Source organism: Rhinopithecus roxellana, chromosome 12 (assembly GCF_007565055.1).
Source record: "Rhinopithecus roxellana isolate Shanxi Qingling chromosome 12, ASM756505v1, whole genome shotgun sequence".
NCBI classification, from domain to species: domain Eukaryota; kingdom Metazoa; phylum Chordata; class Mammalia; order Primates; family Cercopithecidae; genus Rhinopithecus; species Rhinopithecus roxellana.
The window spans coordinates 22,123,174-22,244,601 of NC_044560.1; the positions used below are offsets into that span (position 1 = coordinate 22,123,174).

Consider the following 121,428-nt stretch of genomic DNA (forward strand, 5'->3'; position numbering starts at 1 on the left):
AACAGACTCCACCCAGGTTAGGAGGGCCACAAACCCCACAGGCCTGGGGCCTCAAATGCGGGGCAACTGTCATTTCCGGACACCACCTAGTGCTGAAAAAAAGACCAAGCTGATTTCTCCCATGCCCCCGTGGAAAGTTGGAATGGCAGGGTTGGTGCCATCTCCCTTCTGGGAACCAGGCCCACCCGGCACACCCCTCTGTCCACGGCTTGACCCCAGACCTGCGTCTGTTTCTCGTTCCTCCTGTGAGGTCCACCCACGGACCCACATTGTGTGATGTCGAGGAATTGGGCCCAGACCCTGGTGTGTCACTGGGGAGCGTGAGGAGTGGGGAAGCAGAAGCATCGGGAGGATTAGCAAAGCATCAGGAGGATTTGCAGGGGCACCTCCCTGGCGGGGGTGGGACCCAACAGGCCCCAGGGCTACGATCCAGAGAAGGTGCAGGACGATGTGTCCTGGAGGCTGCTGGTGCCGAGGGCCAGGGCCTGGGGTAAGCTGCTTAACTCCTTCATGCCTCACTTTCCTCACGACAAGGGCCGGCCATGTGTGAGCCCTGGTGCGTGCCAGACACAGTTCCAGGCACTTCACGGCCTCTGCTCCTTTCCCCTGGAAGGGCCTTTGGAGGCAGAGCCAGTGTTACCCTGATTTAGTTGATTAGGGAGCCGGGCCACGGGTCATCCCAGGTCCCCAGGGAGCCAGTGGCAAAAATGGGACTTGAGTGGTAACGTCTGGCTGCACTGCCTCTCAGAACAGCAGTGATGACTCCACGGGTCCCTGCAAAGATTCAAGGAGATTAAAGGGTGCAGAAAGCCTGGCATTACGGCTTAACAGGTCAAGTTCCGGATAAAACTCCAGTACAGCTACCATGGGAAGGATAAAAGATGGGAGGAGGCATCTCCAGATACAGTGAATCTGGTAATGGATGGAAATGAATTGAGAACCAGCACGCCGCCGTTTTGCAGTGCCCAGTAGGTGAATGGATCACGGCTGTCCTGTTGGTTTCTGTGACCAAGTCCCACAGATGGGGAGACTCAGAACCACAGAAAGGTATTCTCGCGAAGTACTAGAGGCCAGAAGTCAAACCCAGGTGTCGGCAGGACTGGCTCCTTCCAGAGGTTCTAAGGGAGAATCTGTCTCCCAGCCTCCAGTGTCATCAGTCACCCATCCTTGGCATTCCTGGGCTCATGGAGGCACCACCCTGACCTCCGCCTTGACCTCGCCCTGATCTCCACCGTGACCTCTGCCTTCACGTGGCATTCTCCCTGTGTGTGCGTCACTGCATCTTCTACGTGTCCAAATTTGCCTCTTATAAGGACACCAGCGACTGGCTTAGGGCCCAGCCTAACCAAGTATGATCTCATTAACTTGATAGTATCTGCAAAAACCTGATGCCCAAATAAGAGCCTGTTCACAGGTACCAGGGGCTTGGACTTGGCATCTCTTTTTAGGGGACACAGTTACACCCACTAGGGCCGCTACCATCAAAAAAGAGTGGACCAGACATTATCATACGCCTCCTGACGACAGAAACCAGCACCATCTGCAATCCTGTCAAAAGAATCAAAGTGTGGGCCGGGCGCGGTGGCTCACGCCTGTAATCCCAGCACTTTGGGAGACCGAGGCAGGTGGATCATGAGGTCAGGAGATCAAGACCATCCTCACTAATGTGGTGAAACCCTGTCTCTACTAAAAACGCAAAAAATTAGCCAGGCATGGTGGCGGGTGCCTGTAGTCCCAGCTACTCAGGAGGCTGAGGCAGGAGAATGATGTGAACCCTGGAGGCAGAGCTTGCAGGGAGCCGAGATCGTGCCACTGCACTCCGGCGTAGGAGACAGAGCGAGACTCCGTCTAAAAAAAAAAGGACCAAAGTGAGACAGGAGAACAGGGTCTAGAGGCAGGGCACCTAAGACTGATTTGCACTGACTTTCTAGAAGTGAATCAAAAGGAAAACCCCAACTTTCCACACCCAAGTAATGAGAGAACAAAAGCTCCTCCCTTTGCCACCACCCCCCTTTCTGCATCACAGATGAGAAATGGAAAGTAGCTCTGATTGGTCCCCTCCTGCAACCAACCAGACTGGTCATTGGTCTAGTCTTCATTTGCATATAACTTTGTAACTTCACTTCAGCCTCTGATTGGTCCCCTCCCACAACCAATCAGGTGTTTGCATAGGGTGTAACTTTGTAACTTCACTTCAGCCTCTAGTTGGTTGCCTTGTGCAACCAATCAGACTGGTTGCAGGTCGCTGCTTCATTTACACAGGGTGTAAACCAGGGAACCAATGGGAAACCTCTCAAGGCTATTTAAACCCCAGAAAATTCTGTAACCAGCACTCTTGAGTGACTTTCTGGAGCCTGCTCCCACTCTGTGAAGTGTACTTTCATGTCAGTAAATCTGTGCTTCCGTTGCTTCATTCTTTCATCACTTTGTCTGTTCATTTTGCCTAATCCTCTGTTCAAAACGCCAAGAACCTGGACGACTCATAGTCAAGACCCTCTACTGGTAATGAAAGCAAAGTCCAATGCAGCCTCTGGTGCCAGCTACCCCTTCCCAGGAAGTGCGAAGGACAGAGGAGCATGCTAGCACCTCGCAGGGGCCTCAGCAAAGCCTCAAGGATGGCATCTCTACAGCCGGATGCGGGGCTCATCATCAGATAAAGCTGGAGGAAAATAAAGCAGTGGGCAAGAAACCAAGTTCCATTTCTCAATGTGGGTGGTGGTTTTGGGGATGTCTGCCTTATCATAATCCATTAAGTCAAATATTTGTTGGTATAGTTTTCCGTGTGTGTGTTTTACTTACAATGAAAAGATTTCAAAAGTGAACTAGGGAACTGGTTTTCTCAAGGAAGGAAAAGGGAAGAAAAAGAATAAAAACATAAAAAACATTTTTAAGCTAACTATTGTAATTATTATTAAAAATTATGGTCTTCACCATCATCCTTCTATCCTTTCACAAATATTTTCAAAGAGCTCCAAGTGCCCAGCACTGTGCTGTATGCCAAGAATTCAACGACGAAAGAAACAGGTGCCCTCGTGACACGTACCACCTGGCACAGGTGGGTGGTGAGCAGGGAACAACTTGTCCACACGAGAACCACACAAGTGACCACATTATTCCAGCGCAAGCAGCATGACGGTGAAAAGCGGACCCTGAGTCTGGATATTGAACCAGAAGAGTCTCCATTTCCACTGATGACAGAATGGCCTTGCATCTGTCTGAAGGATGGGGCTAAACACTAGGAAGAATTAAAAACAGTAACAGTGCTGCCACCAGCCTCTGCTGATCCACAGCCGTGGCGCAGGCCCTCTACGAAGGGCCTGACGTGGATATCTCATTTAATTCTCATAACAATCTCTGTTGCACACACGGAAAAAAAAAAAAAACAGCAAGAACTGCTAGCTGATGTCATGAGACATTTTTTAATTGATGTTTGAAGTGCTCATTTTAATGAGTTTTGACAACTGTATACACCCATGTAATCACCACCCAAAAGAAGAGGTAAAGCTGGATTTTTTCAGCCCTAGAAAGGTTTCTGAGTCCCCATTCCAGTCCATCACCTCCCCGTCGGAGGCCAGGGCTTGCATGCTGAGAAATGATCGAGGCAGCTTTAAGAGGCCTTTCTGTCATAATCTGGCTGCACCTTTCCCTAAAGTAGGGGCCGGGGCTGGGCGCAATGGCTCATGTCTGTAATCCCAGCATTTTGGGAGGCCAAGGCGGGCAGTCACTTGAGCCCAGGAGTTCAAGACCAGCCTGGGCAACATGATGAAACCTCATCTCTACAAAAAATACAAAAATTAGCCATGTGTGGTGGTGGCATGCACCTGTATCCTCAGCTATGTAGTGGCTGAGGGGCAGGGATCACTTGAGCCCAGGACATCGAGGCTGCAGTGAAATATGATTGTGTCACTGCACTCTAGCCAGGGTGGCAGAGAAGAACAGAGGGAGAGAAAAAGAGAAAGAAGGAGGGAGGGAGGAGGGAGGGAGCAGAGAGGGAAGGAGGGAGAGAGGGAGGGAAGGAAGGAAGGAGGGAAGGAGGGAAGGAGAGAAGAAGGGAAGGAGGGAAGGAGGGAAGGAGAGAAGAAGGGAAGGAGGGAGGGAGGGGAGGGAGGGAGGGAGGGAGGGAGGGAGGGAGAGGGGAGGGAGGGAGGGAGGGAGGGAGGGGAGGGAGGGAGGGGAGGGAGGTGAGAAAAAGACAGAAAGGAGTGGGGAGGGAGGGAGGAAAAAACAAAGAGAGGGAGGAAGAGAGGGAGGAAAGAAGGAAGGGAGGGAGGGAGGGACGGGAGGGAAGGGAGGGAGACAGGGAGGGAGGGAGAGAGGGAAGGAAGGAAAGAAGGAAGGAAGGAAGGAAGGAAGGGCGAACTGGTTGCTATTTCCAATGCCCTTGGAACTTCAGTGCCTATTGTCAGCCTGAAACCTGCAGAACGCAGCAGGGGAAAGTACCAGCCAGTGAACACCTGGGGATGGAGGCACGGGTAGCCATGACATGTAGATATGCAGAGTGCACCCAGCCGGCCCAGAGACCAAGACAGCCCAGGGCTGCAGGGTGGGGGAAGATACCTAGAGCAAGTCCTGGAAATGGAGCTGGTCCTGCGTGGTTAAAGTGCCTCAGGGACTGGACAACTGGGCATTTTTATCACTCCATGGAACTGGGGGCAGCCCCTTGTCGTGATGGGAGGCAGCTTGCATTGGGTCTTTCCCCACAGGCCTCCTGATCCCTGGGGCGTGAGTAGCCACTGTTGCCGATGCTCACTACCCTAGGCTCCCTGATGTCCCAGACACCTTGCCAACCTGGGCCTTCATCACCAGGCAGAGAGAGAGTGTGGATGTCTCAGGGGACGGCCCATGTGTCCGCTCACGAAGGAGCATTTCCCGGAGCAGGGCAAAGCATCCCCTTCCACCACCACTGTCCGTGAGAAAGGGAGAGGTCCAGACGTGGATGACTTCCAGCCCCATCTGGAAAAGGGAAAAGACTGTCCCTGCAACAGCAGCTGGCACTGTGGGCTGGGGTTAAATGGCAGCATTTGCGGGCCTCCACGGGTGGCCTTCCTGGCACACAAAGGTTTCCTCCGAACCAAGCAGGAGACCCACGTGAGCAGTGAAGCCACAAACAGCACTGGGGAGGGCGAGCCCTTTGTAGCTGGTGAACTGCCAATAGAGGTCCAGAGGTGGGGGTGTCCTGCTGGAAGAATGAGATGCCCTCAGACACCCTGTCCTCCAGCGCTGCTCAGAACAGCCCTCTGCCTGGCAAGTCCGGAGGTGGTGATCCTGGAAATAAATCCCCTACGCTATTAACCCGGGAGGGCTCTCGGTCTTCTCTGTCTGGTCACAACCTGCCATCACTCCAGCATTCAGGGCCATCTGCAGCCAGTATTTTGGATGAGAATTTGACCTGGAATTACCTCAAGAGTTTCCTGGGAACTCTGCTGCGTGAACACAGTGAAGCACCTCTGCAGGTTGTTCTTCGTCCCCCATGAGCAGAAACACATGAGCTTATTCCAAAAATAAGGAGGTTACACATGCTGACTCCCCACCCCCAGGCAAAGACTCCTATCTAATCCAGGTGCTTTCCGTGGCTCCCTTGCAAGGCAGCTCTTCACAAAGAAAGCCTCAGAGACACGCCTGAGCCTGGCTCTGTGGGATGTGGGGCTCCATCATATTTACAAAGGGGCCTGTATTAGTCCGTTTTCACGCTGCGGATAAAGAGATACCCGAAACTGGGCAATCTACTAAAGAAAGAGGTTTAATGGACTCACAGTTCCACGTGGCTGGGGAGGCCTCACAATCGTAGCGGAAGACAAGGAGGAGCAAGTCACATCTTACATGGATGGCAGCAGGCAAAGAGAGAGCTGATGCGGGGAGACTCCCCTTTATAAACCCATCAGATCTTGTGAGACTTATTCACTAGCATGAAAGCAGCACAGGAAAGACCTGCCCCCATGATTCCATTACTTCCCCCAGGGTCCCTCCCACAACACGTGGGAATTCAAGGTGAGATGTGGGTGGGGACACAGTCAAACCATATCAGGTCCCCTTTGGAATGCCAGTGCCCCCATTCACCTTTGCACCCTCCAACTTGGCCTAGCTAGCTCCAGAGAATGGATGACCATAAGCGAGAGGAAAGGAGGGAAAGGAGAATTCAACCTGTTGCGCCCCTTCAATGAAAATATGCCCATCCTGGTGCCATGCGTGACACATGCCTTGTCACAGAAGCAGGCACAGTAGGCTTCGATGTCTTGGCACCCAGCACACACTTTCCCTACCCTGGAGACCTCCCATGCCCTTCTGGCAGTGGTGTGACCTCAGGATGGAGCCGACTCCACCCAGCTCCAGGGCAAGCCTGACCCATCAGCTCTGGCAGTCCCCTGGCACCAATGGCAGGGCCCGGAACCTCATCAGAGAGCAGGGACCACAGACACACTCCCAGGTGGCTGGAATCTGGGAGGATGCAGGCCCTGGGCTTCGGCCGTGTCTTGCCCCAATCTGGAACTCGAAACTGAAGCCCACAAGGTGACAAGAACCAGACAGGGAGGCTAGACCCCAGGATTTGCAATTATGAGGCCACACCCCGGGATTTGCAGTTACGAGATCTAAGTCCTTTCTTTGGCTTCAGCCGATTAGGGTTGCTTCTCATCACCTGCAACCCAGAGAGCCAGAATAGATACAGCCCCCCTGTCAGATAAGGGAACCAAGGCTCAGAGGGACCAGGCAATGCAATCAGGTTCATGCCACTATTTACCTGCAGAGCTGAGCTTAAAACTGGAACTCGGATCTGTCTGCATCTACCTAGAATAAAACATTCAGTTCATTAAAGGCAGAGACCATTATCTAATGGACCAGTAAGAAAGAATTTAAAATGCTGCCAATTAAACTGTAACACAATGCTTTCTTATTATCTATAACTTTATTTTAAAATTTGCTATGCTTTGGGAGGCCAACGTGGGAGGATCATTTGAGCTCAGGAGTTCAAGGCTGCAGTGAACTGGGATTGCACTGCTGCATCCCAGCCTGGGCCACAGAGCGAGACCCTGTCTCTTAAAAATAAAATAAAATAAAATACTTTAAAAATTCTTACAGACTTAGAAGGGCTTTTTTTCTTTCTTTCTTTTTTTTTTTTTTTGGCATCCTAATTTCCCTCACTATACACACACAAGAGAGGAAAACGTAAGTAAATCTCTGTTCTTTTTTTTTTTTTTTTTTGAGACAAAGAGTCTCAAAATCTGTTGTCCAGGCTGGAGTGCAGTGGTGCACTCTCGGCTCACTGCAACCTCCGTCTCACAGGTTCAAGCAATTCTCCTGCTTCAGCCTCCTGAGTAACTGGGATTACACACATGTGCCACCACGCCCAGCTAATCTTTGTATTTTTAGTAGAGATAGGGGTTTCACCATGTTGGCCAGGCTGGTCTCAAACTCCTGACCTCCAATGACCCACCCGCCTTGGCTTCCCTCCCAAAGTGCTGGGATTACAGGTGTGAGCCACCACACCCAGCCAATCTCTGTTATTTCTGAATGTCCTCACCATCAGAGCCCCTTCACCTGAGCACCCCCTGACTCATGGCGCTGATGTCCATGAGCCCCCATGCAGCGTCACCCTCTGGGTCGTCGTCAGGAGCCACGAGACGGGGCACTGCTGCTAAGAGGGGCCCACTGCTGTGTCTTCCAAGCTGATGACGCCCACTCCAAGTGTGAATGCTAGTCTCTTCTAGAACAAGTTGAGGGAGGGTTTTCTACAACAAGAACCCCTACTCCTTCCTCAGTTGGTCCGTACGTGGTTTGTGGACTGGGGTGTCAAGGCTGCAGTTGTCCACATGGCACCAGGAATAACCACCAAGTTCACGTGTGATTAGAGATTTCATATGCTGAGATTGTTTGTTTTTTTTTTTTTGAGGCGGAGTCTCGCTCTGTCGCCCAGGCTGGAGTGCAGTGGCCGGATCTCAGCTCACTGCAAGCTCCGCCTCCCGGGTTTACACCATTCTCCTGCCTCAGCCTCCCAAGTAGCTGGGACTACAGGTGCCCGCCACCTCGCCCGGCTAGTTTTTTTTTTTTTTTTTTGTATTTTTAGTAGAGATGAGGGTTCACCATGTTAGCCAGGATGGTCTCGATCTCCTGACCTCGTGATCCGCCCGTCTCAGCCTCCCAAAGTGCTGGGATTACAGGCTTGAGCCACCGCGCCCGGCCGAGATTGTTTTTTTAATTCACATGTGAGCAGACAACGGCAACTGCAGCCCGGATGCTGCACTTGCTGTCAGACGCATCCCAATTCAGAGACGCTGGGGTGGGAAAGGATGTGTGTCAGATTGTATGAAACAGATCAGAACGCGCACCCCGCTCTGGAGTTTGCAGAGCACTTACTCATTCATTAACTATCTCACTCGATTTTAAACACATCAATGAAAAGTATTTTTATCTGTATTCTACTGTAGGGATCAGAGATCCAGAAGCTATGCATTCCCTGGCCACATAGCTACTGCATGGCAGGGCCCAGATCCAAGCCCAAGCTTTCTGCCTCCAGAGTCGACACTCTGTTTAAAATCAGGGAAATACCAAGGTGAAGGAGAGAAAGTTGGTGGCTTTAAAATGCTATTTTTAAAACTATCTGTTGTCAGGTCTTGAGGGGACCCAAATAACATCACCCTTCTTCCCACCCAAGTTCTGGACCGAATAAGAAACAAGACAAATATGTCTGCAGATGGAGAACCAAAGTCGCTGTTGTTATGAGTGAGGCAAGGCAGGCCGTGCAGCTCTGCAGGAGAGTCAGGTGGGCTCCTGCCCCGGAGCAGACCAACTGGAGGCTGAGCTGGCGGGACAGACACACTCACCACCCCCTGCCTCACCCCAATCCAGCCGAGAGGGGACAAGGAAGAGATGGGATGCCTTCAGCACACAGCCTGGCATATTTTGTCTGAATCCACCTGGCAAGGGTGGACCACGGGCTGTCACCCACCAGGAAGTTCCCTGTGCCACCAAGGGAAGGAGGGAGGGCCGGGGCCACAATGTCCCACATGGGTGTCCTTCACTGGGAGAGAACATCAGGAGCGCACACTCAACACCCCCACCCAACCCCACACGGTTCCTCCTGGTTCTGGGGCTATGAGAAGGCTTCGTCTCGGGGGAGTTGCTCTCCTGTCTGATGCGAACTCCGCCCGTGGCCTTAGGATGATGTCCAGAGCCTGCTGTGAAGTCAGGGAGGCTGAGACAGAGGAGCTGAGCTGCTCTGTGCAGCGATTGTCACGTGGTCCAGTCCAGATTCACTCAAGAAAGCAGTTACTCTATGGATTTCAGGAAAGGGGGTTCCATATGAGAATGAAGGGTTTTTACAACTGTGAGGGTGGCTGGGGGAGGCAGGTGTGGAGTGAGGATGGTCACTAACTCATCCACCTGAAGCCTGGGAGCAGGGAGGAAACCAGAGCGTTGGGAGAGTCCCAGGAACCGAGGCCACCTGTGTCCATTCCCCCCACACTGCACTTGGCACCGGTGCTAGGGAGGCACGGCGGAGCCACTGGGCCTGCTATAGCCACCGCATCAACAAAGCCATGGGGTGTGACCATCCTCACGGTGGCCACCAGTACCTCCCACACACCCCAGCTCCGCTCGTCCTCCCCCAAACCTCACATGCATTCACCATCTGCCACCCCAACTCCCATCCCAGCAAGATAGGTTCTGGGACACGTAGCCTCCAGTCGTGGCAGGGATGGCAAGTCGACCGAAGACGCTCCAGCCCTCCAGCTGCGGTGAGAGACACACGTGTCTGAATGTTCAGGAAAGAGGGGCGCTCCAGCTGCAGGAACTGAGAGGGGTTGCTGGCTGGGGGTGTGGACAGAAATCCCATGGAGGGCCCCGGGTGGAGGAGGGACCAACGACTGTGCAGAATGGTGGGAGTCAAGGTTCCTCTTAAATCTCTTCCCTTTCTGGGGCATTCAGGAGTCAAGGGACTGAAGGGTGGCCATCGCAGAGCCAGGTGGGGTGTTGGGAGCGCCGAGGGAGGATGCTGACATGGCCACCCAGAGCAGGGCTGAGGGCCACAGCCAGTGCCGCCCTGGGGAAACGGTAAGCCCCCCAGGGGTCAGACAAAGTAGGATGATGGCAGTCCCAGAGGACAGGCGCGGGGTGCACGTTAGGTTTTCCTGGGGACGGCGAGGCCACGGTGACACAGCCATCACTGACGTGGTCCAAGAACCCAAACACTGACTCCAGCAAACAGCGAGGTCAATACCTGCGCTCACCCACATTCCTGGATGTCACCACGAAGGGCCCAGCCGTGTCCATGGGGGTGCTCTCGAGCCCTCGGTGGCTGCAGGGGCCATAGGTCTTGGCTGGCTCTCGCGTCTGGCGGCATCCCCGCACAGACCACTGGCTTTCCCGCCCGAGATGGTTTCACATCAGGATGCTGAGAGCCACAGCCCTGCCCCAGCACTGCCAGCCCCTCCTTCAGCCTCAGGTGCTGGGACCAACCTTGCTGTGTGTTTGTGCTGTTCATTTCCATCTCCCCAGTGAGACCCTGGCCTTCATGACGCATTCGGGCAGCTGCATTCACTGCTGAGACCCCCAGAGTCTACCTCAATATCAGCACATAATAGACACTCAGTAAAAACCTGAAGAACACGCTAGGAGCGGCAGCGACGCCTGGAATCCCAGCACTGTGGGAGGCCGAGGCAGGTGGATCACTTGAGGCCAGGAGTTTGAGACCAGCCTGGCCACATGGTGAAACCCCATCTCAACCAAAGATATAAAAAATTAGCCAAGTGTGGTGGTGCATGCTTATAATCCCAGCTACTTGGGTGGCTGAGGCAGGAGAACCTGGGAGGCGGAGGTTGCAGTGAGCTGAGATCGTGCCATTGCACTCCAGCCTGGGCAACACAGTGAGACTCCATCTCAAAAAAAAAAAAAAAAACTTGATCAGATGGATGACCAATACTTCAAGTGGTTTCTAGCCCAAACTGTCCAGTCAAGGCCCCAAACAAGAACCTTCTGGTTTCATTAACACTAGGTTTGCCTAATGGCAACAGTAGCCAAACCTAATATTGATACAATTTTACTTTCGGGCCTTTCCCTAAATGGAAAAAAAAAAAGTATTATCATTTGTCAGTGTCTTTCAAATGCCTGGAAGAGAGAGGGCGACCTGTGGACCTGGGCTCGGCCTGCCTGAGCATCCCTGGGAGGAGGCATCCCCACCAGGTCTCCAGGAAGGGGAGGGGATTACAGCACCCCCCGAGTCCAGAGGACCCCCAGAAAGCACATCCAGCCACCCTCCATCCACACCGACCCCGTGGCCTCACCCAGACACCAACAGGTCGTGTCCTTTCAAGGTACCAGTGCAACTGGGCCTGGGGGCTTGAAGGTCAGAGGTCAGGGGTCAGTACAGTTAAGGTCAGGGGTCAGTACAGTTAAGACCAGATAGGAGATTGTGTCAAACTCCAGAGAGATGGGGTGACCCCCTCACTGCCTCCTGTAGCCCCCAGGCTGCTTCCCGAAAAGCAGGGCCCACCTGGGCTCACCGAGCCCCCAGTGCAGTACGAGGGCAGAGGCTTGAGCAGAAGCCCACCAGGGTCTGGTCGCCAGACAAACCCAGTCCTGGTGAGGTCAGAGGCAGGTTCAAGGAGGAGGCCTGAGGCAGGAACAGAAATGTCGACCAGGGTGTCGGTGGGGGCGGCGCCGAAACCCATGTCTGCCTCCAAGAGCAAGAAGCTCAGTCTCTCTCTGCCTAGGCCTCTCCTTCAGCCTCGTGCAGTTCCAGCCCACAGAGCTGTGGATAGCTGCGGCAGACACAACAGAAGCAGCCAGCCGGCGTGTGGCCTGCACATCTCAGGGGCTCAGCAGGTGGCACGGCTGTGATTGTGAGGGGTGTGGCCATGTGTGAGGATGACCTGCACCAAGGCTGGCTGAGGCTCTGCTCCTAGGAGATGAGGTTGTGGACAGGCGGTCTGCTTGAGGGGAGCCCAAATGCCAGCCCGGGGTGGTGGACCCCTCAGTCAGCCCAGGTCAGGCCCAGGTTGCACACCCCCGGAAGCCACAGCTCCATTCCCGTGGGCTTGGCTGTACCCACTTAATGCCAGGCCCCAGCAGCACCAGGTAGCAGCTCCCTGGATACGGGAAGACCATGCCTGCATCTGTGTTAGCGCTGGCTGTGGGGGCCCAGCGACCTGTCTGACCCCATGGCCAGCAGCTGGCCCTGGGGAGAGCAGGGCCTTCAGGACGGCACTCCCAGGCCTCACTTTGTTTAGGATCCACTCGCTGCCAGACCTTCAGGGTGCAGTCTCTCCTCACAGGTCCTGTGGCGTCACAGCCGCTGAAAACCGTAGCCCCGTCAGGCTCAGGAGGGGCAGGAGGAGCCGGCACCCACGTGGGCTTCACCCTGCTCCTGATGACAGGCACTGGCGCTCTCCGGACGGCGGTGCTGTGCTTGCCGGGTAGATCTGCTTGGTGGACCTGCCAGCCGGCACCGGTTTAATTCTCACTCCCCTTCCTTGCCCCGAAGACTTGGCATAAAGGCCCAAAGTGCATGCCCAGAGGGTGGCTGGAAACCCCCCAGACCCAGCGATTGTGGGGACCACCCGTGTTAAAGGAAGACGGGCCTCTTGGGAGAGCGCCAAGCACACATCCTCAGAAACCCTGAGGACCCGTCAGCCCTCCCCAGGCCCCCCAGACACGCGGCCACAGCAAGACGAACTCGGCCAGTGGCGCCCGCTCTTCCCACTGGTCTGGAGGCGGTGGGTTCATGCCCAGATGCCAAGGCCCAGAAGCAGAGTGACGGGCAAGGCCGGAGACAAAGGAAGGGAAAGGAGCCGCTGGGGGAAGGGAGAGGGAATGAAAAGTATTTGGAATGGCAAATAGGGGAGGGAGTTGAGGCCAAGAGAAGAATCCAGCCCTTTGCTCAAGGGAGAGAGATGGGCGAGGCCAGGACCCAGACCCGGGGACAGGTTCCAGGCTCAGTCCAGGGCCTGAACTGTTCTGGCGTCAGTTTCCCCATCTGTGAATGACGGATTCAGACCCATACATCCAAGAGCTTCCTCCAACACGATTAACTGGTGACCAGACAACGTGCCTGGGAGGAGGGAGGAGGGAGCCAGATGAACCTCGGCCTGAACACCAAGTCCTGCTGGGCCTCCTGGGTCTCAGTGGGTGGAGGCCACCGTGGACTCAGAGATCTGACGCTCAGCCCACCTGCCGGGAAGGCCCCTGTGGGTAGGAGCAGCCTAAAGAACTCAGCAGAGGGGCTGGGCTCCTGAGAACGGCTGGGGGAGGGTCCCCCTGGGCAGCAAAGGCTGCATGAAGGAAAAGACTAGCAAAGCGGGGGGTGCAGGGGGCGGCCGCGGACACTCAACCCAGGCGGGAGCAAAGCCTCAGCACAGCACCCACCACCCTGAAATCCCCTCACCAGCTCAGAACCTGCCGGGAGAGCCGGGAGGAAGTGGCGGTCACTGGGATTCACGCTGTTTCCAGACCAGACAGCAGTGGACACGGAGCTCGGAGACCCCGGCCTAGACCGCAACTCCCTCCCTGAGTCCCCGCGGGAAGCAGCTGCCGCCTCTCACGAACACATTCTTACTTCGGTGATTTCACTCCCTGGTGCTTGCCAAGGTATTGGATACCTGAGAAGCCAAAGATTCACATTCTCTACAGAGGCAGCTGCTGCCCCCATCCTGGCCTGCTCAGAAGACTCTAAAGGCTGTTAGTGAGCAACAGAGCTGTGTGCTGAGCCCTGCCTGCCGCCCGGGTACCCGCCGAGAACAATCCTGAGAGCGTCCCAGGAAAAGGCCGGCAAGGCCGCCACGCCTGCCGCACCGGCTTCGTTCCCCTGTCTCATCCTGCCCCCTGGCGTCGCGACTGCGGACACCTGAGCTGGCTCCTAACTAAGGCGGCCAAGGATGGCTCTCCAGGCAGCCGTCCCCTACTCAACAGGGGTCTGCACCGCTCCTCCTCCGGGAGGGATGCCCTGCAGGGACCCACATGGCCGTGAAGCCGGGGAGTCCAGGTCCAACTTGACCTCGGCACCTCCCTGCTGTGTGATCCTGAGCAAGGTATGTCCCCTCTGTGCGCCTCCGTCTCCCCAGGTGTCAACAGTGGGCAATGAAAGAGCCCATCTGTCTCACAGGGTTGCCGGGAGAATCACAAGATGATCTGAGCAAGAGGATCTGTGCCAGGCCCAAGCCAGGGCCCCTCAAAACATGCAGCCCTCAGAGGGGCTCAGCCACCAGCAGGTCTACGGCACCACCTACAGCGTAGCCACGCAGCCAGGGGCTCCTCCTCTCCGAGAATGCCCACCTCCCCTAGTGCCAGCCGCCGCCGTTGCAGGTGAACAGCCTATTCTCTGCGCAGGTGGGAGCCTGCAGCCGCATAGAAGTTGGGGTGGCTGGGCATGCAGGGCTGGGGTGCGGCATTGCTTCTGAGTCCCCACATCCTGCTTCTCCATCGTCCTCAGGAGACTCTCGGGGACCCAGTGCCCAGCTTGAGAGAGAACTGGAAACTCCAGACCTGGACCACAGGAGCTCAGTGGCAGCCCTGCCATTTCAGGGAGTCAGATGTCCCTGACGCCGGGCGTCCTCGCAGCAGAGTTTAAAAAGTCATTGCTAGGAAAAGCCCCACTGGGAACATCACGCTGAAAATCTCTGTTTGGATGCAGCGCTTTGCCCCAAAGGTGCCGACAACCACAGACACAGGTGCTGTGTGCACCTAACCATCAACACCCCACTGACCTTAAAATGTGTTGACTTCTTTGAAACCCCAGGAAGAAATTAATAACAACATCTAGGGGAAGGATAACGAATTTTTCACTAAGTGGGAAGGCTGGCCTCTGGTTTGGAGAAGAGTCCAGGTCAAACTGGGTCCAGCCAAGTGAGGAACCTCAGTCCGGTTCCCATGGCCTTGGGGACGGACGAGGCCTTCACAGCCTGGGGACCCGTTTTCCTCACCCCAGTGACAGGGTGGAAGTCACTTTACAAATCACCACGGTGCACAACCCCCGGGCTGCAGCAGCCAATGCTCTGCAGACATGCAAATATTAAGACAACATTACCTGCACGCCTCTCTGCAGGAAGGTTGCATCCCCTTAGCAGTGGGATCAAAAGTTTTTTAGTAAATTAAAAAATTACTCAAAAGAACATTTCTCTCTCACTGAGAAAAAGGCAGGGTGCCTCCTTTTTCCTGAGAGGAAAATTCCTCTGTAAAATCTCTCTCTTTGTAATCAGGTACATACAATAGGCATTAGTTCCAGGGAATTTCAACAGAAATCAGAAATAAAAAGAGATAAGAAAGTTCCAACCAGCCTCCGAAAAGGGGCATTCCAAACCCACCAGAGAGATACTCTATTCCCTTTTCTCCTTAGTTCACTTGTGTGGGGGGGGGCAGGAATGTCTGCAGTAAGAATTTAATCCTGCCCCAAAGAGGCCTGACCTCTGTCTTCAACCACTGGGAGGTAACCTCCACAATGTCCTGCCTGATAGGAGTCATTGTTTGCCCAGGGCCTTGGGTCATATGGGAGAGTCCAGTGATGTGACTCAGGGTGGAGGAGAGCCACCATGATGGCCTCAGAGTGGGGCTGGCCATGCCAGAAAGACCAACGGTGTCATGGAGGGTGGGAGATGGGGCCATGTGGTGTCAATCAGCCCAAGGACAGAGACTGACCACTTGGGTGGTCACTCAATCAGCCGTGCCCATGTAATGGGGCCCCAGTGAGAACCTGGACACTGTGGCTTGAGGCTGGCCCTGGCTCATGCTACCACATCGACGCAGGAGAGTCACACGTCCCAGTCCCACAGGGAAGGGACAGCAGGAGCTCCGCTCGGGGCACTTTTCCTGGACTCTGTCCCCTGCCTCCCCTCCTTCGGCCAATCTTACTCTGTATCCTTTCCCGGTAAGGAATTCATATATGTAGATGTTGTTCCCACCCAGACAGGCTGGCTCCCCCTCTGGCTTCTGCCACGACTGGAGGCTTCCTGAGGCCTCCCCAGCAGCCGAGCAGGTGCCACCATGCTCCCTGTACAGCCTGCAGACCCGGGAGCCAATTACACCTCTTTTCTTCATAAATTACCCAGTCTCAGGTATTTCTTCACAGCAATTCAAGAATGGACTAATACAGAAACCATAACTTGGAGTGTAACAGCTTTCAGGGAGTTCTGAGAGTCCCTCCAGTGAAGCATCGAACCCGAGGGTGGCCCTAGGTGCCTGAACTTGTGATTGGTACCAGGCTGAGGCCTTGTGTGGACTGTGTCCTTGACCTTTGTAACTGGCCTGAACTCTTATCGAGTGTGTGTGTGTGTGTGTGTGTGTGTGTGTGACAGAAGAGAGAGAGAGAGAGCAACAGAGGGGAGAGAGAGAGAGAGGAAAGAGAGAGAGATAAAGAAATTCCCGATCTGATATAAATCTATTTTCCGGAATACTAAAGTTATACATCTTGGAACTGACAAATCCAAGGGAAAAATTATCCCCACCCCAGCCTCTAAATTCATGCAACTCAGTTAGTTTGAGAACGTCCAAGAATTCCAGACGGTTAAGTCCAAAATTCGAGATAAGGCACAGACATTGTTAGCTGCTCCTGGTCCGCAAACCAACACCTCTACAAACCCAGAGACACATGTGGAGACCAGATAACCACCAGGACTGGCCTCCATTCTGTGCCCAGACTTTGAAAAGAAGGATGGAGCCAGGCGGGGGGGAACCTGCGCTAGAATAAGACGAGGTGAAACCATTGCACAAGGTGGCCTGGAGGGAGCCGGGAGCAAGCCAGCCCTGCAAAGCCCCCACCTGAGAAGCCAGGTTATGCCCGCCCCATCAGTTCACACCTGTCGGCGGCTGCGAGCAGGCGGTGGTGACCCTGGCTCTGCACTCAAGTTTGCGGATGCTGCCGTTCACGTAGCACTTAGCTGCCTCGAAACGCACTGACCTGAATCTGTTCTGGATTCTTAGCAAGCAGCATGACAAGGAAGTCACAGTCACAGGGACCTCAGTAGGCAAGTGTCCTTCGAGGAAACTGGGGAATCCTCTGTGCAGCAGAGCGAGCCTGGGTGAGCAGAGACTGGCCATCGGCCATTCCGCTCCCAGGGCCCAGGAGCAGGGCAGACCCCTCCCGACCAATGTAGAGAAGTCTCGTCTCTGAAACATGCCACCAACACACAGTCTCTACTGTCCTGCATCCCTAAAAGCAGAGTGATGCCTATTCACGGCTCACTTTCAAGTGGCTGAGACACTAGGCGGGAAGGCCCACAAGCCCCACCCCACCATCCGGCCGCACCCCTGCCTTCCCGCCCCAGCCCTGCCTTCCCACCGCACCCTTGCCTTGCGGCTCGCTCTTTCCTGCATCTTCCCACAGCCTGTGCTGCCCCTAGGGGGCCCTCATGGCCTTTACTGTCAGCTAGTGAGGACAAAGCACCCCGTGACATCTCGGTAGCTCAGATGAAACCTGTTTGATTTGAAAGCTGATGATTTTAGCTCCCGAAGGCCACACGGGTGGGAATCGACCTGGACTTGAGGGCCATGGTTCCCAGTCCTGCCTGGGTCTGTGTCCTGCCAAAATGCAACACCCATGAGAACTGGGCAGGGCCGCACAGTGTCTCCTCCTGGGTGGCCTTGACATGTGTCGGTGGCAGCCGAGGACGGATACTTGGGTTTCAACAAAGGCAACGGATCACACACCGCCGCCAAGAGAGGCTGCGGGGCAGGGGAACCTCAGAACCCTGTAGTCTCTGCCCTGGGTGCACACAGTTCTTCAGGAAGTCCTCATCCTGCCCACGGTCTGAGCATGGCTACACGGCCACGGAGGGAAAAACAGCTGCCCGTCAATGACTAGTACGTTTTCGAGAAAACCCATTTATCTGTCGGCTGTCCCTGCTATGCCCCTGATGTTTGGCCAAGTGAGCCTACGGGGTGCTGGGCACAAGAGCATCTGTGAGTGGAGGCAGACGTGGATCTGCAGGGAGGGACCTGACCACACGCCCGCTCCCAGCCTGACCCTCACTCTGCCATCAGCATGATCCCTGGCCGGTTTCCACCACCAGCGGCCCCTGCTTGAAGGCAAGGGAGCTCTCAGAATAGGGCTTTTCATCTTGGTGTTTCTCTTCCTGACTGACCAAAGGTTCTCATAAAATGGCATTTCTTTTTTCATCTAGCTGGAAATTTAGCCTTTTCCAAACTCTGTAAATCCCAGGCCTTTTCTTCAAAGAACACTGCAGTGTGATCCCAGTGGAGGGCTGGCAGCGAGATGCAATGTGGCCCACCACTCAGAGCTTTTATGCTGGATGATGTTGGAGTTCACGATTTAAATATTCCCCCTGGTGTGAGGTTTCACTGATACCCAAATGGAGTGCGTTCTTCACATGGTCAGGGCAAGCAGAGACTACAGGGTTCCCGAGGTTCCCCTGCTCTGCATCCTCTCTCTGCAGCTGTGGGCGTGCACCGTGACTTCCCATGGAGGGTGCAGCTCCACCCTGGTAGGAGCAGCGCCCACAGCTCCCACGGCCCTGCCTGTGCACTGCCTGCAGTGCTCTGCAACGTGCGTGCAGAGAGCCCAACAAACGTCTGATGAATGAAACCAGTGGACTCCACCAGGAGACAAGTCCTGGCCTCCACTGGAGCATCTCCATGGGGCCTGTGTCGGTGAAAAGTGGAAGCAAGCGAGTTCTCCTAGGCAGACCTCCATATCCTGCCTACTTACACAGTGATTGTGAGCTGCCATCAGTAAGAATAGATGCACAATTTTTAGAACACACACAATTAGGTGCCCATAAAAAACAGAAGCCAAAAGTTAAAAGACAAGTGAATGAGAAAGAACAAAGCAAAACCACAATACTGAGAAACTTTAAGGAAGGCTCAAATTTCCTGGCAAGACGCAGACAGGGGCCAGGGCTGGGCACGAGCCTGGGAAGAGACAGCCAGGCCCGGCTGACCCAGCTGGGTCAGGCCATGAGTCATCACCTCCAGGAGACCACAGAGCACCAGACTGGGGCAGGTGCCATGGACCCGCTGCTGCCTCCTGATCCCAGCAAGTTGTAGGATATGTGAAGCAGAAAATGGTCTACTCTACTCAAACATAGTCATGTCACAGACTATCGATCAGTCTACAAAGTGGGCTATAAGAGTCCAGTGGCTGTTCAGCCCCCAGTGAGAGCCCCAAGGGGGCAGGCATTGGGCCCCTCCACCCGCACCTCCTTCACCATCTCTGCACGGCGCCGGCAGTTCCCATGTACTTCACACCTGATTCTGATGCCACCAACTCCAGAAGAGACCCACTGCCCCACGCTGGTGGCTCCCTGAGGTTTCTGGGCATCTTCCAACTGCCCCAGGGGGAGCCCTGTGAGTCTATCGGGCGCCCTACCAGGCTCAGAGCCTGTATCCTTCTCTGCTGTGTCCTTCATTCAGGGCAGGACCTTGGCACATGCGCACGGGGCAGACACGGAAGGAGCTGCGATACTTTCCAACAGCAGACGGCTGTCCTACCGCAGGGTTATTTTTGCCCAGCTAAGTCGGGTGGACCAAGAGGATAAGAGAGGGTGGGCTATTAAGAAACCATTAGTTTAGGCCAACTCAAAGAGAACGTTTTTTTCTTTTTTATGACGAAGTCTCACTCTGTCGCCCAGGCTGGAGTGTGCTGCAAGCTTTTTTTCCTCTCTCTCCCTCCCCCTCCCCCTCCCCCTCCCCCTCCCCCTCTCTCTCTCTCTCGCTATTATGTCTTTCTTTTAATTATAAAGAGCCAGTATGCAAGAGACAACCCCTCCTCATACAGGCCACCATCTGTTGGCAGGAACACGATGTGCTCTGGCCGGGGTGGCCTCAGTTAACCAGTCTCCCGACTGCCAGTCAGTTGGAAAATCTCTTCAACTTTCTCACTGGCCCTGCAGTGTTTGTCAAAGGCAAATACTGACTGGGGCACAGCAGTGTTTAAGTTGGGAATCTGTGGTATGGGCAAGAATGCAAAGTTTCCTCCAATCCACAATCCTCAAGTTCTCTGTGTGTGTCTTACCACCAGCCAGTCAGCCAGCCAGCCAATGTCCCCTGGGTATCACCAGCCTCCGTTAACAAAACATGGACCCTGCCCTCCGGGAACTTACATTTCACGTGGGGGGCTAGTCACGCACAAACCGGCACAGACCTCACACACCTGCCACCAGGGGGAGCCTCACTGGGCCCTGACCTGGCCGAGCAGGGGCACAGCTCATTAGGAATGAGAACCAAGCAGACACTGGGAACCCAGGAAGCCGGGGAGCAGAGGTGGCTTCGGCCGAGCCTGGTTTTCTGCTCCCTCCAGGGTCTCCTGCAATTCCACATGGCAGCTTGAGGTAGAGCAGGGAGAGAATTCAAGATTGGCTCCTCTGCCCACGCCAACACCTCCCACCTCCTCAGGAGCGGTAGCCTGTCCAGACAGGGCTCCACTGCACATTCAGCCCTGACTAGGAGGCCTTGTTTCCCCGGGGTGGGCCTGAAAGGTGCCTGAATCCTGGAGGATGAGGGAGGGAGACGGGGCCCCAGCCACTTCCTCCCAGGATCCTCGCCTGACACCCCCAGCCCTGTGCTGTTGCCCACGTGGGCTCTCCCCCGTGGCTCTCATCACATTGCAAATGTACAATTCTGTGTGATGATTCCACGCCTGGGCTCGTGCCTGGCCCAGTCCCCAGCACACGGTGGAACCTGATACGTTGAGTGAATCAGTGGATGTGCTATGCTCTGGGATAGAGGGGGAGAAACAGGCCAGGCCCACCACAGGGTCCTGGTGGAAGAGAGCAGAACGCTACAAAAGCAGTAACTGGATGATTGAATCTGGGGGGCAGGGGGACATCCGGGAAGGGCCCCCTGAGGACAGGAGATTTAAGCCAAGTTGAGGTTTGAGAATGGATTAGCCAGGCAAAACGTGGGTTGGGGGGCTGGGGAAAGAAGGTTTTCAGGCAGAGGAAAGTGGGGAAGAAGCTTTGCAGCGGTCAGGGGCTCAGGGAGGCAATGTGGACAGCAGAGGGGCAGGGGAGCAGGTGCTGGGACTCTGTGCGTCTGTGCGTCTGGACTCCCCGGGGCAGGGAGCGGCAACAGTGAGCAAGCTCAGGAGCCCTTCTGCACACTCATTCAACAAACACCTGCTGGGCACCACTGTGTGCCAGGCACCGTGCCAGGACTTACAGGCCACTCTAAGGCTATGGCTCTGGATCCCGGAAGCAAGGATCACCCCAACAGCTGTGGGCCACCCAGGCCAGAGGAAAAGGTGAGACCAGCCGTGGGGCTTCAAAGTCTAGAACTAACAGCAACCGGCATCTGATACCATGTGGGCAGGGCGAGAGAGACGTTCACAAATGGCCTGGGTGTCCAGGCCTTAGCAGCTGGGAGGCCAGAAACCATCCTCATCCCAGAGCCGGGGAGGGGATAGACCACAGTGGTGAAGTGAAGGAGAGTGCCCTTTGGGATGTTAAAGTCCACATGGCTCGGAGCCCAGAGCCCCCTTCGGGCGGGTGAGGCCAGGCAGTGAGGCGTTTACATTAACTGGCACCAACCACAAACAAGACAGGCAAACACCAGCCAAGCCCCAGTGGATGAGAACTCTGAGCTCCCAAGGACTGGGAAATAAAACCACTGAACCAAGCTTATTATGAAACCAATCTCTGGGAAAATGGGACAGGCTAGGTGTTTAACAAAGTATCGCTCGCTCTCATTTTTTTCTGAACAGCTGGCAGCGATTATATTAAGTTTCCGTTTCAAATGGATTTCCTGCCAGTTACACATTTGTCTCCTCCCCTGCTGTACATGGGAAAAAACACGGGAGAATCGCGGGGCTGGGCTGGGAAGAGAGAGGGTACAACAGCCAGGTAGGAGCGTGTGGGAGTGTGCACACACCAGGGCTGCAAGCATCTTCGCTCACTGCCGAAAGCAAAACCCCATGTGCAGTCTAATTTCAGGGCTCCACCTAATTACCAAACGTCACGCTTCTAAAGAGAGTGGAGGCTGCATAGAGCTCAAGCTGGCAGGATCCTTAAATACTCTCTCTTCTCAGGCACTAAAAGGAGGCATCAGCTGCATGTCTGGGCTTTGAGGGAGTCACACCGTAAGAGCAGGCACACTGATGCTTTTCAAAGAGATTATTACTCACACCCTGCCTTGGAACAGTGCACAGAAGACCCCAAGCAGGCCAGGATTCACAACGCAACGCAGTTCACTTTTCAACCTTTGTAGTTTAAGTGGAAAACCTAATGCTTCTAACAAAACTGCCTGATTTAAATGTTCTCACTTGCAAAAAACTAACAATGATTTTAAAAGGAAATACGACTCTCATTTATTTGCAAAGCACAATACCGGCTGCTGGATGCGCCCTGTGCCCGAGCACCTGGGAGCCCGCCCTGGACTGGGCAGCCACGTGCAGGCGGAGAGGGGCGGGGCCAGGTGTCCTCGGCCACTGACGTGGTTTCCACCTCGCGCCCTTTTCTGAAGACACACATCCTAGGGCCCAGAGAACTCAAGGGCTGGAACGTTTCAGGCAAGGCTGGATTTCATTTCTATGTTAAAATTCTTAAGAACAGAAAAGTGGGCCGGGTGCGGTGGCTCACGCCTGTAATCCTAGCACTTTGGGAGGCCAAGGTGGGCGGAATATTTGAGGTCAGGAGTTCAAGACCAGCCTGACCAATGTGGTGAAACCCCATCTCTACTAAAAATACAAAACTTAGCCAGGCGTGGTGGCGCGTGCCTGAAATCCCAGCCACTCATGAGGCTGAGGCAGGAGAATCGCTTGCACCCAGGAGGCGGAGGTTGCAGTGAGCTGATATTACGCCACTGCACTCCGGCCTGGGCGACAAAGCGAGACTCCGTCTCAAAAAAAAAAAAAAACAAAAAACAGAACAGTGGTCCTCAGCTTTATAAACACCTCCCTTACTGATGCGAAGGCCAGGATGTCAAACAGCGGCCGAGGAGGACGCATCACAGCAGCCCGGGCCTGCTAAGGGAGCGTCTGCTGGAGGCGTGGCCGCTGTGTCTCCACCCAGACCTGATAGGGCGTGGCCATTGGAGGAGGCGTGGCCGCTGCCGATGCGCGCTAGGGGCGTGGCCATCGGAGGAGGCGTGGCCGCTGCGAATCCACTTTTGCCCCGGAGAGTAACGGGACAGCGGAGGGGTCAGTTCCCGCCTTGCACGTGATAGGGGATGAGAACCGGACCCCCAGCCTGACGCCGGACCCTGGCCTCCTGGGCCCACCGACGGCCTCCACTAAGGCCCGCTCCCGCCTGCGACGTGGGGGACAGCAGAGGCCACCCCAACCCAAAGCGGCACCTCGCAGGGCAGCCCAGCCTGCGACAAGCGCGCAAAGTTCCTCAGCGGGACCGCAGCAAGGGCAGGCCTAGGGGTCCCTCGCGCTGCTCAACGCCGCTCACTGGCGCTCAGAAACCAGCGCTCTGCGGCACTGGAGAAAGCACTTCCCGTCCTCCTACAGGCTCTTGGCCAGGGACTGCCAGGGGAGGCGCCCCTCACGGACGCCCCGCCCGCCCCTCTCAAACATGGCGGCCACAGGCGCACCAGGGAAGAGCCCCTCACAAACATGGCCGTTCGCCGCTCTCAAACATGGCGGCCAAAGAGGCTTCAAGGGAAGCAACCCTCACGAACGTCGTTGCCTGCCCGTCTCAAACATAGCGGCCACAGGCGCACCAAGAGAAGCGCCCCTTACAAACATGGCCAAAAAAGCTTCAACGCAAGTGCCCCTAAAGAACATTATGGCCCACCCCTCTCAAAACATGGCGGCCACAGGTGCACCAAGGGAAGCGCCGTTCACGAACATGGTCGTCCGCCCCTTTCAAATATGGCAAACACAGAAGCTACAAAAAAAGCACCCCCCGCAAACATAACCTCCCAGGCCTGCCATGGGCGTGGGAAACATAGCAGCTACAGGGGTGCCAAGGGACGCGCCCTCACGAACGCGGCCTGCCACAGGACGACTTACTGCTCCAGTGTCCCACCACTGGCCCAAGGCCCGCGAGCTGCGCCCGTCGCTTACGTAAAAGCCGCCACTGTGGGGTCACATGACGAGGGCGCTGCGCTGTGATTGGCTCTGCTGACGTCGGACGCCGCCGCGGCGCGCTCTGCAGACTCCGGGTCGCCGCTCCGCCGGGACGCGTTGGTCCGGGGCGCGCGGTTCTTGGCTGCGGCGCTCACACTCATGAGGAGCCGGAAGGTGAGGGCTGGTGCTCGGCAGCAGCTGCGCTGGACAGGGCGGGGACTCCGGGCCACCTGCTGTCTGGAGAGCCGGGGCGGGGTCACGAGGGGCCTGTGACCTAGGAACGGCCTCCGCTTGGGCCTCGCCCCGGGGAGAAGCTGGGGGCTCCAGGCCACGCTCCCAGACCACGCCCCCGGGAGAAGGGAGGGGCTCCAGGGCAACCTCCCGGGAGAAGGAGGGCTCTCAGGTCACGCCCCTGGGACAGGGGGGCTCCGGGCCATGCCCCCGGAGAGAGGGCGCTCCCAGGCCACACCCCCAGGAGAAGGGGAGCTCCCAGGCCACGCACCCGGGAGAATGGGGATCCCGGGCCACGCCCTCGGGAGAAGTGGAGCTCACAGGTCACGTCCCCGGGAAAAGGAGCCTCCCAGGTTATCGCCCCCCGCAGAAGGGGGCTCCGGGCCATGCCCCCGGGAGAAAGGGAGCTCCCAGTCCACGCTGCTGGGAGAAGGAGGCTCCGGTCCACGCCCTCGGGAGAAGTGGAGCTCACAGGTCACGTCCCGGGGAGAAGGGGGCCTCCCAGGTCACGCCCCCTTGAAGGGAGGTTTCAGGCTACTTTCCCAGGAAGGTGGGGTGCCCTCTCCAGAAGTGGTTTCAACTCCTGGTAGTGCTGGATGCTGCGGAGCTGAGTTTGTGCCCCCTCAACTGCTGCCACTCCAATGGAGGTCACACAGCGTGTGACCTCAGGTTGGCCCCATGTACTTAATGTGCTAAAAATGGGGTAATATGGGATCCACCCAGAGGGTGGTGAGGGTTGAAGGGGGGTGCCAGTGTCTGGCAAGGGGCAAGTGCTTACCGCTTGGGTTTAAAAGTTAAAAGTGAAAGACCCTTTTCACAGTGCACCTGGTGCGAGTCCACGTCCACCTGGGAGGCTCTGAGCTGCTTGGAGGCTCTCCTGGTTTGTTCAAATGGGGTGATCACTTGTGAATTCCAACTCCTTTTACTATTTTTATGTTTGACCCAAAACGTGTCTCCTGTAGGCAGCATACACTTGGATCTTTTTCAAACCCAGTCTGGTAGTTTCTGCCTGTTGATTGAATTGTTTAGCCCGTGCACATTTAATATTATCGATATACTGTAGTTAGGTTTACGTATGCCATTTTACTTTTTCTTCACTTTATACAAGTCTGTCTTTTTCTTCCCCTGTTCCTTCTTTAAGTGGATTAAAGTGAATATTTGCTAATGTAGCATTTTAATTTAATGATTTTTTTCACTCCGTTTTTTGAGTTTTTTCCAGTGCTTGCTCTATGTTTCACCGTATACATCTTAATCTTCATATTCTGCATATACAGCTTAAGCTTCGGATTTGCACTAGGTTAATTCCAAGTGATACGGAAATGTTACTCTCATACGGTTATTTTTGTGGTATTTTGTTATATGTATTACATCTGATAATGTTACAAACTCAACAATACAGTGTGATCATTATTACTTTCTGTCTGTGGTCATTTCCTCAACCAGTAGGGCTTTGCCTTCACCCACTTTCTTTGTTTTGTTATTGGCAAATATAGTACACGTCTGTATATATTATATACATGTTATTGTATACAATTGCTTTTCAAATTATGAGAAGGAGGTAGAAAAATAGGCATTTTAACTATCTTTATAAGATCATAATTACCTTTACTGGTGCTGTTTGTGTGGGCTTGTGTGGGTTTGAATTACTGTCTGGGGTCACTTGCTTTCAGCCTGACGAACTTCTTTTAGTATTTCTTGTAAAGTGAATTTTTATTTTTTTTTTTTTTGTTTTGAGACCAGAGTCTCGCTCTATTGCCCAGGCTGGAGTGCAGAGGTGTGATCTCAGCCAACTGCAGCCTCCACCTCCCAGGTCCCAGTGATTCTCACCTCAGCCTCTGGAACTGCTGGAATTACAGGAACCCGCCCCTACGCCCGGCTAATTTTTGTATTTTTACTGGAGATGGGGTTTCACCATGTTGACCAGGCTGGTCTAAAACTCCTGACCTCAGGTGATCCACCACCTCAGCCTCCCAAACTGCTGAGATTACAGGCATAAGCCACCACGCCCAGCCCATTTTTGAAGTATAGCTTTGCTGGATATAGGATTCTTGGTTAACAGGTTTGTTTGAGTACTTTGATATGTTTAAATATTCTCCATTGTTTCAGTCAGTGGTTCATTTATTGAGGTTCCTTCCCTTCTAAGTGGCTTTCTTCTTGTGGCTTTCAAGATTTTGTTCTCTTGTGGCTTTCAAGATTTTGCCTTTGATCTTTGTATTTTTTACAGTGATGTGTCTGTGGATCTCTTTCCATGTATCCTATTTGGAGTTCAGTTCATTAAGATTCCTGGATATGGGGTCAGGTACAGTGGCTCACACCTGTAATCCCAGCACTTTGGGAGACCGAGGCGGGCAGATCACGAGGTCAGGAGATCAAGACCATCCTGGCTAACGTGGTGAAACCCTGTCTCTACTAAAAATACAAAAAAGTATCCAGGCGTGGTGGTATACACCTGTAGTCCCAGCTACTCAGGAGGCTGAGGCAGGAGAATGGCGTGAACCTGGGAGGCGGAACTTGGAGTGAGCCGAGATGGCACCACTGCACTCCAGCCTGGGCGACAGAGCGAGACTCCGTCTAAAAAAAACAACAAAACAAAACAAACAAAATTAAGATTCCTGGATATGTAGGTTAATGTTTTTCTATAAATTTGAGAAGTTCTCAGCTGTTATTTCTTCAAATATTTTTTCTGCTCCTTTGTCTTTACATTTTTGTGGTTCTTATTATGTGTGTGTTAGTGCAGTTAATGGTGTCCAGTGTTTCTCTGCGGCTTGCTTTATTTTTCTTCAGTCTGTTTTTCTGTGTTCTTCAGCGTACATAATCTATCCATCTACTTTCAAGTTTGCTTATCCTGCCAGTGCATATCTACTATTGAGCCCTTCTAGTGAATTTTGTTATTTCAGGTTTTATACTAAACTCCAGAATTTCCATTTGGTTTTTAAGTAATTTCTCTTAATTGATAGTCTCTTTGATGCAACATTATCTTACCTTTCTTCTTTATTCATGATCTTGATGTTGTTTATCATGGCTACCTTGGTCCTTTATATATGTATAAATCTAACATCTGGTCGCTCTCACAGACAGCTTCTGTGGCCTGCTTTTATTCCAGTGTATGAGTTTACTTTTCTGTTTCTTTGAGTGCTTCATAATTTTTTGTTGGAATTATGTCTTCATAATTTTTTTGACATTTTAGATAATATATTTTAGCAATTCTGGGTACTGTCCCCAACCCTGGGGCTTGTCATTGTTAATATGCTTATTTGTTTAGCAACTGATAGAGGCTGCCCTGCCACAGTGTTCAGCCTCTGATATTGCTGGTGGGGGGTGGCACCCGGATTTGGGTGTGCCCACAGCCACCCTGGATGACAGTGGTTTTAGTGGGGTCCTTTTCCTCTTTCCCTGACCACATCCGGCTGTTACACTTCACTAATGCCAGCTGATTGTGCTATTCTCAGCAACAGCCTAGGCATAAGTTGCTTTGCAAACTAATCCAATCAAATTGTGGCTTCTTTGAAGGGATATTTTCTAAGGTCAGTGTTTGATTAGTTTGTTCTAGGCCCAAGAGGGCTCCTCCCAGCCATGGTAGTCTCTGGTTCTCTTCTGCAAACTAGTTGGCCTACAACTTGGCCTATTGCTTGATTCTCCACTGCCCTCACCCCTTCATCACAGCCTCCACTGTTCTTGAGCAAGCTCCCTTAGGCTTGAACTTCTCCACATTCCATTGCAGTGAATTTGGTGCCTTTGGGGAGACTTAAGAACTGTCTGTTTAGTTGCCTGCCTCTCACCCCAGGCAGAGCCTCTGAGCCAGGGCCATGCAGCTGAGGACAGTAATAGGCTTCTCTCTGAATGGGGGTTGGGGGAGCCAGCAGCAGCCTGACATCCCCCAAGTTTGCCTCCCCCGGCCTGGAACCACCTCACATCTAGGACAAGGTGGATGGGGCCCCAGTCTTCTTGGTTCACTGGGCGGAGCCTCCTGCAGAGGCTCAAACCCTGCTTGTAGAACGGAGCCCAGGGGAAGCCTGCATTCTATAAACAGGGTCTGAGTAGAAAGGAGTCCCCTCTTCTCAGTCCTACTCACTCAGGACCTAGTCTCAGCCACAGGGGGGATGAGAGCAGAGAGGGAAGCACTGCTGGCCTGCCTCTCCTAGGAAGAAACCCCACTGCCTGGGAGCTGGGGAGGTGGCCCTGTGTCCTTGACTGCAGCAGGATGGCGCTTAAATGCCACAGACTCTCCATGTCCTTACCGAATGTATGCAGGTGTTCCGGAGCCAGTGTTTCTTCATTTGCTGGGTTCCCGTAGGACCATTTCCAAAGGCTCTCTAAATGGCTGTTGGGGGACTGCTCATCACTTTCTCTGAGTAGGAGGTCAGTGAGGCTCCTCAGGCCATCATGCCGAAGTCAGTCGCGGCCAGCCCTTTGGGGAAACCGTGTTTGTGCTTCTGACATACCAGTTATTAAACAATCTACTGGAATCAGGAGAATGTCAATGATGAGAAAGTCTTTCCTTTTTTGGACTGCGGGAGCAATCCAAGCTGCCCAGCTGCACAGCAGGAATCTGCAAGTGAGACTGTGACCAATCTTGACATTCTGGAGTTGACACCTTAGAGGTGGTTAATCCGTGATGAAACTGAAGCTAAGCTGCTCTCGTATTTTGACTCCTGTCAGTCCGGAGGGGACAGCAGATGGCCTGCTCAGGTGTCCGTAACAGCCGTGCTTCCGGGCCCACCACATCGTCTGGCTTTTCTCTGCGGAAGGGGCCGAAAGGTCCACCTGATGAACCTGTTGCACGCAGAAAGTTCAGAACCACTGCTGCCAAGATGCTGACAGAAACCTTGAGAAGCATCTGCTGTGGGAAAAGACCCGCAGGCCTAGAACACAGAGCGGGTGACAGCCTCTTCATTTCAGTCCTCGCCTCAGGCAGCTTTGGGGGGTCGTATCTAGGGTGAGCTGTTGTGATGGAACAGAGATTTGGAGGCCAGGCATCACTTGTGTAACCTTGTAAGCTCCTCACCCAAGTCGTCGTCATCTGAAATGGGCGTGCCACTCCTTTAAAGCTGCTCAGGCACCGAGGTGGGCTCCCCACACGGCATGCTCCGCGCAGAGCAGCCAAGTGCCCGGAGGAGCACTTACAGCCGGGAGGAGAGGAGGCTCAGTGGCTTTCCAGGACAGAGATGTCTTTTCCCTACAATGGTGTTTTAGGGAGATGGGCTTACTTAAGACCCAGTGGGAGGATTTTGATGAGAGATGTTTATGGCAACTCTTAGCAAGTTCTGTAACCTCTGTTGCCTCAGTCCCCTTGGTGTAACTGTAACCATGACGTCTGCAGGGCTCTCAGCAAAGCCCTGCCCTTGTGAGAGGATGGAGGCCCAGCCCCCTGCGTGCTGTCATAGCGGGCACTTCACCCAGCCTTTGGGTACCTGGTGTGTCCTGTGTCCAGCTGGCAGGTGTCCTGGCCTCTGGTGGGCTGCTGCCTGCTCTTCTCCCTCCTGTTTCAGACGCACACTCTGACTGCTACAGTGTCACGAGGCCTTGGAGCTGCCACCCCATAGGGCTTCTGGAGCTGTCTTGGGCTATGGAGTGCATGGCAGAGACAGATTATTTCTATTTTTTTTCCTTTATTTCTCTTATCTGCTGTTGGGGAGGGCACTCTTCATCCGCCCCCTTCTGGGTTGCAGTTCTAGGACCTGTTGGCAGCAGCTCCTGGGCCTTCCCTGGCCACGTCAGCCTGCATGGCTCCTGTTCATTGCTTCTACCACTCACACTCATTCTTTTCGCGTTTTCTAAGTGCAGTGTGATATTCTGGACTGGATTCTGGAACAGAAGAACAATTCATGGAGAAATTGATAAAATACAAATAAAATCTGTAGTTTAGTGAAGAGCACTGTGCTGCCGCTTAGTTTTTGATGTTGGCAATGTCCTGTAGTTGTTTAACATCAGTGGAAGCTGAGTGAAGGCTACGTGGCAACTCTCTGTACTATTTTACTGTTACTGTTTTTTCACAGACACGGTCTTACTCTGTCACCTGAGTGGAGTGCAATGGTGCAGTCATAGCTCACTGCAGCCTCGAACTCCTGGGATCAAGCGAGCCTCTCACCTCAGCCTCTCATGTAGCTGGAACTAGAGGTGCACACCACCACACCTGGCTAATTTTTTTTTTTTTTTTTTTAAGATGGGATCTCGCTGTGTTGCCCAGGCAGGTCTTGAACTCCTGGGCTCAAGCAATCCTCCTACCTCAGCCTCCCAAGTAGCTGGGATTACAGGTATGAGCTATCACACCACTTTCTTTGTACTATTTTTTGCAACTTTTCTGAAAACCGAAAACTATTCTTCAATATTTATTTTAAATGTTATGTCTTTAATTAATGTATTTCTTGTTATTAGAAGAGTTTGCTTTGCATTCAGGATAAAAGAGAGGTGCACCAGTTTGTTAATGTTAAGATTTGTGAGACAGTAGCTAGCTGCTTTCAACTAATAGAATAGAACTCTAATTTGAGGGAGAGAAACTTTGGTTTCCTCATGTTACCTTTTTCTAAGGACTTTGACAATGTATAAAAGTTGGAGATCTTCTAAGGAAGGCATGTGCTGCTTATTCTAAATGCTTCGACGTTGACTTAATTCCCGCTAATGGACAAATGGTGGTTACTAGAAACATACAAGATAAAGGGGACAGATTGTCCCAAGCCCCTGAGATCATGGAAAGAGTAAATCCTGTATCCTAATCCCAGGCACAGTTTGGTTTGGATTTACACATTCGGGCCACAGCTATCTCCCCAAAGATGATAAAATCCTGGAGCGGGAGGGGCTGTCTTCGGGTGTTCTTTAGGTGGGAAGTTCTCGTCTGCGCGGTCCCGCCGCCTTCCCGGGATCGCTCTCTGAGTGGCTCTCAATCTGTCAGCTCACAGGTGCAGTGCGGTCTTCGGCGCGCTTGAAAGCACGAAGTTGTTTGGCAGCCGGGTTGGCCTCTGCCCAGGAAGCCGCTGGTTCCACGTCTGCCAAGACAGCATGTCTGGTGAGCCCTGTTACCATGGAAAACGCCAGGATCCTGACTCGAGGGTCCATTTTTATACAAAATTGCCACTCCAAGATGTGTTGCTTTAGAAAAATATCAAATGTTACTTGTCTGCCAGAGGGGGACTATTTCAGATGAAAAGGTGACAGCATTGTAATTGCCTTCGGAGAAAGACACACATGGCAGGCCGGGGCTGACTTTCCTAGGACCTGCCCACCCATTGTGTGTCTAGACCTGGGCTCTGATCCTAGCACCTGCCCACCCGTGTGTGTGTCTAGACCTGGCTCTGATCCTAGCACCTGCGCACCCATGTGTGTGTCTAGACCCGGGCTCTGATGCTAGCACCTGCGCACCCGTGTGTGTGTCTAGACCCGGGCTCTGATGCTAGCACCTGCCCACCCGTGTGTGTGTCTAGACCCGGGCTCTGATGCTAGCACCTGCCCACCCGTGTGTGTGTCTAGACCCGGGCTCTGATCCAGCACCTGCGCACCCGTGTGTGTGTCTAGACCCGGGCTCTGATGCTAGCACCTACCCACCCGTGCGTGTGTCTAGACCTGGGGTCTGATCCAGCACCTGCACACCCGTGTGCGTGTCTAGACCAGGCTCTGAGGCCACTTGTGCTCATTGCTCTGTTCTTAGGTGGGCTGTCGAGTCATGCTGGCCCATTGCCATGCAGCCTTACCCCCAGAGGCTTGAAGAGAAAGGCAGAGTGGGTGGGGAAAGGAATCTCATGCCGTCTGCCGTTCACCCTAGCCCAGCCCTCACTCACTTCCGAGGAGTGAGTGCCTGAACTTCCCAGTGAAGTAGAGCCGCTTCCGGAGCCCACAGCTGAGGGGCTGGGACCTGGCCATATGCCAGCATGTAGCACCGAGCTTTGCTCATAATGAGGTGCTTGGTAAAATTTTGTCAAAGTCAATTTAACAAATATTTCTTGAGCACCTACTGTGTGCCAAGCACTAATCAGTGAATAAAGCAAAGACCCCTTCCTTCACAGAGCTTATGCCCTAGCAGAAATGAATGAAAGCTGGGTTCTTTTATTGTCATTGTATAACATATAAATGTGTGCTTCAGAATTCGCCTCAGGAGCTGTACCACCACTAGGGAAAACAAAGTGTAGGAGTGATGTGGGGTGTGTCTAAATTCAGTCTCACTTGTATTTTGTCCCTTGGTGGCAGAACAGTGAAATGGCGATCTGTGAAAGTTGTGGTCACAGCATCTTCATCATTTCAGATGTGAGAAGAAATACTAGCCTCTGGATTGAGGCCTATTTTATTTGCTAGATGTGTCTGGTTCCCCTTACATTTTTTTTTTTTTCTTGACAGACTTCCTCATCCCACAAAGCCACAGACAGGCGAACGTCCAAGAAGTTCAAATGTGACAAAGGTCATCTTGTGAAGTCAGAATTACAGAAGCTTGTCCCTAAGAATGACAGCGCTTCTTTGCCAAAAGTGACACCTGAGGCCCCTTGTAAAAATGAGTTTGCTGAAAGCAGTGCCTTGCTTCCAGGCAGCGAGGCTGGCGTTTCCGTGCAGCAGGGGGCTGCAAGTCTTCCCCTCGGTGGCTGCAGAGTTGTGAGTGACTCTTGCTTAGCAAAGACTAAAGATGGCCTGTCCGTGCCGAAGCACAGTGCCAGGTCCGGAGCAGAAGAATCCAGTAGCAGCTCCACTGTGCAGAAGCAGAACGACCCAGGGCTAGAGACAGAGGATGTGCAGAAGCCACCACTTCAGATGGACAACAGTGTCTTTCTGGATGACGACAGCAATCAGCCAATGCCCGTGAGCCGGTTCTTTGGAAACGTTGAGCTCATGCAGGTAAGGGCGGCGCCTTCCTCCTCCCGTGGGTACTCACGCAGCCAGCCGCACTTTCAAGTCACACACTCCCCACTCAGTGCAGGTAAATAATGCCTCGATACAACATTAAACATAAATTAATCATTTTAACCCACGAGGAGAAAATGAAAACATTGGCTAATTGGGGGCCCTCCCTCCATCTCCCGAGCTGAGAAAGGCAGCGGTGGGAGGGGTCCCTCCCGCAGCCACAGGTGTGTTTCCATGAAATCAGGTTTGTGGTTTTTTTGAACATCCACCCCACGCTCGCTGTTGCTTTCTTTTGTTTTGAACCCAGCATCTTTCCTCCTTTTTACCCGATCAGCCCAGTAGGGAGGAAGCTCTCACCTAGAGGTGAATGCTGGGACTCAGGCGTTTTCACGCATCTGAAGGGGAAGAGCGCTCTGCGAGCCCCAGAGCTGCTGGATGGGGCACATTGCAGATGCGGGTGCAGATGTGTGTTGCTCGTGACTGAAGCCATGTTTTCTTCTCTAAGGACCTCCCACCTGCGTCTTCATCATGTCCTTCAATGAGCAGACGAGAGTTCAGAAAAATGCATTTCAGAGCCAAAGATGATGATGATGATGACGATGATGATGCAGAAATGTAGAGACCATACAAAATGATGTCCGTGCCCTATTTCATACCATTAACAATTTGACAGTTTAGCACATTACAAGATTTATATAAAATGTATCTCCAAGAGAATGTCTTAATCAGACTTCAGAACTGACCCATCAAAGTCAATAAAGCACCAAATGCCTGTGGAGCGTACACTCATGGGAGCTCAGACTCAGACAGTCTTTGAGGTTGCAGAGCTGCTGTGCCGTGCCGCTGTGCCGTGCCGCTGTGCCGTGCCGCTGTGCTGTGCCAATGTCCTTTCTTTTTTTTTTTTTTTTTTTCCTTCTTGAAGACAGAGCTTCTTTCTTGTCGCCCAGGCTGGAGTGCAATGGCGCCATCTCGGCTCACTGCAACCTCCACCTCCCAGGTTCAAGTGATTCTCTTGCCTCAGCCTCCTGAGTAGCTGGGATTACAGGCGTGCGCCACCACGCCCAGCTAGTTTTTGTATTATTAGTAGACACGGGGGTTTCACCATGTGGCCAGGCTGGTCTCAAACTGCTGACCTCAGGTGATCCGCCCGCCTCAGCCTCCCAAAGTGCTGGGATGACAGGTGTGAGCCGCCGCGCCTGGCCAGCGTCCTTTCTTGTACACGTACATACGTGATGATGGCTTGAGTCGGCTGCAGGGCAGTGGGCTCAGTGAGAGGGACTTTTGTAAAGACAGCTCTTCACTTCAGCTCAGTAGCTTTGGTCATAGGCAAGTTTGTTTTCCATTATCGTAATTTGATCATACTTGTGATGAATTCAATGCTAGTTCTTAAAGAACTCTTATTTCTGTGTGCGGAGCTAATGTTTACTTTGGAAATTTTGCAAAATACACGTAAGAAAGAAATAAAATATATTTTGAAAATATTTTGAAAGCAGTCATATGTTCTAAAACTGGATTCCTTTCTCAATGCCTGGGAGCCGAGTGGAGGAAGCGCATCCTGCCTTAGTCTCCTGCTCCCAAATGTTCGTAAGGCTGGGTCCATCTTTTTTTTTTTGAGACTGAGTCTCACTGTGTTGCCCAGGCTGGAGTGCAGTGGCGCAATCTCGGCTCACTGTAAACTCTGCCTCCCGGGTTCAAGCGATTCTCCAGCCTCAGCCTCTCAAGTAGCTGGGATTACAGGCATGCACAACCATGCCTGGCTAATTTTTCATATTTTTAGTAGAGACGGGGTTTCACCATGTTGGCCAGGCTGGTCTCGAACTCCTGACCTCAGGTGATCTGCCCGCCTTGGCCTCCCACAGTGTTCACTGACAGGCATGAGCCACTGTGCCCACACGGGTCCATCTTTTAGACCCGTTCACCACTGAGACCCTTGGGACGGCCTCTTCTCTTCTCTCCAGTGTCCTTCCACTCCCTCTGTCTGCCGCAGATGTGCCAGGCTTTCCTAGTGCGTGTGGTGGAGAAGGTCGGGCTCTCCTCCGGGCCATGGAGAGGTCCTGTGCAGCTGCCTGACAAGAGCTGCCCTCCCCAGCCCCAGCGGCATCAGGGAGCAGCTCGCTGCGTGTGCTCGCCCAGGGCAGTGAGAGAAGCCGTTGGGAGCGCTGTCTCTGTGGCCTCTTCCTGCCACCGCCTGCACATAGAAGCCGAGTGGACCAACCAGGAGCAAGCTGGGGTCCCTGGGTGACGAAGGACGAGGAGAAGTTGCCTGGGATGCGGGAAGACTGTGTGGGCCTTTTCATGACGGAGCAAGTCAGTCTTGCTGGTTTGAGCTTTTCTACGTTTCTAGTTTAATTACAAGAGCAGCTAAAATTAACCCTGTGAAAATGTCCTGTGAAGCACAGGAAGGATTTTCCATCATAGATGAATTGGAAGCAAAGTATAGTTGAAGCGCCCTATGAGAAGTGTTTCTGCTCTTTACTGTTCAAACACTGCCCTCCCTGAAGGTGTCATTCTCCACTTCTAATGTGATCCTTTTCTCATGAGCTGTGACCTTCACCTGCTTTGAATAACTTTGTGATTTATTGATCAACAAACTATAATTTGGAAATGTGTCTTGTAAAGTCATTTTATGATAACCAGGGAAATTAATTTACAACTTTTGCCAGGCACAGTGGCTCACACCTGTAATCCCAACACTTTGGGAGGCCAAGGCAGGCAGATCACTTGAGATCAGGAGTTGGAGAATAGCCTGGCCAACATGGTGAAACCCTGTCTCTACTAAAAATACAAAAATTAGCTGGGCATGGTGGTGGGCGCCTGTAATCCCAGCTACCTGGGAGGCTAAGGCAGGGGAATCACTTGAACCCAGGAGGCGGAGGTTGCAGTGAGCTGAGATCGTGCCATTGCACTCCAGCCTGGGCAACAGAGCAAGACTCTGCCTCTAAATAAACAAAGTACAACTTTAGATTGCTGCATGAGTAACTATTAATAACAGCACCTATCTTGGTGGTGATGAGAATTTTGCCATCCTCTAAGCAGACTTCAGTGAGGTGCACGGTCCCAAGCGATGATGCACCTGCAGAGGAGATGCAGCATGCAGAGTGGAAAGTGCGTACATTCTGGGGCCACCCCTGTTCACTCACAGTTGTTAACCTGCACTAACAAGCACTCCCAGGTAGAAACACTTTCCTAGTCTACATGTGGACTGTAGCCTGCACAGACCTAGGGGGACGGAACAAAGGGGGACAAATGAGGGAATAAAAGACAAGATACAAAAGAGTGTATGTGTGCTGACGCGCAGCCGCTGGCGCAGGCCGACTGTGGCTCTGTCTGCAGTGCGCTTCTTCCTTTGCGGCAGGAAGGTCATTTCTTGTGGTCGTGTTCGCTGCAGCTTTGCATCTGGTTGGAGCCTGGCGTTGAGCTGGTTGAGGCTGTCTGCAGGCCCCTACTGAGCTCTTTCCTTGGAAGCTTCTTACGGATGCCAGGATCTCCCAGCAGGTGACCCTCACTCAGCCCCACAGAACACACAATTCCACACTCTCAGCTCCTAGAATTTTTCTCCCTCTTGTGTGAGAATGGACAGACCACACACTCTTTGTTGCAGAGGTTCAGCCATCTTTTCTAACCTGAGACTCGGGGTGACGTAACTCCTGATAGGTGATAGCTCTTTGTAACAATCACCAGCACCTCGCCCAGCCAAGGGCCTGGAAGCAAGAAAAAAAACAACGACCAAAACACCATGTCACAGCCAGGAGAGCCTTGCACGCTTCACACACAGCTCAGTACGTCTGGATTTCCGGTGTCTCACCTCCTGCAGAAATGAAGCCTCAAGTCAGAAAGGGTGAGGAGGGCACAGACAAGGCCCGACAGCAGCAGGGTGGCGCAGAAGGCCGGAGGGACACAAAACCTCCGAGGCCTGGTCGGGCAGTGGGGCAGCACTGTGGAGCCATGTGGTAGAGGGATGGCAGCCCTGAGTGTCCAGGGCAAGGTGGCACAGCACGCCTGGACTGCTGAGAAGGAAGGACTTCCCTCAAGAATGCGTCTTGCTCCAGGTGCATGGGCTCACGCCTGTAATCCCAGCACTTCAGGAGGCCAGGGTGGGTGGGCCGCTTGAGCCCAGGAGTTCAAGACCAACCTGGACAACGTAGGGAGACCTTCTCTACAAACATAAACATAAATGAGCTAGGCATGGTGACACACGCCTGGAGTCTCAGTTACTCCAGAGGCTGAGGCAAGAGAATCACTTAAACCCAGAAATTCAAGGCTGCAGTGAGCTGAGATCACACCACTGCACTCCAGCCTGGATGACAGAGCAAGACCCTGTCTCAAAAAACAGACAATGAAAGAATGTATCTCTGAAAAAGGCCCACGTCTGTGGCTGGAAAACAGAGCAGCTCGTCTCCTGAGGCTGGACGATGGAGCTGGAAGGGCCTCACAGCTGTCCAGGCCAGGCTCCTTGCTGCACAGGTGGGATCTGCTGGCTCCAGAGAGTTCTTCAGACCCTGCAAGAGGGATCTGAGAAGAGGAGCCAGGCCCCCCGGTTCCCAGGCCTTGGCTCTCCCACTGTTTGTCCTTCCCTGATCAGAGCAGATAAACACCACCGTACCATAGATGGGACTTCTAGAAATTTCCCACACAGGACTGGGTCCCGTGTGGGACCCAGGTATTGCTTTAGCTCTGTGAAGAAAAGGTAACACTGAAGTCAATTTGTAAACGACCACGGGCTCCTTATTTCTCATCCTTCTTTTCAGCATCCTCAATGAGTACAAACTTGTTTGACATGTCTATTTTTGAAAAATCTTTATTGCTTTTCCTGATTGTACAACAAATGTAACAATTCAAATATTACAAAATGATTTAATTTAAAAAGTACATTTTAACATGTTATAAATGCCCAATTCAAAAAATTCAAGTATCATAAAATACATGACATAGAAAACGAGCCCTCTGTAATCCAGCCCTACCCCCGTATCCCCCAGGATTACTGCTGTTCAGATCCACGTGTTTCCTTCCAGATCATCTCTGGCACCTGCCACCCACATGGCTGACATGAGCTCCATATGATCTGAGATGATAGTAAAGCTGATCAACGAGCAGGGTTCAGCTGCTGGTGCACTGAACAGCTTCCGGTTTCTACACAGAAACACTTTCCTCATAAAAGCTTGAAACGGCAACATAGTTTTGCACTATGTAAGTGTATCAGGTTGAGTCATGAAATTAATGAATGCTGACCATTTTCGGCCTAGAAAACGGCAATTTCATGTGGTTCAACATAATAGCTATGGCCCTATTCATAGACATTGGGGGTTTCCTACTTTTTGCCATTATAAACAATTCCGCAGGCCAGGTGCAGTGGCTCATGCCTGTAATCCCAGCACTTTGGGAGGCCAAGGTGGGCAGATCAGCTGAGGTCAGGAGTTCAAGAACAGCCCGGCCAATATGGTGAAACCCCGTTTCTACTGAAAACACAAAAATTAGCTGGCCATGGTGGTGGGCGCCTGTAATGCCAGCTACTTGGGAGGCTGAGGCAGGAGAATCGCTTGAACCCGAGAGGCGGAGGTTGCAGTGAGCCAAGATTGCACCACTGCACTCCAGCCTGGGCTACAGAGTGAGACCCTATCTCAAAAAAAAAAAAAAAAAAAAAAAAAAATCAGCAGTGAATGTCCTTGTATGTTCTTTATGGAGTACAAACATCTTGCTCCCAAAGCATGACACCTCTCTTTTGGGCATTTAGAAGAGTCAAGAAGGATGAAGCTGCCCATTTGCCATGGAAATGGAGACCCAGCAGAGAGTTGATGTATAAACAACTCATCCCTCAAGCAAGAGTGGCCAACTTCAGCCATCACACCATTTCAGTGTGGTGACCACATTACGTGAGCAAACCCAACACAGGTAAAACCAGAGAACAGAAGAATTCGTCAGCTCAGAGGCAAATCTTATCCCTACTGACCGGTATGACCAGGAACTCACAGAAATGCAGTGAGTACCCCAAAGCTGTCCTCTGGAAGTTGGGCTGTCAGAAGGTATAAAAAATGATTTTCAGGCTGGGCGCGGTGGCTCACACCTGTCATCCCAGCACTTTGGGAGGCCGAGGCAGGCGGATGACCTGAGGTCAGGAGTTCAAGACCAGCTTGGACAACACAGTGAAACTCTATCTCTACTAAAAATACACAAAATTGGCTGGGTTTGGTGGCAGGCATCTGTAATCCCAGCTACTCGGGAGGCTGAGGCAGGAGAATCACTTGAACCCAGAAGGCGGAGGTTGCAGTGAGCTGAGATCATGCCACTGCACTCCAGCCTGGGCAACAGTGGTTGCCCAGGCGCGGTGGCTCACGCCTGTAATCCCAGCACTTTGGGAGGCTGAGGCAGGTGGATCACGAGGTCAGGATATGGAGACCATCCTGGCTAACACAGTGAAACCCTGTCTCTACTAAAAAAGACAAAAAAAATTAGCGAGGTGTGGTGGCGGATGCCTGTAGTCCCAGCTACTTGGGAGGCTGAGGCAGGAGAATGGTGTAAACCCAGGAGGCGGAGCTTGCAGTGAGCCGAGACCGCGCCACTGCACTCCAGCCTGGGCAACAGAGTGAGACTCCATCTCAAAAGAGAAAAAAAATGAAACTCTGTCTACAAAACAAAACAAAAAAAAACCACAATTCAGAAATGTACTGAAATCAGATTTGCAGGAAACATGTTTTAAGGTTTTTTCCAGGACTACTGGAGTGACCAAAAAAAAAAAAGGCACCTGTTAAAATGACGCCCATGTCAGGCCTCGAACCAAGACCAGAACGTGGTGTGTACATGTCACTAGCGTTTCCGCACAGGCCGCTTCCGCTTCAACCTTGGCTGGGGTTTGTAGATTCTGTTCGGGTCACAGTTGAGCTTGTGGATGGTTTTCTTATGGCAGACAATGTGCACTAGTTTTAGATTCTCTGAGGTAAACAGCAGGCCATAAAAATACTCCCAGTCCACTTCTCTTCCGTCTTGTTCCTTAATTGCTTCCACCAGTGTAGGAATGACGGTGCGTTTCTTTTCTATTCTGCAAAGTAAAGTTAGAAACATCATTTTCTGTGGTCACGGTGCCACAGGCAACAGGTCACAGCAGCGCACTGCAGTCACAACTCTTCCCAAATTCCCCTAAGTGCCATCACGGACACGCGGCCGAGCCAGCTGGCCAGGTCTGTCGAGCAGAGCCTGTTGCAAGCAGCCTTGCTCATGTTACTTTTTAAAACTTGACTTGTGGCCGGGCATGGTAGCTCACGCCTGTAATCCCAACACTTTGGGAGGCCAAGGCCGGCAGATCACCTGAGGTTAGGAGTTCAAGACCAGCCTAGCCAAGATGGCAAAACATCATCTCTACTAAAAATACAAAAATTAGCTGGGCATGCTAATGCGTGCCTGTAATCCCAGCTGCCCAGGAGGCTGAAGCAGGAGAACTGCTTGAACCCTGGAGGCAGACGTTGCAGAGAGCAGCGATTGTGCCACCACACTCCAGCCTGGGCAACAGAGTGAGATTCTGTCTGAAAGAAAGAAAACAAAAAACTACATGACGCTAGGCGTAGTGGCTCACGTCCGTAATTCTAACACTTTGAGAGGCTGAGGTGGGCGATCGCTTGAGGCCAGGAGTTTGAGCCCCGCCTGGCCAACATGGTGAAACCCCGCTTCTACAAAAAATACAAAAAAATTAGCCAGGCATCGTGGCGCATGCCTGTAATCCCAGCTACTACTCAGGAGGCTGAGGCATGAAAATCGCTTGAACCTGGGAGGCGGAGGTTGCAGTGAGCCAAGATCATGCCACTGCATTCTAGCCCGGTTAGAGCGAGCTGTCCCAAGCACACACACACCATGATATTGCTGTTTCACCTATAAACCATTTGGAAGACTGTGCAGTAACAAGCATAGGAACTTGCAGACTGACGAGGTGGGATTAGAGACCGCATGGCCAGGAGGGCTTATGGTGGGTGGTGAGCTAAACTGGTGCAGACCCCTCTCCCTGCAACCCACAGAAATGCTGAGCTGCAGTCGCCCTTTTTTTTTTTTTTTAAACAGAGTCTTGCTCTGTCACCCAGGCTGGAGTACAGTGGCACGATCTCGGCTCACTGCAATGTCTGCCTCCTGGGTTCAACACATTCTCCTGCCTCAACCTCCTGAGTAGCTAGGATTACAGGCGTGCACCACCACACCCAGCTAATTTTTGTATTTGTATTTTGTATTTTTAGTGGAGACAGGGTTTCACCATGTTGGCCAGGCTGGCCTTGAACTCCTGACCTCGGCCTCCCACAGTGCTGAGATTACAGGCGTAAGCCACCACACCCGGCCAAAAGTCACCTTGTTAAAATACTTAGTTGACATCAAAAGAAAGGGGCTCCCCAGCTGCCAGAAACCAAAGAGAAATTAGTGCACACAGGCAAGCTATGGTTCAGGGGCTCACCAGGGTTCCAGTCCCTGATACAGGCCCAGGGGACCCTAGAAAGACAGGGAGGTGGGACCAAGACCCCTGCCATAGCCATTAAGGGGGATAGAAAAGCTTGAGCAGAGCCCGGTGCTTGGGTAAGAGGAAGGGAAACCCACTGAACCCATTATCTAATGCTGTAGAAGCAGCCACCACAAAACGCAGTGGCTTCCGGGGGTTGGCCTGGGGGATCTTCTGCTGGTGTTGCCTGCTACACTCGGGGGCTGTGTCTGATGGAGGGTGGCCTACGGCTGGGCCCTTCTCCCCTGTCCTCTTCCATCCTGAAGGGGTCAGGACATGCTCCCGCACATGGCGACGGCCGTGTTCAGAGGGGACAAGTTCCCCAGGCAAGCAGGCCTCTGTTAGCTCCGTATTGCCTTTGCTGGTGTCACGTGGACAAGCCCAAATTCAGCGTGGGGAGAGAAGGCAGGGGAGCACACAGGGTGTGGACACCGGGAGTGCGTTCCTGTCCCCGCCTTCACAGTCATCCGCAGAACGCAGGGTGTACGGCCCAAAGTACACGACCCACAAGGCAGGGAACCACAAGCAAGAAATGGCAGGAAGTTGCTTCCAAGCCACGGGGAAACCCTGGGCGTCTGCAGGAATCAAATCCGAACCCACGAACAGCCACACTGAAGGGGCGCCGTGACACCCCGGAGCACAGAGGAGGCCCACAGGAAGCACTGCCCACTAAAGCCAGCTCCAGGCCCAAGCACACAGCAGCAGAAGGCTCCACCGGCAGGAGAGGCCGACCCAGCAGTGGCACAGGGCTGCCCACACGACAGGCCCTTCAGGAGCCCAGCACAGTCCACAAGGACCCTTGCTCCTGACACCAATGACAGCGAGGAGGTGTCCCTGAGACCACCTAAGACTCCATAACTCCCTGAAAGGACTTGCAGATCCCCCAGTGAGCCGGTGGACTCAAGGTTATCATTTCTTACAGCTGCAGATGAAAATCAGCCAAGGTTATGAGGCACAGGGGGCAGTCCAGGAAGGTTCCAATCCCAGAGCTTCCAGCTGTCCCCTCCCTGTGGGGTCATGGCCAGCCCTCACTTCCCCAAGCACTAACTTCCACAGCCCTCTGTGATGACACTGCCAACCGGGAAGCTCACCGGGCCTGGACACCAGCCTTCACTGGGGCTCACACAGACATGGCTGATGGCTCACAGAGCCAACCTCCTCCTCAAACCCTCTAGAAGTCAAGCTGCCCCAAAGCCCCCACCCTAAATCACCCCATTAAACTATCCAGTGACCCAAGGTCCCCAGGTGAACAAAGACACTCCTACCAGGCAGGACATTTCAAGGCATTGGAGTTTACCTCCCAGGGCTCAAGAACAAATTCCAGACCTCTCTGTGGGCCAGGTTGAATGCTTTAGTGTGTGCCCATAAAACAAATATGCTTAAAATGGATGATTACTGATTAAAATGATTAAAAAGAAATGGAAATAATGAAAACAGACTGGCATAAAAAAGGCTTGTTTTATAAAGAACCCATAGGCACTTCTTTTGGACTCTTTAGGAACCCACAAAAGGAAGTATGTACTCAGCGGACAGAAAGAACACATGACAGCTGAAGAGAGAATTCCTGAACAATACAGGAGTGTCTTAGTGTGCTCCATCTGCCAGAGGAAAATACCACAGACTGAGTATTTACTCTCTCACAGTCCTGGAGGCTGGAAGAGCAGGTGCCCGCAGGCCGGGTGCTGGTGAGGGCTCTCCTGACTGGTAGATGGCCGCCTTCTCACTGTGTCCTTACACGGTAGGGAGAGAGGGAGAGTGAGCTCCCTTCCCATTTTATAAGGACACCAGTCCTACTGGATTAGGGCCCCACCCTCAGGACCTTCCTTATCTCCCAAAGACCTTATCACCTGATGCAGTCACATTGGGAATTAGGGTTTCAACATACGAATTTTGGGGGACATGATGGAGTCCACAGCAGAAAGTCCCAGTGAGACAGCAGCCCAGACGCAGGCACAGCATGAGGAGAGCAGAATGAGGAGGTCTAATACACAGCTAATGGGCACTCCCGGAAAACTGCACAGGCAGAATGAAAGAGAAGCCACACCTCGTCCACGTGGCAGCATTTTCTAAAACCAAAGAAAAGCGTGTCCTCAGCACAAGGAATACAAGTCCCAGGCAGAATTCAAAGGAAAGAGCTCTACCTACTTATCATTTTCCAAGAGGAAGAGAAAAATCTAAAACTACCATTAAAAAGGCAGAAAATTAGGCTGCCAACAGACTTCTCACAAACAGATTCCAGAAGACAATGGAGTTGTTCTTCAAAGTACTGAAGGTAGGTATCTGTCATCCTAGAATTCACTACTAACTAAATAATTACTCAAGAGGGGAAGCTGAACGGACCTTTTCGAACGCCGAGTAGAGTTTACCCCTCACAGCCACTCACAGAAGAAACACTAAAGGGCTGCACAGCAGTGATCAGAAAATGAACCCAGAGGTGAGATGCAAGAAGCGCTGGCAAATGCAGACGCAGGTGAATCTGTTGATAAATAAATGCAAGTGTTGACCATAAAACCACACCAGCATTTTGTGCAGGATTAAAATAAGGTGAGACAAGAACGCTAAAGAATACTGCAGAGGGTCACTACAAGGCCAGCCCGGGAGAGGGGACAGCAGCAGTGCCCTCTTCCAGTATCACTAACATTAGGGACGACATGAACGCCAAACCACGCAAGGGTAGGGTGAGGGCGAGGGAAAGAAGGAAACTCAAGCCAGTCAAGAGAAGGCCCAGAAGAGACCAGAAGAAAGTGAAGATGCAGCATGGTGGGTAAAAACCCAGAGTAAAGCAGCTAAAATCCAATCTATGTATTCACCCAACAAAACGGTCAACAGAGATTCACTGAGTGGCCTCAGTGTGGTGGCTCACGCCTGCAATCCCAGCACTTTCGGAGGCTGAGGCGGGCAGATCACTTGAGGTCAGGAGCTCAAGACCAGCCTGGCCAACATAGTGAAACCCTGTGTCTACTAAAAATACAAAAATGAGCTAGGTGTGGTGGCGGGCGCCTATAGTCCTAGCTACTCAGGAGGCTGAAGCTCAAGAATTGCTTGAACCTAGGAGGCAGAGGTTGCAGTGACCCGAGATGGTGCCACTGCACTCCAGCCTGGTGACAGAGACTCCATCTCAAAAAAAAAAAAAAAGATATTCACTGAGTGGCCACCATGGCCAAACTCTGTCCCACATCCCATACACTGGGGACACAGCTGAGAGCAAGGGACCCCAGAGAGTCATGTTCTAGGAGACAGCAGCTGTCACCACACCTGCAGCAGGTTCCCACTGTGGCTGAATGACAGAATCTCAGGTTAGATGAAGACAAAAAGGCCGTTACCCTTGGCTAACAAGAGATAAGCCCAAACCTAATGGCACACAAAGGCCAGAGGAAAGGGGTGGAAACGCCACAGGACCGAGAGAAAGCGGGCACAGCACAGAAACCCGGCACACTGGAACTGAGGTGCTGAGCGTTATGAACACCTACAAACGCTGACCAGTTACAAGGAAACAGACCACAACGGACGGCAGGCAGGAACATAAGACACCGTACACAAACACGAAAACATGTTCGAAACTAAAAGGACTTCTGAACAACCCATGGAGCGAAAACAAAATCATCATGTAAATCATGCAGTCTCAAAACAACTCCAGCCGGGCGCGGTGGCTCACACCTGTGATCCCAGCACTTTGGGAGGCTGAGGCGGGTGGATCACTTGAGGTCAGGAGTTCGAGACCAGCTCACCCAACATGGTGAAACCCCGTTTCTACCAAAAATACAAAAATTAGCCAGGCGGGGTGGCACATGCCTATAATCCCAGCTACTTGGGAGGCTGAGGTATGAAAATTTGCTTGAACCTGGGAGGCAGATGTTGCAGTGAGCCAAGATCATGCCACTACACTCCAGCCTGGGTGACACAGTAAGACTGTGCCTCAAAAAAAAAAAAACTGAACTCCCAAGACATAGCTCATGCAGCCTAGGAGAAACTGTCTGAAGCACAGGTTAGATACAAAAGAGACACAAACTAATGAAGAAGGAAGAAGAAACCCACAAAGGTAGAAGGTAGGAATGAAAAAAAGCAAACGTCAATAAAGTGAAGTAAAGGGCCAAAGACAGCTGTGAAGAGACAAAAAGGAAAGTTCTCCAGAGGCAGGGCTCACACAGGCCACGAGGACCCTGCTATGGTGCTAAAAGAAATGTCCCTAGGGCTCCAGGAAAGGGGAGCTTTCCAGGCCCCACCCACCACAGCCCTCCCACCACAGGCAGGATTCTTCTGGGCTGAGAAGTCAGGCCCACCCAGAGCCCACATGGACACTCTGCGTGCTGCCTTCTGCCCAGGGGCCCCTGAACCGCACGGGCTCTGGGCCAGGCCATCCTCCTCGGACAGGTTGAGCCCCACAGCCCGCGCCCTTCAGCCCAAGAGGGAAAGTGTTCCAAGCCTGGACGCTGTCTGTGCAGGCCCCTGGTGTGAGGTGGCACTAAGGGTGGGAAAAGAAGGGGCAAGCAGCAGGTGGCAGGCCATGTCTGGGCTCCACTACTGTGCACATCCCGGAACTGGGAGAGGCCTGCAAATTCTTCTCGAACCTTCCCAGCCGTGATGCTACGTAAGTCCAGGTAGGGGGACAGCATGCATTTTATTGCATCGTTAGCTTTTATTCTTAAATAGTTAAATATGTAGCATGTGGTGTCAACCCCCACAAACGTCAGGGCAGGCCTGTGGCAAACAGACCAGTGTCTCTGTAACCTGCTGAAGACCGGTGCTAAAAACTACATTTTTAATTAAAACCCAACGCACTTATCTGTGTGTGAGTATACATATTTGGGAAGCGTGAGAGAAAATATAACTGCAGCAAACACTTGGTGAAACATTCCTCTGACTCACACTGTCCCGTCTGCTATTTTCATCTGTACTCTGTTCTAGGATGGCCTATTTCATTCTGTAAATGCTGGTTGTGTCCCCTAGATTGACGTCCCCACCCGCAATGGTCTTGAAAGGGACAAGAGCATTTGGACGGTCGGGAGAAAACATTTTTGGGTACTTGGTGCATGTGGCAAGGGGCCCAACAAACCAGCAAAGAGTAGGAGAATCTCTTTCAGATAGACAGGGTAAGGCAGGATTTCTTAACACACAAAGGGAACATCTGAGCACATTAACATTTAAAACCTGGGCCAGGCGCAGTGGATCATGCCTGTAATCCCAGCACTTTGGGAGACTGAGGCAGGCAGTTCATGAGGTCAGGAGACTGAGACCATCCTGGCTGACACGGTGAAACCCCGTCTCTACTAAAAATACAAAAAATTAGCCAGGCGTGGTGGTAGACGCCTGTAGTCCCAACAACTTGGGAGGCTGAGGCAGGAGAATGGCATGAACCCAGGAGGCGGAGCTTGCAGTGAGCCGAGATCGCACCACTGCACTCCAGCCTGGGTGACACAGCGAGACTCCATCTTAAAAAAAAAAAAAAAAAATTAAACTTGTTGTGGGCCAGGCACAGTGGTTCATGCCTATAATCCCAACGCTTTGGGAAGCCAAGGTGGGCAGATCACCTGAGGTCAGGAGTTTGAGACCAGCCTGGCCAACATGGCAAAACCCCATCTCTACTTTAAAAAATCCAAAAATAGCCAGGTGTGGTGGTGTGCGCCTGTAGTCCCAGCTACTCGGGAGGCTGAGGCAGGAGAATAGCTTGAATCTAGGAGGTGGAGGTGGCAGTGAGCCAAGATCACACCACTGCACGCCAGCCTGGGCAACAGAGTGAGACTCCATCTCAAAAAATAAATAAAACTTATGATAAAAGATATCATAGGATTAATGTATCCAGAACGTGTAAACCATGCCCACAAATAAGACCACAGCCCAAGACAGAACGAGCAAAGGAAAGCAACACAGAAGACACAAGTGGCCACAGACTTGGAAAGAGAAGCTCAACCTTCCTAGTCATTCGGAAAATGAAAATTAGAGCAAGAGAATCTGTGTCTCACCTGTCGGGCTGGGAAAATGCAAATAAGTACAATGACACCAAGTGTTGCAAGAACCCGGGAAAACATGAACTCACATGGATGGTGAGCGTGTAGGCTGGGACACTCGAGAGCAGCCTGGCCAGGCTCAGAGAGGGGATAGCAGTGTCATTAGGACCCAGAACACTCCCTAGAGGGACTCAAGCTCAGACACCGGGGGCACCTTGCCCATGTTGGATGCACACCCCAATCCCCGGGCACCTGGGTTATATGTGGATGGGGCCTGAGAATCTGAATTCCCACCCAGCTCCCAGATGTTGCTAATGCTTGAAAGTGACCACACTTTAAATAGCACGGAACCAGACCATATGGGTTCATTGCATAGAGTGTTCATCCCAGGGATTTTTATAATGATGAGAAATTAGAAATAACCTAAATGCCTACCAGTATGGAAAGATGTTAAAATTAGAGCCTATTCAAAAAGTGAAGTGTTTTGCACCTGCTAAAATGAATGTGCCAAATCTAAGCATACTGTGCAATGAAAAGGTACACTGCAGATGACAGGGTGGGCCACGGCATATGCACATGTCAAACTCACACGCGTGTGGTAAAGGTGCAGCGAGAGGGCTCTGAAGGGCACACACACCTTTCACAAGAGCGTGTTCCTCGGGGTAAGGTGTAGGGGCTGAGTATGGACAGGGTAAAAGCTCAACTATGACCATAGTGTTTTACATACTTTAAAAATATCTCACACCGAAAGCAATACAGGTTGAGTGTCTCCATCTGAAATGCTGAGGACCAGAAGTGGTTTTTTTTTGTTTTTTTTTTTTTTTTGAGATGGAGTTTCACTCTTGTTGCCCAGGCTGGAGTGCAATGGCGCGATCTCAGCTCACAGCAACCTCCGCTTCCTCAGCTCAAGCGATTCTCCTGCCTCAGCCTCCCAAGTAGCTGGGATTATAGGCATGCACCACCATGCCTGGCTAATTTTGTATTTTTTTAGTAGAGACAGGGTTTCTCCATGTTGGTCAGGCTGGTCTCGAACTCCCGACCTCAGGTGATCCTCCCGCCTCAGCCTCCCAAAGTGCTGGGATTACAGGCATGAGCCACCACGCCCGGCAGAAGTGTTTTTGATTTGGGATTTTTTTAGGATTTTGGAATATTTACATTATACTGACTAGCTGAGCATCCTTAAAAAAATCCCAAATCCGGCCGGATGCGGTGGCTCATGCCTGTAACCCCAGCACTTTGTGAGGCCGAGGAGGGTGGATCACCTGAGATTGGGAGTTCAAGACCAGCCTAACCAACATGGAGAAACCCTGTCTCTACTAAAAATACAAAATTAGCTGGGTGTGGTAGTGCATACCTGTAATCCCAGCTACTGGGGAAGCTAAGGCGGGAGAATCGCTTGAACCCGGGAGGCGGAGGTTGCAGTGAGCCGAGCGCGCCATTGCACTCCAGCCTGGGCGACAAGAACAAAACTCCCATCTCGGGAAGAAAAAAAAAAAAAAAAAAAAATTCCAAATCCTAAATGCCCGGATGAGCATTTCCTTTGAGCATCATGTTGGTATGCAAAAAGGTTTGAATTTTGGAGCACTTCAGATTTCAGACTTTCCGATTAGGGATGCTCATCCTGTACGGCCATTTTAAGGGCGTCTGAAGGCTTTTGTCTTCAAACAGCAAGGGCAAGGCTACAATTATATTCAAGGAATGCATCTCAGTTCAAAAGAATGAAGTTTTCCATCCTGCCCATTTGTTAGAGCCATAGAACTCGTACAGCTACAAAACACTCCTGCCAGCTGAGACTTCTGCTCAGGCTGGTTCCACAAAATAAGGCAGCCAGGCATGGTGGCGAGCACCTGTAGTCCCAGCGACTCAGGAGGCTGAGGCAGGAGGATCACTTGAGGCCAGCAGTTCAGGGCTTCAGTGAGCCATGATCCTGCCACTGCACTTAGCCTGGGCCACAGAGCAAGACTCCGTCTCTAAAAGAAAAAGAAAAAGGGGAAAACACCCTTACCTACCATGACACCAGGAGCTCCCGCTTTCTAAGCTCGCCCTGGTTCGAACTCACAGAGGCTCAGAACCTCTGACGGCCAAGGGCTGGGACCTGTGTTCTGGGGAAGGACGCTGCCCACCAGCTCCATCCACAGGGAGGACTTGAGGGGACAGGAGGGATGGCTCCGGGTCCAGCACGTGTACTGACAGTGGAGGGAATGGTGTGTGCCCACTCGTGCTGCCGCCAGGCATCACTTCCCTGGACTGTCACATGGGCACAGCCCTTGAAACCCAAGGAGGCAACACCGTGGCAGGGACAGGGCCCCGGCAGGGATGGGGCCGCGGCAGGGACAGGGCCCCGCCGGCACCCTCAGGTCTGAACCTCGCTCTGTGAGCTTACATGTGATCCAGGTTCCAGGTGCTGAAGAGGATCCTGCTCTCTCTGTTACTGTAGGGGTTGATGGAGTGTCTTGATAAGCAGCTGTCCATGTCAAAGGGACCCTGGGGGCCAAAAGAGAACGAGGGAAGGCCAGAAAGTGAGTCTCTCTCTCTTTTTTTTTTTTTTTTTGAGACGGCATCTCACTCTGTCGCCAGGCTGGAGTGCAGCGGCACGACCTTGGCTCACTACAACCTCCACCACCCAGTTTCAAATGATTCTCCTGTCTCGGCCTCCCAAGCAGCTGGGACTACAGGCGTGTGCCACCATGTCCAACGAATTTTTGTATTTTTAGTAGAGATGGGGTTTCACCATGTTGGCCAGGATGGTCTGGATCTCTTGACCTCGTGATCCACCCACCTCAGCCTCCCAAAGTGCTGGGATTCCAGACGTGAGCCACTGCGCCCGGCCGGAAGTGGGTCTCTTATACCATCTCAGTCACCAAGTGACATGCTCTGGATGTGCAGCCCCACCCAGAGTTCGTGCTGGAATGTCAGCCCCAGGGTGGGAGGTGGGGCCTGGTGGGAGGTGATGGATCCTGGGGGTGGATTTCTCATGAAGGGTTTATTTAGCACCATCCCCTGGGTGCTGCCCACGCCGGAGTGAGTCCTCCTGGGATCTGGCTTAAAAGTAGCACCCACCCCTCACTCTCCCTCTTGCTCCTGCTTCCCCCACATGAGACGTGCCTGCTCCTGCTTCCCCTGCCACCACAAGTGTGAGTTTCCTGAGGCCTCCCAGGCAGCTGAGCAGATGCCAGCACCATGCTTCCTGTACAGTCTGCTGAACCCTAAGCCAATTACACCTCTTTTCTTTATAAATTACCCACTCTCTATTTCTTTATAGTAATGAGAGAATGGCCTAATACCCCAAGGCAGGGGATCTCACTGAGAGGCACGTCCCTTGGTCCCTGATCCAGGGTGTGCTGCTTTAGGGAGATTCAGAGTTCTGCCTTGGCCGGGCGCGGTGGCTCACGCCTGGAATCCCAGCACCATGGGAGGCCGATGTGAGTGGATCACCTGGGGTCAGGAGTTCGAGACCAGCCTGGCCAACATGGGGAAACCCCATCTCCACTAAAAAATACAAAAATTAGCCGGGCGTGGTGGCGAGCACCTGTAATCCCAGCTACTTGGGAGGCTGAGGCAGGAGAATCACTTGAACCTGGGAGGCAGAGACAGACTCGTCTCAAAGAAAAAAAAAAAAAAGAGTTCTGCCTTTGGAATCAGATCCTTCTTTTTCCCTCATTACCCCTAACAATATGTTCTGAGTTCCCAAAGAGGATAAGGTAGTTATTGTCACTGTTACCCCTGTGGTCACCCACCAGCACCCCCACCTCATGGGAAGTGAAGCCAGGAAGGTACTGACTTGGCAGGGCAGGGCCAGCATGTGAGAAGCAAGGGCCCAGGCCCTAGAAGCTCCCTTTCCAGCCACTCCGCGCAGCTTCCGGATGTTTCCCTGTGATCCCAATGCAGAGGCAGGGCTGCCTCACTGGAGATGCCATGGCCACGGCTTCCGTCTTCCCTGTGGTCCGTAGCCCAGCACTCAGCACACTCATTTGTGCACAGACATCTGCAGAGCATGTGCCCGGAGCCCAGTGCCCAGCTGCACTCTGTGCCCCCATCACCCTGGGGACTCGCAGCCTCCCCAGCAGAGCCCACTGCTTCCCACTGCCATTTCGGGGACACCTGGTCCCTCCCAGCCCACTCTTGCGCCCCCAGCTATCAGTCAACCCGCTTTAGAGACCCACCGCCTCCCTGGGGCCGCTCCTGACTAGCCCTCACACCCAGGACGCTGGCCGCGGCTCCTGCGGCCCCACGGCCTCATCTGCCTCACTCTTTTACGTGTCTTTCACCTTCCACTGTGCAGGACTCGCCCTGCCGTCAGGGATGAAGCGTTTTTCATCTGTGTGTCCCAACCCCTCCCACCGTGCCAGGCACAAAGTAAGTACTCAGTGAGTGACCAGCAAGCGCACTGCAAAGTCTAAATGTTAAGCTAACTTGGAAGAAGTGTTTTTATGGTCAGAGCCCATCACCCCAGAAGATCTGCCTGGCAGGAGCAGCAAGGAGCCTTGTCCCATGGGAAGAAGCCACTGGAGGCCGTGCCCACCACCTGGCCCCTGCTGCTGGACCCACTGAGTGGCACTTGGAAGATCACAGGCATCAGTGGGCCTTACCGGGAATGCAACTGCAGTGTGCAAACACCAAGAGGCGCCTCAAGTTGCTCCCCACCCCATGGGACGGAGAGGGGTGTGCCCAGGACTCGCCAGAGACACAGATGCATCGCCACTAAAGGCCAGACCACGCCTAGCGTGGTGCAGAAGGGACACCTGGGAAGGCAGTGGGGGAGCGTGGGCCTGATCTCAGCTTCCAGCTTCCAGAACTGTGAGCAGTCACTAGCTGCCGTTCCAGCCTCCCCAGCCGGGGTCATCTGTGATGGCAGCCGGGGCTGACTGAGACACCGCCCAGCCCTACCGAGACAAGCCCTGGGGCGGGGCCCTGCAGCCTTCTGCAAGCTCCCCAGGGACTCCTGTGTGCACTGCAGCTTCAGAGGCACTGGCTGAGACACTGCTACCCTCCATGGGAATGTGAGGGCTGCACCTCTTCACAAGGCTTTGCCCAGGCAGGCCAAGGGCTGAAGGTCCCCACCCACATCGCCCCAGGTGGGCTGCACTCCACAGGCCAGTCGCGTGGCCCCAGGATAAAGGGCACACAGCTCACCTGGCAGGAGAACCAGCCTTCCGGTGTACAGAGACGGCCGCCGCCCTTGGCTCCTCTGTCGAAGTAGCTGCCATTGTACTGCACAGACCGGAGCTTCTGGCACATGGAGCTGAGGACCCGAAGGAATTCCTCCTGAGCCTCCGCACCCACCAAGGAGGGGTAGGAGCTCACCTGGAGGAACCAAAGAACATCGCTAAGCCTGGTGCACAGTGCCCCAAAACCGGCACTGAGTCTCGATCCATCCCACTCCAAGGCCTTCTAAGACCCTGCCCAAGCCCAGTCCTGTGGTCAGAGGGTCTGAGTTCACATGGCCTCTCAGCCACTGCTGGGCTGTCCCACCCTGGGAGACTCTGACCTAACCTGTGAAATAGAGGGAACCACGCCAGCCCCCAGGCTGGGTGAGACGTAGATGAGATAACGGGCTGGGTGTGGTGGCTCACATTTGTAATTCCCGCACTCTGGGAGGCCAAGGTGGGCGGATCACTTGAGGTCAGGATTTTGAGACCAGCCTGACCAACGTGGTGAAACCCCGTTTCTACTAGGAATACAAAAAATTAGCGGGGCATGGTGGCACATGCCTGTAATCCCAGCTACTTGGGAGGCTGAGGTAGAAGGATCGCTTGAACCTGGAAGGCAGAGGTTGCAGTGAGCTGAGATTGCATCACTGTACTCCAGCCTGAGCAACAGAGTGAGACTCCGTCTCAAAAAAGAAGATGAGCTAACAAAGTCAGGCAGGCACAGCCGTCCCACCCTGGTCAGGCGGGGAGTGGTGCACGGAAGCGCCTGGTCATTGCACTTGCAATGAAGAGTATCAGGATCAGTTAGCTCCGCTACAGGGAGCAGGCTGGGAAATGCTCAGGAACATGGCCAGTCGCCAGGACCTCGAGGAGATGCAGACAAACATAGGGAGTGCAGAGCAGCATTAGAAATTGTGCCACAGAGAGGGGTGGACTGAAGGCGCAGGGGCCGACCACACAGGGCAGCACTGGGACAGGACGCCCATTGCAGGGGCCTCCACAGCACCCTCCTCGTGCTAATGATGCAGCGTGGTATGGTGTGGCATGACAGGGTGTGGAGTGGCATGGTGTGGCATGACAGGGTGTGGCGTGGCATGGTGTGGCATGATGGGGTGTGGCGTGGCATGGTGTGACATGACGGGGTGTGGCATGACGGGGTGTGATCTGGTGTGGTGTGGTATGGGGTAGTGTGGCGTGTCATGCTATGTGATGAGGAAATCCACATTCAGATGGGGTGGATGGAAATGAGGGCAGAGCTGACTCCACCTTTGGGAGGGAGGAGGGAGAGGCGGAGAGGTTTGCAGACCAAGGATGGGCTCATGAGAAGGGCCTCAGCTCCCTGCTAGCGCCTGCTGACCTTGGTCACAGTTGGGCAAATGACAACTCAGGCTCTGGGCATCCTCTCCCCGTCTGCCCTGACGCTTGCCACTGCTGCCCAGGAAGAAGCCTCATGGGGGAGGAGGGGAGGCAGGCAGGAGCCACCACCGCCCCGCTCCCCAACCCCAGTGACCTCAAACACAGTTAAAAAGGTCCAGTGGGTGCTCACCCCCATGAAGGGGGAGGCACAGGGTCCATGCACTAGCTTCCCTCACCAGAGCAGCCCCACCAGATCCACACAAGCACAGAGTGTGGTCCTACCAACTGCCCATTGTGAGGACCACAAGCTTCCAGAGCCCACAGAGCTTGGCTTAAAAAACGCTACCAGCATTCCCGGCCTTCACACAGGCTCACCTCTCTCAGGTAACTCCGGATCCGGCTCTCACAGCTGTATCTCAGATAGCCAGACTTATTCTGAAATCGGGACTCCAAGCCTGCAAGGCAAATGAGAAGATCCCCAAGTCCACAGGGCAGGCCAAGGGCCTCTAGGTCTGTGTCCCACCCAGCTCAGGTGCCAAGCAGGGCAGAATATGAGCGTCATACTGCCTCAGCTTTTTGACCGGGTCTCGTTCTGTCCTCCAGGCTGGAGTACAGTGGCATGAACACAGCTTACTACAGCCTTGACCTCCTGGGCTCGGGGAATCCTCCTGCCTCAGACTCCCAAGTAGCTAGGACTACAGGCACGCACCACCACAGATAGCTAACTTTTTACATCTTTTTAGAGATGAGGTCTCACTTTGTTACCTAGGGTGATCTTGAACTCCAGGGCTCAAGCTGTCTTCCAGTCTCAGCCTCCCAAAGTGCTAGGATTATAGGCGTGAGCAACCACACTCAGCCAGATTGCATCCTCTTGAGAAGTATTCTGATGGTGACACAGACAGCGTCCCTGTTTGGTTTTTGTTTTTAGAAGCATCTCAAATATCACCAAGGAACTTCTGCCTGGCCCTCAAGCCCTCCTTTCCCAAAAAGGCTACAGTCTCTCAGCATTGCCTCTGATGGGCTTACAATGCCAGGCCAAAAGCTGGAAGCAACTCAAGTGTCAGGGAATAGAGAGAGTGTGGTGTGTACGTGCAGTGGAGTGAATAGACGGAGCGTGGTATGTACATGCAGTGGAGTGAATAGACGGAGCGTGGTATGTACGTGCAGTGGAGTGAATAGACGGAGCGTGGTATGTATGTGCAGTGAATAGACGGAGTGTGGTATGTACGTGCAGTGAATAGTCGGAGCGTGGTATGTACGTGCAGTGGAGTGAATAGACGGAGCGTGGTATGTATGTGCAGTGAATAGACGGAGCGTGGTATGTACGTACAGTGAATAGTCGGAGCGTGGTATGTACGTGCAGTGGAGTGAATAGACGGAGCGTGGTATGTACGTGCAGTGGAGTGAATAGACGGAGCGTGGTATGTACGTGCAGTGGAGTGAATAGACGGAGCGTGGTATGTACGTGCCGTGAATAGACGGAGCGTGTTATGTACGTGCCGTGGAGTGAATAGACAGAGCGGAGCGTGGTATGTACGTGCAGTGGAGTGAATAGACAGAGCATGGTATGTACGTGCAGTGGAGTGAATAGAGAGAGCATGGTATGTACGTGCAGTGGAGTGAATAGACAGAGCGTGGTATGTACGTGCAGTGGAGTGAATAGACGGAGCGTGGTATGTACGTGCAGTGGAGTGAATAGACGGAGCGTGGTATGTACGTGCAGTGGAGTGAATAGACGGAGCGTGGTATGTACGTGCCGTGGAGTGAATAGACAGAGCGGAGCGTGGTATGTACGTGCAGTGGAGTGAATAGACAGAGCGTGGTATGTACGTGCAGTGGAGTGAATAGAGAGAGCATGGTATGTACGTGCAGTGGAGTGAATAGACGGAGCATGGTATGTACGTGCAGTGGAGTGAATAGAGAGAGCATGGTATGTACGTGCAGTGGAGTGAATAGACAGAGCGTGGTATGTACGTGCAGTGGAGTGAATAGACGGAGCGTGGTATGTACGTGCAGTGGAGTGAATAGACGGAGCGTGGTATGTACGTGCAGTGGAGTGAATAGACGGAGCGTGGTATGTACGTGCAGTGGAGTGAATAGACGGAGCGTGGTATGTACGTGCAGTGGAGTGAATAGACGGAGCGTGGTATGTACGTGCAGTGGAGTGAATAGACGGAGCGTGGTGTGTACGTGCCGTGGAGTGAATAGACGGAGCGTGGTGTGTACGTGCAGTGGAGTGAATAGACGGAGCGTGGTATGTACGTGCAGTGAATAGACGGAGCGTGGTATGTACGTGCAGTGAATAGACGGAGTGTGGTATGTACATGCAGTGGAGTGAATAGACGGAGCGTGGTATGTACGTGCAGTGGAGTGAATAGAAGGAGCGTGGTATGTACGTGCAGTGAATAGACGGAGCGTGGTATGTACGTGCAGTGAATAGACGGAGCGTGGTATGTACGTGCAGTGAATAGACGGAGCGTGGTATGTACATGCAGTGGAGTGAATAGATGGAGCGTGGTATGTACGTGCAGTGAATAGACGGAGCGTGGTATGTACGTGCAGTGAATAGACGGAGCGTGGTATGTACGTGCAGTGGAGTGAATAGACGGAGCGTGGTATGTACGTGCAGTGGAGTGAATAGATGGAGCGTGGTATGTACATGCAGTGAATAGACGGAGCGTGGTATGTACATGCAGTGGAGTGAATAGACGGAGCGTGGTATGTACGTGCCGTGGAGTGAATAGACGGAGCGTGGTATGTACGTGCAGTGGAGTGAATAGACGGAGCGTGGTATGTACGTGCAGTGGAGTGAATAGACGGAGTGTGGTATGTACGTGCAGTGGAGTGAATAGACGGAGCGTGGTATGTACGTGCCGTGGAGTGAATAGACGGAGCGTGGTATGTACGTGCAGTGGAGTGAATAGACAGAGTGTGGTATGTACGTGCCGTGGAGTGAATAGATGGAGTGTGGTATGTACGTGGAACGGAGTGAATAGATGGAGCATGGTATGTACACGCAGTGGAGTGAATAGACAGAGTGTGGTATGTATGTGCCGTGGAGTGAATAGACAGAGCGTGGTATGTACGTGCAGTGGAGTGAATAGACAAGAGTGTGGTGTGTACACACAGTGGAGTGAATAGACAGAGCAGGGCATGTACGTGCAGTGGAGTGAATAGACGGAGCGGGGTATGTACATGCAGTGGAGTGAATAGACGGAGCGGGGTATGTACATGCAGTGGAGTGAATAGACGAAGAGGGGTATGTATGTGCAGTGAAGTGAATATACAGAGCGTGGTATGTACGTGCAGTGGAGGGAATAGAGAGAGTGTGGTATGTACGTGCAGTGGAGTGAATAGACGGAGCGGGGTATGTACATGCAGTGGAGTGAATAGACGGAGCGGGGTATGTATGTGCAGTGGAGTGAATAGACAGAGCATGGTATGTATGTGCAGTGGAGTGAATAGAAAGAGTGTGGTATGTACACGCAGTGGAGTGAATAGATGGAGTGGGGTATGTACGTGCAGTGGAGTGAATAGACGGAGCGGGGTATGTACGTGCGGTGAAGTGAATATACAGAGCGTGGTATGTACGTGCAGTGGAAGGAATAGAGAGAGTGTGGTATGTACATGCAGTGGAGTGAATAGATGGAGAGGGGTATGTATGTGCAGTGGAGTGAATAGACAGAGCATGGTATGTACGTGCAGTGGAGTGAATAGAAAGAGTGTGGTATGTACGTGCAGTGGAGGGAATAGACAGAGCAGGGTATGTACGTGCAGTGGAGTGAGTAGAGAGAGTGTGGTATGTACACGCAGTGGAGTGCATAGATGGAGCAGGGTATGTACGTGCAGTGCAGTGAATAGAGTGTGGTATGTACGTGCAGTGGAGTGAATAGAGACAGTGTGGTATGTACACACAGTGGAGTGAATAGACAGAGTGTGGTATGTACATGCAGTGGAGTGAATAGAGGGTATGGACATGCAGTGGAGTGAATGGACAGAGCAGGGTATGTACATGCAGTGGAGGGAATAGAGAGAGTGTGGTATGTACATGCAGTGGAGTGAATAGACGGAGCAGGGTATGTATGTGCAGTGAATAGACGGAGCGTGGTATGTACGTGCAGTGGAGTGAATAGACGGAGTGTGGTATGTACACACAGTGGAGTGTCATTTGGCCTTAAAAAGAAGGAAATTTTGATATATTCTACGATATGGAGGAACCTTGAGGACACTGTGCTAAGTGCAATGAGTCAGTTACAAAAGGACAAATACTATGTGACTCCATTCATATGAGGTCCCTAGAGTCATCAAATCAGAGAGACAGAAACCAGAACGGTGGTTGCCAGGGGCTGGAGGAGGGGGAATGGAGAGTGAATATAATGGGGACACAGGTTCAGCTTTGCAAGGTGGAAGGAGTTCTGGAGATGACGGTGGGGATGGCCACACATGTGACTGTACCTAATGCCAATGACCTGTGCACTAAAAAATGGTTGAGATGGTAAATTTTATGTCATATGTACTTTATCACAATTTTTAAAATAATTATAATAGGCCAGGCATAGTAGCTCACGCCTGTAATCCTAGCACTTTGGGAGGCCGAGGTCAGAAGTTCAAGACCAGCCTGGCCAACATGGTGAAACCTCATCTGTACTAAAAATAAGCCAGGCGTGGTGGCACGTGCCTTAATCCCAGCTACTCTGGAGGCTGAGGCAGGAGAATCGCTTGAACCAGGGAGGCAGAGGTTGCAGTAAGCCAAGATCACGCCACTGCACTCCAGCCTGGGTGACAGAGCGAGACTCCATCTCAAAAAATAAAATAAAAAGAATAAAAAGTCCCATCTGAGCACTGCCCTGGACTCTGGCCCCACGTGAGTCCTTGCTGGGTGCCTTTCCCACCAGGCTGGAAAATGAGCACATTTTCTTCAGAGTCCCCCACCTCAACCCACAAGGGTATAGGCCAGACCTTCATTGGGGGCTTTTTGGAACCCAACTTCTCCTGGCACCTTAGGCTCTGAAAAAGCCTTTCCCCTGCCAGCTGCAGCCTCCACGCACCTTCCAATCACGCAGGTCCTCCGCCTAGGTGCAGCCCCCACGCACCTTCAAACCACATGGGTCCTCCGCCCGGTGCAGCCCCTACGCACCTTCAAACCACGGTGGGTCCTCAGCCCGGGTCTCGGCCGCGATGTTCTGGCTGACATTGTGCAGGAGGTCGGCCAGCAGCCTCTGCCTCTGCGGGGCCTGCTCATCACACAGCAGCTGCTGGGCGGCCTGGACAAGCCCCGCGTGCGGCTCGTGAAATGCACTGAGGAAGCGCCCGATGTCACTCACATCTGCCACCAACGGGACAAACAAAAAGGTGCCAGTCCAGCAGAAGACACGTCCTGCCCCGGTCACAAGAAGAGCCTCCGACCGCATCTGCCCCCATTCCCCAGGGCCTGGCAATCACCAGGACTCAGACTCCCGGGTCTTTGTCCTTGCCCTGACACCAGCAGCTGGGGACACATACCAGGGCAGCATGAGGACAGAGAAGCGGCGGGGTGTGCTTTAGAAGACAGATGAAAGCGCACTGAGAGACGAGACGGCTGCTTTCCCATTTGGCCTCCTCCCTCCAAACCACGCCGCCCCTTCTTTGGCTCTTCCTGGAGACCTTGCTTTCAGACCCTTCCAATCACTTTTCCTGCTCTCTCCTGGAGTCTTTTCACAACTCCCTGAAGCAGCGAGCTCTCCAGGCAGGCTCTTAATAGGGAGTCAAAGCAAATTCTACCCAGGACCTTAACAAAATGTGAGCAAAGAGAATTCAGTAACATGCAGAAAGAAGTACCACCGCAGCCAAGTGGGAAGGCAAGGCTGGCTCGCGCCTGAAAATCCATCAGTGCGATCCACCATGTAGAGAAAAGCCTCACGGTGACATCAGCAGGTCAGAGGAAGACAGGAGGACGTGCTGGAGAGTGAGGACTTGGCGGAAGCCCTCAGACCGAACATCAAAAGCACTGCCTAAAAGAGAAAGTCCACACACTGAGCTTCCTCAAAACTAAAAACTCGGCCGGGTGCGGTGGCTCAAGCCTGTAATCCCAGCACTTTGGGAGGCCGAGACGGGCGGATCGCGAGGTCGGGAGATGGAGACCATCCTGGCTAACACGGTGAAACCCCGTCTCTACTAAAAATACAAAAAACTAGCCGGGCGAGGTGGCGGCGCCTGTAGTCCAAGCTACCTGGGAGGCTGAGGCAGGAGAATGGCGTAAACCCGGGAGGCGGAGCTTGCAGTGAGCTGAGATCCGGCCACTGAACTCCAGCCTGGGCGACAGAGCGAGACTCCGTCTCAAAAAAAAAAAAAAAAAAAAAAAACTAAAAACTCTTACTCTGCAAAAAAAATGCTCTTAAGAGAATGAAAAGACAAGCCACAGGGTAAATATTGCGAACCCCATGTCTGACAAAGCACTCCTGTCCAGGTATTGTAGGGGCGGGGGAAGGTGACTTTCAAAACTCAACAGTAAAAAAAAAAATAAATAAACGATCCAATTAGAAAATGGACAAGAGACATGAAACACTTCACCAAGAAGAATCTACAGATGGCAAATAAGCACATAAAAAGATATTTAGGGCTGGGCACAGTGGCTCACGCCTATAATCACGGCACTTTCAGAGACCGAGGTGGAAGAATCACTTAAGGGCAGGAGTTTGAGACCAACCTGGCAACCAACACTTCATCTCTAAAAAAAAAAAACGCAAGCCCTCATCTCTAAAAAAAAATAATTAGCTGCGCATGGTGGTGCACACCTGTAGTCCCAGTTACTTGGGAGGCTGAGGTAGAAGGATTGCTTGAGCCCAGGAGTTTAGGGTTGCAGTGAGCCATGATTGCCACTGCACTCCAACCTGGGCAACAGAGCAAGACCCTGTCTCTATTTTTACAAAAGATATTCAGACAGTCAGCATTATTAGCCATTAGGGAAATGCACATTAAGGGCGCAACGAGACATCACCACACTGCAATCAGAATGGCTAAAATTGAAAGTAGCAACAGTGCCAAAAGCTGGCGAGGCTGCATAGAAACTGTGCAGTGGAAAGCTAAGATGGCCACTCTAGTATACAACTTGGCAGTTTCTTTTCTTTATTTTAAGTAGCTTTATTGAAATATCATCCACACTCCTTACAATTCACCCATTTAAAGTGTACAATTAAGAGGCCGGGCGCGGTGGCTCACGCCTGTAATCCTAGCACTTTCGGAGGCCGAGGCGGGCAGATCACAAGGTCAGAAGATCGCGACCATCCTGGCCAACATGGTGAAACCCTGTCTCTACTAAAAATACAAAAATTAGCCGGGTGTGGTGGTGCATGCCTGTAACCCCAGCTACTTGGGAGGCTGAGACAACAGAATCGCTTGAACCCGGGAGGTGGAGGTTGCGGTGAGCCGAGATCACTCCACTGTACTCCAGTCTGGCAACAGGGCAAGACTCTGTCTCAAAAAAATAAAGTGTACAATTCAATGGGTTTTATTATATTCCCAGAGTTGTGCAGCCACATCCATAGTCAATTTCAGAAGATTTTCACCACCTCAAAAAGAAACCTCATACTCTTTAGCTGCCAACCTCCCTCCCCTCCACCCTACCTCTAACCCTAAACAACCACTATCTATTTTCAATCTCTCTAACATCCCCGTTCTGGACGTTTCCTATGAATGGAACCCTACTGCATGTGCGGGCTTCTTGACTCGGCATGGTTTCAAGGCTCGGCCACACTGTGTTTCACTCCTCTTCGTGGTGAGTTATGTCATCATAGGGAGGTGCCACCCTTTGTTTAGCCATGTGTTTATCCTTGGAGACTTGGGTGCTTTCTGCCTTTTGGCCGTTATGAATAAAGCCACTGTAAACGCTCGTGGACGAGTTTTGGTGTGGGCGCGTTTTCCTTTCTCTTGGGTACATACCTAGGGGTGGAGCTGCTGGGTCATATGGCGATTCTGTGTAATTGTTTGAGACACTATTTTCCACTGCAGCTGCACCGTTTTCCCTTCCCACCGGCTGCACCTGAGGGTTCCAGCTGCTCCGCATCCTCGCCCACGCTGGTTGTTATCCAAGTGGGTGTGAAGTAGCATCTCTCGGTGGTTTTGATGTGCAGTTCCCTGATGACTGATGATCTCAAGCATCTTTCCATGTCCTTACCGACCACATGAATATCTTCCTTGGAGACATTTCTTTCTATTCAGAACCTCCGCCCATGTTTAACTGGGTTATCTTTTCACTATTAAGCTATAAGGATTCTTTATATATATATATATTTTTTTTTTTTTTTTTTTTTTTTTTTTTTGAGACGGAGTCTTGCTCTGTGGCCCAGGCTGGAGTACAGTGGCCAGATCTCAGCTCACTGCAAGCTCTGCCTCCCGGGTTTACACCACTCTCCTGCCTCAGCCTCCCTAGTAGCTGGGACTACAGGCGCCCACCATCACGCCCAGCTAGTTTTTTGTGTTTTTAGTAGAGACGGGGTTTCACCGTGTTAGCCAGGACGGTCTTGATCTCCTGACCTCGTGATCCGCCCGCCTCGGCCTCCCAAAGTGCTGGGATTACAGGCTTGAGCCACCGCGCCCAGCCAATTCTTCATATATTCTGATGCAAGTCCCTTATTAGATACACCACTGGCAACTATTTTCTCCTATTCTGTGGGCTGTCTTTTTTTTTTTTTTTTTTTTTTTTTTTGAGACAGAGTCTTGCTTTGTCGCCAGGGCAGGCTGGAGTGCGGTGGCGCAATCTCGGCTCACTGCAAGCTCCGCCTCCCGGGTTCACGCCATTCTCCTGCCTCAGCCTCCCGAGTAGCCGGGACTACAGGCACTGCCACCACGCCCGGCTAAATTTTTTGTATTTTTTGGTAGAGACGGGGTTTCACTGTATTAGCCAGGATGGTCTCCATCTCCTGGCCTCCTGATCCGCCCACCTTGGCCTCCCAGGGTGCTGGGATTACTGGCGTGAGCCGCCGCGCCCAGCCTGTGGGCTTTTAGCCTCCTTCATGGTGTCCTTTGAAGCAAGAGTTCTTAATTTTTCTTTTTTGTTTTTTGTTTTTTTTTTTTTTGAGATGGAGTCTCACTCTGTCGCCCAGGCTGGAGTGCAGTGGTGTGATCTTGGCACACTGCAGCCTCCGCCTCCTGGGTTCAAGCAATTCTCCTGCCTCAGCCTCCTGAGTAGCTGGAATTACAGGCGCCGCACCACGCCCGGCTAATTTTTGTATTTTTAGTAGAGACGGGGTTTCACCACGTTGGCCAGGATGGTCTCAACTCCTGATCTCAAGTGATCTGCCCGTCTCGGCCTCCCAAAGTGCTGGAATTACAGGCGTGAGGGACTGTGCCCATCCCAAAGTTCTTAATGTTGATGAAGCCCAATTTATCTGTTCTTTCTTCTGCTGCTCATGTTTTTGGTGTCAAATCTAAGAATCCTTTGCCAAATCCAAAGTGATGAGGACTTATCCCTATGTTTTCTTCTAAGGGCTTTATATTTTTAACTTTTACATTGAGGTCTTTCATTTATTTTACTTTTTGTATAAAGTACCAGCTAAGGCTCCAACTTCATTCTTTTGTATGTAAATATGCAGTTGTCCCAGCACCATTTGTTGAAGATACTACTCTTCCCCCTCCATTGAATGGTCCTGGTATCCTGACCATAGATACATAGATTTCTGAGTGCTCTATTCTGTTCCATTGATCTATATGTCTGTCCTCGTGCCAGTGCCAGTCTTGATTACTGCAGCTTCGTACTAAGTTTTGAAATCAGGACATGTGGGTCCTCCTCCTATGTTATTTTTACCGGTTGTTTTTGGCTATTCTGGGTCTCTTGCAGTTCCATATGAACTATGGATTAGAATCAGCATGTCAGTTTCTACAATGAAACCAGGTGGAATTTGCATAGGGATTGTGTTGAATTTGTAGGTCAATTTGGGGAGTCCCCCCATCTTAACAATGTTAAGTTTTCCAATCCATGAACATGGGATGTCAATCCATTTATTCAAAACTTTAATTTCTTTCAACAACATTTGGCAGTTTTCAGAATATAAGTATTACAATTTTTTGTTACACTTATAAGTATTTTATTCTTTCCGATGCCAATGTAAATGGGATTATTATCTGCTTCATTTTCAGATTGTTCATTGTAACTGTATTTCTATATTTGCATATTGATCTTATATCTTTCAACCTTGCTATACTTGATGATTAGTTCTAATAGGTTTTTAGTGGATTCCTTAGGCTTTTCTACATACAAGTGCATATGATCTGCAAATAGAGATGGCTTCACTTCTTCCTTTCCAATCTAGATGCCTTTTATTTTTCTTGCCTAAATGTCCTGGCCAGACCCTGCAGTACCATGTTAAACAGAAGCAGCAGGAGTGGACATCCTTGTCTTCAGAAACTAAACACACACCACACAATGCAGCACTGCACGCTTGGGCATTCTCCCCAGAGGAATGAAAACCCACATCCCGCAAAAACCTGTCAAGAGGGCCAGATGCAGTGACTCACGCCCATAATCCCAACACTCTGGGAGGCCAAGGCAGGTCGATCGCTTGAGCCTAGGAGTTCAAGACCACCCTGAGCAACGTGACGAAGCCCTGTTTCTACAGAAAATACAAAAACTAGGCCGGGCGCGGTGGCTCAAGCCTGTAATCCCAGCACTTTGGGAGGCCGAGGCGGGCGGATCACGAGGTCAGGAGATCGAGACCATCCTGGCTAACACGATGAAACCCCGTCTCTACTAAAAATACAAAAAACTAGCCAGGCGAGGTGGCGGGCGCCTGTAGTTCCAGCTGCTCAGGAGGCTGAGGCAGGAGAATGGCATAAACCCGGGAGGTGGAGCTTGCAGTGAGCTGAGATCCAGCCACTGCACTCCAGCCCGGGCGACAGAGCAAGACTCTGTCTCAAAAAAAAAAAAGAAAAGAACAAGAAAATACAAAAACTAGTGGGGCATGGTGGTGCACCCCTGTAGTCCCAGCTACTCAGGGGCGGAGGTGGGAGGATCGCTTCAGCCCAGGAAGTGAAAGCTTCAGTGAGCTATGATTGCATCACTGCACTACAGCCTGGGCGACATGGTGAGACCCTGTCTCAAAAGAAAACAAGAAAGAAAAAAGAAAAACCTGTACATAATTGGCCAGAGCAGCTTTGTTTGTAATAGTTAAAAACTGGAAACAAACAAAATATCCTTCCACAGGCGAATGGCTGAACAAACTGTGGTAAAACCAAACCATGGAATACTATTCAGCAATGAAAAGGAACGGACTATAGATACATACAACTTAGATGCATCTCAGGAGGCTTATGTGGAGTAAAAAAGGCTTATCTTGGCCGGGCGCAGTGGCTCAAGCCTGTAATCCCAGCACTTTGGGAGGCCGAGACGGGCGGATCATGAGGTCAGGAGATCGAGACCATTCTGGCTAACACGGTGAAACCCCATCTCTACTAAAAAAAATACAAAAAATTAGCCGGGCGAGGTGGCGGGCGCCTGTAGTCCCAGCTACACAGGAGGCTGAGGCAGGAGAATGGCCTAAACCTGGGAGGCGGAGCTTGCAGTGAGCTGAGATCCGGCCACTGTACTCCAGCCTGGCGACAGATCAAGACTCCATCTCCGTCTCAAAAAAAAAAAAAAAAAAGGCTTATCTCAAAAGGTCACATACTTTATGATTCCACTTACCTAATATTCTTTTTTTTTTTTTTTTGAGACGGAATCTCGCCCTGTCACCCATGCTGAACTACAATGGGGCACTCTCAGCTCTCTGAAACCTCCACCTCCTGGGCTCAAGCGCTTCTCCTGCCTCAGCCTCCCGAGTAGCTGGGATTACAGGTGCCTGCCACCACGCCCAGCTAATTTTTGTATTTTTAGTAGAGATGGGGTTTCACTATGTTGCCCAGGCTGGTCTTGAACTCCTGATCTCAGGTGATCCACCCGCCTCAGCCTCCCAAAGTGCTAGGATTACAGGTGTGAGCCACCGTGCCCAGTCCCTAATATTCTTTAAATGGCATAATTATGGACATGGAGAACATATCAGCAGTTGCTATGGGCTAGGGATTGGTGGTGGGCAGAGGTAGGCAGGATTATAAAGGGGAGAACCTTGAGTCATGGATGGGAGAGGTCTGTACCTTGACCCTGACACTGGTCACAGGAATCTGCATGGGGAGAAATGATAGAACAACAGGCACATTGCACTAGTGTCAGTGTTCCTGTTTTGATATTGTACCACAGTTGTATCTGATGTCCCCTTTGAGGGAAAGGGTAGAGGTACATGGGACCTTCCTATCTGTGCAACTTCCTGGGAATCCGTCATTATTTATAAATAAGCAGTTTAGGCCAGGCACGGTGGCTCACACCTGTAATCCCAGCACTTTAGGAGGCCAAGGTAGGGGGACAGCTTGAGCCCAGAATTGTGAGACAATCCTGGGCAACATGGCGAAACCCTATCTCTACAAAAAATACAAAACAATTAGCCAGGCATGGTAGCGCATGTCTGTGGTCCCAGCTACTTGGGAGGCTAAGGCGAGAGGATCGCTTGAAACATGGAGGTTGAGGTTACAGTGAGCCATCACTGCACTCCAGCCTGGATGACAAAGTCTCAAATATATAAATAAAATAAATATTTTTTGGCCAGGCACAGTGGCTCATGCCTGTAATCCCAGCACTTTGGGAAGCCAAGGTAGGAGGACTTCTTGAGCCCAGGAGTTTGAGACCAGCCTGTGCAACAGAGCAAGACCCCATTTCAATGTTTTAATAAAAGAAAAGAAAAAAAAATTTTTTTAAGTCTAACGAGGAGGAGGACTAGTGGTCTCAGGGAAGAGGGGGGATAAAGCACCAAAGAAAGGAGGGACAGAGAGCCAGAGACAGGCAGAGAGAGCCAGAGACAGGCAGAGAGAGCCAGAGACAGACAAAGACAGAGACAGACAGAGGAGACACACAGGGACTGAGAGATGCGGGGAGGGACAGAAAGAGCAATGTGCTCTGCTCTCTTTCAACTATGCCCTGAAACGGGAAAGGAAGATAACATCCAAAGGTGAGGCATACCCTGAGCACACCCTGCCCAGCCCCCACCTCCCGCAGGGGCCACCCCAGGGGACATCACAGTGATACATTTTCTGGCTGCCTCCTCTAAAAGCACAAGGCCCAGTGGAAAAGGGGGCTTGCAACCTTGGAGCACACTCCAGAGGCGTCACCCCTCAATGCTGACAGCGGAGACCCCAACACTGCAGCCAGGGAGGTGGCCACATGGACGTTACTCTTCAGCTTCTCTCTTAATGCTCTTTAGGCCAAGGAGCCAGAGTTCCATCCCTCAGAGCAGCCATGTCCTTCCTGGGGTACCAGAAGCATCTCCTGGAGCCTAACCTCCTTTGTACAACACTGGCCGACCTTCCCAGGTAAAGGCACATGATGGTGTCTCCCACCCTAGTGGCCAAAAGCTCTCTTTTACGGGAGTCAAACAAGCGCAGACCTTGGCATTCAGGTGGTTCTGAAAGGCAGGACTTTGTGTTCTGAGGCTTCAATACAGATACCCATAAAGAACCACCTCTCAAAGCAACTGCCCCCAAACATGAGCCCTGAGGACAGCATCTCAGCAAACACCAACTGAGAACAATGTGAGGGCATCCCACAAACCACCACCCCGTCCTTCCAGAAGGGTGCTCAGCCCAGCAGAAAAGAAGGGTATCGGCCGGGCGCGGTGGTTCAAGCCTGTAATCCCAGCACTTTGGGAGGCTGAGACGGGCAGATCACGAGATCAGGAGATCGAGACCATCCTGGCTAACACGGTGAAACCCCGTCTCTAATAAAAAAAAAAAAAAAATACAAAAAACTAGCCGGGCGAGGTGGCGGGTGCCTGTAGTCCCAGCTACTCCGGAGGCCGAGGCAGGAGAATGGCCTAAACCCGGGAGGTAGAGCTTGCAGTGAGCTGAGATCCGGCCTCTGTACTCCAGCCTGGGCCACAGCGTGAGACTCTGTCTCAAAAAAAAAAAAAAAAAGAAAAGAAAAGAAGGGTATCTATTCCTGGCCCCACCTTCCCCATGAAACTGTGCAGGCCCCAACCCCAAAGCCCTCCCTCTGCTCTTGGGAATTGCTAGGACACCTCAAATGAATGTAAATGAAATTACAAGATTTTTTGAAGAAAAAGACAACCAACCGAACAGCTGAGTTCATGAACCAGAGGACTGAGGACTCTGCCACCTAAGCGATGCTAACCGGTTCTGACTCCAGAGGGCTTCCTCCTTGAGACCTGAGAGGTCACAGTAAGGGGGACCCTTCCCCACCCTGATGGACACCCAGAGCTAAGCCCCCAGGACCTCCGAGAGTGCCAGCTTCCCGCCCACCTCCAAGGTCCTTGCCACTCACAGCCCTGCCAGGCCTGGCCCGAGGTGAGCAGCACCAGCTCGGCGTTGTCGGGAACGCTGGGGAAGTAGTCTTCGGTCAGCTCCGTGCCATCCTCGTACAGGCACAGCCGGGAACCGCGCTCCGGGAGCTGCAGGGGCGGGAGAGGCCACAGGAGGAGGAAGGGTCTCAAGCCGAGGGCTTTTCATCTGCAGGCCTCACAAACGACCAGAATGAGCTGTGTTTAAAGAAGCAGGCTCAGGCTGCTGCCTGTATACCACAACCGCAACAACGCCCAGGCAAGGATGCGGTGGCGGGAGCAAGGGCGCCTGACTGCGAGCCGTTCTAAAATACGAAGAGTCAGGAAAAACATAGAACAGGTGGCGACTGCTGGCTCTGCAGGATTCACCCTTTTAAAATGAGCTTCTGAGGGTACTTCAAATAGAGCCTGTCTTTGACAGCGCCGCCTCTTTGCTGCCAGGAGCTGAACACCACCACCCCCAGCACACAGCTGCCAGGGCGGTGCCGGCACACGAAGGAGAACGGTTCGTTGCCTCTGTGCACAAGTGTGGCCGGCACGTGGCACTGTTAATTTGTTGGAGTCTGGTTCCCTGTTACTCTGCACTGGTCAGTTTTAGGCATTTTATGGCAACTCCCACCCAACCCGCACCGACCCCGGCAAAGCACATCTGGTAACCCTAGTACTGGTCCAAAAAAGAAAGCCACCCTGGAATAAGGTGACGATTGCAATCCCCAGCTGCGAGGGCTGGAAGGGCCTGCAGAGCCCACCCAGCCAAGGCTTTCATTTTACGCAAGGGGAAGCTGAGGCCGGACAGGCAGAGCAGCCGTGACCCCGCGTGCCAGCACCTGGCACTCAACCCGGGTTTCCTAGCTCTGATGCAGGGCTGTCCTGCCCGAGCGGTGGGAAGAGGGAAGGGGTGATCCAGGTCGCCCCCCAAGCTCCCTGCGCTCTGAAGCCAGGCTCAGGAACCCCAGGCTGCGGGGGCCCGGGGGCCTAGTGGCTGAGGCGCACGAAAACTACCCGCCCTGGGCGCCGCCCGCACCCTCCGTTTTGGAAGAGGAAAAGCGGCACCTCCTATTCTCCCCACACACCTCCCCGGCCGGCCGTCCCCGCCCAGCCCGGCGGGCACCTGGAAGCGGAGACAGCCCTTGCGCAGCACCTCCTGGCAGCTCCGGCCAGCCACGCCGAACTTCCTCGGGCTGCGCAGGGCCCGCAGCTTCACGCTCTTGGGCTTCTGGAGCATTGCAGATGTGCTCAAGGCCTCTGGGTCCCGCAGGCGGCGGCACCCGCTGGCTGGCTGCTCAGATCCGTCCTCGCCCTGGCCGCAGGGGTCTGCACCTGGTGAGCTCTGCAAGCTGGCACAGGCCGGGCGCCGATCCCGGAAACTACATTACCCAGAAGGCCTGGGAAAAGGGAGGCCCGACGTGGTCTTGTGCGCAGGCGTCGCCCCACGGATCCTACATTACCTTACCCAGAAGGCTCGGGAGAGCAAAGGCGCGACACCACCTGCTGTGCCCCAGGTGCCGCGGCCCCGGAAACTACACGACCCCGAGGGCCCGCGAAGCGTGGGGCCTCCCCTTGTGCGCCGGCGCGGCCGGGGACGGGGCGGGGTCGCGCACGCGCAGAGGCCCCGGTCCAGGGCTGGGCTTGGTTGTCATGAGAGCGGCGGCTGCGGCCGGGGCGATGGGCAGGGGTTGCCGGGGCTGCTTTTTCCCTGTCACTGCCGCAGCAGCTTGGAGTGCAAGGCGGCCTGGGGCAGCGGAGGGGGCGCCCATTGTGTTCCGTCTGAAGAAGCTGCGGCTGCCGAGGAGGTCCACGAGGGCCGGGGCCCGGGCCCGCCCGCCCCCGGGGTCCGGGTGCTGAGGCGCCGCCTGGCCGCCTCCCCGGGCCGCGGCACCGCTGCGACCCAGCCGCCCTTTCCACCGGGACTGCGGCAGCGCAAGTCGGGGCCGTTCCCTCTGAGCAGGTACCTTCCGGGCCGCTGCGGCACCGGACCTGGGCCGGAGCGGGGCGCGGGGCGCGGGCGCCGCGGGGGCCCCCACCTGGGAGCTGGGTACGAAGCCTGGGTGCGCGGTGCAAGCCCGGAGGGTGTGGAGTTCGATTCCGGCCTTGCTGTTGGGGAAGAGCCGGCGCGGCCCCGTAGTGCCGCATGCCGGGGAGCGCAGCACGGGTGCTGGGAGCGCCTGCCCCGCCGGGACGGCTCATTTAGCGTGGAATATTATTTTCAGGTCTGGCTTTTCCTGTTCTGGATGCATAGCACATAGCGGGCCAGTTTCAGATGTGTTCTGCTGAGCAAAACTTTGAGGAAAGTTGCTCTGCCCCTACAGAGATTAAAGTTTGATGGTTGGTTGTTTTTTGTTTTGGGGTTTGTTTTGTTTTGTTTGCACTTGAGTTTCAGATTTCTCTGAAGCCCTTTCAGTCGCTAAGATGACTTGACCAGAAACCCATAAGCCTTTCAGACAGTCTCACTCTGTCGCCCAGGCTGGAGTGCAATGGCACGATCTCAGCTCACTGCAGCCTCCGCCTCACGAGTTCAAGCAATTCTCCTGCCTCAGCCTCCCGAGTAGCTGGGACTACAGGCGTCCACCACCACGCCCGCCTAATTTTTTTATTTTTAGTAGAGACAGGGTTTCACCATATTGGCCAGGCTGGTCTCGAACTCCGTACCTCAAGTAATACGCCCTCCTCGACCTCCCGAAGTGCTGGGATTACAGGCGTGAGCCACCGCGCGCGGTCACACTTAAGTCTTCTTAAAAAGATAATCAGAGCCGGGAGTAGTGGCAGGCCTCACACAAAAATTAGCTGGGCGTGGTGGCAGGCGTCTGTAGTCCCAGCTACTTGGGAGGCTGAGGCAAGAGAAGGGCGTGAACCCGGGAAGTGGAGCTTGCAGTGAGCCTAGAGTGCGCCACTGCACTCCAGCCTGGGCAACAGAGTGAGACTCGGTCTCAAAAATAAAAAAAGATAATCAGAAACAAGTTTTGTTTCCCAGTCTTGTAACAAAATGGAAGTTGCTACATTGAGTCTCTGTCGAATTTATAGTTAATTACCTTTTACCATGCCAGCACTAGGAAAAGTGTAGTGAGGGATGAGACCCCCATGGAATAATCGCTGCCTGGGGAGAGACGTACTCTGGCACTTGTTGGGATGCTGATGACTGTCCCTGGGACAACGGGGATCCCACATGCCTCTGGTGAGGAAGACTCGCCAATAACTGGACGTTCAACAGAGCTTTGCTTCTTCCCAAATTGTTAACGGTGATTTTTATAGAGCCTAAAAGTGGCAATCTTCAGTGACACTCCAAGTATCTTATGTAACACTTGAAGGTTTACACAGAGGGTACCCTAGGCTACAACTGGAAGGGCTTTGGGAGGGGGTAAACTGAAAAAGGAATCCTTTTCAAATACCAGACTGAAGTAATAGCATTGTCTCCACGGTGTCCGTGCATTTTTCTTTGCTGGTTCTTAAATGCCGTACTTTATTTTAGATTTGTTGGGGGCAGTATAGCATACTGGAAACACCCTTCTGTTTGACAGAAAAGGTCCTATGTTTACATCTTCGAGCCATAACAGAGAGTGTTGGTTAGGATCAGAGACTAGCCAGGCTTGGCGGCTCACGCCTGTAATCACAACACTTTGGGATACTAAGGTGGGAGGATCACTGAAGGCCAGGAGTTCAAGACCAACCTAGACAACACAGTGAAACCCCATCCCTACCAAAGAAAAAAAAGAAAAATTAAGTGGCTGTGCATGGTGACATGTGCCTGTAGTCCTAGCTACTCAGGAGGCTGAGACAAGAGGATCACTGGAGCCCAAGAGTTCATGGTTACAGTGAGCTATGATCATGCCACTGCAGCAGTACAGCCTGGGCAACAAAGCGAGAACCTGTATTAAAAAAAAAAAAAAAAAAATGGGGCCGGGCGTAATGGCTGATGCCTGTAATCCCAGCACTTTGGGAGGCCGAGGCGGGTGGATCACCTAAGGTCAGGAGTTCAAGACCAGTGTGGCAAACATGGTGAAACCCCATCTCTACTAAAAATATAAAAATTAGCTGGGTGTAGTGGCGTGCACCTATAATACTGGCAACCTGGGAGGCTGAGGCTGGAGAATCACTTGAACCCAGGAGGCAGAGGTTGCAGTGAGCCGAGATTATGCTACTGCACTCCAGCCTGGATGACAGAGTGAGACCCCCTCTCAAAAAAAAAGAAAAAAATTGGAGACTGGAACCCAACAGCTTGAGCACAAGAGCTATTTTCAAGGTGGGATAGGGAGTGACAGGCCCTGCCCTTAAAGATGATGTACGGGACCTGGCATAGTGGCTCATACCTGTAATCCCAGCACTTTGGGAGGCAAGGCGGGGAGATTGCTTGAGGCCAGGAGTTCGAGACCAGCCTGGCCAACATGGTAAAACCCCGTCTCTACTAAAATACCAAAACAAACAAAAAAAATTAGCCAGGCATGGTGGCACATGCCTGTAATCCCAGCTACTTGGGAAGCTGAACCACAAGAATCACATGAACCGGGAGACAGAGGCTGCAGTGAGCCAAGATCACGCCACTGCACTCCAGCCTGGGCGACAGAGTGAGACTCTGTCTCAGAAAAGGATAAAAAGATGATGAAAGGATTGGAGGGCTTCAGAGCTGAAGGGTATTAACTTTGAGCTTTGATTGTTTGTCTGGACTTCAGAATTCAGGACAAGAAGTGAGGGTCAGGGGAGAGTTGGCGCATTGATCCGTAGATGGGGAGCCCACCAAGAGCTCTGGAGGTAGGATGTGGATGGAGATGACTAGAGCTGGGTCTAAAGTGCGTTCACACAACAGGAACTTAGGACTTGTCTGAGGGAGGTGCTCCAGGTGAGGACACCAGGCAGCTGCTGTCTAGAAAAGACAGTGGGACCAGAAGGAAGGGTAGGCCTGATAAGACCTGGCACACCGCTGGGTGGGGAGTGGATGAAGAGAGATGCTGTGGCCAAGGGAAAAGTACCTCTGGGCTCAGAGCCCGGGCGACCCGGAAGTGCTAGGTCACGAAGAAGGAGGAGTCATGGGCTGTGCGTTTCTGGCATAGGGAGCCGGGAGTGCAGGTGTGGCTGTGCAGCTCACAGTGGGTTAAATCACACTCATCCTTTCAAAATTCTTTTTTTTGTTTGTTTGTCTTTTTAGAGACGGGGTCTCACTATCTTAGCCAGGCTGGTCTCGAGCTCCTGGGCTCAAGTGATCCTCCCACCTCGGCCTCCCAAAGTGCTGAGATGACCGGCATGAGCCACCACACCCAGCCTCATCCTGTTTTGGGGGGCTTTTTAAAAATTATTTTCTGGGTTGGTTTAGTTTTGTTTTTGTTTAATATACAGTTATGTCTTGCAGTGAACTTTGTGCAAAAAATAACTAGGATCTCAATGTCATTCTATTCTAGTGCTTTTGTTCATACATTCCAAGAAACATCGGCAATAATGCCAGCCAAGAATTAATATATTGAAGTGGTCCTCTTCAAATTCTCAATGAAAGTAAAAGAAAGATCTAGATCATGCATCAAGCATGTCAAAATACGTAGTTTTACGTGGGGGTATGTTTATATGTTACCTCCTATTGGGAATTTCAATTAATAGTTTATCTTATCCCAGATAACTTCTAATGGAGTCTTCTAATGGAGTCTTCTTTATCCTAGTTTAGTGAGGAGGCTTTTTTGGTTTTCCTGATGGTTTAGACCTAACCCAAATTGGCTTACTTAGGAAGAATCTGACTGGCTTAGTAACTGAAAAGTAACCCCGAGTCCCCGAGCACATTGGGCTCCATGTCCTGTGAGTCAGTCCCTCGGCCTGACTCTGCGTGAACGTTTCTGTACTTAATACGCCTGCCTGTCATTCCTGCTCTTCCTTCTGCTCGCACGCATTCGTTTCGCAGTTGTTAGGCTAGTGCCTACGTTGCCTTTTCCCTTGTTGTTGTGTCGCTAACTAATGTACTGGTTCTATTCGTTTCCTAACTAATAGAAACACATTTGTGTTTATGTTCTAGACAAAAACTATTTTTGCCATAACAAAATATAAACTAGATGGCTTAAAACAACAGAAATTCATTCTGGAGGCTGTGTGGGCAGGGCTGCACTCTCGCTCTGGAGGATGGGGGGATCCCTCCTGGCCTCTTCCTAGCTTTGGGTGCCTGCTGGCCGCCCTCGCCTGTCCTCAGCCGTGCTCGGCAGGCCCGCTCCCCGCTTAGAGATGCCTCGCTCTGGTGCCTGCCTCTGTCGCCACATGGTGCTCTCCCTTTGTGTGGCTGCGTCTTTTTTTTTTTTTTTTTTTTGAGGCGGAGTCTCACTCTGTCGCTGGGGCTGGAGTGCAGTGGCCGGATCTCAACTCACTGCAAGCTCCGCCTCCCGGGTTTACGCCATTCTCCTGCCTCAGCCTCCCAAGTAGCTGGGACTACAGGCGCCCGCCACCTCGCTTGGCTAGTTTTTTGTATTTTTTAGTAGAGACGGGGTTTCACCGTGTTGGCCAGGATGGTCTCGATCTCCTGACCTCATGATCCGCCCGTCTCGGCCTCCCAAAGTGCTGGGATTACAGGCTTGAGCCACCGCGCCCGGCCTCTTCCCTTCTTCTTAAAAGTCACATTGGATTGGGCCCACCCCAAGGACCTCGTTTTAACTAGATCACACCTACAAAGACCCTACTTTCAAATAAGGTCACATTCACAGGTACCACAGGTGGAACTTTAACGTATCTTTTTGGGGAACACAATCCACAATACTGGTCAAACTTTTTGGACACATGTTTGGGAAAAGTCGAGATAACTTAAATGATACCTTAAATAGAGTCAGAAGTATCTATACAAAGTGTTTAACAAAAAAAAAATAGACTCTTTCAAATAGATGGGAAAATTCTGAATACTTAATGCATTATTGTGTGTATTAGCAAGGCGTTAACTAACCCTTTAAATGTTCATGTGTTCGTGAATTCCTTTGTTTTAAAGAAATCTTTCCTGCTCTCTTATAAACAGCCCAAACGCGCAGAATGCCCCACAAGATTGGATTTGTCGTCGTCAGCTCATCTGGACACGAAGACGGCTTCAGTGCCCGGGAGCTCATGATCCATGCACCGACCGTCAGTGGGTGGCGGTCACCTAGGTGAGGGCTGGACGGGGTGGGGCTTGGGCTGTGAGTCTACCTCGGGTCCCTGGGGAGGGCACAGGGGCTCCTTTCATTCGAAGCCTCAGATTTTACTGTCACTCGGACATCAGGACCGAGGATGTCAGCGTGCGGTGCAGTGTCAGGCATCTCTTTCTGTTTACATTTTTAAATAAAATGTGTTGAGCCTCTTTCACTTATAACATTCACTCACACTCCCTGAAGAAAATGCGCGGATGGGAGAAGGAAGAGAAATGAGGCCCTGTAATTGTCTAACTGTATTCCCTGATCACACGCTGGGCTGCACATTCTCATTAAGTTTCTGTGCAGAGATGGCACGTGCAGCTTTGTTTGCTTTTACAGTTGGGCTCCTGTGATGAAAGAGTGTGTGGCTAACTGCTTTTATATGACGCCAAGCTTTAACCAAAATAACTGCTTTTATTTATTTATTTATTTATTTATTTTATTTTATTTATTTTTTTTTTTTTGAGATGGAGTCTCGCTCTGAGGCCGGACCTCAGCTCACTGCAAGCTCCGCCTCCCGGGTTTACGCCATTCTCCTGCCTCAGCCTCCCGAGTGGCTGGGACTACAGGCGCCTGCCACCTCGCCCGGCTAGTTTTTTGTATTTTTTTTTTAGTAGAGACGGGGTTTCACCGTGTTAGCCAGGATGGTCTCGATCTCCTGACCTCGTGATCCACCCGTCTCGGCCTCCCAAAGTGCTGGGATTACAGGCTTGAGCCACCGCGCCCGGCCAATAACTGCTTTTATATGATGCCAAACTTTAACCAAAGTAACTGCTTTTATGTGACACCAAGCTTTAACCAAAATAACTGCTTTTATATGACACCAAGCTTTAACCAAAATAACTGCTTTTATATGACACCAAGCTTTAACCAAAAGATTGTGTCTTTCACATTTCTCTTAAACATGCGTATACTTTTGTTAAAATGTTCAACTGGGCACAGTGGCTCCTGCCTGTAGTCCCAGCTACTCAGGATGCTGAGATAGGAGGATCCCTTGAGCCCGGAAGTCCAAGGCTGCCATGAGCTATGACAGTCACTGCACCCCAGGCTGAGCGACCGAGTAAGACTGTCTCAAAAAAAATGTTCATTAGATGGGTGTTTTGCTTGATTATTTTCCTAAAACATTTAAGTCTTTTTGCCTCTGCTGCTTTGGTCTTTACAGCTGAGCCCCTTCATGCACTCACTTGGCATCTGCCCTCTGCCCTCAGTCATGTGATTAAAAATCCACCTCCACCCCATCCCACCTCATCAGCTCGGTGCTCTTCATGACTTGCTTTCAAGCCTGAGAAGTTACTATTTATTCCTAACTTATGAATGCGTAAATATGTATGGCATTTTAAATTCAATCATATAATTGTGTCTTGCTTTTATTCAGAAGACATGTTGCTGAAAATTGAATGTAAATCTCATTTAAAATTAAAACATATTTTCCTTTTGGAGTTTTTGAGGAGATGCAACAAATAAGACCCCCTGTCCCTGCATTTCCCAGAAGTGAGTTCTGAATGAACTGAGAAATGAAGCAAGAGTCAAGCAGAAAGGGCCAGACAGCACGTTTGTCACCGTGGAGCTGGGATTGCAGACGAGCCAGCATCCTGATACTGCCCTGGCTGGGGCTGATGCACTGCCCGTGCAGGCAGCATTAACAGGGTCCAACCTATGGCTGGAGGGCAGGAGGAGGAGCACACCCGTGGGGGCAGCCCAGCGCTCCGCCCTCTCCTCCCAGACTCCCCGTGAGCCTGCTCATGCCTCTCTCAGGCAGCAGCATCCCCTCTGCAGAGGTCCTGTACGCTCACTGTACTTGTTCCGTGTTTATATGGGGATTGAAGGTTCTCGAGTATACACCCAGCCACCCTTTTTGGTAATAGTTATAAAAATCACACCCATATGGTTCTCTTGTGCGTTGACATGGTATTGCTTTAAAGGGCATAACCTACACTCACTTCAGTAACGTGCTTTCAGAGGATGTACCTAAGAAAAGGATCCATGTGCCCTTGGTCACCACAGACTCCCACTGGGTTTGGCTCGGGGTCTCTTTGACTTCCCTGAGGTCAGGCACATCGCAGAAAGACAAAGGAGGATACCCTGAAGCCTAGCCTCCCAATGGCAGGACAAGGTGCCCTGTTACCACAGGTCATAGAAAATGTGGGACCCTCTACATCGGAGCTCAGGGCATAGATTGATGCAGCTCCAGGAGAGACACTGAAGTGGGGTTAAAGAGATCCAGGGAGACCCCTAGTGCCATTCACGTGACCTCAGAATTCAGAGAGCCTAAACCCTTCAGAGCAAGACATTTTTCCAAGAAAGCATAAAGTTTGCACCAACCGTAGCCTCTGGGCATCCATTTTTTTGGTTGTCAAATTGTTTTTATTTTTAAAAATCTGTATCTGTCAGTTTATCTTGAAAGGATAAATATATACTAGCCTTTGTAACTGTGAGGTTTCTTTTTATATTCAGCTTGAAAGGTATTTTTGATTCATCTATAAACTGTTGATCAGCTGCATTTGGGTAGCTAAATCATAGGCCTGTTTTGGAAGGATTTTTAGAAGTACAATCCTACATCACTCAATCATGGGGACATTCTGAGAAATGCATCATCAGTCGATTTCATCAAACACCTAGAGTGCCCTCAAACCCAGGTGATACAGGCTACTCTATACACCTAGGCTCTGTGGCATCGCCTATTGCTCCCGGGCTGCAAACCTGTACAGCACATGACTGTGCTGAACATGGTAGCGAGTATAACACAGTAGGTATCTGTGTATCTAAAAATAGAAAAGCTAAGTCAAAATACAGTGTTGTCATCTTATGGGATCACTGTCTCACGCAGTACATGACTGTATACAACTTCAAAGCTTTGCTGGTTGTCTTGCTTTTCTTTAGTTTTGGAGTTTTGTTTTCTTTTAATAAAGATTTTTAAATAATAGATTACTTATTGTCCTTATGTTCAGATAATCTCACCACAAATGATAATTTATGTGCCCTGCATTTAAAAGCAGTAACTATCTACAGCAGCACTTTACTGACGTGAAAGACTAAAGAATTTCATTTCACAGTTGCTCAGTTTCCCAGTTTGTGCCAGCTGCCCTCCTGCCCCAAATGTGCCTCTCTTGAGCCTTTGCATTTTTGGAAGCGATGTGGGGTCTTTGCTGACTGCTGTGATTCTCTACCCAATTCTTAGTTTTTTAATACGTTATGTCACTTCTGGGCTGGGCACAGTGGCTCACACCTGTAATCACAGCACTTTGGGAGGCCAAGGGGGGAGGATCCCGTGAGCCCAGGAGTTCAAGACCAGCCTGGGCAAAGTTTTAGCCAGGCACAGTGGCACATGCCTGTGGTCCCAGCTCCTCAGGAGGCTGAGGTAGGAGGGTCACTTGAGCCCAGGAGATCAAAGATGCAGTGAGCCATAATCACACCACTGCAGCCTGGGGGACAGAGCGAGACCTTGTCTAAAAAAAAAAAGGCACTTTGGGAGGTCGAGATGGGCAGATCATGAGGTCAGGAGATCGAGACCATCCTGGCTAACACGGTGAAACCCCGTCTCTACTAAAAAAAATACAAAAAATTAGCCGGGCGAGGTGGCGGGCGCCTGTAGTCCCAGCTACTTGGGAGGCTGAGGCAGGAGAATGGCATAAACCCGGGAGGCGGAGCTTGCAGTGAGCTGAGATCTGGCCACTGCACTCCAGCCTGGGCGACAGAGACAGACTACGTCTCAAAAAAAAAAAGTTATGTCACTTTTGAGCAAAGTTAGAAGCTCCAGCACGGGCCATAGCATAGGCTTCTCTCCCTAGACCACTAAGCGTGAATGGCAGGCACTCCTTCAATATGGAACCTCGGGGCCCTTAAGCATTTGAGTTCCCATGGAAGATCCTTTGGCTCCATCCTGCCCGCTAGTGCCACCTCGTAAGATTGATTTATCTTATGAAAAACTTCAGGTTTCATATCAGACCATTTACTAGCTACCAAGAGTATGATTCCTATAGGGTTACAGGCAGCTCAAGTCAAATTTTTAATCCCAAGCTTCAACTCCAACACGAAAAGCTCGAGAGAATGGGAATCATGTCGCAGGCAATTTTGTACCATCAGTACCTACAGACTGTTCAGTTCAAAGTGGGTGTGTGGTTAATGCTTCTTACCTGCAAGAATGAGATGCTAGCATCTAGAAACCCTCTGGAGGAATTGTTCAGAAAAAATAAAAATGTGTTTGCTTTCAGATTTTGCCAATTTCCACAAGAAATTGTCCTTCAAATGGTGGAGAGATGTCGAATAAGGAAACTACAGTTACTTGCTCACCAGTATATGATTTCAAGTAAAATTGAGTTCTACATTAGTGAAAGCTTACCTGAATATTTTGCACCCTATCAAGCAGAGCGATTTCGAAGACTTGGGTAAGAATGAAATATAAATGTATAATGGCAGCTTTTAGACTAATTCTACCGGAAAGCTCTTTTTTTTTTTTTTAAACGGAGTCTCACTCTGTCGCCCAGGCTGGAGTGCAGTGGTACAGTCTTGATGCACTGCAACCTCCGCCTCCAGGATTCATGACATTCTCCGGCCTCAGCCTCCGGAGTGGCTGGGACTACAGGCGCCCGCCACCACGCCCGGCTAATTTTTTGTGTTTCTAGTGAAGACAGGGTTTCACTGTGTTAGCCGGGATGGTCTTGATCTCCTGACCTCATGATCCATCCGCCTTGGTCTCCCAAAGTGCTGGGATTACAGGGGTGAGCTACCATGCCAGGCCCTGAAAGCTCTTGAAGATGAATTGTCCCTTAACTTTTGGTCCTATGTTATATACTTCTATTTGGTTCAAGAGTACAAAATTTCTTAACACCTGCCTCTTACTGAATATGCTTAAAAAGCAGCATTATGATTTCTATGAATTCTGCTATTCAACTCTACTTTTCAGATGTAGAAATTTTCTTAAGATTATTAATTAGGGCCAGGCACGGTGGCTCAAGCCTGTAATCCCAGCACTTTGGGAGGCGGAGACGGGCGGATCACGAGGTCAGGAGATCGAGACCATCCTGGCTAACACGGTGAAACCCCGTCTCTACTAAAAAATACAAAAAAAGTAGCTGGGTGAGGTGGCGGGCGCCTGTAGTCCCAGCTACTCGGGAGGCTGAGGCAGGAGAATGGCGTAAACCCGGGAGGCGGAGCTTGCAGTGAGCTGAGATCCGGCCACTGCACTCCAGCCTGGGCGACAGAGCGAGACTCTGTCTCAAAAAAAAAAAAAAAAATTTAATTAGATGACCAATCTGGCCAACATGGTGAACTGTGTCTCTACTAAAAATACAAAAATTAGCTGGGCGTGGTGGTGAGTGCCTGTAATCCCAGCTACTTGGGAGGCTGAGGCAGGAGAATTGCTTGAACCCGAGAGGCAGAGATTGGAATGAGCCACGATCACCCCACTGCACTCCAGCCTAGGTGACAGAACAAGACTCCATCCCAAAAAACAAAGCAAAACAAAAAAAACAAGAACACTAATTAGAATTTGAGTTCTAGGGGATTTTCCTAGGTTTTTCATTCTAGACTTAGCTTTTATTCAAACCTATTGATCCTGCGTAGGGGTAGTCTAGCTTTAAAAAATAAAACAATAAAAATAAACCTCTTGAGTTCAATCAGAGCAGGGGGCAGTTTTATTGAACAGCAAGTTTTCAAATCAGCGTATTCTTCAGTTGTGTTTTGTTTTTCAGCTACGTGTCTCTCTGTGATAACGAAAAGACAGGTTGCAAAGCCCGGGAACTAAAATCAGTTTATGTGGATGCAGTAGGACAATTTCTTAAACTGATTTTTCACCAAAACCATGCCAACAAATACAACATATATAATCAGGTAAGATGCATGCAGCTTCGCCTTTGATCCTGCCCCTACCTTCTTTGTGGGATTATGTAGTCACGTATCTTTTCTTAGATGCATTTTCAAGATGATCTTAGAGGATCTCTTCTGGGAGACTGCTGAACTCTCTGAGCTGTGCTGTCTGATCCAGCAGCCTCTGGACACATGTGGCCAGTGCCTACCACGAACTGGCCTAGTGCCCAGAGCTGCTGCCAGCATCACCAGACAGTGGGCTTCAGAGACTCAGTACAAAAGGAGAATGCAAAACAGTTCATGAGAACTTTTATGTCAGTTGTATGTGATGAAATGATAATATTTTGGATATGTTGTGTTAACCTATATTATTAAAGTTAATTGCATTTTTTAATTTTTTAATGTGCCTACTTAACCTTAATAACACATGTGGCTCACATCCTATTTGTGTAGGACAGCACAGTTCTAAATAAACCCTCCCAATGTGCACGAGGTAAATCCCCTAGTAAAAATTGCAGACACATTAATGTTGCATGTAATCCAGAATGTCTCCTGCTCCAATCCGCTAATTCTTCATCTCTTCCTTCCTCCCTCCCTTTCTTTCCTTTTCTTTCTTTTTCTCACATGGTTAGTGTAGTAGAAATCAGTTGTGTCCAAAGCAATCTTGTTAATTAGCACAAGTATTTACAACTCTCCCTGCCCCCTCCAAGAGGAATGCGAGCACCCAGCAAATCAAATCTCTAGACCAAGCGGGTGAGCTGGACCAGAGTGCAAAGGTCCAGTTCAGCTGCCTGGCGCCTCCAGCATGACACGCCAGGAAGCCAGAAGAATGATTCTTAACCCTCTTCCTTCCTCTCCCCACCTGCATGTGTTTACCAGCAATGACCTGGCTAAGTAGTTGGTCTACAGTGGTTGGGGGTGCAGGATGGAAAAGTGACTCCCCACCTCAGGTGAGACTTACCGACTTGGATATTCTGAGCTGTGTTAACTTTTCATCGTCTAAGTTCCCAAGATCCTTCAAAGATGAGCTCCATACTCAATCTCAAGTGGATGTCTTTTTTTTTTCTTTTTTTTCTTTTTTTTGCGACAGAGTTTCATTCTTGTTGCCCAGGCTGGAGTGCAATGGCGCAATCTCGGTTCACTGCAACTTCTGCCTCCCAGGTTCAAATGATTCTCCTGCCTCAGCCTCCCAAGTAGCTGAGATTACAGGCATGCCCACCACCACACCCGGCTAATTTGGTATTTTTAGTAGATATAGGGTTTCTCCGTGTTGGCCAGGCTGGTCTCGAACTCCCGACCTCAGGTGACCCTGCTGCCTCAGCCTACCAAAGTGGTGGGATTGCAGGCATGAGCCACCGCCCCCAGCTAGAACATCCTTTAAATGGTTAAAATAACCATTTGGTTAAGCATTAGAATACTAACTTACATAATTTATTTAAAATTCTTTGTTAATTATTAAAAATTCTTTACATTAGCATAACATTTTAACAATACACTTTGATATACATCATCCCATTTGATAACAGTATAGGTCAGTTTGTTATAAAGGAGTTAAGTCCAGCCTGGGCAACATGGCGAAATCCTATCTCTGTAAACAAACACAAAAATTAGCAGGGCATAGTGGTTCACACCTATAGTCCCAGTTACTTGGATGGCTAAGGTGGGGGAATCACTTGAGCCCAGGAGATCGAGGCTGCAGTAAGCCATGATCACACCACTGCACTCCAGCCTGGGTGACAGACGAGACCCTGTCTCAAAGTATATAAATAAAGGTGTTAAGTCATTTCAAACATTGTATATTTAATTTCTATTAATTTAACACTTTCTTAGGTTGCTTTGGTTGCCATAAATATCATTGGAGACCCCGCAGATTTCAGTGATGAAAGCAATACTGTAAGTTTGGAAAGTTTTAATTCCTAAGGAAGTAAATGTATTTCTAACTGGAGGGGGTCGTTTATTTTCACCCAAAAAAAGTGTCATTTTTATAATCTGCATAAAATTGACTAGTGAATAACTTTCAGATGATTTTTAGGAGCTATAGCATATTAAACTTTTCTTTAACAGTTTTAGCTGTCCCTCCGAAAGATGAGGATCACTGAACCTTGCTGACAGCTTTATATGAAATAAATCTGGTAGTTAAGGTTTTGTGCTGTTCCTCTTTCTCTCTGAGACACTAAGCAGATGTTTTGCTCCCAAAGGCCTCTCGAGAGAAGTTGATTGACCACTACCTTGGGCACAACAGCGAGGACCCTGCTCTAGAAGGAACTTACGCCAGGTAAGAGTCCTGCTTCCCAGCAATGAACTTCTGTTACTTTCCTCAGAATCATGAAAGGGTCAGTCATTTCCAAAGGATTATGGACTTGGAGCCTCTAACTTCAGTTTAGAGCTGGATAAGCCACTGATTGGACTGTCTGAAGATTACATAAAGATTAAGGTCACTGTTTTATTTAGCACACCTTCATTGATTTTTTCCAGCACACCTTCATTGATTTTTTCCAGCACACCTTCATTGATTTTCCCCCCTTTTTTTTTTTTTTTTTCTTGAGACAGAATTTCACTCTTGTTACCCAGGCTGGAGTGCAATGGCGCCATCTCGGCTCACCATAACTTCTACCTCCTGGGTTCAAGCACTTCTCCTGCCTCAGTCTCCCGAGTGGCTGGGATTACAGGTGCCCGCCACCATACCCAGGCTAATTTTTTGTATTTTTAGCAGAGATGGGGTTTTATCATGTTGGCCAGGCTGGTCTCGAACGCCTGACCTCAGGTGATCCACCCGCCTCAGCCTCCCAAAGTGCTGGGATTACGGCGTGAGCCGCCGCACCAGCCACACACCTTCACACCCGCCTCAGCCTCCCAAAGTGCTGGGATGACACGTGAGCCCCCGCACCAGCCACACACCTTCACACCCGCCTCAGCCTCCCAAAGTGCTGGGATGACAGACGTGAGCCCCCGCACCAGCCACACACCTTCATTTACTGCCCAGCCTCAGCCTCCCAAAGTGCTGGGATTACGGCGTGAGCCGCCACACCAGCCACACACCTTCACACCCGCCTCAGCCTCCCAAAGTGCTGGGATGACACGTGAGCCCCCACACCAGCCACACACCTTCACACCCGCCTCAGCCTCCCAAAGTGCTGGGATGACAGACGTGAGCCCCCGCACCAGCCACACACCTTCACACCCGCCTCAGCCTCCCAAAGTGCTGGGATTACGGCGTGAGCCCCCGCGCCCGGCCACACACCTTCACACCCGCCTCAGCCTCCCAAAGTGCTGGGATGACAGACGTGAGCCCCCGCGCCCGGCCACACACCTTCACACCCGCCTCAGCCTCCCAAAGTGCTGGGATGACACGTGAGCCCCCGCACCAGCCACACACCTTCACACCCGCCTCAGCCTCCCAAAGTGCTGGGATGACAGACGTGAGCCCCCGCGCCCGGCCATACACCTTCACACCCGCCTCAGCCTCCCAAAGTGCTGGGATGACAGACGTGAGCCCCCGCGCCCGGCCACACACCTTCATTTTTACTGCCCAGCCTCAGCCTCCCAAAGTGCTGGGATTACGGCGTGAGCCCCCGCACCAGCCACACACCTTCACACCCGCCTCAGCCTCCCACAGTGCTGGGATGACACGTGAGCCCCCGCACCAGCCACACACCTTCATTTTTACTGCCCAGCCTCAGCCTCCCAAAGTGCTGGGTTTACGGCGTGAGCCCCCGCGCCCAGCCACACACCTTCATTTTTACTGTCCAGCCTCAGCCTCCCAAAGTGCTGGGATTACGGCGTGAGCCCCCGCGCCCAGCCACACACCTTCATTTTTACTGCCCAGCCTCAGCCTCCCAAAGTGCTGGGATTACGGCGTGAGCCCCCGCGCCCAGCCACACACCTTCATTTTTACTGCCCAGCCTCAGCCTCCCAAAGTGCTGGGATTACGGCGTGAGCCGCCGCACCAGCCACACACCTTCATTTACTGCCCAGCAGAGACTGTTCCTTTCTTGTGTTCAGATATTACTAGAAGTTTCCTAAAACGCATTTAAACAAAGATCCGTCAGCCATCCTTTGATATTTTATCAGCACAAGCAAATTCATGGTAAAAATCAAAGATATGAATTGACCCAGGTTATCAGTTCTACAGACATCACCTTACGGCCTCTTCAAAAGTTTAGAGGAGTGAAAACTATGTATCACATAGGTTTTTAACAACACAATGTTTACCAATCCCTCTCTACCCATTAAAAATATTTTTTCTCACTGCTAAGTTTAGCTAAAAAAAGAAAAAAGAAAAGAAAAAAGGATGTGGGGAAAGTTCTTCATGTTAACAGTTGTAGGCTGGGTGTGGTGGCTAACACTTGTAATCTCACCACTTTGGGAGGCCAAGGCAGGAGGACTGCTTGAGATCAGGGGTTTGAAACCAGCCTGGGTTACATGGCAAAACCCCATGTCTACTAAAAATACAAAAATTAGCTGGGCCTGGTGGCACGTGCTTGTAGTCTCAACTACTCAGGAAACTGAGGCAGGAAAATCGCTTGAGCCGAGATCATGCCACTGTATTCCAGCCTGGGTGACAGTGAAACCCTGTCTCAAAAAAAAAAAAAGTATACATATTTTTCTGCTGCTGTTGCCGCTTCCTCTTTTTTTTAGCAGTCTAAGGACCCGGGGTGAATCCACCTTTGGAGAGCTAAAGGGCCCCACTGTGCCGTCCTTGGTCACCCTGTCTGTCCTGGGCACCTCTTAGGGACGGTGGCTCCCTTGCCACCTGCCTGCTGTGGATGACAACGAGGGGACTCCATTCCAGAGGTGCCTGGTCTAAAGAAAAGAAAGGAAGGACTGGCATAGTTGCTGCATTGAGAAAAAAGAAGAATTGAAATGTTTTTTAGGCCAGGCGTGGTGGTGCACATCTGTAATCCCAGCACTTTGGGAGGCCGAGGTGGGCGGATCACTTGAGGTCAGGAATTCAAGACCAGCCTGGCCAACATGGTAAAACTCCTTCTCTACTAAAAACATGGAAATTAGCTGAGTATGGTGGCGCACACCTGTAGTCCCAGCTACTCCGGAGGCTGAGGCAGGAGAATCCCTTAAACCTGAGAGGTGGAGGTTGCAGTGAGCCAAGGTCATGCCACTGTACTACAGCCTGGGGGACAGAGCAAGACTCCATCTCAAAAAAAAAAAAAAAAAAAAAAAGTTTTTTAAAAATAAAGAGAAATCCCAAATAATCCTTGGTTCTTCTCTGACAGCAGCTTCCCAATAAAGATCAACTTCTTAAACTTTAATAGAAATTTCAAATTTGTCCGCCACGTTTGGTGTAATTTCACTTTTACCCGCACACAGACTGCTCGCATAAAGTGATTAATTCTTGATCCAGGCTCTTCTATTTGTACACAGCGTGGATCAGATTTTCTCTGCAGTTGCTCAGGAGCCGTGTGCGATTTGCTGAGTGTGCCCTGGTGGACAGCGAGCCTTCCCTCCTGCAGAGGCTGCCCCACCTCCCCACAGGCCTGGTGCAGACCAGAGCTGTCACAGACACTTGTGAGTGTGGAGTGCTTAGAGAGTAGAGGCTATTCATGTAATGTCTATAAAAAAAATAACACCAGCCTCTCAGTCTCTCCCTCAGATGCCTCCTTTGCATAATAGAAAAATCACAGTACTCTTCCCATCCTTCAAGCTGGGGATTGGAAGCACTGTGGGGAAGGAGCGCTGAGAGTGAATGGCTGCCTCCCTCCTGCCAGCCTCGCCACAAGGACCGCGGCTGGGACTGTGCCCTTACTGAAGCAAGTGCTGCAGGGCAGGAACAACCAAACTGATTAAGTCTTTAGTGTCTCAGTATCTCCAATAAAGCTGCTTTCTGTCATTTTGATTTAGACTTTAAATCTCTTGCCTTAATCCAATCAGCCGGGTGGGATGGCAGGCTGTGGTTTGCCTGTCCTGTCCCGGAGTTTTCTGAAGGCTAAGTGCAAGGTCTGGGAAAAGCTGTGTGACTGGCATGTGCGGGCCTGTGCTGGACGTGGAATCCGGTCATTGCCACTGGGGGTTCTCTACCGAAGTGGGTAGATGGCACCCCACGCTGCTGCTGAATCAACAGGAGCTGGGACTAGGGTGCCACAGGACATGATGTTTGCTTTGAAGGATTTTTACAATCAAATGAAGTCTTTGTGTTCATCTCTGGGACAGCAAGGCAATGTGACTTAGAGTGTCGTATGTGTTAACTAAAAATAGTTAATGTGATCTTGTAGACACCCCAAAATGTTTCACTGTTTAGTCACCCCTGGGATTAGATACAGTTCAGAGCTGCTGGTGCCATCCCAGCCACCAGCCTGTGGTGCTGCTGTGAGCAAAGTACCGTGACCTCAAGGGTGGGGAGATGCCAGCGGGGGCTGTGAGTGCTTAAAGGGGGCCTATTCCCATGCCCCACTTGAATTCATTATAATAGAGATTCACCAACTACACTTTTATGACAAATGTTTTCCTTAAAACATACCTGTCTCGAAGGCTGTTCAAGTCACCGTAAGCAGCTGGCTTGCTTAATGGTGTCGGCACAGCAGCTGGGACACTTCGATCCTCGTCCTCTAGTAAGGTTTTGTTGCTTGGTGAGACTCGCTTTATTGTTTACATTCTAGACCCTACATAGAGCTCGAAAGGAGGAATCGAGGTCATATTTAATCAGAGATGAGTTATTCAGGTGACTACAAAAGGTCGCTTATTTCTGAAGGAATGTTTTTGATCTCCTCTAGGACATGGTGGTTGGCACCATACAACTTAACCCTTTGAGTAAAACCTCAGTGGTAGCAATTCTTAACCTATCATGTTTATCAAAAATACTGTGATGTTGGCCGGGTACAGTGGCTCACACCTGTAATCTCAGCACTTTGGGAGTCCGAGATGGGTGGGTCACCTGATGTCAGGAGTTCGAGACCAACCTGGCTAGCATGGTGAAACTCCATCTCTACTAAAAATACAAAAAATTAGCCAGGCATGGTGGTGCACACCTGTAGTCCCAGATATTTGGGAGTCTGGGGCATGAGAATAGATTGAACCCAGGAGGCAGAAGTTGCAGTGAGCCCAAGATCATGCCACTGCACTCCAGCCTGGTCAACAGAACAGGACTCTCTCTGTCTCAAAGAAAAAAATACAGGCTGGGCACAGTGGCTCACGCCTATAATCCCAGCACTTTGGGAGGCTGAGACTGGTGGATCACTTGAGGTCAGGAGTTTGAGACCAGCCTGGCCAACATGATGAAAATCTGTCTCTACTAAAAATACAAAAATTAGCCAGGTGTGGTGGCACACACCTGTAATCCTAGCTACTCAGGAGGCTGAGGCAGGAGAATCGCCTGAACCCGGGAGGTGGAGGTTGCAGTGAGCCGAGATTGCGCCACTGCACTCCAGCCTAAGCAACAGAGTGAGACTCTGCCTCCAAAAAAAAGAAAAAAAAGAAAAAAAATACTGTGGTGTTATAAAATACGGTGCCTAGACTCCATCTTGGGCCCGCTAGTCACATTTCTTAGGGTGGGACCTGGTCATCTATTTGTTTTTAGTCTCATTTTTGTTTTTCTCCTTGTTCTGCAGTTGATTCACATTCACCATCATGTTCCCAGAGCCCATAACGAGGCGAGGCCCGAAGTCTGCACTCTGAGCGAATGCACTGAAGGCTCAGATGCCCTGAAGTGCAGTTTGGTTCATGGTCAAGAGCATGAGCTTTGGAGTCAGAAAGGCCTGCTTGCAATTAGGAGCTCTGTGACCTGAGGCCTGTTACTTCTCTGAGACCCATTTTCTCCTGCAGGAAATGCTCTGTGAACCATGATGGGGCGCGGTAGGGAGGGGCATTTTCTCAACTGTGCATCTTCAGCACAGAACTCCTAGGGCTTGACATTATCTCTAAAATATGCATTTCTTCCCTTAGGAGATCTGACTATATTTCTCCGCTAGATGACTTAGCTTTTGATATGTACCAAGATCCAGAAGTTGCACAGATTATACGAAAATTAGATGAAAGAAAACAGGAAGCTGTCCAAAAGGAACGCTATGATTATGCCAAGAAACTAAAACAAGCTATTGCTGATTTGCAAAAGGTATGGCTTTTGGAGAAAACAGTTCCTAATTTATGCCTGTAATAGATTTTATGTATACTTAGAATAACTACATGGTAAAAGAAACCGGTTACTAAAAGCTGTGAAGTTAGTGTGAGTTCAGAGATCTCAGCAAAATTAAGTTATGGAGACAGATAAGCACTTTAAAAATGTAAATGGAAGCAGAAGCTTTACCTCTTCAGACTCATGTTCAGGTGCCAGGGTCAGCTACCTCGTTACTAAGACCCCAAGTACAATGGGAAAATAGGAAAACCAGCTGTCCCGAAAGTCATGACGAACCCATGGGCTTATTAGATGCCCGTACAGCAACAGCAGCCAGAACTTTGCTATGAGTGTGGCCCATTCCTTCCGTTTCCCTGTGCTCGCTCCCTCTCCTCACAAGATGGTTCAAGCAAGACTCTTAAAAGTTAGCTTTGCATTTGATGTGAGTTGATCCAAATTTGAAACAAAAAGCAAACATTTTGTGCTTCAGGTTGGTGAGCGCCTTGGGAGGTATGAGGTGGAGAAACGCTGTGCCGTGGAGAAGGAAGACTATGATCTCGCCAAGGAGAAGAAGCAGCAGATGGAGCAGTATCGTGCTGAGGTGTATGAGCAGCTGGAGCTGCACAGCCTCCTGGATGCTGAGCTGGTGGGTGCAGGAGCCCGGACGGGGTGGAGGAAAGCCTAGGAGAACAGAGATTCAACTGTGTGGTTCACAAAGGTGGATATCTATCCTTTGAAGTGTAGTGTAAAACACTCTGCAGTGCTCAGGGGACAGTTATCATAGATGGACTCAGCTCTCAGGGAGGCTTTGCCTCAGCGTGTTATTTCAGGAGACTCACAGTCGTGGGAAAGGGGACGAGCCAGGGTCAGGAAAACCAAGGCCCTGCTGCTTTTCCGCTGCATCCCTTCATCTCTCCGGCTGCTTCCTTATTTGGAAAAGGCAGTGATGACCCTGCCCCACTGACCCCTCGGTGTTGTGAGGATCAAGTGAGAGCGAAATACTAACAGCTTCAGTGTATTGAGAACATGTTTCCCATGAGGTGCTCTGCCTCTGATTTTAGAACTCATGCAGATGGGGCATTCAGCCCACATGACAGATGAAACGAAGGTCCTGAGATACAGAATAGTAGTTGAGAGTGCACACTCTCCAGGCCAGGCATGGTGGCTCACGCCTGTAATCCCATCACTTTGGGAGGCCAAGGCTGGAGGATTGTTTGAGCCCAGGAGGATTGTTTGACCAGCCTGGGCCACATAGACCCTGTCTCTACAAAAAATAAATAATAGGCTGGCTCAAGCCTGTAATCCCAGCACTTTGGGAGGCCGAGACGGGCGGATCACGAGGTCAGGAGATCGAGACCATCCTGGCTAACACGGTGAAACCCCGTCTCTACTAAAAAGTACAAAAAACTAGCCGGGCGAGGTGGCGGGCGCCTGTAGTCCCAGCTACTCAAGAGGCTGAGGCAGGAGAATGGCGTGAACCCGGGATGCGGAGCTTGCAGTGAGCTGAGATCCGGCCACTGCACTCCAGCCCGGGCGACAGAGCGAGACTCCGTCGCAAAAAAATAAAATAAAATAAATAAATAAATAAATAAATAAATAATAGCCAGGCCTGGTAGCACACACCTGTAGTCCTAGCTACTCAGGAGAGTGAGACAGGAAGATCACTTGGGCCCAGAAGTTTGAGGCTGCAGCGAGCTACGATCGTGCCACTGCACTTCAGCCTTGGTGACGGAGCAAGACCCTGTCTCTAAAAAAAGAGAGAGGGCTGGGCGCGGTGGCTCACGTCTGTAATCCCAGCACTTTGGGAGGCCAAGATGGGCGGATCACGAGGTCAGGAGATTGAGACCATCCTGGCTAACACGGTGAAACCCCGTCTCTATTAAAAAAAATACAAAAAACTAGCCGGGCGAGGTGGCGGGCGCCTGTGGTCCCAGCTACTCAGGAGGCTGAGGCAGGAGAATGGCGTGAACCCGGGAGGCGGAGCTTGCAGTGAGCTGAGATCCGGCCACTGCGCTCCAGCGAGACTCCATCTCAAAAAAAAAAAGAAAAAGAGACAGCACACTCTGGAGCTGGATTGCCTGGGTTCAAATCCGGGCACCACCATTCCAGCTCTGTGATCACAGACTAATTCTTATCAGCTTTATGCCTCAGTTTTCCATCAGCTTTCAAGTGGGAGTAAAAAGAGTAAGCATTAATGAGCCTGCCTGTCCAAAACATTCAGTACCATGCCCAGTGTGCAACAACTGTGCAGTCAGCTTTACTTGTTGGGTTGCACAACATCACTTTCCTTCGTACACACAGTGAATAGCAGTGCCAGATTTGGAATAGACGTCCACTTGGTCCAGCCCAGGTGCTTTCTCCACACCACTGTGCTCCTTCAGAGGCACATATGTGTGGACATCTCCATGCACAAATGTTCATTCCTTCACTAGCATTTTGGGTGTGTGTGTCACTTTTGTAGTCCACACGGAAATGTGGAGCGACAACTGAGATGAGTGCAGCTTGATTGTGTGGGACTTTCAAGGAGATTTCACTCCATGGAAGTTTCTCTTTGGTTTTGAAACTTTTCATTGTGCCAAGGAGCCTCTTCCAGCACAGCTTTCTAAAGTCTTATCCATCTGGAGGAATGAGATGGATATGTCTGTCGTGGCAGTGGCATTTGAAATTAAATGTCCCTTTTTGTTCCCTAGATGCGAAGACCTCTTGATCTGCCCCTCCGGCCCCTCGCTCGTTCTGGCAGTCCTCGCCACCAAAAGCCAATGCCCTCACTATCACAACTGGAAGAAAGAGGAACAGAAAACCAGTTTGCAGAACCTGTCCTTCAGGAAAAGCCTTCATCATATTCTCTAACTATTTCTCCTCAGTATTCTGCAGTAGACCAGTTACTCCCTGCCACAGATCCTCATCCAAAGACCAATGTAGGTAATTCTGTTTCAGGTTGGCATTCACTTTATTTGGATATTTGTAGAGGACCTGTGTTATGCCAGGTGCTGTTCCCATGCATGGAGTGCATGAGTGCACCCCAGCCAGACCCAATTCTGTTCCATTCTAGGAGCCATAGTACTGAGTGAGAACATAGCCACATAAGCAATAGACACCTAGTGACACCTTGTGAGCATGTTTATTAAATTAGGCTTGATGCTTATTTCTAAGCAAGAAACTAAGAACATATCAGAGATCTTGTCAGAAAAAAAGATGTAATAGCCTTTACTTTAGTAGTCTCCATTGAGGTGGAATCTACCTTGCTTTTTTTATTAGGTCTATAATGAGTTTAGAAAGGAACAGAAAGCCTCATCTAATCTTTTCAATTATGTCCTCTTTGTTGTATAAATTATTCTAATCTGATGATACTGATATTTAGCAAAATAACATCTTGCAGATCAGGTAAGTAAGCGCAGTGAGCCTGCCCGTGAGAGGTGCATTGGAGAATGCGACCCATGGAGCTCCCCAGCACTTTCCTCTCTCCTTCGCTCACTGCAGGCAGAGTCCCTGCCCTATGATGAGCGGCCTCTTCCAGCTATTCGTAAGCATCATGGGGAGGCAGTGGTGGAGCCGGAAATGAGTGATGCAGACATCAGCGATGCTCGGAGGGGAGGCTTGTCAGGGGAGCCAGAGCCCTTAACCGAGAAGGCCTTGAGAGAAGCCAGCTCTGCCATCGATGTGTTGGGAGAAACCTTGGTAAAAAAAAAAAAAAAAAAAAAAAAAAAAAAAAAAAAAACAGTAGGGGGCAGAGGGGAGGGAAGGCTATATATGGTATGCACAGCTCTGTGTACTTACATATCAAGGAGGGAAAATGCCCAGGGCTTTGCATTTGTAATATTGTTGACTTCCCTTTGTTCTCGCTGGATTGGAAAGTCTTTTGTTAACTTTTTTTTTTTTTAAGAAACAGTGTCGCTGTCACCCAGGGTGGAGTACAGTGGCATGATCATAACTCACTGTAGCCTTGAACTCCTGGCCTTGGCCTCCCAAAGTGCTGGGATTACACATGAGCCACCGTGCCTGGCCCTTCTGTAAATTATGAATTATGTGAAACAGCAAAAACATGAGCTAAGATGTATCAATGAGTACTCATTTCACCCTGGGTGTCCTTCTGGCATTCATGGAGTTTGTATTAAACACCTGCTCTCTTCTGAACACCAGCTAATTCCAGCACAAAATGATAGCATAGCAAAAGATGGAAGTATCTCCTCATAGAAATGAGTAGTGTTGGCCTGGCTCAGTGGCTCACGCCTGTAATTCTGGCACTTTGGGAGGCTGCAGCAGGTGGATCACGAGGTCAGGAGTTCAAGACCAGTTTGGCCAAGATGGTGAAACCCCATCTCTACTAAAAATACAAAAATTGGCCAGGCACGGTGGCAGGTGCCTATAATCCCAGCTACTCAGGAGGCTGAGGCAGGAGAATTGCTTGAACCTGCGGGGGGACGGAGGCTGCAGTGAGCCAAGATCGCACCACTGCACTCCAGCCTGGGTGACAGAGTGAGACTCTGTCTCAAAAAAAAAAAAAAGAAATGAGTAGGATTTTCACCTCATTCTCAGCTTTAAAATATTTCCCTTGGAGGCTGGGCGCACTGGCTCACGCCTGTAATCCCAGCACTTTGGGAGGCCAAGGCGGGTGGATCACGAGGTCAGGAGATTGAGACCATCCTGGCTAACACGGTGAAACCCCATCTCTACTAAAATACAAAAATTAGCTGGGTGTGGTGGCGGCGCCTGTAGTCCCAGCTACTCGGGAGGCTGAGGCAGGAGAATGGCGTGAACCCTGGGAGGCGGAGCTTGCAGTGAGCTGAGACAGCGCCACTGCACTCCAGCCTGGGCAACAGAGCAAGACTCCGTCTCAAAAAACTATATATATATATTTCCCTTGGAGCACTTAATATTTCCTTATCAGAAAAAATTATTTCTCTAAATATGCATATTTATTTGTAAAAGTTCTGTTACTAGAAATGAATCGGTTTATAAAAGTTCTGTTATTAGAAATGAATCATCTTAGTTTAAAAAAAAAAAAGCCTTCAAGTTGTGTAGTATTGGAGGGTGGTTGTGTGATGTCATGCAAATGCTGCCTGTTTTGTGGTAGGTTGCTGGGGCCTATTCTAAGACATGGTCCTACCGAGAGGATGCACTGCTTGCCTTGTATAAGAAGTTGATGGAAATGCCTGTTGGAACCCCAAAAGAAGATTTAAAGAACACACTGAGAGCATCCATCTTTCTCATTAGAAGAGCCATAAAGGACATTGTGACCTCTGTGAGTGCCCTCAGCTGGTGCTGGCTCCAGCATCCATGGACGAGATCATGTGCTGTACCACAGAAGACCAGAGCAGCTTGAGAGAGGACCAGTTGGTCATTGACATGGTCACCAACTGTAACTCGATAGAATCACTAAGAAATGAGGTTCTCTAGCAAGAGCTATATTGTGCAACTGATCTTACATGAAGGGTCTGGGAAATCTGCCTTTGTTTGGGTCATTGTCTCTGGTCTCGAGCAACAGTTCTGCAAAGCCAGGTGTTTGTGGAGGCCTGGTTCAGTGCCAGCACATCTTCATTTGTGTTCTCACTTTGCATGAAACCCGATGAGGTTGAGAGTTACTGTTTTTCTAATGCTGAGTGGGCCTTAAGAATGGACATTGCGGCCGGGCGCGGTGGCTCAAGCCTGTAATCCCAGCACTTTGGGAGGCCGAGACGGGCGGATCATGAGGTCAGGAGATCAAGACCATCCTGGCTAACACGGTGAAACCCCGTCTCTACTAAAAAATACAAAAAAAAAAAAAAAACTAGCCGGCGAGGTGGCGGGCGCCTGTAGTCCCAGCTACTCGGAGGCTGAGGCAGGAGAATGGCATAAACCCGGGAGGCGGAGGTTGCAGTGAGCTGAGAACCGGCCACTGCACTCCAGCCCGGGCGACAGAGCGAGACTCCGTCTCAAAAAAAAAAAAAAAAAAAAGAATGGACATTGCAGGCCAGGCATGGTGGCTCATGCCTGTAATCCCAGCACTTTGGGAGGCCGAGGGCGGGCGGATCACGAGGTCAGGAGATCGAGACCATCCTGGCAAAAACGGTGAAACCCCGTCTCTACTAAAAATATAAAAAAAAAAAATTAGCCAGGCGAGGTGGCGGGCACCTGTAGTCCCAGCTACTCCGGAGGCTGAGGCAGGAGAATGGCATGAACCCGGGAGGCGGAGCTTGCAGTGAGCTGAGATCCGGCCACTGCACTCCAGCCTGGGCGACAGAGCGAGACTCCGCCTCAAAAAAAGAAAAAAGAATGGACGTTGCACAGTTGGACTTACCCATTGAAGCAGGGCTGTTAGTTACTTGTTGTGAAGGGAAGATTTGGGCTAACCCATTGAAACAGGGCTGTTAGATGCTCGGTGTGAAGGGAAGATGAGGAGTGATTTATGACAGTGAAATAAGAGCATATGTCCTCTATATACAAGGTACTGTGTTTAGAGAGCAGTTTTCAGTTTGCCATTTTCAGCCTTTCAGACTAGACATCATTTTCAATATAATGTTCATATGTATTACTGATAGTAGATTCCATGTTTCCTCTTGGTAGAATTCCACTGTAGTAACTCATCTGTGGTTATCCCTTTTCTCTTAGGTCTTTCAGGCTTCTTTGAAATTGTTGAAAATGATCATTACACAATATATTCCTAAACATAAACTGAGTAAACTTGAAACAGCTCACTGTGTGGAGAGGACCATTCCCATTTTGCTCACCAGAACTGGAGATTCTTCTGCCCGCCTCCGTGTGACAGCTGCAAATTTTATTCAGGTCTGAACTTCACCACGACTTTTGAAACCATAGATGATAAACATATTCGTGTAGCTCTCTGGCTTTCTTAACACCTTACAAGATTCTGTCTCTACTCAGTTAACATTATTATCAGGGATTCGCCATCACACTTTCCTTATGCTCTAAAAGGTCAGTTTTGTCTTAGACATAAACTTCAGTTAAAATCTACAGTTGGGTTTTTCCAATGTTTCTTTTATCCAATATATGCCATTAATTTTTTAAATAAATAAAAATGGAAAATGATATCAAAATAGAAAATTTGAGGGTAAAGAAATAAAAGATACAACTGTCTTAACTGAAATATTTTCATTCTTTCACCAAACATGCCTCCTCTAGCCTAGATATTATGGGAAATATTGAGATAGAGATAAATGTATGAGTGTGGGGACACAGAGTTACATACCATAATGTGAAAATATGTTTTGCTGTCTTTAAACTAGCTAATGAATTCATCTAGTCTAGGAGTTCTTAAGACTCTCCCTTTGGGCTTAAGAAAGCTTATGAATTAAGTTTTACACAAAATTTTATGTTGTGCAGATCCTTCTTAAAAAAGAATCCAGGCCAGGCTGGGCGAGGTGGCTCATGCCTGTAGTCCCAGCACTTTGGGAAGCTGAGGCAGGTGGATCACAAGGTCAGGAGATCGAGACTATCCTAGCCAACCTGGTGAAACCCCTTCTCTACTAAAAATACAAAAATTAGCCGGGTGTGGTGGCACATGCCTGTTGTCCCAGCTACTTGGGAGGCTGAGGCAGGAGAATTGCTTGAACCTGGAAGGCAGAGTTTGCAGTGAGCCAAGATCGCGCCACTACACTCCAGCCTGGGCGACAGAGCAAGACTTTGTCTCAAAAAAAAAAAAAAAAAAAGAATCCAGGCCAGGCGGGGTGGCTCACGCCCATAATCCCAGCACTTTGGGAGACCAAGGTGGGCAGATCAATTGGGCCCAGGAGTTTGAGACCAGCCTGGCCAACATAGTGAGACTCTGTCTTTGCAAAAACACGAAAATTAGCCAGGTGTGGTGATGCAGCCCTGTCGTCCCAGCTACTCGGAGGGCCGAAGTGAGAGGCTTGAGCCTCGGTGGTTGAGGCTGCAGTGAGCTGTGATCTCACCACTGCACTGTATAGCCTTGGTGACAGCAAGACTGTGTCTCAAAAGAATCCAAAGGGGTCATTTCTCTAAAATATGAGTAACTACAGATCTAGTTTCATTTAATAAATCTAAATTTTCAGAGTAAATAAGGAAGACAAATGCTAATAAAAAGTAAGAATAAATGCTGTCATGCTGATGTGCTACAATACACTCTGGTTAAGACAGCTAGAATTTGGGGGTGGGGAGGCTCATCTTTCAAAAGATATGTTGCAGACGAGCACATGTTATTGCTTCATTTAATTGTTTTTAAGCCGCATTAATTTCTGAGCAGTTTGGTGGTGCTAAAATGTTCTATTTCAGATAACCTTAAGGCAATCTGTTGAGGGTTACAATTATTGTGCACCAGTGTGCCGGTTAGCAGACTAGATACACCCACAGCATCTGTTTGTCATTAAGGAGTTTACTGTCCAAACTTCCCTGGAGAATGCTCTTCTCTTAGCTTTTAGATTTATACAGAGTCACTCACAGGCCCAAATACAGAGTGAATTGGGCCAGCAAGGTGAGAGATTATTTTAGATGATAGGACCTACAGACCTATTGGAAACAGGTTTATTTCTGATTGCAACTTAATGCTTCAACATCTTATTTTTTTCTCTGTATCTGGTTAATAAAGTGATAAATATCTTAATTACATAAAGACTTGTTTGTTTAGAGACATTAAAATATGTAATGGTACTTACATTTTTTTCCGTCTTAATCCACTAGTAACCATATCACTGCAGAATCATACACTCTTGGCTGACATTTAATAAATACTAAAATAACAATGATTCTAGCAACAACTATAATTTCTTTTAGAATTTTAGAAATGAGAAAACCTCTTCCTTGAAGCTGAAGAGTACTGAGAAACCTTCAAGTTTTCAATTACGCTTCTGAAGAGCTTTCGTTACACATAAAATTGTTTTATTCTTCATGGTTTTATTTCCTGTGACTCAGGTTTTCATTTCTAATCGTTGTTATGTTGTAAATAGAAATACAAGCTTACAGATCGGTGCTCTTATTGCTCTTTGTCACTATCATTCTGTATTTCCCTATTTTTTCCTTCAATGTTTAGTTTAAGATCATGCTGCGTTGTACTAAACTGCCTCCAGCATTTTCCAGTGAAAATTAACAAATTATGTTGTCTTTCGTAGGAAATGGCCTTGTTTAAAGAAGTTAAGTCTCTCCAAATTATTCCATCTACCTGGTGCAGCCATTGAAAGCAAACTCTTCAGTTCACCTGGCAATGAGTCAGATGGGCCTCCTTGCCCGGCTGCTGAAAGACCTGGGCACTGGGAGCTCGGGCTTCACCATTGACAACGTGATGAAGGTAAGCGGACCTCGCGTGTGACACACCACCTGGCCTGGCACTCACCACAGTGCCTGGAGCATGGCAAGGGTCTCATCAACGTTTGTTGAAGGAATGAGTGAGACTGATTTCAGAAAAATAGCCAGTATTTCATCCAACAAATGGGGGCCCCCACATGCATCCTGCTGTCTAATCCTACTTGGTGGGACGTGGTGTGTACAGATCTTTATCCATGGAGAGAAACAAATCATAAAAAACATTTCTTTGTCTTTAAGAGACAATGACAGCAGTGTGATGGAGAATATCAGGCGCAGGTTGAAGCCCCTGATCTGAAATGCTTAAGACCATAAGTGTTTAGGATTTCAGATTGTTTTCAGATTCTGGAATACTGCCATTATATTTACTGGTTTGGATCGCAAATCCAAAAACCTGAAATCTGCACATCGGCTACACAGAAGCGCACACCTCCAAGGGGGATGAGAAACCATGGGCCCCGGAGATGCACGGTGGGGTGAAATTACACTATAGCCACAGCATTCTGTTTCTTACAAAGATCCAAAACACGCATGATAAAAGTATAGCACGGCTTACATCGAGACGGTAGATCCGTGAGGTTTTAGGTTTGAAGTACCTCATAATACTTAATATGGATGTTTTCTCTTTTCTTTATTTTTCAGATGTTATAATGTACCTTTTTGTATGCTAAAAGAAATTAATTGGCCGGGCACGGTGGCTCAAGCCTGTAATCCCAGCACTTTGGGAGGCCGAGACGGGCGGATCACGAGGTCAGGAGATCGAGACCATCCTGGCGAACACGGTGAAACCCCGTCTCTACTAAAAAATACAAAAAACTAGCCGGGCGAGGTGGCAGGCGCCTGTAGTCCCAGCTACTCGGAGGCTGAGGCAGGAGAATGGCATAAACCCGGGAGGCGGAGCTTGCAGTGAGCTGAGATCCGGCCACTGCACTCCAGCCCGGGCGACAGAGCGAGACTCCGTCTCAAAAAAAAAAAAAAAAAAAAAAAAAAATTAATTTTATTTTAAGAGTCAGTAACAAGAGCCCCTCCCAACTTTAGTTTTCAGTGAGTTCCCTGGAGCACAGAGTGTATGAGGTCCGCGAGACGGCAGTTAGAATTATTCTGGACATGTACAGACAGCACCAGGCTTCCATTCTGGAGTACCTTCCTCCAGACGACAGCAACACACGCAAGAACATTCTCTACAAAACCATTTTTGAGGGATTTGCTAAAATAGATGGCAGACCTACAGATGCTGAGATGAGGGTGAGTTAACTGTGGTGAAGTTACGACCTCATCCTATATTGAAGAAGTTACTTGGTACATAAATAAGTCAATACGTACATTGAAGTAGCCATGTGTATGGGAAGCCCAGGCGTACTGGCTAAGAGCAGCTTCCTACATTCAGATCCTGGCTCCTCCACTTTCTGCCAATGAGAACCTCAGCTTCCCAGGCTGCAAACGGAATAATGATAGCCGTGAGAATGTGGCGGGTTTATTTATCAATAAACACCGATGACATCAATGGAAAAGATTTGCTTCTAGCTTGTTATTAGTCTTAGTGAATATTATCATTTACAAGAAATATAGTTGACATGCCCTAGTTTGTCTCCCAGTTCCTAAGATTACCCTAACAAGCTATTCTAATGGAAAAATAATTTTCTTACCAGGCACGGAGAAAAGCGGCTACAGAAGAAGCTGAAAAACAAAAGAAAGAGGAAATAAAAGCTTTACAAGGGCAGCTGGCAGCACTGAAAGAAATTCAGGCCGAAGTTCAGGTTGGGAGTAAACGCGCCTTTCACCTGTGTGCTTTTAGCTGCCATGTATTTTACTGTAACAGATCCACATCATACTTGACTGATTTTTCATGGAATTATGCAAATGAGCATCTTGATTCCTTCTGTTTTTTTAGGTTAGTTTTGGGGTAGATGACAGAAGCCCTCCATGGAGAGGTGGAATTGGGTGACAGATACTCCTCCTGCCCCTCCATCCTCTGTCAGAATTGATGTGAGCTGCTGCATAGGTTTAGGGAGGGACCAGGGACTGTGGGCACAGAGCTGCTCTCCTCCACAGCTCTCCAGCCACCTTCAGAGACAAAGGAGAAAAATCAGCTTGACTAGAAAGGTCTGCTTCAGCACATTAAAAAGGGAAGGTGTCAGGTAAACATTCTGTTTCCATGAACCCTTACTCTTTAAGCCTATGGGGGTGTTATGTGTACTGGGAACAAATATTTGGTTGAATATAAATGTGTTCCTTTTCAGCCTCCCTGCTTCTGGGATATGAATTAGCTTCATAACACTAATTTTATGATGAAGTTTCCTTCAGTTGATAGAAAATTTGCTTTAAAAGAAGAAATAAGAGGCGGCAGAACACAGGGAGTTTCTGTTCCACAGACCTGAGGTTTCAGCCATGCCAGGTGAATGAGTTCTGGCACCTCAGGCCTGCAGCCCACTCGGCTGCACAGCTCACCCAGAGCTGCTCAGAGGGCAGAGCTCATGTCAAGTGTTCTTACCACAGATTTTTAAAAGAAGAAATGGGTACAAATGGGGAAAAAAGATCAAATGTGACTGAATATATGCTGAACTTCCTATGGCAAAAAGTCACAGTGACATTTCCACCAAATGTTGGAACGTCAGAGTCACAATCAGAAAAAGACACAAAGAGGCAGAAGGAGGCAGGTAGACCTTAGGATGGGGGGTGAGCCTCTGGCTCAGGTCCACATCGTGGTGTGGACGACTTTGGTGTGCTCAGTGACCCTCGGTGGCTCAGCACACACTCATTGTGATGAGTACACAAACAAGGACACGGATGTCGCAAACTGAAGGGCTTTCCTCCAGCCATGAGCTGGCACATACTAAGCCCGTTGCCAGGCGCCTGCCTCCCACCTGCTTCACCACAACCCAGGACCTGGTGGCAGTGGCCCCTGGTGTAGCAGCCATCCAGGAGCTATTGTTCCCAGCACTGTCTGTCCGGGAGTCGCCTGTGCTGACGGGCTGCACAGCGCTGTCTGTCCCGGGGTCGCCTGTGCTGACGGGCTGCACAGCGCTGTCTGTCCCAGGGTCGCCTGTGTTGACGGGCTGCACAGAGCTGTCTGTCCCGGGGTCGCCTGTGTTGACGGGCTGCACAGCACTGTCTGTCCCGGGGTTGCCTGTGCTGACAGGCTGCACAGCCTCCACACAGCTGTCCTGAGAGCCTGCAGCTCCTGCTCATTGGCTCGGTGTTTATGGAGCGCCTCTCTGTGCCAGGCACCATCTGGCTGTGGAAATACAGCAGGCAGCAAAGCAAAGTCCAGCTCTCATGGAGCTGGGGCTCCAGGGAGGAGCAGACAAGGGAGAAAGACCCAGGCAGTGGGTCCCTGCTGCAGGGTGCTAGGGGCCATGGGGTGCTGGGGCCTCGAGGCCAGTACAGGCCTGCGCCTCCACACAGGGCCTGGTGAAGGCCTCTCCCAGGAGAATGACGGGATGGGATGGTTTTTTCTCTTTTTTTATTGAGGTGAAATACGCAGAGTGTAAATCTTAGCATTTTAAGTGCACACTGCGGTGGCATGGGGTGCTCTCACATTGTTGTGCAATCATCACCACCATCCATCTCCAGAACTTTCAGAATTTACATATTAAGTCCTTTTCTGGTTCTAAAATCATACTCTTGGCCACAGTGACTCACTTCTGTAATCACAGCACTTTGGGAGGCTGAGACAGCAGGATCACTTGATTTCAGAAGTTCAAGACCAGCCTGGGCAACACAGTGAGACCTTATCTCTACTAAAACTTAAAAAAAAAAAAAGCTTAGCCAGACATGGTGGTGAGCACCTGTAATCCCAGCTACTCAGGAGGCTGGGGCAGGAGGATGGCTTGTACCCAGGAGCCCAAGGCTGCAATGAGTTGTATTTGCACCACTTACAGCCTAGGCAACAGAGTGAGACCCTGTCTAAAAATAACGATAATAGGAATAAACCTGTGCTCTTTTGGGGGGCAGGGTGGGTGTCTATGGAACTAGAATCGCACTGCTGCATGTTTTCCACAGTCAGTGGTTGAGTTTGAGAGAAATTACTAGTAAAATTGAATTTTCTATAAGTGTAATAGACAGTATTCTTCTTTATAATGCATCATTTAAGTGCCATCTATAGAGCGACCAACTTGTTCTTGTTCCCCTCAAGCCTGAAAGTCTCAGGGAGTCCCCTCAGCACCCTCACACTGAGATGGTGTGTCCCCTGAGGTTTTCAGTGTTGACGGAGACTGCGATGGTGCTGGGGAGTCTGAGGGGCAGGGAGAAGACGTGATGGGGTCTCTCAAGGCTAAGAGGGCTGCTAGGATGAGCTTAGGAGTTACCTGACAGAGAAGGGCACGCAGGTGCGTCATGAGCCACTGGGAGGCCAGGTGGAAGGGATCTGTGGCCACAAGAGTTATCTCCACAGAGTGGCAGGGCTGAGGGCCCAAGGGGAGGGGCTTGCGAGAGAAGGGGAGAGGGAGTATCCATGCCTCTTTTGAAGACAGGGCATATTGATTCCTCTTTCCAAAAGTTTAGTTATTTTTTGATAGAAATTCTTTTTTTTTATTTTTTTATTCTGAGACAGGGTCTTACTCTGTTGCCCAGGCTGGAGTGCAGTGGCATGATGTCAGCTCACTGCAAGCTCCACCTCCCAGGCTCAAGTGATCCTCCCTCCCCAGCCTCCTGAGTAGCTGGGACTACAGGGCACACCACCACACCCGGCTCAGTTTTGTATTTTTTATAGAGACAGGGCTTTGGTTGCCATGTTGCCCAGGCTGGTCTTGAACTCCTGAGCTCAAGCAATCCACCACTCATCTTGGCCTCCCAGAGTGCTGGGATTACAGGCATGAGCCACCTTGCCCAGCCAGTAGAAATTCTAAAACAAAACCCAGAAATGTGCTTTCAGGATCAAAACGTATCCTCAGCAGGCTCTCACTCACACTCGCACTGCAGCCCTTTGTCCCTGACCTTACTGTTTTTGTGTCTTAGGAAAAAGAAAGTGATGCTGTGAAGCCAAAGAATCAGGGTATGTAAAGAACTGGGGTGCGCAAAGAATTGGGGTGTGTAAAGAATCGGGGTGTGTAAAGAATCAGGGTGTGTAAATGCATGTCATGGAAGCTCCATGTGGAAACGGCTTCTGTCCATTCAGCAAGTATCGCTGCACACCTGCTGCACCTCAGCCATCTCCCAGCTGAATGGAAAACACTGCTACCTTTTCACTTGTATCATGGTTTTATAGCTCACATCAAACTGCTTACTAAAATTTTGAAAATCATTTCTATAAAAAGTTATTTAAATTGTTTTAATCTCTTCAGACATTCAAGGAGGGAAAGCAGCCCCTGCCGAAGCTCTGGGAATCCCGGATGAGCACTATCTAGATAAGTGAGTCGCGCTGTCTTCCACCCCCATATGACGGTCAGGCTGACGGGCGCTCTCCAGATAAGTGAGTCGCGCTGTCTTCCACCCACTGTACAATGGTCAGGGCGAGGAGCCACACAGAAACCCTGGAAAGGGAACACGTCCTCCCTAGTTGGCCCTTCGTATTCATTGTAAAAGGTAGGAAATGTGCCTTCCCCACCAACCAGCATCCACTCCGAGTCAGTGAAGACAACTTTCCCTCTGTTGCCCCAGTGGAAGTTGCCAGTCTGTTTGTCAAAACTGTTGTAACAGGCACAGAATATCATAGCAGCAAAATTCTTTTTACTCTACAGCAGCCAGGACAGATCTATAAGAATGTAGGGTCTTTGTCTTATCTTTTTATTGTAACTTAAAATATCCTTTCTGCTTGATGATGCTGAGTGAAAGTCTGGAAGGATCGTACGCCCATTGATTTCAGGTACCTCCTTGGCGAGGGCTTTCTTATCGTGCTTTAACACATGGCACACCCAGCCTCCACTGCTGCCTGCAAGGGAGGCCCAGCCCAGGCCCCGCAGAGCAAACTGAGGCAGTTCGGAATGAGAGGGAAACTGCAAACAACACAGGGACTGCGGCAATTCAGAATTTCGGGACGTGGGAGCAGAACGGCCATCAGTGGAACTAGATCCTTACCTTTATTTCCTGCTTTTCTTTCCTTTCAGTTTGTGTATTTTTTGTGGGGAAAGGAGTGAATCCTTCACAGAAGAAGGTCTTGATCTCCACTACTGGAAGCACTGTCTCATGCTGACAAGATGTGACCACTGCAAACAGGTCAGGCCAGGGGCACAGCTGCCCAGCTGCTTGCATGAGCATGAACACCTGACTGTTGAAAGACCGAGTCACAAAGCTGTCCCAAGGCTTAGTATTTTCAGAGAGGTTGTGAGAAAAGTAACTGAAACCTAACACACCCCTGAAAAACGCATGCGAGTCATTCCGTATGACAGCCCAGTGAACCGTAAACGTGCTGTGCCACCACCTCCCCTCAGGGCTCTTCCCAGAGTCAGCAGGGGCCTGATTTCTGACACCGCAAATGGGTGCTCCTTGCTCTTTGAGCTTTATAGAAACAGAACCATGTGGTGTCATGTTGGATTTCTTGCTTTGTCGTGTCCACAGCGCCTCCATCCATCTGCTGCTGTGCACGAGGGCTGTGTCCAGTTTGGGACCATGACGAGCGATGTTGCCACAGTGTTCTGGTGCCTTCCAGGATGCACGGGAATGCACTTTCTTGGGTTCACAATGTGTCGTGGGATTGCGGGGTGTGCTGATGCTCAGTGGGGCTGCCCAGGAGTACTCCAAAGGGATTGTGCCCAGGCACTGCCACCAGCAGCACGGGCACTGCCTCCCTTCCCACAGTACCCCTGCGGCCATGCTTCCTGCTGCCTTGGCAGGTGCCCAGTGTGCCTGTCCCTGGTGAAGATGAGGTGGAGCACCCGTCCTTTTGTCTGCAGGCATTGGCTGTCCTCCTGCAAAGTGCCTTCTGGTTTCTCACCCATTCACCTCGGGTTGTCCATGTGTTTTTATTGGTTTGGGGCCATTCTTTATCCATGTGGATGTGAGTGCTTGGTCAGTCGCATGAATTGTGACCACCTGCTCCCACTGCACAGCATGCATCTTCACTGTCTCAAGTGTCTTGAGGAAGACTCATTTTTAATGTGAGCATTGCCTACCTTACCAATGTTTTTCATGGTTCATGCTATTTGTGTCCTGTGTAAGAAGTCTTCCCCGATCCCCTATATTAGGCCTTTCTTACATTACTATAAAGAAATACCTGGCTGGACACGGTGGCTCATGCCTATAATCCCAGCATTTTGGGAGACCGAGGCGGGCGGATCACCTGAGGTTAGGAGTTCAAGACCAGCCTGACCAACATGGAGAAACCCCATCTCTACTAAAAATACAAAATTAGCCGGGCGTGGTGGCGCATGCCTGTAATCCCAGCTACTCGGGAGGCTGAGGCAGGAGAATCGCTTGAACCCAGGAGGCAGAGGTTGAGGTGAGCCGAGATTGCACCATTGCACTCCAGCCTGGGCAACAAGAGTGAAACTCTGTCTCAAAAAAAAAAAAAAAAAAATCCCTAAGACTGGGTAGTTTATGAAGAAAAGAGGTTGGACTGGCTCACAGTGTGTCAAGTCCTGTGACCTGAAGTGATAGAGTATACACAAGTCATTCGTGCCAGAGACACCAATGTAGCAGAATCTCTTACAACTCTTCTGTGGTCCTGTTTCTGTGCACATTCTTAGAAATAGCTGGGAGCCACGATTTGAACCCCGGGCCACACGTATAACCATTGAGCCACTCTGTGTCCTCATCCAAGTTTCACACTCAGGTCGACCGTAGCTTCCCCCATCCTTTACAGTGGCCCCTGCCCGATGCCAAGGCGACAGGAAAGGAAGGACATGGGGTCTTCAGCAAAGTATCACAAGTGACTCCAGACAGTCTGTGGGCAAATGCCAAAGATAGAAGCCTGTGGCTCACTTCATGCACAGGTGACACAGATTTCCCTGGGCAGAGGGAGGCACCCACAGGCTCTGCAGGCTGGCCAGAGGGCGCTTCAGCTTTCTCAGCAACATCCTTCGCTCTGTATTTCAAAATCCAGGTGGTAGAGATATCCAGCCTGACGGAGCACTTGCTGACAGAATGTGACAAAAAAGACGGGTTTGGAAAGTGTTACCGTTGCAGCGAGGCTGTTTTCAAGGAAGAGCTGCCCAGACACATAAAAAACAAGGAGTGCAACCGTGAGTACCCCTTCCCAGGCTCCCGTGCCCTCGGGTCACCAGGTGTCCTCCTGGAGGAGGTGCCACTGCTCTTGGGCCTCTGCAACGGCTTGGTGAATTAAAGAGCACCTGCGGGCAGGCCAGCAGCATGTCTTGTCACCTGTCATTCAGGGAGTGACTGGGTCTTTTTGAAATCATTTCAGCTGCCAAACCAGAGAAGCTGGCAAACCGGTGTCCTCTGTGCCATGAGAACTTCAGCCCTGGAGAAGAGGTGAGGGGCCTAGTGGGGGAAGGGGCCAGTGAAGTAGCTGACACACCTGTGGATGACGGTGGTGGTGATGGTGATGGTGGTGGTGGTGGTGGTGGTGCTGGACCACAGCCACAGAGTACAGCACACGAGTGTTCAGGGAGTGGACAGCGTCTACTGAGCCGTGTCTGAATAGTTCTTCCATTTAGCTACGTGTTCACATGATTTCCTTTCCTATGTTTACAAATGGTTTGTCGAGGAGCCTCAACTCACTGAGGCCCAGCCTGTGTCACCGGGATACAAGCATGAGATGGTTTTATTTTGTTCTGGTCATTGCCTTTATCCAGATACTGAGGCCCTCAGCGACACCTTGGCCAGATTCTCTAGCACTGCAGTCCCTTTTGCCTAGTAAAACCTAGGCCTGTTTGGGTAAACGATTCTCCTTCCTACCTGATTCCAAGCTCTCCTCCCGGCCCCAGTGCGCTGCACTGTGACTCCGCAGGCTTAGTGGGGACGGCTGGCTCGCACGTGCCCACCCTCCGCTTCCCCATGTGCCCGGCTCCTCTGGCATTGGAGGCAACGAGGAGGGACGTGGGCGTGCAAGGCTCCGTGGCAGTTATTCTGGCCCTGTCCGACACGATGGGCTGGCGGTGCCCTCTTTATGCCAGGCAGCGAATGCTGAGTCCTGGGGCCCTGCTCAGGACCCAGTTTTGGAATCTCGCTCAGCCACTTCCACTCCAACCTCCTTAGCTCCTGCCACCTGCTGCGTATCACTGTGTCCTGCTGCTGCCTCCCCTTGTCCCAGCTTTTCAGCAAGATGGCTCCAACCCAGCCACTGTAGCTTTCTCTTAACCACGGGAAACTCACACACCAAACAGAGAAGACAGCCCCCAGCCACTCTCAGCCACAGTGTCTACCCAGTTATCTGGCTCTCTCTGTCTGTCTGTCTGTCGATCTCTGTCTCTCAAAATTTGAAATGCATCACAAAGTACACAGAAAAGTAACAGAAACTCTCCGGACTCTCCCTTGTAGCGGTCACTGAGCTTGAGCAACTAGCAGCTCAGCCAGTCTTGTTTCACCCGTGCCCCACGTGCTCCCCTCTCGTGTAACGTTGAAGCCAACCCAGACAGCATGTTTTATCTGTAAATGTTCCCATACGGAGCTTTCGGAATCGGGACTGTTTTACGTAGCCACAGCCTCAGCCTTCCAGACATCGGTCACGTTGCCCCATCTCATCAGCTCAGAAGCATTTGATTGCCGGGATCCATAGAAGGCCCACACACGGTGCCTGGTTGGTCTGTTTTGAACAAGTTCATTCTCTTCAGTTTTTTTCTTACGATTCACTTGGCAAAGGAAGGAGGCTGTTTGCCCCATAGGGCTTACCATCGTCTGGATCTGCTGACTACGTCTACTTGGGGGTGCTTAATGTGTTTCTCTGTCCCTGTACTTCCTGTAAACAGGAGGTTGGATCTCTGGCCTCATCAGGTGTGCACAGGCTCGGTGTGGGTGTGGCCGCTTCACAGGCAATGCTAGTGCGTGATGTGTCTGATGGCGGCAGCTGCTGATGCTCAGGGCCTAACCCACTGGCTCCGGAGGGGCCTCATTCTGTCATCCCTCCTTCGTTCATCTGCTGGGATATTCCCCTAAGCAGAAGCTCATCCACTCTGTGGTTGCCCTGGGTTAGACTTTCTACTGGAAAGGTAGAATGAAGGTTTAATTCTTTTCCTTGGTTTACTAGTTTTCAGAATAGTAAGCTGGGTCACTAGCATCTTCCATGGCAGCTAATTTGTTTTGTTTTGTCTGTAGTGTCATTATGAACCATGGATTTAAATTATTTGATGTGTTCCAGTCACTGCAGTTACCATGCTTAGTGATGCGTGAATTATCCCAGCTCTGGCCTATGGCAGAGTCTTCAGCGGCGCCCCTGAGGCCTGGATGAGACCCATGCAGCCTCAGAGAGTTCCCTCCTGTTTGCTGCATTCCTGCCCCGGACCTGGAATCAGCCATCTGGTCACAGAGGTCTGGTTCCCATTAGTGGGACTGGATGTCTCAGGACAGCGCTGGGGGCCTCATGCCCATCGCTGCTGGGTGGGTCGCTGTGGCTGGACTGTCAGTGGACACAGCCGGGAGAAATCAAGGGAAGTAAGCTCTGTCACTCACGCACACACACTTCCCCTTCCCGTTCTGAGCTGCAGGCTTCATTTAACCTTGTCTCTCCCAACATCTGTGTCTCCTTTCTTACATCCATGGGCCCTGGTTCCTAACGGCCCGGGAGACAGAATTCAGGAATTGCAGGCGACCAATTCACCTTGGCCCCCACTGCACGTGGGGCAGCCCCAGCACAGTGGCACCTGCACCCCCGGCATGAGATGCTGCTGGAAATCAGATCTGTTCCCAGTTCTTGTCCTGACCACATCTTCCACTGGTAATGGGGGGCCCAGTGGCCCTCTGTTGGAGGGACTTGGGCGAGCCCTGGCTGGCAGTGCCACCAACTGTAAATACATTCATTTTATATTCCATTTCTAGGGGACTTTAAAGAATTAAGTTCTGTAATTACCGAAGACATGTTTCCAAGTCGATAGAATCAGGCATCTTGAAAGAACCCCAGACAGAGGCCGCCGTCCTGCCCCGCTTCCATCCGCCTTCCTCCACCCCGGACAGAGGCATCTGTCCTGCCCTGCTTCCATCCACCTTCCTCCAGAGGCTGCTTTTCCTACGGGGCATCCTGCCCCTTTTCTGCCCAGTACAAGCAGCTCTCACTGCACATACATCTTTTCCCCTGGTTATTTCCAGAATGTAGGGGCCTTTGTGTTTGCATTTGAGTTGTTACCTTTACTCGTCCTTCCGTGCGATGCCCATCGTCCCCTCTGATTTCAGTTATTGCCATTGGTTCCCTACTAAGAGCAGTACTCAGATTCTCCAGTAACCACCTTTTCTTCCGTCCCTTCTTGTTCCCAACATCTGATTTGAATTGACATCCTCTTACAGGTAGTACCTGTGAGGCCGTCAGCAGGCGTAGCTCATGTGTCATCTGCTTTCCCTGTATCTAATTATCTACACTGCTTGGCCCATCACCTCACACCCTACAGCGTGAGCAGATAACAGGCACTCACTTATTATCTCATGGGTTCCCTGGGTCCGGAGCCAGGCTTCGTTGTCATCTGTGGGCCCTGCTAGGGAAGGACTCACTTCCAGGTTCATCCCAGCAGCTAGCAGTAGTATGTTCTTGGGGGCTGTCAACCCGGAGCCACTCATCTCCTAGAGGCCCCCACCGTCCTCAGCACCAGAGGCCTCTCTGCTGGACAACTCACTTCCTGGAAGCCAGCAGGAGACTCTGCCACTCCAGCCTGCTGAGACACATCTTTCTAATTTTGTGTGAATTGTTTTGCCATTCGTTTTTCAAATATTTTTCCTCTCTTCAGCATTCCCTCCCTTCTCTCCTGCTTGAGTGTGAAGACTGCTCTCTCTGTTCTGTGGGTCACTGGGCTTTGTCCGGTGTTTCTTTTCTGTTCTAGTTGAACGGCCCCGCACCCTTTCTCCTTCCATCTCCAGTCCTCTGTTAAGTGAATTTTTCATTTCCAATCTTGTACTTTCCAGTTCCAGTATTTGTATTTGGCTGGGATTTCTTTACAGGTTTCGTTTCTCTGCCGAGATTCACCTCTGTTCACTCATTAAGATCACCTGTTTTTAACAGCTTTCCGGAGATGTAGTCTGCACAGCCTCTCCCCATGTACAGATAGTGGGTGTTCATGTATTCAGGGGTACGCAACCATCCACACATGTTTGAACTTTCCCATCACCCAAAAGACGGCACTGCCTACGTGTCGCCCCATTTCTCTCCAGCCCCTGGCAACCATCTGTCTAGTTTTGGTCTCCGTGAATTTGGCTACTGTGGACATTTCCTGTAAATGGAATTGGACACTATGCGGCCTTTGTGTCTTTGACTTAACATGTTTTCAAGGTTTGCCCGGGTTCGAATAGATCAATAGCACTTCGTTGCACGTTTAAGTCCTCGAATATAGTAGGTATCTGCTTTAAAGTCCTTGTGTGCTAATCCTGACATCTGGAATTTTTCTGAATGATGTGAAGGGGGGTAAACAGTGAAGTTCGACATCCTCCACACTGCTCAGAAGAAAGCTCCAAGTGGATCTTAGATTCAAATGTGAGAGGCCCAATTATGAATCTCTCAGGAGATGCTAGAGATAAGAGAATAGTCTTCAGAATAGGAAGGGATTTCTCAAACAGGACACAGAAAGCTTAAGCCTTGATGGAAGAGGCTGATCAATTCAGTTAGATAAAATGGAGAACCTTGGGGCAGAGTTTGGGTTTTGTAAAATGAAAAGGGATCTGGAGTTAAGCATCGTGAATGTGCTTAACACTACTGAACTGTATACTCATTTTGTAATAAAACTATTAAATCGTAAAAGGTGAGAACCTCCTCTCCATCAAAGGACATAAATAGACTGAAAGGCAATACTGGGGATGAAAAATCATTGACCGTTATTCTTCAAAGTGAGTGGAAGGCAATGCCCTTGCAGGGTTTGAGCGGAAGAGTGGGCATGACTTGGCAGGCCCTACGCCAGCCACTTTTGCTGCTCTGTTGAGAGCAGCCTGTGGGACAGAGAGGTCGGGTGATAGCAGAGAGCTGAGTGGCAAGAAGGGGTCAGATTCTGGACACGTGCTGCAGGCAGACCCAGGACTTGCCAGTGGAGTCCTCATGACGTGGTGAGGCGGTGACTGCGGTCAGGAACCCAGGGCGCTCAGGAACTTAGCCTGGAGCTGTGGAGTGAAAACGCCTGTCAGATGTGCAAGCCGGTAGACATATGGCTGCAGGTGGAAATGTGGGGTTTGTCAGCATGTATAATAAGTGGGTTTAAGGTCATAATACTGGAAGCACTCTCCTAAAGAGCAAGTGTAGACAGAGAAGAGGCCCACAGGCTAAGCCCCAGGTAGAGTGGGAGTAAGAAGGCAAACCAGGCGCTGGGGAAGAAACTCACTGGGGAGGAAGCCTGACGAGGGTGGCGTCCTGGAGGCCCCAGAGCACAGCCCATCAGAGAGGATGCCCTGCTGGCCTGGCTGGGCTCAGCTGATCACAGCCGCCCAGCTCTTGCATCTGCACTTGGCTACAGGGCACCCAGGCGGCTCTGCTGGCCCTGACTGGGCTCACACACGTGTGCCTGGGGTCCGCAGCTAGAAACTGATCTAGGATGGTCTTGGAGGCAGCTGCGGCACCTCAGCCTTGCTTATGTGTCTGACCCCACACGCCAGCCTGGGCATGGCATTCCCGCAGCAGTGACAGAGGGCAACAGCGAGACGAGCCCAGGCACATGAGTTCATTTCAGCCTGCCCTGCCATGTGTCTGCCACTGTCCCATTGGCCAAAGCAAGCCACAGTCACCCAGATTCAAGGGATGGAGAGGGACCCGCCACCGCTGTGCTGTGGAGGGAGGAATTGGAGCCTTAGGGCAGGCCATGTCCCTCCACAGGGCAGGGGGGAGCAAGTGCACCCCATATGCTGATGGGCCACATCCTGATGAGAAGGCGCCCCAGCTTTAGGGACATGAAGATTGCTGGTGGCCTGGAGAGACGAGAACCCAGGCCTGCGTAGAGCAGCTAAAGCGGGACAGGAGTGGGCAGGGCTGGGGCTGCAAGTGCTCCAGCATCCTGAGGGCTACCGCAGGCAGCCAGAAACTGACAGCCACTGGTGACAGTGAGAGAGGAACCAGGGAGAAGTAGGGCTATGTCTAGTGGAGATCCTGGTCCACCAGAGAATGGGAGAGAGGCTGGAGCAATGTCCCTGGGGAGTATAGTTTGTTTTTGAGACAGACTCTCACCCTGTCACCCAGGCTGGAGTACATGGATGTGATCTCGGCTCACTGCAACCTCTGCCTCCCGGATTCAAGCAATTCTCCTGCCTCAGCCTCCTGAGTAGCTGAGATTAGCTAGTGGGGACATGAGATGCGCCACCATGCCCAGCTGATTTTGTATTTTTAGTAGAGATGGGGTTTCACCAAGCTGGCCAGGCTGGTTTTGAACTCCTGACCTCAAGTGATCCACCTGCCTCTTCCTCCCAAAGTGTTGGGATTACAGGGATGAGCCACTGCGCCCAGCTTCACAAGTGTTGTTTAAATAGAAGGGAAGAAACCAGGAACAACCCGAATGTCCAGAAGACTCGGAGAATCAGAAGAAAGGTCCCGCATTTATATCCAGCAGGGGGATGGGATGAGCTCCCTGTCCCCATGCAGACGGTCCCACAGGTGGTACTGAAGGAAGGATGCTGGCTGCCCAGGCAGTCAGGCCTGTGTGAGCCCCGCGTTCTGTGGGGCAAGTGCATGTGGCGTGGCTCAGGAAGAACAGGGATGAAGAGAGTGGTGACCCCACGAGGAACCACGGGCAGCAGGCTGGTGGGGAGCCCACGGGGCCTGGCGCCTTCTATCTTCTGGCCTGGAATGTAATCATGTGGGCATGCTGCTTCCCACCCTTGCATTGGAGTGCACGCTCTGCTGTGCTCAGAGACACTGACGCCAAGGGCCCTGTGTGGCTGGGTGGGGACGTGAGATGTAGGCTCCCGCTCTGCCCAGAGACGCTGACGCCAAGGGCCCTGTGTGGCTGGGTGGGACGTGAGATGTAGGCTCCCGCTGTGCTCAGAGACCCTGACGCCAAGGGCCCTGTGTGACTGGGTGGGGACGTGAGAGGTAGAGGCTGGCCTGGCGACAGGACTTGGTACTTTCTGAGCTGTGCCCCGCACAGATCACAGAGGGTATCACAGCATATCCGAAGGGAGGTGCCCAGGTGAGGGAGCCATGCCTCTGCAGCTCTTGCTGGTGCAACCGCCCCTCGTTTTCAGCTTGCACGGCGAGTCCTTTGGGTCTGGGGCAGCGCGCCAGGCCCATCTTACCTGATTAACACTGAGTGCCTCCTCCGCTGCAGGCGTGGAAAGCTCACCTGATGAGCCTCGCCGGCTGCACCATGAACCTGCGCAAGACACACATTCTGCAGAAGGCCCCGGCACTGCAGCCAGGTGAGGGCCAGCGCCGCTGAGCGGGTGGAGTCTGCATCCCTCCATTTTGACTTATTCAAAAGACCATCCCCAGCCAGGGCAACATGGCTTTAAAAGCAAAAAAACATCCCTTTAAAAGCAAAAAAAAAAAAAGCATCCCAGCCTCTCTTCATGTTCTGGTTCCTTAGTAAGCAGGCTAGTAATCATAATCGCGTGACCAAAATCCTTCACCTGCAAACGGGCTGTGCAGTGCGAAGGCTCCGCGGCTGGCCTAGGATTCACACTCCAGTCCTCCGCTCTTTCTCCATCACTGACGCGAGCGTTTAGAATCAGGAAGCTGGCCAGGCACGGTGGCTCACGCCTATAATCCCAGCACTTTGGGGGCCAAGCCAGGCAGATCACTTGAGGTCAGGAGTTCGAGACCAGCCTAGTCAACATGGTTAAACCCTATAAAAAATTGGCCGGGCACAGTGGCGGGCACCCAGCTACTCAGGAGGCTGAAGCAGGAGAATTGCTTGAACCCAGGAGGTGGAGGTTGTGGTGAGCCAATATGGCACCACTGCCCTCCAGCCTGGGTGACAGAGTAAGACTCTGTCTCAAAAAAAAAAAAAAAAAAAAAGGAAACTGAAGAGTAGACCCCACCAGCCTCAGCCCTGGCTCCTGTAGTCAGGTGACGGCCATCAGCATGGGCCCTCAGATATTGTTGCTGGGTGTCTGATCACTCCCAGCCACTCACACTGTGGCCACAGGTTCTGCACCTGGTCCATGGGTAGGAGCGCCCTCCTAATGTGGGTCCTGTGCTTGCTCTGCAGGGAAAAGCTCAGCTGTGGCTGCATCAGGCCCCTCAGGGTCAAAGGCCGGAAGCAAGATCCCCACCCCGAAGGGCGGGCTGAGCAAGAGCTCCAGCAGGACGCACGCCAGGCGCTGACGCAGCGCTCGGGCTCTGTAAGGGACGGAGCAGGTCTCCTGATTCTACACCATTTCTCCAGAACTCTCTGGCCTTGGTGACCCCGTGCTGTGGTTGCTGTCCCCAGCTCCCAGCCATGCACGCCTCTTACATGTCTGTGCTGTCAGCTCTTATGCAAACGATATGTATGGAACTAACCAAAGATCCTGTGTGCAGCGCCAGGACCTGGCCGCACTGTACGTTAAGCCTTCGTAAGGGCTGTCTCAGGCCTTCCTTAGAATCAGAAGAGGAAGCGTCCTGTTTGGACAGAGCCAGAGAGCACCGCCCGGGGGGCGCTAGCGCAAGACCCCGGTCAGCACAGGCACGGTCCCGCTTTCCTTAGTGCTTGGAGTGATTTCCATAAAACATTCACCAGAAACCTTTTGCACATCGGTCTCTGCCACACGCAGTAGAATTTCCGCAGGGCTGTGGCTCGGCCAGCAGTGGTTCCAGGAGAGTGGCGGTGTGCACAGGCCTCCAGCCGTGCCTTCTCCCTGCAGGCCCCGTCCGCTAGGCCTGCTGCCTAGTGCACTCAGCCCCAGGTAGCAGAACTCACGTTCCCACTATAGCAAGAAATAAAGGCAAAAGAGAACATCTTTTTTTAAATTGTTTTTTTGAGAATTGGTCCCACCTCAGCGCGCACCTTGCTGGATGCTTCTCCAGTAGTGCCGCCTCTGTGTTAGGCATGCGCCCCCTGCTGGAACTGAGGTAGACACAGGTGTGGGCCCTGCCCGTGCCTGTGCTCAGAGGCACTTCACATTCTCCACACTTTGGAATTCCTGAAGACGTGGAGGAAGTCACTGTTGAATGAATTTCCACCTGATCACCCTGTGTTCACAGCAGGCAGAAGCCCGCTGGTGTGGGCCTCCCGCCCCTTCCACATCCGTGTTGTGATTGGACCCGTAAGTTCTTCAAACGGTTCATAGGATGTTTAAAACACCAACACATTGCTTAAAATGATGAAATCAACCCTCAAAAAACAGTCTCCTAACTCATCCCCTCCTGTAGGAGTGAGCTGGGGCTTTCGTCCATAGCTTTGGTTGGGCCTGTGTCACATCCAGGCAGCCATGTGGAGGGAGTCAGGGTCTGTCTGGAAGCGTCCACCCTCTCCCTGCCCCAGCCTGTGCTCCCAGGGGCCTAGGCTACCATGGACTGAAGGGCAGTCCCTTCCCACCCAGTGCCCAGGGCTTCTGCTTGCCTCACTGGTGTTGCATAGGCAAACTTCGAAAATGATAGTTAGAAAGGTTTGGGTTGGGCCGGGCGCGGTGGCTCAAGCCTGTAATCCCAGCACTTTGGGAGGCCGAGATGGGCGGATCACGAGGTCAGGAGATCAAGACCATCCTGGCTAACATGGTGAAACCCCGTCTCTACTAAAAAATACAAAAAATTAGCCGGGCGAGGTGGCAGCGCCTGTAGTCCCAGCTACTCGGGAGGCTGAGGCAGGAGAATGGCGTGAACCCGGGAGGCGGAGCTTGCAGTGAGCTGAGATCCGGCCACTGCACTCCAGCTCGGGCGACACAGAGCGAGACTCTGTCTCAAAAAAAAAAAAAAAAAAGGTTTGGGTTGATGCAGTTTGTATAAATGCAATGAGTCTATAAATACGTTTTAGTTGCCAACCGTGTGAAACAACAAAATATCTAAAAACTAATCCCTGTTTGAACAATGTACTCCCTGGCCTGGATACATTAATAACCATGAATTTGCATGAATTAATCTCCATGTTTGGTAAACTAATACCTCTGGTTGACTCAGAATACTGAGTAAGATATAAGACCTACCAAGAACCTTTCAGAATATGCTGTGCTTGGCTGGGCGCAGTGGCTCAAGCCTATAATCCCAGTACTTTGGGAGGCTGAGATGGGCAGATCACATGGTCAGGAGATCGAGACCATCCTGGCTAACACGGTGAAACCCCGTCTCTACTAAAAAAAATTTAAAAATAAAAAATAAAAATACAAAAAATTAGCCAGGCTTGGTGGTGGGCGTCTGTAGTCCCAGGTACTCGGAAGGCTGAGGCAGGAGAATGGTATGAACCTGGGAGGCGGAGCTTGCAGTGAGCTGAGATTGTGCCACTGCACTCCATCCTGGATGACAGAGCAAGACTCTGTCTCAAAAAAATATATATACTCTGCTAAATGTTGTTTATCTGTTTGTTTGAGATGGAGTCTCACTCTGTCGCCTGGGCTGGAGTACAATGGCACAATCTGGGCTCATGGCAACCTCCACCTCCCAGGTTCAAGCAATTCTCCTGCCTCAGCCTCCCAAGTAGCTGGGATTACAGGTGTATGCCCCCATGCTTGGCTAATTTTTTGTATATTTAGTGGAGATGGAGTTTCACCATGTTGGCCAGGCTGGTCTCAAACTCCTGACCTTGTGATCTGCCCACCTTGGCCTCCCAAAGTGCTGGGATTATAGGCGTGAGCCAACATGCCTGGGTTAAATGTGTTTGAAGTATAAGGAGAGAGGAGGGCAGGCGCGGTGGCTGCTTGGTGAAACCCCATCTCTACTAAAAATACAAAAATTAACAAGGCGTGGTGGCGCATGCCTGTAATCCCAGCTACTTGGGAGGCTGAGGCAGGAGAATCGCTTGAACCCGGGAGGCAGAGGTTGCAGTGAGCCAACATCATGCCACTATACTCCTGCTCAGGGGACAGAGCAAGACTCCATCTCAAAAAAAAAAAGTATAAGGAGAGAAATACTTTAAAGTTTATTAGACAAAACAGAGTATAGATGCCAAGATGTCTGTAAAATGATTTTTCTGGTTTCAAAGAGATGTTGGCCATTATTTTCTAATCAATTTTAAAAATACAGGCAAAACATTTCCTTAAACAGAACAAGAATGAGAAAAGTTAACCAAGGAATTATTCTTTTCTCACCAATCAAAACTTCTGAGAAATATATATACACACACATATATACGTTTTCTATATGTTGTAACTTAAAGAAAATATTTATAAAAAGACTTCATTTTTAGTGATTGACAAGCAAACTTGGGTTCATTTAAAACAGGTTCCTCTTTTGTTATTTACAGAAGAATCATGGGATTTTTTTTTTTTGTGGGGTGGGGGTTTGAGACGGAGTCTCACTCTGTTGCCCAGGCTGTAGTACAGTGACACGATCTTGTCCCCCTGCAACCTCCGCCTCCCGGGTTCAAGTGATTCTCCTGCCTCAGCCTCCCGAGTAGCTGGGACTACAGGCGCCCACCACCACGCCCAGCTAATTTTTTTGTATTTTTAGTAGAGACAGGGTTTCACCATATTGGCCAGGCTCATCTCGAACTCCTGACCTTGTGATCCACCCACCTTGGCCTCCCAAAGTTCTGGGATTACAGGCGTGTGCCACCGCGCCTGGCCCAATCCTGTGTTTTTTGTTGAAATGATTCTACCAGTGATTAGTGTTTTACAGGGTTATACATTATTAAGGGACCAAGAATCAAATACAAAAATGTAAAAGGAACTGTAAAATCCCTTGGTCATTCATAAATAAATGTCTAAATTAGGAATGCTAATTAATAATTGAATTTTCACTCATGAATATGTTCTGAATATTTAGTATTTATTTCTATTATTTCTGTTAAGGTATTCCATTAAATCTAATTTAACAGAATTGTATGTATAAATTAGCATTAGAATACAAATGTAAATACTTTTAATGAAATTTTACAACTTTTTAATATTTTAACATAGTTTTCTATTTGTCTTTATTTCAAGTACCAGAATTACAAAATATCTAAGGAATATATTTTTGTTGCTGTTTTAGGGCTTAAGGGTTAATTCACCCTGAGTATATTAATATAATAAAAAGATCACTAAATGTTTTGTCACTTTATTTCAACATTACAATTAAAAAGCAATTTGTCAATTACCTTTACTTTAATAAACATGCAAATGTAGCCCAGCCCTGAAACCTTAGAAAGCAGATTGAAAATCGCTGAAAAAAGACACAGCAAATACGAAGTTGCCCTGAGGGTTTGGTCCCTAGAGTAAGTTATTTGTCAAAACAAGTTTACTGCTGAAGAAACTGGCTGATTTGAAGCCACAGGGAGATGAGAGAAAATGACCAGTTTCGTCCTGTGGAATACGTTCGGAATGTTCTGTGAGTTCTCCTTCTGTGCCCAGGAGAGGATTATACTTTCTAGTCTCTTCACGGGTTTTCCCCTTTGAAAGGGATTTTACCAGCCCTCAAGGCTGTTTTGCTTTTCAACTAAGCACTGTACCGTGGTCACCCACCTACTGCCCAGGAAAGCCAGGGGTAGTGGCTGTGGCACCCTCGATTGGAAAGCTGGGTGGGCTGAGCTGTGGGAGGAAGGTCATGGCCAGGGCTTGGACTGTGAGCCAACCCTGTGGAGAGGTGTGGCTACTTAGACCACCCAGCAGGATGGAAGCGGGTCTGCGGAATCCTCACCACAACCATGCAAGGCCGGTGTTATCATCCTCAACAACAGAGTAGAGAGGCAGCTGCCAGGCACACACAGCCACAGCTGCAGGGCAAAGCTGCCCCTGCTGCCCTCTGACTGCAGAGAGGAAGGTGCTGGTCCAGAGGAACCTTGGCACTGTCTGGATCTTGAAAATAGTATGGGGGGTCCTGACTCCACTGATGGATCAGTTACCAGGGAGTGTGACCACACCTTGCCTCTGCCTCAGTTTCCTCACCTGTAAAATGGAACTGAGGGTCCCTTTGCTGTGCACTGAAAAGGACACACACTCTAGGCACTTTCCAGCCCTCTGCACAGCTGGCCTCAGGGTGTCAGGCACCTGCCCCTAAATGGGGAGCACTTCTGAGTGTCAGCTGAGGTGAGGCCCAGCCGGCAGAGGGCAGTGGGCAGCCCAAAGGCAGGGGAGCCCCCACTGCCCACCCACCCAGCTGCAAACTCCCACCAGAGCATCTTCCAAACTCTGGTGTTCCTGGGATATCCCTGCTTCCTGAGAATGAAGCCCTGGAGCAGGGCCAGGCAGGGGGAGGGAGGGAAATCTCTCACCCTAGGAACTTTTTTTGTGTGTGTGACAGAATCTCACTCTGTCACCCAGGCTGGAGTGCAGTGGCACAATCTCGGCTCACTGCAACCTCTGCCTCCAGGGTTCAAAGGATTCTCCTGCCTCAGCCTCCTGAGTAGCAGGGACTACAGGCACGTGCCACCATACCCGGCTAATGTTTGTATTTTTAGTAGAGACAGGGTTTCACTATATTGGCCAGGCTGGTCTCGAACTCCCAACCTCAGGCGATCCACCTGCCTTGGCCTCCCAAAGTGCTGGGATTGCAGGCATGAGCCACTACGCCCTGGCTTGGAACTTTTTTTTTTTTTATTCCAAAGACAGGGTCTCACTCCGTTGCCCAGGCTGGAGTGCAGTGGTGCTACCATGACTCACTGCAGTCTCCAACTCCTGGGCTCAAGCCATCTTCCCACCTCAGTCTCCTGAATAGCTGGGACTACAGGCACAAGCCACCACCCCCAGCTAATTTGTGTGTGTGTGTATGTGTATATATATGTGTATATGTGTGTATATATGTGTGTGTATATATGTGGGTGTGTGGGTATATATATGTGTGTATATATATGTGTGTGTGTGTATAGATATATATATTAGAGGTAGGGGTCTCGCCATGTTGCCCAGGCCCCCCACAAACTTTGATCACCAACATCAGTGTCCTCAGCAGCCTGTTTGCCTCTGTAATGTGGACTTCACACCTCCTGTGTTGTGGCAGACTGCTGTTACTACTTGAGACCGTCATTTTGAGACTGAAGGAAGGGGGACGAACATAGAAATGAAAACTTAAAACAAAAGTGACTATTTTAAAGGAAGGGTAACACAGGGAAGAAGGAGAGAGCTCCCTGCTTCTAGTGAGCAAAGGCACCGCCTGCCCGAGCTTCCACAGCCCTTCATATCTATTGGGTAGCAAGAGCAGGGAGGAGGAGGTAACAACTGGTCAGCTGCTTAACTGATCACAGGTTCATATTGTTACTAACAGGCTTCAGATGTACCTAATCACAGGAAACACTGTGCCTGAGGCGTCACTGCCCTCAGCATTCCTTCTGGGCGGCAGACGCAGTTTGTCAGTTTGCCAACATTCTGCATTTATGAGAAAGTTTGCTGTTTACTCATATCACCTCCAGTGCTATACTGAGTTGATCGCGACCCTCACTCTTCAGCCTGCAACACTGTGCTACTCCAGGTAGCAGCGTCAGGCAGCACTCTGTTGCCTGGTGCGGGGGGATGAATGTGCCCCACAAATTCACAGGCTGGAAACTCCCTGCCAGGTGCAACAGTATAGGCAGGTGGGGCCTGACAGTAGGTGCTGCCCTCATGGTTGGATTTGTGTAGCAATAAAAGGACTTGGGGCCAGACACAGTGGCTCACACCCATAAACCCAGCCCTCTGGGAGACCGAGATGAGAGGATCACTGGCGTCCAGTTCAAGACCAACCTGGGCAACATAGTGAGACCCTATCGCTACAAAAAAAAAAAATAGCTGGGCATGGTGGTATGGGCCTGTAGTCCCACCTATTTGGGTAGCAGAGGCAGGAGGATCACGTGAGCCCTGGAGGTCGAGGCCGAAGTGAGCTGTGATCATGTCAGTGCACTCAGCCTGGGTGAAAGAGTGAGACCCTGTCTCAAAAAAAAAAAAGTGGGCCAGGCACGGTGGC

The 121,428-nt window shown here is 50.9% G+C and overlaps 3 protein-coding genes across 4 annotated transcripts; 2 read left to right on the forward strand and 1 right to left on the reverse strand.

Annotated features, from left to right (window-relative positions):
• The first annotated feature begins 23,987 nt into the window (after window positions 1-23,987).
• Window positions 23,988-34,476, forward strand: C12H1orf174 (chromosome 12 C1orf174 homolog). The gene is made up of 4 exons (XM_010361913.2): window positions 23,988-24,118; window positions 31,065-31,178; window positions 32,501-32,989; window positions 33,501-34,476. The coding sequence occupies exons 1-4, from the start codon at window positions 24,104-24,106 to the stop codon at window positions 33,612-33,614; spliced, it is 732 nt and encodes a 243-aa protein (XP_010360215.1). The 5' UTR covers window positions 23,988-24,103; the 3' UTR covers window positions 33,615-34,476.
• A 5,058-nt stretch (window positions 34,477-39,534) lies between these two features.
• On the reverse strand, window positions 39,535-69,701 carry DFFB (DNA fragmentation factor subunit beta). Of its 2 annotated transcripts, XM_010361898.2 has the most exons (7): window positions 69,376-69,701; window positions 68,249-68,375; window positions 59,051-59,239; window positions 54,289-54,368; window positions 52,541-52,711; window positions 49,791-49,891; window positions 39,535-40,028 (listed from the first exon to the last, which is right to left on the reverse strand). In XM_010361898.2, the coding sequence occupies exons 1-7, from the start codon at window positions 69,487-69,489 to the stop codon at window positions 39,797-39,799; spliced, it is 1,014 nt and encodes a 337-aa protein (XP_010360200.1). In that variant the 5' UTR covers window positions 69,490-69,701; the 3' UTR covers window positions 39,535-39,796. The 2 variants fall into 2 exon arrangements, with proteins under 2 accessions (XP_010360200.1, XP_010360208.1); XM_010361906.2 differs by lacking the exons at window positions 68,249-68,375; window positions 69,376-69,701 and adding an exon at window positions 59,416-60,035.
• Window positions 69,702-69,902: 201 nt separating this feature from the next.
• Window positions 69,903-115,385, forward strand: CEP104 (centrosomal protein 104). The gene is given in 23 exon segments (XM_010361871.2): window positions 69,903-70,212; window positions 75,229-75,355; window positions 79,591-79,764; window positions 81,070-81,208; window positions 83,015-83,077; window positions 83,383-83,459; window positions 89,078-89,246; window positions 89,737-89,892; window positions 91,937-92,164; window positions 92,727-92,924; window positions 94,321-94,488; window positions 95,835-96,008; window positions 98,309-98,351; window positions 98,354-98,484; window positions 99,537-99,743; window positions 100,148-100,255; window positions 103,455-103,491; window positions 103,781-103,847; window positions 104,543-104,651; window positions 106,477-106,615; window positions 106,798-106,865; window positions 113,771-113,861; window positions 114,653-115,385. Coding segments are annotated over 22 exon segments (2,775 nt in total). The 5' UTR covers window positions 69,903-70,212; window positions 75,229-75,242; the 3' UTR covers window positions 114,769-115,385.
• Window positions 115,386-121,428: the final 6,043 nt, after the last annotated feature.

Coding starts and splice junctions, on each gene's coding strand:
- C12H1orf174 (XM_010361913.2), top strand. Junction 31,179..32,500: donor CTGCCAAGACAGCATGTCTG/GTGAGCCCTGTT, acceptor TTTTCTTGACAG/ACTTCCTCATCCCACAAAGC. Junction 32,990..33,500: donor GAAACGTTGAGCTCATGCAG/GTAAGGGCGGCG, acceptor TTCTTCTCTAAG/GACCTCCCACCTGCGTCTTC.
- DFFB (XM_010361898.2), bottom strand. CDS start 69,489: ATGCTCCAGAAGCCCAAGAGCGTGAAGCTGCGGGCCCTGCGCAGCCCG. Junction 49,892..52,540: donor AAGGCTGGTTCTCCTGCCAG/GTGAGCTGTGTG, acceptor TTTGGCCCCCAG/GGTCCCTTTGACATGGACAG. Junction 40,029..49,790: donor ACCTGGAACCTGGATCACAT/GTAAGCTCACAG, acceptor TTTACTTTGCAG/AATAGAAAAGAAACGCACCG.